Raw genomic sequence first — 144,179 nt, forward strand, 5'->3', positions numbered from 1 at the left:
CATCCCAGTGTTCTGTAATTAACATGGAAATGGGAGAATGGTATTTTGGTCCCTTCTGGCCCTCCTGGGTGTGTCTCCACTGACACAGAGCTAATGAATGAGCATGTGATTTATGGGTGGTGGGTCCCCACTTAAAGAAAAGTGCGTGTGAGTCTTGACTACTTGGTCTGAATTTTAAGGAGGTCTTTAGAGGTGAAAGCCCTGATGATCTAAGGACCTCCTACATCACTGATTAAATGGTATCACTTTAAAAAGGAGAAAGAAAAGATATGTGGTGCGACCTTCACTGGAGCCACCTCTGAAATGTAGATGTATTGAGAAAATAAAATACAATAAAATGTTGGCTAAGAAGCTAGGAGGTCACTCCTCTGTTTCCCTGTCCACCGAGGGGTCCTTGGCATGACAGACGTTGAAGACCCTTGCCTTAACATTTAATTAGATTGTGCAAATGAGGTAACTGTTTACAAACAAACGAGCTGCGGCGGCACTTCCGTGTTCTTTTGGCAAACCAGAAAAGAACAGCTTTCAATGGCCACTTCGTTAAAATTGTGCTAAAAATGCTTACCGTATCAAAATGAAACACCCCATTTCTGAGAGATTATTGGAGATTTGGACATCTATACATTTCCTTCAAGATCGGTGGATAAGGACAAACTCAGGAATTGACATAAATTATGATATTTTACTGATTACTATTATTATTCTTGTGGCTGCTCTAATAAGAGCCATTTGCGTGGTTGCCTGTGGTCTGATGTCACAGTGACCTTGAAGAGCTTGTTCCTGGATGGTTCTGGATGAACATTCTTGTTGGTCCTGAAACAACATTCTTATGCTCAAGTCAGAGTTTAGGGTTAGGGTTTGGATTAGGTTTAGCGGTTAGGTTCCACACTTTTTCTTTCATTCTCTCTTCTTTCACACACCCCTTTCTTGCTCCGCTAACAGTTTTGCCATGGAAGATGTAATTTCATGTCCCTCAGTGGTGGCTCAGCCAGGTGGAAGTGGCTGCATACCTGCCGTAACCTTAGAGACAAAAGATAGCTTTTAACAGTTTCTCTAAGAATCGACCCACCTTGAAATTGCACTGCAGCTTGCCTTTTGTTGCTGAAAATTTGCATCCCAATTTCTGAATAAAACACATTGCCTTTAAAATGCTTTCACACACTGTATGGGGGAATCTCACCCAAAATCAAATGAAACTTTCTATTATAATTCTTTCAGATGGCATGATAATCTTTGAAAATCATCTACACCAAGACAAGGTGTCTCAGCAAATGTATTTTTATTTTATTTATACAAAACAACAAGGACTACCAAAAAGTTAGTCAAAGGAACATACAGTCATTTTGGTTTTTTCAATGGAATACATTTTCTCACTGTCTCCAAAACACTCCTTAAAAAAAGACAAATACAATCTTTCACAACAGTTGTCAAAAGACAAACTCTCTTGGCTTTGAAAAGAAAGAAGGAACCACATTCTCTTGTGACCATAACGACAGGGATCCACAGATGGGGACAGACAGACAGACGCATCCTCGGCTCGGTGAGGTCACGTGATAGGCTGTCTAGCTGGCTGGTCAAACAACACATTTTGTGCTTTGTATTTTTTTGTTGTTTTCCAACACAACAAGAGTGCAACATTGTTATGCTTTGAAACGGTACTGTATAAATTTCTACAAAAGAGTTTGGCACATTCAGACATTAACTTATCTATAATATCAAACTTTTTTTTTAACATGATTTCATTTCTTTCATGTATAAATACAATATACTCTTCTTTCCTTGCATCTGGATCCCATGTACAAAGCTTCAACGGATGATTATTTACAGTGACAGCATGACGAAAATACCCCCATGAAGGTCATAAATAACAATAATAACAATAATTAATAACATAATCAAAAGTCTGAGATGCACGATCAGTGAGGCAGGCTCTGAATCTTTACACTCGTTCTCTTCGCTTTGTTTCCTCACTTTCCTCAAGGAAGGAGGTGGAACGAAAATGGAGGGATGTTCAAGTCAAACTTCACTTGTTCCACAGCCTTCCCTTATCTCATATCCTGGAAGAGCAGAAAAGAATAAGACAATTATTAATTAAAATTGCAAAACTAATGCACTCAGATGGTTTGAACTAGTCATTTACAGGGTTAGTTCACCCAAAAATGAAAATTATTTCATCATTTACTCACTCTTATGATATCCCAGGTGTGCATGACTTTCTTTCTTCAGCAGAACACATATGAAGAAAAATATCTCAGCTCAGTGGGTCCTTAAAATTCAAGTGGATGGTGATCTGACCTTTGAAGCTCCAAAAAGAACAGACAGTCGGCATAATCGTCATCCATATGACTCCAGCGGTTAAATGAATGTCTTCTAAAGTGACATGATCGCTTTTGATGCGAAAAAGTTATTTTGAACTATAATCCATCGCTTCCGATCACCGGTGGTATGCACGTGTGGCACACTGAAAGAGCAGTGCTGTTTACAAGTGAGTTAGAGGAACGTTGTACTTCTGTACAACGTAACTCATCAGGCTTTGTTGGTTTTGGTTTAGACAGTATTTGTATCTGATCACCATCCACTTTAATTTTAAGGACCTACTGAGCTGAGATATTTTTCTATTTTTCTTCAAATGTGATCTGCTGAGGAAAGAAAGTCATACACACCTGGGATTTTATGAGTAAATGATGAGAGAATTTTCATTTTAGGGTGAACTATCCCTTTAAGCTATTCACCAGTTGAATCAGCATTGCTGGTCTAGTATGATGTACTCAAGAGGATAATTGCGGCATTCATCTCTCTCAGGACAAAAGGGAGGCTTTTGGTTTGGTATGTCTATAGATTACTTAATGTGGTTGAATCATCAGGGATTGTCCGTCATGTGATGTGACAAGATCTGAGAACACAGTATAAAGCCTATCTCTGGGGCAGAGGCTTTCTCCCCTCTCCGTCAGACACCTATTCATGCTCTCTGTCCGACTGGAAAGATAACGCTAAACACCGTGACAGGATAGGGTAACCCGAAACTCCCTCCATGGGGAACATATAGCCCTCTTTTATGTTGTCTGTCTTTTTATGTTCCGGGGGTGGGGGGGGTTACCCGAGAGGGGGGCACACATCTGAGGAGACTCTTCAGATTACAGGGGGTGACCTCAGATGCACATAACCTAGTTCCCATGACAGAATTATTCACATCTGTTGGCAAAAATGTAAAAAGTGCCACTAGTTCCCCCATTATTCCTTTGACCGAATGACTTCAATAAATGTAGTTTAAACCATGTTATGATATGTGACATGAAGAAAAAGTAACATGGTTTTTGAAGCGTAATCCATGATCCTACAATGTTTGGACATAATCTATGGAAATGCAATGCTTTTTTTTATGTTTTCCATAAAAATACGTATTCTATGTTACTATTACATGGCACTATCATGTTTATTTTACGTATTCCATGAAAGCACCATGTTTTTATTTTTTTTATTTTTTATGTATTCAATGGAAATAGCATGTTTTTGGAAACACTATGGGGTGAATTAAATAAACATTTGTGGCACTTTTACATGTGGTATTTCAGCGCAAAAACCTGCATCTTAGTCACTGACCCTCGCAATCTAGTTAATTGGTAATACCTTGTTTTTTGAACATATTCCATTGAAACGCTTTTTTTTTTGTATTCCATGAAAATACCATGTTTTTTGTTTGTTTGTTTCAAAGCAACTTTTGTCACAAGTCAACAATAATGTTCAATAAATAATACAATTACATTATAATCACAAGCAATGTCACCAGCATGACATCTAGTTCATTAGTCATTAAATGTAGGTTGTTTTTGTGGTTACTAAGCAATGCAAATTATAAAAAGATCACTCAATGTACAAACAATAATATAAATAAAATAAAAAATGCAGTCACAGATATAATTATTGCTGGCTTAAAAGTACCATGTGTCCCTCACTCTAGAAAAATGTACTGTACATTATGTGCTGCACAGCCAGATGGAAGCAGTCTAGACTCCTCCACACTTAGTCAATTCTCTCTCACCGACTAATGAGTGTTAAGAAAAGACAAACTGATGCACATGTTTGGGAGGCAATGTTTGAATAAGATGGGCTAATGTTTAAGATTTAGGATTAGGTTTAGGACTTGGTGGGAGGGGATTAAGTCTTTAAGTGAGCCTGAGAAATATTATACACTGTAGATAATATGTCATAATGTGACCTTTATGACATTACATTTAAAAAAATGTATGTATTATATATATATATATATATATATATATATATATATATATATATATATATATATATATGCAGTGTGGACACACCTATTCTGATTTGCTTGTATTAGCTGGTTTAAGAAGTCTCCCAGCCTGACCAGCTGAACATTATCCAAAACCCCACTAAAACCAGTCAAAAGACAAACCTGACCAGACTGGGAGTTCAGCTAACCAGATAACACTGGTTTTAGCTCTTATCTTTGGCAAGCAAGCCAAAAGCCATATTTTTACAGACATCATGCTTGTTGTATGCTCTTACATCATTCCTCTTCCTGCCCGTTCCGTGACCTCGGGATCCTGTGGACCCCCGTGATGATGAACTTCCTGTTGTGGAGCAGTTGCTGGGCATCTGACCCCGTGACAGGAAATTGGGCTTGTTGTAAGGAATTAAGTCTTCATCTTCTGATGATCACATAAACACATCCGTAAAGTTAAGGGGCAATAGTTTAAGTGTATTGATACAATATAAGCAACATTTCTAAACTTACAATACAATGAAATATACAGTGGCCCAAAAAAGCATTTGGATACTTAAACATGTATAAATTGGATTGCATTAGATAACAAAATGTAAATCCAAGTGGCATTTATTTGAAACACAATTTTACAAAACGTAGTTTGATGTGTCAAGCTTAATGAAACATGTCCATAGTTCCATGTCCATAGCAGATGCTACTTCAGTATCCAAGTAATTATTTGGGCCACTTTATATTATTCATAAAAGATGTTATTGAGTGACAAAAATAACAAATAACATTTAAATTCAGACAGTTTTTTTCAGGAGTCATCCAACATTATAATACCAGTGAGTATTGGATATAATCGAGTATATGTGATAAAATGCGTTCTTAATATGACAGAGATAAAGCGTATTGTTCTCTAACCATCTATCCGTCTATGAGCAGAGTTTTTCCGGTTAGGTGTGCCCTGTTCTCTCCTCTCCATGGAGGAATGTGAGCTTCCCACTCTCTCCAAGGATGTCTGTCCACATTCACATCCCTCTACTTGGGCACAGTCAGCCTCATCCTCAGGGGGTGGCTCTGGAGGAGGGGGCAGATCTGCAAAGATTTGACCACCATGTTAACAATACAGAAGAAGACAGTGCATCCTAAACTACACTACAGACAGTATAGACCAAAAGTACGTGGGCCCTCAAACACCACAAACAAATGTGCTTGTTAAACCTTAAATTCCCAATCCATTGGCATTATTAAGGAGTTGGTTCACCCTAACAGCCACCACTCTTCTGGGAAGGCTTTCTATTGGATGTTGGGACATGGCTGCAGTCATTTTCCACCTTTCAGACAAGTTGGTCTCGGTCAGCGTACCAATTCATTCCAAAGGTGCTAAGTTGGGTTCAGGTCTGGGTTTGTGCAAGCCAGTCATGCTCTTCCACACCAGACACAGTAAACCTTTATGGACATCGCTTTGTGCACAGGGGAATTGTCATGCTGGAACAGAAATGGGTACTTCCCAAACTGTTGCCTCAAATTTGGTATCACACAGCTTTCTAGAAAGTTATAGATTTGTCTTCATTGCATTTAAGTGGCTTAGCCAAACCTATACATTAGAAGGGGATGTCCTCATACTATTGGCTATGTAGTGTATCTCAAAAGAAGAATAAATGACCAATTTCATTTTGTTCAATAACTCACCGCCTTGCAGTATATCTCGTCGGTATTGACCGCTCTTGGAGGTTTTCTTCTTTACTCTGGATTTCTGGCTAGGAGGTGTGTGTGTTTGGTCTGCAGAAGGTCTCACTCGGCCTAGCAGGGGTAAAACAACATTGATGCAAAGTGAATGAAAACCATGAAATGTTGCTTGATTTGCAGCCCTGGAAATATGGAACTGGTGTTGTACTTCCACTTAAGTAGCTAAAACATTCACAACGTCTTAACATCATTATAACTCATGCCATGCTGACTGAATAAATACCCATTACACTCACAAAAGTTTGTTTTTCTATCATTTTGCTCACTTTTTATTGTCTTCTATTGTTTTTATACTGAGCTACAAACACATACCTGGCGTGGTATTGCTGATGTTCTCTACGTTTTGGGCAACTCCTTGGCTCAGGTCCCGTTTTTGTGCTGAACGGAGTGGCACAGTGTTGTCAGAACACTCCTGATTGGCCGACAGGTTTGGGTTGGACTGGGTGAGAGGGGGGCTTGGTGCGTGTGGCACGGGTACTGGTCCACACGGCAACCGGCTGTTGATAGCAAATTTGCTTCGTCAGTTAGATAGAATTGTCTAATTTTCCATATTTTAACCTAACTCACACCAACATTTTCATGCCCCATTTATGTCAACACCAACAGAGCATTTATGAGGCAATACATCACTTATGAGGCATTATTGTGCTTTAAAAAGGCTAATCATGTTAAATGAAAACCCTAAGGCCAAGATAAGCACAATGTAAAAGGAAATCTTTCCAAACTTTCTAGCAGGAAGCATAATGACATTTTCAGAGCCCCAATATTTGCTTTGTGTCAATCCTTTGCTATCTACAAATACAGACTTGCACAGGAATAAATTACTCATAAAAACATATTTTCTCAAGCAAGAACAAACAATAAGACGTAAAAAGTCTCCAGAGAGAGGGATAACAAATAAACTATTCAATTAAACTAAAATGCAATTCTCAAAAAGATGAAGTGCAACTGATAAAACTGTCTAACATCAGCTCTAGAATATGCAAAATCATTCCAAGAAGAATTTATGCTGCATGTGTGCATGCAAAGTTTAGAACAAGCAACTAGTCAAAAACATTATTATTACAAAAACAAGATTAAAAATTATTATTTACAATAAAAAAAAGCTACAGTCAGACAGAACCTTGGCTTAGCCGTTCCACCATGTTGAGCTGTGGTGCTCATGTGGGAGATGAGGGTTCAAATCTGGCTTGAGTCATTTCCTGGACCTGATTTCCTGTCCCATTAATACTATCTCTATCAATAACGTTGATTTAGTGTCTCACCGTGCTATCTGTGGCTGTTCGAGCTGGTGTAAGCGTGGTATATCATGGCAGTGGCCATCGTCTCTGGGAGATGGTGTTAGGGTGGCAGTGGATTGGTGGCTGTAGGACATGGTGGGGGAAGAGGTCTCTCCTCTCGGAGGTGGGGCGGGACCGTCCTCTATCATGCCATCCATGAGGTATGTCCTCTCCGGGAGGGGTGGACACCATTCTTCCTCATCTGACCTGTATGGGGAGAAACTTTGAATATTTTTACACATATTTAAGACCATCAACAAACATATATGAACTAAAATGACCTGTTATCCTGTGTTCACTGTTCAATGACAAGCTAGTTCTCAATGTAATCGAGTGAAAAACGCAATTGCTTAGGTTTCAATGTGTTAGCACCACCAGAGTCTATATTACATCACTTTTCGTATCATTCACCTGGCATTCTCACAAAACTTTGATTTGAGCATTTGACAAATAGCAATGTGTATGATTTGTTTTAAGGATGTGGAAAAAGCTGGGTCAATTTGAAATCAAATGGGAACATCAGGGAATTTGATTTTCAAAAGCACAACTAGACCTGAAATTCTTATTGTTCAACAAATTACTACATCAGAGTGTGTTGCAGAAAAAGTTGGATTTTCTCAACTTTTAGTCGCAATGATTGAGTGTAACCTTCACAAACTCTTGCATTTTTTCTCTACATTCTGTAAAATAAACAATTTCACAGCATTCACTGATGTAACATAAACTCTATTGACCCTAAGAGTAGTAGAATGAATGACTTTATTTCTGTTCTGTAAGTAAATTCCCTTATTTCTACCAGAAGGTTAAGTAACTCTGATATGTCTGTGGTTGCTAAATAAATCATTGCACACTCATTATGATTGCCCTGCTGCAGTAATCACTGGGTCAATGCAACCGGTGGCCGGCATATTGATTCCTGCTGTCATTCAGTTAGAGACAGCCTGACCTCCAGATAACAATATACATGATATTTTAGCTTTAGCTATATCCATGCGAGCGCAATGGAAAACAATGGCAATAGTGGCACGACTTGTGCAATTTGAGGGCACACCACTGAGCTAAATGACACTTACAGTTAGTGCTCTGTTCAGGGCTTGGTTTAATATATACTGTACTTTGATTAATTATTTAAAGCTGAAGAATGTAATTGTGTGGAAGTGCAAAAGTAATGAGGAGGTTTGGAATTGGGAGGTTTCCCAAACACTCCACTGTCTTCCACTGGTTGAACCAACAAATAGCCCAGCCCCAAACTCACACCACTGGTTGAGCCAATATTGTTGTTTCTGATTGGTCGGTATGATAAATTAACAGAATAATGTTTCGAACCACGAAGCCAGAATGTTTACACTTTCTGGGGAAAATCAACCTACAAATGGCTTACTGTATTTATAGTTGTCTCTGAATATTACAGTATGTTGGGACAGGAGAAAGTATTTTAACATTAAAATAATTACACACTTCAGCTTTAAGCTCAAAATGCAATAACAGAGCCCATGTTCTTTTAAACCACCTTAGGGCTGACACAAATGTTAACCTTGTTATCTATGCGGTCATTGCAAGTCTTGGAACTTAACTGAGGGCGAGTCATGAAAATCCAGTTTGACTGTGTGTTGTATTGTGTGCTAGTGCCTCGAATAATAGTCTAATTCTGCTCAGAGGAAGAAACCTGAGAAGGGCTGTACATGTCATTGGCAAATGCAGTTACTGTGGTACCGCTGTGCGAGAGAGGCTACGTCGAGGTTATCAGATTGATCTCCACAATGTAATCTGTGACACAGGGCTGGTTAACCACTGTAGCTAATGTGACTCACCCTCATTAGTGCCCCTCACAGGCAGCCATTGGGCTAGAGTGGCTGCGGAAAGCAATAACAGTGTGCCCGCGGCTGGAGCACTTTGTGGCGAAAACTGATCTTGCTCTTTGCTAACAAGAAACAAATGTGATACAGAAAAGGAGAACAGGCCAGACTTAACAGTAGCATCTTGCTAACTTTGTTAGCCTCCATTTAGAGACCTGTCAACAACAATCAAATAGCGCTGGCCCTGCAGTGAGGCTAATGGTGAGACCAGAAGAAAAAGCAAGTGTGTCTTAGACTGCTCTTAGTTAGCTAGCATGCTGCAAATTGGTAAAATATGTCGACATGCACAACTAAGTGACATTTTAGAGCAGACATGGAAATTAAATTAAAAACTTAGAGCAAAAAAGGAATTAAAAAAGGGTGCATAAGAACTTGTGGTGATTTTGAGATTTTTTTTTTGGCAGTTTGTTTTTGTAAAAATAACTCTTCTTTTCACATGGTGGCCATCTTGGCAATGCCATAAATTAGGCAGCTATAAGGTATGCAAGAATTTGTATTTTTCAGGCTGGTGCAGCTAATGTGCATGTGCTCATGAGTAAAATGACCAGAATGCCTTTACCAATAAAGCAATTGGCTCTTTTAACTGAAAGGCGGGTCTTATTTCCCTACAACCGCCATATTAAGCTTTGCATCAATTTTTCTATGAATAGTCCACCAACTCCTCCTATACATCATCTGGCACAGCACTGCAATGAAATGGATTTGAAGGCTTCCAGTGAACTTTACCCCATGTCTTGGATTAGCTCATTATCATCCTCCTCTTCACATTGGTCCAGCTCTCCAGAGGGGGGTGGAGGGGGCAACGCATCCATCCAATTGAGAGCTGGAGTTTTCACTGGCTTCCCCATCAACTTCTGCTTTGATGGTTTTGCTGTAGAAGTAGAAGCTACAGTTTAGGTTTCATGAAGAACTACAGGGTAATTTTAAAAATGTATTTTCGTCTTAAACTTACTTAAAACAAAATATATTTAATTAAGGATGACATAATATATAAAATCTTGTTTTCAGAAAAATCTAAAAATTATTAGTGCGGTTTAGTCTTAAAACACCAAAAAATCCCCAAAACTATAATAAATGTATTTTCCATTTGAATTAAGTAGAATTTTCCAAAAAAAAAAAAAGTACATTTTTTCTTGCTTTGAGCATAAACCACACCAAATTATTTTAGATTTCTCTGAAAAAAAAGACCATATCTTATGCAATTTTTTCTGCTCAAGTAATGGCATCTTGTTTAGATGTTTAGATACTTTTACTGGAAAACAAGAAAAAATATAGACTAAAGAAAAAGATTTTTAGAAATGTTGACCAAACAAGTTTTCATATTATTACTAGATTTAACTATGAAACTATAATATATCAATAGTCCATTAACTATCCATACCATTATCAGTCTTAGAGCGGTCAGGCTGGGCGTACTGAGCGCTGGAGGTTCCAGGCTGTGTCATCCAGTGACTGCCAACTTGCTCGGGGCTGCAAGGTGCCTGGTTGGTGAAAGGCATGATGGGTGTGCTGGCGTAGGGCGTAGTATGTTGAGAGTATTGAGCGGAGAAGCTACGCAAATCCTCACTGGTTGGGTCAATGGTGCTGTAGATGGGACCTTCATTGGAGTCAGTGCTGTACTTCTCTGTTTGATTCAGGTAATTAGAGATTCCAGTCTCTGAGCAAGTGAAGGTAAATTAATTAGGCTTATTTAATAACACTCAAGACAGCCAATTAGTGTTCTATAAAAGCTTTCATACCTGAAAGTGTACAATGCTGTACAAAGAGTCTTACCATTATAGTATCTCTCTGCTGTGTCATGTTTAGATGTACAGCAGTTGACCGAGTCTTTTCCGTTGTGTACAAGGTTGGTAGTTGGCCAAGAGTCAGCCAGCCAAGGGTAATTTCCCATGTTAGCACCAAGCATACCAGGTCTATATATCCCACACACACACACACACAAAATAATAATATCAATGATATTTATAAATAGTATAGGTTGATAGACTATCTAATCTCAACTTTTTACACTTTGAAACTGTCTATAAGTGGCAGTTACCTTCCACTGAGACCAGAACTTTCTCCATGTGGAAAGCCAACTACAAGAGACATAAAAGAAGAAATTAAGAGAACAAAAACTAGAGGCTATAGATGAAGTTGGTTAGGAATACAGTGGAATATCATCACAAGTAGAAATTAAAAGCTGAATAATAAATCCATTCTAAACTAATATACCCTATTGAACTGAATGCAACAATTTAGTGAGAACTGTTTTAAGTACAATAAATTATTTCTGGTCGTGTTTCAAAAATATGCGTACACCTGTGCATGTCTGCATACCTGCGGGTGTGTAAGCAAATGATGCTGTGTAGTGACTGAGTTCTTTCCTCTTCTTGCGTCTGCAGTAGATCCACACACTGAATCCCATAAGAATTACCCAGCATGCCCCACCAATGCCCGCAATGAAGGCAGGCTGCTTCACTACATCTGTGATCTGCTCAGCCAGACTTACATTCTCATCAGATTCACTGCCTCCACCTGTGACTGCCGGCTGCTCTGCAGGCAATTCTGAAGAAAAAAAAGAGAGCAAGAGAGTGTGTTATTCTCAATCTTAATGTCTTAATAGGTCCAGAATTAAACAATTTTGTCTTCTAGAAGGGATTTAAAAAGAAATCAAATAGAATTTATATTACTGTTCAATGAAGCGGATGTGGCCTGACTTAAAAAGCCCTTTTGCTCCACTCGCCAATTCTTGTTGTTGTATTTCTACTAGTCTGGGCTGATTTTTCAGCAAACACTCACTGATAAGCACAGATACTGGCTGGCTGTGGGTGCCCACTCCTGCGCTGGTTACTGCCGCCACCTCCACCTGGTACAACACGCCTGGCAGAAGCCCCTTTAATAGGGTGGTCAGCACATTTCCATCCACGGTCTGATTGACATGGTAATGCGTTTGAGAGTCATTACCCAGACACCAAACCTGAAGTGAGATAAGAAAGATAAAACTTCTGAACCCTTAACCCTAACACCATGTTCTAACCAGGCACAATGCGATAAAGCAACAAGCAATAAAAGCGATTTTGCTAAACACTTAGCCCCACCCCCAGTGAAATCTGATTGGCCAAAAATCCAGCTTCTCTTAATATTTGTATAAAATACTGTAAGTTCTGATTGGCTGTGATTGTGTCATAATACACAACATTTTTGCTTTCAGTGTGGAAAGACAAATTACATCACAATCCGTTAGAGGAATTTGTACAATAAATATTTAATGTTTGTTATACTCCTTGGTGTAAAAATGTAATACAAATTCTAAAGCTATTAACATGAATTAAGTAAAAAATTAAGTTGTTTTACTCTTGTTTTCCACAGTCAAGTCTGAAATCACACCTTGTACTCTTGAATCACTCCATTTTGCATCTCAGTGGGAGGCGGTTGCCATGAAACACTGATGCTAGAACTGTTGCTGAGCTTGACGGTTGCCACGGTTACAGCACGAGGGGGTGCGCTCGGAACTGTAATAGAATTACATTAAAATTACAATTTGAACACTTGGTGTCCTTAATAGCAAATCTTCATCATTATCCCCCTCCATAATTTGATTGTCCTGAATAAAACAATTCATCTTGGTTACATGCTACAGAATAGAATTGAGTTGGATTGGGCTGAATGAACACCAATTGAATTGATTAGAGCAAAATTAAATTGAAGTGCATCAATTGGAAACTGAAAGTTCTGCAGACATCTCACCCTCCTCTGGTGTGCGGAATGTCAGCGGACGGCTGTCCAGGCCCTGGAACTCATTAAAGTAGGGTCGTATTTTAATCTCGTACTCCGTGCCTTTGAGCAAGTTAGTGATGATGGTGCTACGCTCCGTTGCTGCTTTCACTTCCTGCTGAGACCAAGAGCTGCCGACAGGACGATAAAGCAAACGATAACCCTGGATGTACTGAGACTGACGATCAACCTGAAAGATGGCGAGAGGGAGACAGAGAGAGAGAGAAATGAGATAAGGTGAGCAGGCAGGTAAATCATGAGGTTGGTGAGAAGTTGATTTGGAGGGTAGATATGGGCAGTACTCACATTCCAGCTGATCTTAAAGCTGGATGCGGTCAGAAGCACAGGTTCGTGAAGCTGTACGGCCATCTCTCCCAGCTCCCTCTGCACCTGACGGTGGTCCACACCTTGACCTGTAGGACTCACATCTGCATAAGACACCTCAAATATTAACATCTTCAAATGCTAAAATATGGTATGCATAACCATGTTAGATAATCAAAGTGATATTTAAATACCATATACAGTATATAATATAATGATAATCAAAAACCATATAAATACACTATACATCTGGTTGTTAATTCATCTCATGAAACCTGTTAACCCTCATGCACTGTTCAGTCATTTATGACTGAAATCAATATTGTTTCTTCAATAAAACTGGTTTCCTTTATCTGATTGGTACGAGACTTGGTGACTTTTCGTCCATTTGATATCTGAACACACAGAAAGAAATTGGTTGATTTGATCAGTATAAGTGGTAGAAAAGAAGTTAAACTTGTACTGTTCCCAGTCAAAAGTTACCGCCATAGGAAATGACTGGAAAACACAAAAAATCCCAGATTAGTTTTTATTATTTATTATATAAAATCTAAAAATATTGCCACAATGCAAAACACAGACATGAAGGGGAGAGACTACCAAAAATCAAGAGTGCAAAACACAGTTGCAAGTTCTCTAGAGTACACAGTCTATAAAACAGAACAATTCGTTTTTATAATTTGTCAAAAAATAAATAAATAAAGCCACAATGCAGAACACACACACACCCCAAAAAGAATTGGTGAGACCATAACACATCTACAATTCTGAACACACACACACACACACACACACACACACACACACACACACACACACACACACACACACACATTGGTGTTCCAAGTTTTATGGGGACTTTCCATAGACATAATGGTTTTTATACTGTATAAACTATATATTCTATCCCCTAAACCTAACCCTACCCCTAAACCTCACAGAAAACTTTCTGCATTTTTACATTTTCAAAACATAATAATTTTGTATGATTTATAAGCTGTTTTCCTCATGGGGACCGACAAAATGTCCCCACAACGTAAAAAATTTCGGGTTTTACTATCCTTATGGGGACTTTTGTTCTCCACAAAGTGATAAATACACACACACACACACACACACACACGTATCTTGTTACACACATTTATCTTGTTACAACCAGGGATAAATTAGGTTATTACTTGTTATGCTACTCATTTAAGGTATGAAAAAACGGACAAAAATAACCTCAAACAAATCAAACAAAATGCTAAACTTTGGCAAAAGTAGCTTTTCATAATGTTTAAATATATATCTAAATGCAGAACTTGTGACAAAATCTAGAAATTATCTTCTCTTCAACCAGGGATGTATAAGTAGCTCTCTGCAGCCATCTACTGTTTATACTTGTAATTTCATCAGTTGGTTATTTTTTTTAAATGGGCAGCGCAGTTTGATTCTTGAGACTTTAAGCTTTCAAATGGAATATAATTTATGAGGATTCATTCAGTATTTGCGAAAACATTCATAAGAATTAAAAAAAAAAAACACCCAAAATGTACAACTTTAGTGCTTTTACATGATTTAATTCAGAGTTGTTATATTTCTTTTATAACAATTTTAAGAATTACACATTTATTGTTTCTGGTCACTTTTGACCAAGAACTGGAAAGTGATTTAATGATGAACAGTGCATAAGGGTTAAGAATATGCCCAGGTCATACTGTATTTCCCCAAAAACCAAAAGAAAACTATAAGAAATGTGTATATATATATATATATATATATATATATATATATATATATATATATATATATATAGCAAATGGCTGCAATATAACAAAGAGTGAAAAATGTAAGGGGGTCTGAATACTTTCCGTACCCACTGTATATAAACAAAACAAAATAAGATAAAAATCATCATAAAGAACGACAATTATGAGATTCACAAAATAAATCCAATTCACTTTGAAAAGTAATTCGTTTTTAAATAATAAGTCAATACGGGCATAATTTTTTTCTAATCATGAATGTCCAATTGTTATGAGTATAACAATGTATGAATAATTATACATAAATACACTTTTTACATTCAAAAGTTTTAAGATCTCTGTATAAAGAGGCAATTCAACTGACTTGTACAGACCTTGTGTGCGTACAGGCTCGGATATGGGGCTGGGGTCACTCAGGCCATAAGCATTGACTGCCCGCACAATGAACAGGTAAATAGTATTCGGAGACAACCCGGTGACTGTGTGCTTCTCCAGTTTCACAAAATCTGCAACTGTCTGCCATGTACTGCCTGCGGATTGGCTGTAGAAATAGGTTGATTAGTAAATTAAAATATTGATCAGTTTGCATTGCATCACATTTACATCACCATTTATTTCCCTAAGCATTTTCTGTAGGCAAAACATTAAGCAGATCCATTCACCCCTATATGAAAACAAAACCAATATTTTGTTCTACATTTGTTCAGAAGATGTTCTTTCATGACATCAGAGGGAGAAGGGTTTATCAGCAAAGTCAGTGACATGGATGGTTATCTGCACTCCTTTGATTTTCTTTACACGTGTCTGTTTAATGATAATGTCTCTGTGTAACCAAAATCTTAAATTGCTTAGACCTTGTAGGTGTACATTTCAGCTTTGATTTAAAGGGTAACTAAACACCTGCTCAGAGTCTGACTCCACCCACTAGAAATAGGGCACCTGAGACTCGTAGTGACGGATTAATTGACAGCTGCTGTCAGACTCTATGTTATTATTATTCCTCACACGGTCGCAAGACGACATGTACATGAATCTGGCGTGGTGAGCTGGAACCTGCTTACGTCAGCTGTCACCGCTTACGTCACGAAGTACCGCAACAGCCAATAGGAAAATTCAACTGCAGTAGCCACCGTTCAACCTGAAGAGGGCAGCACTCAGATGTTTTTACATCATATATTGTAGAATTAAAACACTTTATACACAAATGTCAAAAAAATTACTTGAATCAATGACCAGTACTAATAAAGCCCCATGCTTACAGATCATTATCTAAAAAAAGTTGGTTTAGGGTTTAGTTACCCTTTAAGGATACATGGCCAATTACATTAAAATCTAGCAGGTTTGTACGGCAAAAGGAACTTTGCTTAATAAGCACCCAAAGAACTATTTAGAGGACACATTGCTGTATTGGCCTGGTGCCTTTCAGGTGGGGAATATTCTTAATAAAATAATTCACCCTCTAATAAACAATGAATTTTAAGTGCAGACATCTGTTTGAGCCAGAGGGCTTTAGAATATGTCTCTTCACTTTTCTGTGGTTAACCATCACCCTTGTTTAGAGTGGTAGTCACGTGCACTGTGTTCAAGGTTTATTTTTCCCTAGTGGCAACTCCTGCCGCACACACAAGCCGAAAAAGTCGACCTGCACAATTAGGCCAAGCCGTAAATGCTGGGAACCTCATAAATATTCCTTCAGTGGCCCACCGATAGCAGCGATAAATCCAAGGTTGCTTTGCTATCAGCTGCAATGGAAAGAAACAGAGAAAGCTTGGGCATGAACAAATCCCCTTCCTCCATATGGAACGTGATTGGGTGAAAGATAGTGGCAGTATCCCTAGTTTTGTATACATGCACTTATCTATAATCTCAATAGTGGGCTGTGATATAAAGCACTGTTTTTCTATATCAAGGTGTCAAGAGTCTAAACCACACTGTGGATTATGTGGATTTTGGAGCTTCAAAATTTTGGGACCAATTCACTTGCATTGTGTGGACTTACAGGACTGAGAAGTTCTTCTAAAAATCTTTATTTGAGTTCAGCAGATGAAAGAAAGTCATACACATCTGGGATGGCATGAGGATGAGTAAATGCTAAGATAATTTTCATTTTGGGTGAACTAACCCTTTAAGGCCAGTTTAATATATTATTTCATAAAAATTATATTGTGAAATAATTTATGGATCACTTTCCTACAAATTTGAGCTTGTCTAACAATTTTTCTTTATGACTTTAATATATTCTGACATCTGGACTTAACAAGCTCACAAGTGTCTTCTGTCAAAAGAGACCACAATTATGACAATAATAAAAACAGGTGATGAACTACAGCTAATAATACAACATTTTGATATTTTTTATTGTTTTATTAATTTTTTCATTGAATTTCCAGTAATAAAGAAACTAACTGCATTGTGATATATACCATATCCATTATAAATAAAATTACTTATACTGCCCATCTCAACCCCCCCTGCTCTCTGTGTTCCTCAACACCTCAGGGAAGGAACTTTTATAACAAGCAGCCTTTTCAGCCCCACTGCACACTATAAAGAATCAATTTTAAGGACGTGGGGCCATGCTATCTTTTACCCGGGAGGGTGGGAGGGGGGCAGGGAGGAGAGAAACTCATGCTACAAAATATAAAATACAGAAAGAATGAAAATGTCTCCACTGCTGAATAGCCTTGTTTGCCGTATGCCCTCCCTCTAAGGACCGCAGGACCTTGGTTCTGTAATTAAAGGTAGCCCCATTTCAGCCAGCTAACAATAGCTTAAAGAAGCACCTATGTGAAGCACTGGATTTGAATTCATTACCATGTCATATTAATACAGATTTCACAAGCTCACTTTCCACATTCACCTAGAATAAATAAACCTCTGGCGGAATGAACAAACCACAAACCCCTTCAGCTAGAGTACTCGCAATTTAAGATTTAAAAGGGACATATCATGAAAAACAGGATTTTGCTTGCTCTTTTCAAATAAAATATATAATTCTACTATACAGACATATCCTAATGCTCCCTGATCAGTCCACCAAGGTCATTTGTAAAAACTAAGTTGCAAAAATGGGTCATTCTGCAATTGTCTTGGTATTATCTCAACCATAACCAAATTAGCATTTGACCTCCTACATTTACATTTTAACCCATATTTAGTATTCAGAAACTCGGTCCGACCTGAACAACAAAGCGGGTACATGGTATTTAGACAATGATATCAGAGATTGTTTACATATGGAGGTCTTAAAGCTACAGCAGTAAAAACAGCCCATCAGAGAATGTGGAAAATGATCATGTAAAACTAAATCATGAATGTGTTTGGTGTAAGAAACCTTGACAAACATTATAGGTGGATTTTAGAGGCAAAAACAGGGAAATAAAATGTAACTCAAGAGTAGAATATGTATAAATCCAATAATGAATTCAAATATATCCCTGTAAAACAAACCAGAGTTCTGGAGTCTTTGACTGAAATTATATTCTAGAACTCCAGGATAGTTGCTATTAATTTGGTTCTCTCTGGCAGTAGGTTGCAGCCTGGGGGGACTGAATTTTGTGGCAGGCAGGATGTAAGATGTAAGCGCAGGATAAAGCTGCCCTTGCACGACTCTGAGGAGCAGCAGACCGACAGGATGGGGTCAGGGACAGGGCAGCCACAGGGTGGAATACCCTGTCGGTCACGGCTGACCAGCAACGCTAAGACAGTGACAGTGAATTAATAGAAAATGAAGAATAGATCAGTGGAGTAGCCACTGGCAAGAGACAACATCATCCCGGGTTGGAGGAAAATAAACAGTGAAGGACCAAGATGTAATGCACTGCTTACATTGTACAGTAATCCATCATTTATGAGCTCACCTGAAGGCTTCGATGATGTAAGAAGTGACAGCGGCCCCACCCTCGTGTGCATTTGGTTGCCAGGTCAGTGTCACGCTGTTACGGGTCACGTCAGTTACGACAGGCTTCTGGGGTGGACCAGGCAGCTGGTAGGGCTCTGAAACTGGGGGTAAGGAGAGACCTCCACTCTCTGTAGAGTAAACACAGGTTAGGTAGATTAGATTAGCATCTATATCTGCATATGTTTCTTCCAATTGGTCTAAAGAATAATCCTGTTTAAATGTAAAAATGTGCTTGTGGTAACAACTACATTGTCTATTGCTAATCAGGTCAAAATGTAATGTATCATGACTCAATCAACCTGACTATATTAATTTACAACAATGAAAGGCATTTTTAAGGGTCAGATCAGGTAGAAATTAGGTCACAAATATAGTTACACTTCTTAGAGTTTAGGTCAATGCAATCATGTGCTTGTCCGTGTTTGGTTTGTGTAATAGACCTGCACAGTCTATCTGAAAAAATCTAATAAAAAATAGACTGCTGTTTCAATGTAGTTTTATATATATAGAAAATTCAAACTGAAATCAATATCGAAGAGGAAAAATCTGTTCCCAGCTTGGCGCTGTGCTATACGATGACATCTGCTAAATGCACTTATATATGAGCTGAGCAAACTAACAACAAAAACAGCTTCCTCAGCCAATTTTAGTGTTGAGATATGATATGATGGAGTTTATCAAAGATAAGGACAAATATGATGATGAAGTACTTGTAAGCGTGTGTGTGTGTGTGTGTGTGGTTATACCTTTCACTGTGAGCACACCACTCCAGATTGTCTCTCCACTCAAACTGGAGGCAACACAGGTGTAGGCCCCGGAGTCCGTTTCCTAGCAACAGCAGGCTCAGGGTCAGCATTTGTATGGATTAAATCAAGCACAAAGCACTACCTCACCCTTCCCGGAGCAGCGAGAAAATCTTGACAAATTAGTACAAATTCTTCGAAAATTGCCTATTGTTTCACTATAATACAGCATAGGCCATCGCTTTTCCTTTATTCTTACTCAACTCTCTGGAACACTTGATTCTGATTGGCCAATCGTGGTAAAACATTTTTTGTGAAATTACTGTGAAACACTATAATTCACCATTGTCCCAAGCAACCGATTTCCTATATAGCTAGTGTAATTTCTCTCGTATTACTTCGCAGCCTGTTTCTTCTTACATAATACAATTATTATTATTTTTACTCAAATAAATATTTAATGTCAATAAGTGAGATATTGCCAAGTGGTCATTAAAAATCACCCCTTTTAGCGTTTTGCATCAGGGTTATTTTGCAATAATGACTGACTGACTGTATCATTTCCTTTACTAAACTGCTGAAATGAAAAAAAAAAATTATTCTCTCTTTACTCACCCTCATGTTATCAAAGATGTGTAAGGCTTTCTTTCTTTTAGAAGAATATCTCAGCTCTGTAGGTCCATACAATGCAAGTGAATGGGTGCCCAAATTTTGAAGCTCCAAAATCCACATAAAGGCAACATAAAAGTAATCCAGACAACTCTGGTGGTTAAATACATATCTTCTGAAGCGATATAATAGGTGTGGGTGAGAAACAGATCAATATTTAAGTAATTTTCCCTTCACTTTATCTTTCTCCTTCTTTTGTTTTTGATGATTCAGATTCTTCCTGCATATCACCCCTACTGGGCAGGGAGGAGAATTTATGATAAAAAAATGACTACTAATCTGTTTCTCACCCACACTTATCAACACTTGTTTGAAGACATGGATTTAACCACTGGAGTTGTATGGACTACTTTTATGCTCCCTTTATATGGATTTTGGAGTTTGCATTGTATGGACCTAAATAGCTGAAATAATCTTCTAAAATCTTCTAATCTTCTTAATTTGTGTTCTGCAGAAGAAAGAAAGTCATACACATCAGGGATGCCAGGAGGGTGAGTAAATCATGTGAAAATTTAAATCTGTATGTGAACTATCCCTGTAATGCTAATTTTAAAATCAAAACATCACACAAAATTTCCAGCAACATTTTAATTTTGAGGTGCAACCAATTCTTTGTTTTCACCCTTTTATTCGATACACAAATATGGACAGATCAACTAGTCTATAAAACACTTCATTAAAATTAGTGTAAGGAGTAGTCCAGCTAATCTACTAATCAGATTTTAATGTTTTTCTTACTTGTGTCTCTTTGTGTTTGATTCATTCCATTGTTATTTTTTGGTCATTATATTCTGTTTTTAATTCAATTTACAGTTTTTGTGTCAATTTATTTAGGACAGCCATACTGGATGTGAATAAGTGAAGGGAAGTACAAAGCTGATGTGTTCAGTGCTGGAGAGGGTGAAGGGGCATTCAATTTTTACCACAAGGCTGAGGGGAGAAGTCAGGCTAAAATTGCTTACGACACTGAGAGATGTAGTAGAGGAATTCTCTTTCTTTCTCTCAGACAGCGATCTAATAGTGCTAACAGCTCAGGGGCACCAATGACATGTCAGAGGATTTGACTCATCAGCACTACACACACACACCCTGACCTCGAATTAATGTCTGTTCTGTTTCGTCTTTAATCAAATTTATAAGCGCACACTGGCATATTGCATGTTTAAACATGAATCAAAACCTTCTGTAGTTGATATAAAACGTCTCAGGTTACATGTGTAACCCTTGTTCCCTGAAAAAGGCGGAACGAGATGTTGCGCTGCTAAGCGCTACGGGGAACAGCCTCCGCTGTGAGCCGAGCTGAAATACTGTGTGAAACACATCAATGAACATTGACCGGAATTTATAGCCTCGGCTGATGTAATCATTAGATGCACCTGAGGCCAGGCTATAAATGGATACGTCACCAGGTGTCGTCAGATACTTCTTTTTGAAGAGCAGTCCTGGGACGTCCCAGTGCGGCAAAGCAGCGCAACATCTTGTTCTGCCTTTTTCAGGGAACAAGGGTTACACATGTAAACCGAGGCGTTCCTTTACAAAAGGCTTCACTACAATGTTGCGCTGCTAAGCGCTACTGAGGAACGCAATACCCACGCCGCCGCGCTTGGGGCTGTCCGGACCCCTACGGTTGTGCAGTGTACTCACAAATACGCGAGAGGTCTCAGACATGAGCTTGAGATGTCGACTCAAGGGCATAAGAGTCCGGAGTAGCATAAACATCTAACCCATTAAGTTTCGATGAATGTGTGCGAAGAGAACCCTATCGCAACACAAACTTGTCATAAAAACTGATGAATGTGAGCCGGAGAGGACCAGCCTGCCGCATCACAAACTTGTTTAGGCATGGGCTGAGATGTCGACTCAAGGACATAAGAGTCCGGAGTAGCAAAGCATCTAAACCATAAAATGTGATTAGTGTGTTCGGAGAGTGCCAACCTGCCGCACCACAAACTTGTTCGGTGTCAACTCAAGAGCGTAAGAGCCAAGAGTGGCAAGAACATCCAAACTATAAAAGTTTAATGAATGTGCGTGGAGAGGACCAACCTGCCGCACCACAAACTAGCTGCAGAGGGAGACCTCTAGCCAAGGCTTTAGAGGAGGAGAGCCCTCTGGAAGAGTGCGCCCTAAAACCTACTGGCCGAAGCTTGAACGCGTGCCTCGTGAGGCCCGGGCAGTAAGGTCCCTTACCCAAAGTGACAACCCGTCCACGGCTTCAAAGTGAAGAACTGCTGCCCTGACTTTATGCCACTAGCAAATCGCGGTGGACATAATTCTGAAGGGCACAGACTGGACAAAGTCTGAGTAGTCTTTAGCTGCTCCAGCATTACAAACGGCAGGGAGCAGAAGGCTTAGAGAATGACTGGCCAAGGGTCGAGAAAGGCACCTTGGGCAGGTAGTCAGGGTGAGGGTGCAAAGAATGCTCTTGGTCCTACCTGGGGCAACTCAAAACAGGCCGGCAAAAGAGACAGAGCCTGTAGGTACCCAAGTCTCCTTAGAGACGTAATTGCCATATGAAAAACCATCTTGAGAGTCAGAAGTCTACCAAGCGCTGACTCTAGAGGTTTTAAAAGGGGGTCTTACCCTATGAAGAGGTCCTAGCAAGGATGCCTCTTAGAGGGCACCCGCCCACCAAGGCGTGGCAAACCGAAGTGGAAGCCACATAGAACCCGGCAGTGGTGAGGCAAGTGCCCGCTGACAGTTCTTTACACAGAAAATCCAGAACTGAAGCAAACTGGCAGTTAGCTGGTTCTGTAATTTGAACTTATTAGAAGGAAACGCATGCAGGCATTTGTGCCATGTATGCGCCACCACGATCAGCACCCCGAGGGGGGACTGGGTGACTCGGGGAGAAGTAGAGGAGACATTGCGCTATCAACAGAGGCGAAGAGGTCCTCTTCTGCCCTGTAAAATCTACCCAGATCAGTTCCAAGGGAGGGAGCCCTAGCGCTTGCAATGGTCTCGATAACTTCAGGAGAAAGCCCTGTGAACCTCAGTTGGTACCCTACAGGGGCCAAGCATGAAAGGTTTCACAATTCGGGCCGGGGATGAATATACCCCCTGAGCCTGAGAAAGAAGGTCCTACCTGTTCGGAATCGCCCAAGGTGCTAGCCTTGTCCTCGTCGAGAACCATATCCTGTTTAGCCAGCGCAGCCCATTAATAGGACGCAAGACCCTTGCCGGTGAACATTGCCAAGACTCCCGGGAGCAGAGAAACCGGGGAAAGAAACGCATACAGACGCATTCTGGGTCATGTATGTGTTTTAACGTCCAGACCCAAGGGGGCTGGGTGATTTCAGGGAGAAGTAGAGGAGACATTAAGCTATTCATAGAGGCGAAGAGGTCCTCTTCTGCCCTAAGATCTCACCCAAACTTATTCCAAGTGGAAAAAGCCCGGCATTTAAAAGGTCTCGATAACCTCAGGAGAGAGCCCTGTGTCCCTCAGTTGGTACCCTTAGGGGCCAAACATGAAAGATTCCACAATTTGGGGCAGGGATGAAATATTGCCCTGTGCCTGAGACAGAAGATCCTTCCTGTTCGGCACCGCCAAAGGCTGAGCCGTCGAGGGAAGAGATTAACTCCGAGAACCAAGCCCTGTTCGGCCAGCGGTGCTATCAGTAAGAGGCAAAAACCCTTGCTGGCGAACTCTGGGCAACTACTACCTTAGGGTGGAGTTCTTAACTCCCCGTTGGTATTTTCTGTCTGGACCGTAAATCTGCTCCCATATCACGGGCATCCAGGGATATAACTGACCTGAGTGACAGGAGCTTGCCCTGGGCCCTAAGGAGAACCCAACGTGTCAGAAATACAGCTGACAAGAACGTGGGTCTCCTTGATTATTTATGTAAGAGGCTACCGCTGCATTGTCCACCCGCACCAAGACATGGCAGCCTCAGGAGGAGGTATTTCAGGGCCAGAAATACAGCCATCAACCCGAGACAGTGACTGTGACAACCGAGCTGACAACCCTCCTATCCCCTTAAGCTGGACGACCACTTAAGGCTGCTACCCCGCCCATCAGGGAGGCGTCTGTCGTTAGCAGCCTGCGACAACAAGACGCACCTAGAGTGGGACCCAAGGCAGAGAACCGGGGTCTGAACCACACAGAAAGGGAACAAAGCCTGAGGCGCGTAACCCTATTTAGCCTAGGGGTTTTGGCCCTTGGAAGAAATCCCCTGGCTTTTGGCCACAACAAGAACGGTCTCATGAGCAGAAGATCCAGAGGGATCACTGTGGATGCCTTCGCCCTGAGACCTGGAAATCATTGATACTGATAACAGTGCAACCTTGACCTAGCCTGACTTTGCTCAGGGTGATCTAAATGGACTCAATACTAGCGGGAGACAGTTGTGCCCGCATTGAGATTGAACTCCATATGATGCCCGATAGACAGTGTTCTGAGTGGGAGAGAGGGCGCTTTTCTTGGCGTTGAGCCTCAACCCCAGAGAAACAGATGAGCTGAGGCGATGTCCCTGTGCTGAACTGCCAGTTCCTGGAACTGCGCTAGGATCAGCCAGTCATCTACATAATTCAGAATGCAGATGCCCCGAGTCGCAAGGAGCCAGCTACCTCATGCATTGTGAATGTGCTGGGTAAAAAGGGCTAGGCTGAGAGAAAGAACCTGACCCTGGAAGACTTTGCCCCGGAAGTGAACCTCAGGAACTTTCCATGTTGTGGCAGAACTTCTAAATGAAGTATAGAAGTGCGTCATAAGATCGATGGTGACCAGCCAAGCGAGTTGTAGGGCTTGAGACACGACTGTCTTGACAGGCATCATCTTGGACTTGAACACCCAAGGGTAGTTCAAGCTTTAAGATCTAAGCCAGACGCCACCCCTCACCCTCCATGGGAAGCGGGAAGTATTTAGTGTAATAACCTAACTCTCTCTCTGGAAGGGGAACACATACCATGGCCCCTTTAACCAGGAGATTGAGTTATATATCTTTTTACATAAAAGAAATCCGGTTCACGGTAGTGAGAACATGCCGTTGAAACACGGAAAGCGGCGAGTGAATTAAATCCTGACGCCCTTATAAGACCCACAGAAAATAATATATCTGGCAGAAGTTCCCACGCTGCCAGGATCTCTGAGATGGGTATTATATTTTAACACTTCCTGTTGAGGGGTTGTCGAGTGTTTCGAGTCCTGAATAAAATGCAGGAACAGCGAAAACACCCAACTGGGAGGAACAGCATAGTGTGCAGAGCAGCATAGTGTGCAGAGCAGCACCAGCCTGACCTGCTGCTTGATAAGCCCTTCCCACTAAAGTGGAGGTTGTCCTACAAGGCTTTGAGGGAGAGAGGGCTTCTTAAGTGATGATGCCGAGCCTGGCGAGAGATAGCCTGTAAGCGTCTCTTTGACCGGCGGCATCACTGAATACCGCCGTGCCTCAGCACCCACGACAGTCCGAATATAATGGCGTCGAGGGTATGTGAACACGGGAAGAAAATATATATATATATATATATATATATATATATTTTTTTAGGGGTTCTCCATGAGCGAAAAAGCTCTTAATGGAGGTTTATCAAAGAAGGGAAGGAACCCATGAGGCGTTACCTTTCTTAGACTGGAAGATAAAATCTATCCCCTAATTTGGAGCATTTGGGGTCTCTTTTTGCGTGGCCAGACCAATCTGGCAACCACACGAGTAACAACATCGAGCAATTCCTCCGTAGATTTGTTATCGCGGACGGAAAGCTTCGGAGGCGGGAAGAGAATAGCGATCCACCTCATGATCCGAGAAGCGTCGAGATCATGTGAAGAAACAGCTGGGTTTGGGAGAGAGTGAGAGAAGGGATCAACCCGTCTCTTGCTCCTCAGCCAAAACCATGCACGAGCCCCATGAACGATCTTCTTTTCGAGAGTGCTGACTCGGAAGCAAGCGAGGCGAGCACGACGCACTCTGCCTGTTAAAGCAAATCGCAGTGCTCGCACCTGCCCTGCTGCAACGTGAGAGCAGCGTGCTCCCAAACAAACAGCAAAAACTGATGTGTGTCGTCTTCAGCTATAGAGCGAGAAGAGGGAACACGCACCGCTTATGACTTTCAGTCATTCTCTCTTTTTTAGAAATATATATATATATATAATATTTTCTAAACAGAAGAGAAAAGAGAACAAAGAACAAAGTTCACTGCACACTGTCTAACTGATTCTAACTCCTAACAGAGGAAAGAAAGTTTTGACAGGGTGTGTGAAACACACAGAAACAGAATCGCTCTGAAAAAAGAGTTTCTGACGACACCTGGTGACGTATCCATTTATAGCCTGGCCTCAGGTGCATCTAATGATTACATCAGCCGAGGCTATAAATTCCGGTCAATGTTCATTGACGTGTTTCACACAGTATTTCAGCTCGGCTCACAGCGGAGGCTGTTCCCCGTAGCGCTTAGCAGCGCAACATCGTAGTGAAGCCTTTTGTAAAGGGAACAGCAGATGGGCATTTCATATATAACTTGTGTTTAACTTGTTTTTAAATCAATATAAATACTTTAGTTAGAAATTTGCATATACTGTATGTTTAAGTAAAAGTGTATATGTTAGGTCCTGTAACTGGTCACCATTACTTTTACTTAGTTAGTCACTTTGCTAGGTCATTTTATATTGCCAAATGTATTGTCAACTACTCAGATATTGACAGAAAAATATGTTTGTATATCCCTATGCGGCAAAACAGCTTTTTATCCTCAGGTAATAAAGGAGTGTGTTGTAGCATGTGATATTTTGGTCACTTATGAATCTTTCCTGGGAGATGGAGAAGAGCAAACAGAAGGTGTAGTAACACATTACTCGGTGACCTATCAGCCTTTAAAGTAAATAACCTGATTGGTTAGACATCTGCTGTGCTGGCTGGTCACTGGTGGAGAACTGAGCTCTCTCAGAAAGGTAAGCAGTCGGGCATCGGCTGATTAATAACGGATGGCAGCTCCGAACTCGCCACTAAACATGCACTTAAAAATGTATGAGCAGAAAAGGAAATAGGGAGCTAAATATTTCCACTCATTCTATAATAGTCTCTCTCTCATCTTCTCATTTTCAACGCCTCCATCTCTTCCCCTTTCTAGTTCACTTCAAGGCTATTCCCTTTAGTTTTTTATGGACTAACTCTTTCACTCTTCCTCACTCCCTTGGAACAGTCAAGAGCAGACAGTTTCTGGCACTCTCCCTGTATAATGGCACCTCTTCACAGTGTTCTCCTTTTTGCTCTCACACTCACACGCTACCATCTGTGCAAACCCCAGACTCCCTGCCTCTTGTACTCTCCTATCATGCCAGGGTAATTGTGGACTAAAGGGGGCCAACAGAAGCACCAGAAAAGAGGGGATGTGGCCAAAACCACAGCTACAGAAACATCCAAATGTCCATCTGAACAAACCATCGATTAAATAGCACATCAAATAACAAAAAACTAAACACAAAAACCTAAATCCACACTAACAAACATGGCTGTCACATAAATATATGAGGCCTGGGATGAACACATTTTTATGTGTGTGTGCCCCCATTCTCTGGGGCCCATTTACAATTAGGCTTTACCATAGAGGACCTCAAGGAAGGTTCACACAGGTTCTTCTTTTCTGCTGTGCTATTTTTAAATAGCTGATCTATGTAAACAGGCTATACAAAATTTTTGACTGCTCCGCCGCATCACGCTGTTTTTCTGTGTCTGGTGCCGTAAGTGCAGCGTTTTTGAGCTATATTACCTCCCACTAGCTGTATTTAAAAAAGTACTAATATGTTCTGTGTGAATGGCCCCTCAGTGAGCACAGGGCCCAGGACATTGTTCCCAGTTGTCAACTGCCCTGTTGATAAACAAAATCTGTGCAAATAAAGGAAAGGGGATTCCAATTTGTCACAATAATGTAGCATCTGCTTTGGCCAGAGTTGCCCGCAAAGCCACTGTACATGGCTACCAAGGGCACATATAATGTGTTACAAACAATGAGGAGAGTATGGATTATATACAGGGTTGCTGAGAGTAGCACATTAAGATCACTTGCCTCCCTTCTTCTCTCTATACCAGAATGAGCATTTAATTAAGGCATGTGTGCCTTTTAATCATTGCTGGGCACAATCAATTAACACATCAGCGCATGTTCACCACAATGCTACGACCTCAGGTGAAACCTGCAATCACACACACACACACACCCCTGAGGCCTTGAGCAATGGATTTCATTAGGCTAGCAAGCCCTAACATTAACGGCAGCACACGTTCCCATTACGATCATAATTACCGGTTTTATTGCTGGGCACAACTCTCGCATCAGTGGCTGGGTCACCCCGAATATGTCCACCGAGCAAAGATTACGATCGATCTGCTAATTAAGCCTGTCTGTTAGCTGTAAATTCGATTGCGCATTTTATGCCTCCGTCATTGATTGGATCGTGGTAATGACATTTTACAGCGATCATCTGTGTCTAAACGTCATATTTGCATGTCTCATGAGTGATATGGGAGCTACTTTGTAACCATAGCTTTCCAGTCTACATTCTACTCATAATGTAAAGTTGTTATATTACAGTCAAGCTACCCTTTTTAAAAGTGGTAAGCTACACTAAAAACTAAACAAAAAGCAGCTAACACTATATTGAAAGTATAGAACTTAAATGTATAACCAATAGATTAAATAATTTACAATTTAAAGGGAAACAATGTGCAAACCATTTTTTTAATCAGTTCTTTTCAAAGAACCAACTTAATGAACTGATTCACTTGAAATTGAAAATATTTCATGTCTATTTATTTATTTATTTGGTAAGAACAGTAGCTATGTAATAAGTGGGATAATATACACTCAGGTGGACATAATCGCAAAATAAACCCATTTGAAAAAAATGGTTGACCTAAATTGATTTACTAGAACAAATCAGACTTCCCAACACTACATATGAAGAAGTATCTCTATGTTTAGCTAGTTATGACATGGCACAGTATGTGCTGTGTGTCTGGGAACAGTACTGTAAATCAAATCATAAAGAAAGATTGTTCCAGATGAACACAGCTGGAGAGTTGTTCATACAGCATTCCGAACAATAGCATATGGTGTCTGTCAGTCAAGAGAGTTTGCTGTGACGGGACATGCCTAGAAGAGTGCTTGATTTGAAATAACCATATGTTAATAACTCATGGGTATTAGCATTTTAGAGAATAAAAGCTGTCCATGCTGAAAAACAGACCCTCATGTGCACTCTTAAACAACCTTCATTAAAGTACCTGCAAGGCTGTGATTTGTAAAGTGCCATTTTCCATTAGGCTAATGCGCTCATCGTTCCCCAAGATTCTCTGCCCGTCTCGCTCCCATTGTATGCTGGGAAGAGGGTTGCCCATCACATGGCACTGCAATTGGGCGGATGTCCCTGGGGCCAGCGTCTGATTGGCCGGGCCTTGGCGGATGATGGGGGGGATCCTGTCAGAAGGGGCTGGGGTGAAGAGAATGAGAGAGGCGTGGGCCAAAAGAGCCAAATTTGCATGTAACCACCATATCTACCTCTCATTCAAATGACACTCGAGAGATCATAGAAAAAGGCACATTGTGAATTATGCTAACTAAGATACAGAAATCACATTATGAACTGATGGTAACATGGTGGTAAAATACGATATCCCACAAAAGTTAAACCTAATAACTCTGTAATCATTGTAATAATATGATGGCTTAAAGGAACAGTTCACCCAAAAATGACTAAATATGACCCGTATGACTTTTTCTTCCGAGGAACACAAAAGAAGATATTAGGCAGAATGTTAGCCACAGTCACCATTCACTTTCTTTGTATGGGAAAAAAAAAGATGCAGTGAAAGTGAATGGTGACTGAGGCTAACATTCTGGCTAACAAGACAAAGATGTGAAACAAAGAAAGTGATATGGGTTTGGAAAAACATGAGTGAGTAAATGACAGAATTTTCATTTTTAGGTGAACTATTCCTTTAAAATAATTTCAAATTCTTGCTAATTTGAATGCAGAGCTAAACAGACTAGACCAGTAATTCATCCGATTTTAATTAAATCAATGACACAGGCATTGTTATATTGTTAAAATATAACAATTTAATGGAGCCTTATGGTAGTGCAGACATAAACCTTTTAAATCTCCTTTAAATAGATGTATAATGTAATTGCACAGTTACAATGGGCTACTTGCATTTTAACACCTTTACCAAGCTGCATTATGTTATAATATCAAACTTTTTTTATTTGCACTTACATGCATTCAAGCTTATTTAAAGGTCAATTACTGGTATTGCTAAGATGGTGCTGTTCTAGAATGACATGTTATTAAAATTCAGAGACAACTTTTTTATTATTTCCAGAACTCCCTTTTCTATGGTTATACAGTTGATGACATCATCCATGGTAGTTGTGTTTGGATTTATGGTATGTAAAATGCATGAAAAATGCATTTATACATGGCACTTTAGAATAATTCAACAGGGATATGTAGATACAGGGATAATCTTTTCTTCTCTTTCAGCTTTGTCTCCTTCTATACACAAATGTGATGGCTGAACATGCCCAAGTTTGCATGAATTATGTATTATTTGTTTGCGTGGAGCTGAAAAACTCTATAGATAAATAATTGACAATTTGCTTACTTTAGCATCCTCATTTGAAATAACAAGGACCAGAAAAATATAGCCTGCATCTCTGACATTTTCTCACTGTCCAAAAGGAAAGACCAATAGGTCAGAAAGCAAGAAAAGGGGCATATCATTCAAAAATACAGTGTTGTCTGCCTACATAATGTGATATTCAGAGGCATGAGTTTCATATGAGAAGCATGTCCTTGGGTTTTGGTGCAGTGACCCTGTGCAGTAGTATATATATATGCCCCTCCATAGATCATTTCATTATGTATTAGGTCAGTACAGTATAGCAAACATTAGTTAGATGATGCCAGCATGCTTCAGTACATTCCAGGGTCATCCTCCTGCAGACAGAGGGGTTTTTGTGAAATGGGATTACATTTCATAAGCCTGCTGCTATTTAAAATACAAAACTAAAGCAGGTTAGAATGAGAAAGCCCAGGGTGAGAATTACACAATGACTTGGTGGTAAGTTGGTACCACAAGCTACAAAATCTAGATTTTTCCAGGGTTATCCCTTGTGGCGCACCTCAAGCATACAGGAAAACACAGATGAGAGCAAAAATATTTTATGGAGAAAGGTATTTACATTTATTTTAAATGGGTAAAGTCATATGGGTTTAGAACAACGTGAGGGTGAGTAAAATAACAGCATTTTAGTTTTCAGTGAACTCTCCCTTTAACAAATAAAAAATAAGGGGAACAATTTCAGGGGCCAACTAGTGAGTCTGCGCTAATATTAAACTCTAGGCAAAGGTTTTCTAAATGATGAGTTGAAACACATTTTGTAGTGTGCACATACACATGGATTATGCATAAACAGTTTATGCTGTTACTGAAGAGCATGACTGAGACGGCATATGTTCCTGCGGTTATTTACATAGCGCGATTGCACCCTATCCTTTCTTACGTCTCCACCGCTTCCTGCTGTTCCCTCATTTGTGGGACGCAGAAATTTAATTTGGAGCGGCTTTGAAGACTTTTTAATTTATTTGGTTTAGAGGGAAAAAGCTACAACAGGGCAAAGCAACAATTTGCTCAAACGCAAACAAAAATATTACTCAGATCTTTGGGATAAGCCCTCAGAGAAATAATTCAATTACATGTACAGTTATGGAGCTTTAATGTAGTTAGATGCATTTTAAAATATCAATACAAGCCAACTGCAGGCATTTGATGAAGATGGTGGGGGTGTATGCAACTGTATGAGTGTAAGTGTGTGTGTGTGTGTGTGTGTGTGTGTGTGTGTGTGTGTGTGTGTGTGTGTGTGTGTGTGTCCGGAGCTAGTTTAAAGCATTCACTCACTGCTTTCCACCTCAAGAAGGGCTTTTGTCAGGATGCTGCCTGCAACACTAATGGCCTGGCAGATATAGTACCCCGAATCCTCACTGTGAACATCTGTAATGGTCAACTCTCCACTAAGTGACACAGAGAATCGGCCTGACTGCGAAGGAGGCTGACTAGGGAACAGCAGGACCTGTTAAGAAAGACAAATGTTGTAAACAATATATATATATATTTATACATATTTAAAATTGATGTTGCTCAACAAAATCCTTTTTTTTTTTTTTTTTTTAGCTCTGTAGCATATATAGCTTGGAAATAGAAAACAAAAACAAAGCAATATATACAACCTATTCACTTTAGTCATAAAATGCTTACAGTATAATAAAACACATAAACAGTCAAGGCTAATGAACTACATTAATCTTTAATTGCGTGGTAATTTCACCAAACACATCTCACATATTCAAGGCTTTATAGATCCGGCACGTACATGTACATCTATCACAAATGGATCTACAACATGCCCAGATACAGTAAAATATTCAAAATATTTTCAAGACAATTAAAAAATAATATAATTAAATATATTCTGATGTTTATTTGTCATATATAAATGAGATTCTGCAACATATCTGTACAAATCTAGAACAGGATTGATGACTTATTAATTAGAGATGCAACTGGCTGTTTAACACATTTTGAGCGACACATACCACATACCAATGTATTTTCTCAGGCTAAATAGTCTAAATACACGAACTTATCTCATTTCATTAGTACACCCAACTGATAATAGTCATATCATACTGTTCATGTGTTACACTTGCTATAGTTTACTTCAATGTTGTTTCTTCATCAAATAGTAATGTCAAATGTAAATTAAGTCAATCACTGAAACATCAGCACCACCTTGAGTAACAAATAGCATGTTTAATTTGTATGTATTCATGCAAATGGGAAACAGATAAGTAACAAGTGACACAGAAAATAAACGTGATATAGTATATACTTCTATAAATATAGTACTCCTTTGTCTTAAACAAGGAAAATATATGTCAAGTTATAGTGAACTTATATACATATTAAATAATCATTAAAAAAATATTGGAAGTGCAAAAAAAGAGATGTTAAGCAGATTGTTAGCCTCAGTCACCATTCACTTTCCTTATATGGAAAAAGAAAAGAAGAAGAAACAATGAAAGTGAATGGTGACTGAGGTTGTCATTCTGTCTAACATCTCAAAATTTTCCTTTTTTGGGTGAATTTTCCTTTGTGGCTTGTTGCTTTATCATATAATTGTATGTTGAATTACTGTTGATGATGTATTTATTTATTTTACAACTGATAAACATAGTAAAAAAGGATAAAGTATAATCAAGAGGTTTGCTCATATACTGTACAGTAAATACTGCATTCTATTTTTATAATTTAGATTTAAGAGTTCAGACAGGCCAGTTAATGGTTGATTTGCATTTATATTATCGAAAACACCACTGTGCATTCAATGTGAATATTATACTGGGCATAAATTCTGGTTGACTGCAGTGATTCACATCCACACATGAGCTGAACAATAGCTGAGTTATCTCAGCTGCTGTTTAAGGGAGGGGTATCAGGAAGAACTGATATACAAAAGACAAGGCAGAATCATAAGGAGTCTTCCTCTTGTATGAGTCGACAACACTGACAGCTGCCCTATTGTTCCCAATGGGCAGTGTGTGTGTGTGTGTGTGTGTGTCACTGTTTCATTTTTGGGGATAATCCACTGACCCCCTCACCCTAGCCCTCTGGCATTGGATGGACTCACACTCATCTTTAGTACTGTTCTTATATCTGCTGACCCCCATGTAAGGCCACACATACACATCAAAAACAAAGAATAGACCCAAGATTAACCACAGAACAGTTCATGACCCAAAGTACAGCGGATATTAGATCACCTCTGGCCTATGACACATTTAACTTGATGAAGAAAAGAGGGATGAAGGGATGGAAGAAAGGAAGAAGGGTGGGATATGGGAACCAGCTTCCTCAGAGTGCTTTAGAACAACCAGAGGCTTATATCTTCATTTCTTCTGCTTTGCTTTATTAATAGAGACGTGAGGGTGTTATCTAACAGGGCCCAGGGACAAATTCTAACTCTCTCTGACCTGTTGAGGAGACATATACTGTACACTCACACATACACATGCAGATACACAAGTCCTGGAGAAATCCCACAGTTCCTTCTCAGTACTTTAATAGCCTGTATCTCAACATCCAGGATGACTGCAAGGCATTCTTTCCATCTTCTACCTCTCTCTCTTTGTCTCTCTAACTCTGGGATCCCTGGACAAAAGCCTTGCAACTCTCCCTGCTCCATATATTGTTGTGAAATCTACACTAATATACTATACTTGAAACAAACACATAAATGGTTCAGTCTCATGAAAACTGCATGTTAAATGGATAAAGTATTAATTATATTTATATACTGTATATTATCTAAACTTTAAAATAAATATATCACAAGAAATTTATTTAATGTTTTTCAGACCATTAAGATTTTTTATGTCAATGAATCACATACATTATTACATCCATTACATTCTCATAACAATTAAATATTTTGACTGTATTAAAAGTAAATTACTGTAATGTTTTTATTTATTTTTTATAAAATCAGCATAAATTAACCATGATGTCTAAGTACTTGACTATTTAAATATATAATTGTTTTTCACATTACAGTAAAATAATGATTTTTTTTTTTTTCACATTGCAGTATTTGAAATTGGGGGTGGGAAATGTGCTAAACTGTCCATAAAAATAGGCTTGCATTTCTTGACTGGCATATTCTTGACAGGTTCCATGAGATTCATTCAAATACACCTTTCATCTTTTTCACATGCACAACACAGAATCACAATGAGATCCAGTTATGCATGATCAGTGATCACGCACCATCTCCTATTAAAAAACAGACTACATCATTTTGTCATAAAACATATGATTCCATATAACAATCTGTATGATTCCCCAACATACACACATTGTTTTTAGAGCAAAAGTGCTTCCCAAGGTTCCCTCCACTCCTCCATGTGAGATCAGCTGGGTAGTGACTTCCAGCCTATATAGGCACTAGATCTGCCTTCCCACTCACAATCTTAGTGGTGTCACTCACCTCTTATTTAATCTCACTTCTACAGTGCAGTAACATCGAAACATGTATGATGCGCACTACACATATACAGTTCTTAATGCATTTCACTGAAATGTTGGACACCCTAATTGGTTGAAAGACATTCCCAGATCCCATTTAATTTATTTTTTACAACAGCTATGAAGTACAATTGTTCCAGGTTCATTGACTGCATTACAGTTCTATATTCTATTTAAACTAGCAATGGTGATTTGGCCCATTTTAGCCAAGTTAATTACTTGTTGTTTTAAAGAAGTCATTCTATACTCAAGAGCATTTTAGGGGACAAAAACCTCAGAGGATACTGTATATCTTGAATCAAAGGTTATTTGTCTTACTGCATTTTGACAGTGTTTTGTCTCCTTTCAAGCATTAAAGGGAAAGTTCACCCAAAAATTACAATTCTCTCATCATTTACTCACCCGCATGCCATCCTAGATGTGTATGACTTTCTTTCATCTGCTGAAAAATGTTAGATTTTTAGAAGAATATCTAAGCTCTGTAGGTCCATACAACGCAAGAGAATGTTGACCAGAATTAAATTTAACCACTGGAGTCGGATGGATAACTTTTATGTTGCCTTTATGCCCTTTTTGGAGCTTCTGAGTTCTGGCCACCATTCGCTTGCATTGAATGGACCTACAGGGCTGAGATATCCTTCTAAAAATCTTAATTTGTGTTTTGCAGAAGAGAGAAAGGCATACACATCTGGGATGGCATGAGGGTTAGTATATGGTGAGAGAATTTTCACTTGTGGGTGATGACCATAAAAGTATTCTGCAGATACGATGATGTGTTTTGACACTGTCTGTAATGTTCCCCTGAATTTGTGTGTGTGTACATTTGTCTCTTACCTGACTGCCTTCTTTCTGCCAGAACACAGCAGGAGGGGGATTTCCCTTTGTGCCACAAAGGAAGGTGACAGTACGGCCCTGGGCAGAGATCTGATCTCGTGGACGAACAACAATCTGAGGGGGGACTGTAGAGAGGAGAATGAAACTTATGAAGAACAGCTGCCAAATACAACAAACTAAGATGACATGAAGTTCTAGAATTGTTCTACTATCTGTATATACAGTATGTAGTTAGATGTGACATTCTGAACCCCAAGTTGAGTGTATCCTAGATACAGTGGGTACGGAAATTATTCAGACCCCCTTAAATTTTTCACTCTTTGTTATATTGCAGCCATTTGCTAAAATCATTTAAGTTCATTTTTTTTCCTCATTATTGTACACACAGCACCCCATATTGACAGAAAAACACAGAATTGTTGACATTTTTGCACACTGTATGTACTTTCCGTACCCACTGTATATACAGTCAAACTGTGTTGTTTAGTCTAAACTTTAGTCTCCTAAGGAGATGAACTATGTGTGTGCAAATTAGCATGCCGGTGGCATGCAGTAAAGCTGTCATTGCTGATACTTTACATAGAACCACGTTCTGGGCCCACCACTGCAGTAAAAGAAGATAACATTTGTGGAGAGTGTATTTACCATGTATATGCTGCCATTTGAGCTATGAAGCCTGTTTAAATTAAGTCATAGGTCATATACAATCCTTAACTGCATGCAGTTGAATGTATATAACACAAATCCAACACTGACACCTAACCTGTAAACAGTTTGGGTTTCCTGCGAAAATCATGACCAAAACTATAACATACTAAACATAGCCATATTTTTGCCATATTTGACACAAAACAGGAGCGTTAAACTAACTCAAGTATATCCAAATGCATATCTTTTTGAAGGCAGTAGTTTCAGTAGGATCTAGCGCTGGTAGAGCATGATATATTCTGAACAAAAAGAGATGGATTTAAAGAGTCTAATTATTATGGAAGTCCTTTCTCCTCTGTTCCCGCAGAGGTACTTAAAAGCACATGATAGCACATCTGATGCAGCTCTGAAGAGCACTTATCTTGTGGGTGCTGTGGGGGCGTAAAAAAGAGCAAATATACATTTATATAAGTAATCTGGACTCTTTGGCCTAATGGGTCTGGATAAAAACAAGGACCTCTTGAAATCAAAAGAGTGTCATTGGGTGACCAATAGTTTTGTGTCTTAATATATCTATCTCGCTCATGGATCCATTCTTCCATTCCACTTACTTTCTTTCCCTCAATCTCTTTGATGAGACCTTGTTGGCTTTCTTCTGCTGTGGCTTCTTGGCTCTTGCCCTTGGTGTGAGTGTGATCAATGGTACTTTCTGATTGATGTTAATCTTCTAGTCGTATCTGCCCTGCAGCCATCTTTCTAGCCAGCATCATTATGGGGCCAAGCACAGCTTCTGACCTGCTAAATGCCTTGCAGACCTATTCACACCAAGTGCTAATTTCCACAGTGAATTTTCCCCAAATCAAAACAGAAGACCTCCATTATTAGTATTATGCCATGATGTTTTCTTCTTACACTATCAAGTGTAACTTTTATTGTTCCATCCCAAAATAATGACAATATCCATGTTGCATTTAGCACACTTTATTTCATTTGGTTTGTATGTTGCATTAAAGTGAGTGAAAAGAGCATTGTCAGGGATATGTGTAATGTTATGGGCAAATTTTTTAAATACTTTCTCCAATCCCAGCTTAATATCCAAAGGCAACTATAAGTAAGCTATATTTATAGGCTGAATTCCCCTTAAAGTTTAAACACTGTTGCATTATCAAAACATTCCTCTGTTTGTTTGAGCACCCCAACATGTCTGACGTAGCAACTGGCTTAACCAATGGCTTGAGCTTGGGGGCAGGACTATCTGTATGTTTAACCAATGGCAGTCAGGGAGAGATTTCATGAAACCTGTTTGAAAACGTCCTTATTTTCGCAATTCCATTTGGTGATGCTAATGGTGTATAAATTGCACATTTCATCTTAAAGTATGTGAATGCACAAAGTTGCTATTGTTTGACCAAAGTGTATTTATTTTTATTTGAACCGTTCTCCGATTACGTAAAAAAAATTGTTGAGCTTGGTGTGAATAGTTATGATACAATTCATGATTCACGCTGCTTTGTTTCGTCGCTCTTGATATAAATAGGTCTTTAGCAGGAACAAAACCCACATTAGTGGAGGTTGTTGTGTGATTTACGTAGGGAGGAAGATGTAGCATCAAGGGTGGAATATAAACTAAACTGATGATCAGCCTTCAGATGTTCAAGCTGGGCTGGGCCTGATGGGTATCGATTATTTCCGAGCTATTGCCCTTTATCAGACGCCTGTGAATGAGCAAAGCTGTCACCTTTAACCTTCACCGGCTAATTGATTTCTCATCCTCCTGCCCACTCCCTCGCAATTTTTTTCTGTTTCACACACAATTAGAGTGATGCGCTGGCTCTGACAACTGGCATTTATACTCAGGAAGGGCTTTCTCCTTTAGCTCACCTTAAATTTACCACTAATTCATCAAGTCCGGAGCCTGAGAGCATTTGCGCAACTGCACTCTATTTCTCTCACATTCTAACTCTGAGTCGATTTCAACCTCTGTCAGTCTCACCTCGCTTTTTTTATTTTTGACTGCTTCATTACAAAAGTAAAATGTAATCGGGGGGAAAAAAATGCAATCTTCATCAATACAGCTGTTTCGAATCAATTCCTCAATTCGCTTCCCGTCTGCCTGCTGGCTTTTCTCCTAGACTTTGTCGTTCAGCGTAGGCTGCATCTCAGCTTGGAGACGACTAGCACTCTGAAACAAAACAAGGCCCAATAGGGAGCCTGACCACAGAGGTCATGAGGTTGCTGTCCATAGGTTAAACAGAAGCTCTAACCCTGACCCTAGAGGTCAAATCTGAAAAACATCCCTTATCGCTATAATTTGGGATCACTAGAAATACCTCAAAGCAAACCGGAGAGATAATGATACTCATTCCCTATTCTTCTGTCCATCTCTTCCTACAAGTCTGTACTGACTGTATCACATCTCCCACATGGGCTGATGCAAGGCCTGAAATATTGACTTAATAGTATGTAATACCCTGCATCTTATGACATACCTCCAAAAACCTCTTATAAAGATAACGGTCCTCCGATGGCTCTTTTCAGCACCTTAGGTGCACAAAATAAGCATTACAGCAATTTTATGTACAGCACATCACATTTGCTGTAAAGAATATTGTATTATGTATATAATAGCATTATTTTGCCCATCGCCAGTCTGGTCTCTAGATTATACTGACATCTGCCAACTAATAGTATCAGGCTGTAAAATGTTTTTTGTTTAAATTGGAACCTTCATTGTTTTAGAGTGGAAAGCACTATTCTTCTATTCTATCCATGTTAAACAACATTTGGTGAGAAACCTTTGCAATTGCCAGACATACATTTTTTTTTTATAAAAAATAAAATTACATGCATTGTCACTGAAAAGAACACAGACTGTCTTAAGGGATTTCACTCTAAAAATATGACTTAACAATGTAGCAGCATGAACTAAAAGCCACCAAGAAAATATGCCCTGGGCTGTGATTAATAATTACCAGTAAAAACAATATTCCAGAAACAGTATGCGGTTTTGCAGAACCAGAGAAGTGTAGGTGTCATTTACATGCTAACATGTTATGACAAGGAGGAGATTTTAAGACAGGATTTAAAATATACATATTACATCTCCCACCAACAAATAGATACATGTTTTAAAAGGCAAAAAGAAAAATCACAGATAAGGATGAAAATGAGCCAAATAAATGAATACATAAAATTAATAATTTAAAAATAAATTAATTAGGTTTGCAATGAAAAACTGATCACCCATTAAATCTTCATAAACATTCACAATTCCAAGTTATAGATAAAACACCATCTGTTAAGTTCACTATATGTCTTTTCTGGATATCTCCTCCTTGCAAAGGACAGATGGTGAAATTGATGGAATACCAAAAGAAAGAACTGTGATGGTGCCAGGCTGGCTGGCTGAATAGTGACAGGTCAAAAGTGTCACCCACTCACATTCGTAGACTAACAAAAGTGTTAAAGCTAAAAAAATTATTCATAGATCTTTGTATACTTTTCAAAGCCATCTGCAATATGTGCAAGGTTTCTACATCTTCATAGCAAACACAGCATTTATACCCAGAGGGGCCGAAATGACAGGCAGTTGTCACCGTCAAACAGTGATGCAGAGAGAAAGAAGGGCCATGCTTCACTGCTCAACGCCACAATTAAAACCCCCTACATGCAATTAATTTGATCTTTAGAGTGTAACCGATTAAACGCTTTACAGGATTGCAGGTTATCTACACCAATACAGGGCATATGTTTACAATGCCTAGCTGAGCAGCAGTTTCTGTCCAGCTATATCTGTCAAATTCATACAAAATATATTTACTGCATAATCAAAATCAGTGTATTCTGCGGTTATATGCCGTTTCTCAGGGACCTTGTACTCTTTTAAATACACTTCCCTCGAGGAAACAGTAACATGCATATGCTAATATTAGTCATGTCAGTGTTTGGAATAGGACCCACATTTTCCCATCTTTTTTGGAAAGCTTATAATGAGTATGTTTGGATCCCAGGGCTGCAGGATTAAACTGGTGTAAATTGTTGTTACATGGGTTTATATCATATTTATTGTTTCCAAAACGTGCTAATGAAGAGGGCAGTTGAGGAATCACATGTTGTGGATTATTTCGTGATATGACACTGTGTAAATGATGAAACTAATTTGTCAGCTTGTAGGAAGGAAACATTATATCTTCCTATTTTTAAACAAAAAATGTCTTATTTAAAATTATAATGTTCCTAAGCTGCCTAAAATGCTCCAAAAGTGTATTTCCCACACTTTCAATTAGATGTTACTCACCCAAGACACAAAAGAGAAAATACAAGTACAGAGACCTACACTGGGGTTATTAGAATACTACCACCATACAGGGAACTGTTTCTTTTTACCCCTTTAAAAGGAGCAGAACGCCCTTGTTCCTCTCAGAAAACATGCTTTTTATTTCACTCTGTTTGTCTGTCAGTCTGACTGGCTATCGGCGAAGTGCTTCGTCAGTGTCATATATAGCCATTTCCACTTTTGTGTTTTTCCTTGACAGAAATAACTCATATAGAAATTACTCCTCGGTCAGAACTCTGCACATGCACTCCTCATTATGCCTTAAGTTAAATTATTTCTAAGGAAAACAAAGCAAGTGGTGTAAAGGTTAATCTCTAAAAAAGGCAAAAGCCTGTGAGTGTTTATTTTATACTAATTATTTAAAGGGTAAAACGATTGTAGGTTTGGTGACTTTGCAAGTCTTCAAAGCCAAAACAAAACCTGACAATATGGAGCTGTTCTAGCTGACTGAAAAGCCCTCACCACACAAAACCTTGCACAGCCATTGTGGAAAAATTCAGTTCCAGATCCCTCAAATCTTGCTTATTCTAGAACTCAACCGCATTGATACATTAGGGGAGTGTAATGAGACTTTCAATCGGTTTATAGTGATAGAAGTTTGGCTTCTGAGCAGAAGACCAAGCTCGCTGCTTCTCTCACTTTCAGTAAACCTAAAATTATCAAGTATTTCTCTGGAGTGAAAGGAGAGAGGAAAATTCTGTTCTGTAGTAGACAATGACCTTTTGTAAGTTCCCTCGCTAAAGGAAATCCAGTTTGCCAACCAGCCCATTCTAGCTCTGAAGTCAGAGTCATCGCTTGTTTAATTTGAGGTTGGGAAAGGTAACATTTAAGACTTCTGAGGATATCTTGGTACATTTACATTCATTTGGCAAATGCTTTTATGCAAAGCAAAAGTTTACATTTTATCAGTCAATGCATTCCCTGGAAATCGAACCCATGTCTTTGACGTTGCTCCACAATATCTGAACCACACCCACACGCATGCAGAGAAATGAAATGGAAGGGTACTTACGAGATGGGCCCACTATAATGGAGATGATGATGGAGAAAAAGAGACAAAAAATTTATAAAAATGAGATGAGTGGACTGAAATAGTTAAATGCTGTTTTGCATTTAGAACATTGAGGATGAAAGAATTGCACGAGTGGTAAATGAAACGTAGGTGTGGGATGGAGCGACAATGGGCACCAGTGAAGAGAAGAAGAGGAGATGAGGATGAAGAGATGAGAGAATGCAGTGTTAATTTTAAATTAATGCTGCATGGTGTCGGAATTATCGTAATTACAAGATGATAACTCAAACTTCTGTTAAAGGTATAGTTCACATGAAAATTCTCTCATTATGTACTCACCCTCATGATATCCCAGGTGTAAATGACTTTCTTTCTTCACCAAAAACACATTTGAAGAAAAATAGAAAAATATCTATAAATCAGCAGGTCCTTAAAATGCAAGTGATTGAGATTTATCTTTTGAAGCCCCAAAAATCACAGACAGTCAGCATAAACGTCATCCATACGACACCAGCTGTTAAATGAATGTCTTCTAAAGTGACACGATCACTTTAAAACAAAAATGATAGATATTGAAATACTTTCTTTAACTCTAAATCATGCTTCCAGTCAGGATCGGAACAGACATGTGATGTAATCGCATTGGCATTTGAAACACACGAGAACTGACGCATGAGCATCACAGCCGAAAGAGCAACGCTGTTTTCAAGTGAGAAGGAGGAAAGCTGTACAGCTTGGTTGGTTTTGGTTTTGATCTGTATTTATCTGTTTCTTTACTCACAATGGTGTGTTTGTGTGCATAGAGAATGTGAGATTATGTCTGTATTATGGCAATGCGAATACATCACACAAGAGACTGCTTTGACTCCACCCTCTCGTGAAGCTTACCCTCATGTTGGATTATAGTTAAAAATTACTTAAATATTGATCTTTTCTCATGCCAAAAGTGTTCGTATCACTTTAGAATACATTAATTTAACCGATGGGGTCATATTGATTACATTTATGTTGACTGTTGGAAATTTCCATTCACTTGCATTTTAAGGACCTACTGAGCTAAGATAATTTTCTATTTTTCTTCAATGTGTTCTGGTGAAGAAAGAAAGCCATACATACCTGTGATATCATGATGGTGAGTGAATAATGTGAGAATTTTCATTTTTTAACAATCCCTTTAACATTCTTGAACTAACAAATAATTCAATTCTATGGCAAGCCTCATAGCGTCAAAATTGATTCATGGGCACCTTTGTTTTTGATGTTAAAATACTTAATCACTACATTTATTCACCTCTTTATCCTGCAGCAAAATCCTGAAGACCAAAGAAAGCACACAAGGAAACATTTTCTAAAATAAAATTACAAAAAAAAATTATATATGACTAACTTGAACTTTTGAGGCTGGTGAAATTTTGGTTGTTTTTACATAACGTCACAACAATTAAGTAAGAGAAGGTGGAGCTTTTATGCATTTTCTTAAATTTTTTTTGTTGCTTTTTAGCCTTTATTTTAGAGGAAATAAAACTCAGACAATCTTTGTTATTACAAGTTCAACAAAAACGTTACTTGCAATTACAGTAATACGAAATGACGTGAACCGAGAATAAACTCTTTTCCAAACATACATTTTCGATTCCTTCAGTCTGGCAGAAGTGCCGCTACGATGTTTCTGCAAAGCTGTATTAATAATAATATTTCAGTTTTCCTCATGCGTTGAATCATCTTCCAACAGCTGTCAGAGGAAATCATTCACAGCAAGTGTGCTAATGTAAGCATCTATTAAGTGTGTTGAATATTCTTAATACATGGCTACAGTCATGTTTTATGGAGCAATATGTGCCTCTTACCAGATGGAATTATGTTAAATGTATCAGTCGGCTTTAAATAAATGGCTGTTGCCATGGCACTTTGTTCCTGTAATCAGGGAAATGCAAGGCCAGCACAATTGCATCTGGGCTCTGGCTAATAAAATTGAGACTTTGTTGAGTATGTGAGAAAGATGCTTAAGTCAGAGGGAAGAATATAATAGAATTATTATCAAAGCTGTCAGATGTTTCAGTGAATGTATGTGTTTAAGAAGGAGTTACTGAGCTAAGCAGCATTTGTGTGTCTGCACAGTTGTTGTAACTCACCGTGGACCTGAAGTGTTCCGGATGCTTCAGCTTTGCCCACGCTGTTCTCAGATAAACAGGTGTACGAGCCTTCATCTTCAGCTTTCACCTGAGTCAGGCGCAGACTGTTGTCGGCACGGATGTCAAACCTGTGAGGAAACACACATAATAAGATACTCTACAGTTCTTTATTTATAAACTGTTGGTGAGTTACAACAAGGAGAAAATATTAGCCTCAGTCACCATTCACTTTCATTGCATCTTTGTTCCATACAATGAACTAACTGTTTCAGCAAAGTTTTGCTACAGTGGTTTTGCATGTAATGTTTCAGTGTGTTTTAAAAAAGCAATAATCCAGTCAAGGCTGTGCATCAACATCCCTTATCCTTGGTAAAATCACTGGAAGAGATAGACTCTAATGGCTTATTGTTTAAGTAAACAGTCACATTTGTGACCTCATGTCTTACCTTCCCCGAGGCAGCTCTCCCTCCTCTTTCTTCCAGCGTATGGTCGGAGTGGGGTCTCCCTGAACTTCACACTGGAAATCCACTGTGTCATCAGCGAGGACCACCTGATTCACAGGTCTTCGTACAAACATGGGCCGCTCTGTGGGCAATAGAGCATTACAGACAGATGAGTGAGAGAGAGAGACACAATAAAAGAGAACAAGAGAAAAAAGAGTAGTACAAAAACAGATAGAGAAAACCTACCAAACACTACAAGTTCAGCAGGGTCACTGTCCTTCTCTCCAACCATATTAGTGCCGACACACACGTACATTCCGGCATCACTCTTCCGTGTGTTAGAAATCATCAGCTTCCCTCCCCGGATCTGTAAAGAAAAGCACAGTTAAAGGGATAGTTAGGCAGAAGGAGAAGTTAGGCAAAATATTAGCCTCAGTTACCATTCACTTTCATTGCATCTTTGTTCCATACAATGAAAGTGAATGGTGACTGAGGATAATTTATTGCCTAACTTCTCCTACTGCCTAACAATCCCTTTAACAGTTTTTAACTAACAAATCCTTGTTGTATTCCTCAGAAAAAAAGGATGTCATATGGGTTTGGAATGACACAAGGGTGCGTAAATTATGACATAATTGAATTCTGGGGTAAACTATTCCTTTAACTCCTCAGTCTGAAGCACACATTTCTAAAACATCCAAGGGAAAGAGACAGTAAAAAAAAAAAGTTAAAGAACTGAATTTAATCCCTGTAGGAAGCCAAAATTCCTGTGATGTTTTATGATCATGGTTTCTGGGCTCTACTTCTAGATGTGCTAAAAAATAGTAAATATAAAAGCAACGTGAGCTTGGTTGTTTATGAAACACTTGACACAGAGAGAGCGGCCAAACTGATACATTTAGAATATGCTGTAATAGCCCATCTAGTTGAGTGGCTGGTAAGAGAGTCATAGGGTAACTCATAAATGGCAAGAGAGAGGAAAACACAGTTTTGTAGTGTTGTGGGTGAAATAATAGAGAGAGAAAGAGATAGAAAGATATTCAGTTGTTAGATTTTTGTTCTTGTCTGTGTGAGTTATTAACAATGATGCCATCTCAGAACTTTTTCCTGTTTTTCAATATATATATATATACATATGAAAATATCATATTGGCAGCAGTCATGCTAATAAAGAACACTGAATTGTAAATATATCCTGTATATATTATTTTTATTGATTTAAATCTAGATTGAATCTGGATTTAATGAAAATAAAAATTAGAAAGAAAGATGAAGAAAAATTGAAAAAGAGGGAAAGGACAGAAAGTGAACAAAAAAGAAAAAAAGGAAGAGAAAGACACAAAAAGAGATAGAGGAAGTGAAAAATATAAGGAGGAAATGTAAGAGAAAGAAAAAAGGAAATAGCAATAGAAAAAGGAAGAGGAAGATAAAGAAAGAAAATGAAAGAGAAAGGAAGAAAAAGAGGCACAGAAATAGAAAGAGGAATAGAAAAAGAAAAAGAAAGGAAGAGAAAGTGAAAGAGAAAGAGGAAAAAAAAGAGAAAGAAGAAGAAGATGAGGAAAAGAAAAAGCAAGAGGATGAAAAAGAAAAGAGCAATAAAAAGAGGAAGAGAAAGAGGAAGAGAAAAAGAGGAAGAGGAAGATAAAGAAAGAGGAAGTAAAAAAGGAGTAAAGAGAAAGAGGAATAGGAAGAGAAAATGATAGAGGAACAGAAAAGGAAATGGGAAAATAAAAGTGGGAAAGGAGGAGGAAAAGAAGGGGAAGAAAATCTGCTGGGTGAATGTTGTGTGAATAGGAAGAGGAAGTTAGAGAGAAGGGCTTAGACTCACCGTTATCCTCTCATCCTTGTCATTCACTTTCACGTTGTTCCTCTTCCAGGAGATGGTGGGTTCTGGGTGGCCTCTTGGAGGGATGCACTCCATCACTGCCGGCTCCCCTGCTGCAACCACCACATCACTGGGCGTCTGTCGAAAATCATCCCGAAGAACTGCAGAAACAGAGAGAGTGTTTCAAAAGATAAAAAAGATCAGGCACTGGGTTAGGGGACAACTTTGAAAAATCTAGAGTATAATTACTTTACAAACAGCTGTACTCTATTGTGCTGTACAACAGCATTTTAAGATATTAATATATTGCTATGTAATCATTATCCTGGTTTAATTTGTTTGCAATGTTCTCTTGTTCTACCTCTCCCTCAAGTCTTCATTTGCTCACTGTCCATGTCAGCCTCATAAATAATGCAATGTTTCCTCTAACACATGACTATGAATAATTAAATCAGTTAGACACTGGCAAAATCGCAGTTCAAAAAAAATAATAAAACAGGGTGCTGTTACTGATATAGACACAAAATATCACGAACATAAAATTATTACCAACATATACTTAAGCTTTGCAGGTCATGTGTAATGTGCCACTCAGCACTACAGTGCAAAAACACACAGGGAACATGCAGAAGGCCCAAAACTCGCAGCAACACAAAATAACCACCTGCACAAATATCCTTCAATCGACCTTCCTTCACCTCTGGGGCTGATGTTATCAGTTCACCTCTCAATCCAGATTTCCATTTTATTGCCATTTATCAGATACCTCTGTGCCCGCCAATACTTTAATCTGAACAGCGCACTATCAACTCCACAAAATCATTCTTCAGCTGCACGTTTCCAATTGGTGTTTGTGCCCCGAAGCGAAATGTTTTTTTTATTTTTTTATTTTTTTTAATGGACCTAATGAAGTGGATGGTTTTTGATATTGCGCTGGATCGGCTCCAAAAGTGAACCAGCTCTCTCACTCAGAACACAATATACACAGAGCTAAGACAAAAAAATTATCCACTGAAATAGGACCCCTGTTTTAGTCTGACTAGGGCAAGAGAGATAATTTAAAAGTTTCCTGCATGGCCAGAGGGAATAGACTGAACTTAAACATTGACAAAGGCTGTAGACATTAAATATTGCCTGCAGAAAATCTGTTTGCTAAATTTTTTTGTTCCCTTGATAAATCAGGAATTCCAGCCTTTTCTTTATCCTTATCTGTCTTTTTAAGCCCCTATTTGAGAATATATTTTTTTCTACACTTTAAGGGGCTGTGCACACCAAATACGTTTTTGCATCCTACCACGTAGTTTTTCAATAGTTTTCCTATGTAAACTTACTAAAAAGACATCTTTGACTGTTGCGTCTCGCTGTTTTTTTTTTGAGAGACTTGTGCAAGAGTGTTGCATTTTTTAGACACCATGGGTCCTATTTTAAGAGTGCACTCATAAGTCATAAGTGCAAAGAGGGCAAGGCCTTAAAATTTTGGTATTTTTGTACAAGCATGCACTAAGTCAAGGCGCAAGTAGGTTTGGCGAAATCGTATGCACAACATGCAAATGAGCTGGATTACGTGCAATTAATTTCGGATGTTTTCTCCAGTTACGATTCCACCGTCTGCATCCTATTACATAGTTCATTCCCTCAAGCACCAGCGACATTAACCATGACAGCACATTCATAAGAAGTTGGTAGTGTAAAACAATTTGGATGTAGGCTTCATTAAATTACAGGGAAACTAAATATTATTAATAATTTTCATCTATTGACACACAAATCAAGGCTAGTATTAACAGTGATTATCAGCATGTACTTCACTTCTAATAGTCGATTTTGCTTTAGAATTTGTATTTTATTTATTGAAACACAAACATTTAAAACAAATATTCTTCTAAAATGAAATTACACTTCAAAAAAACACAAATTTAATCAAATTAACGAAGTGGTCAAAAAATGATAGCCTACCAATTCCAACCATTTTACTCTTTTTCTCTTGACTGACCTGAACCTCTCTAAATTCTGTAACCCAACATAACTGACAAGGTCTGATAACATACCGCAGGCAGACATCTGTCTCTCTCTCAGCCTGACAACTTCACAAATCATCTCAAAATCGGGCAATCTGGAAAGTTGAACTTTTTTGAGAGTTAAGCGAATAATCCAAAGTTGAGAAAACTTTTTTAGTTTCCCCTTCAACCCAAATGGATACATCAGAAAAGTTACATAAACTTTTGAAACTGTTCCTAAATATAAAGGCAGATTTTTGAAGTTGCAGAGTATACGTTTTACAGCTGCAATTTTCACATCAAGGCCTAACTATGATTAATTAGAAAGAGACCATGATGTAAAAAAATGCTGCATATTAAAATAGTCCAATTTGTAGAACTTAATTGGTCTCTCCACTTTGGACAATGATGGTGTGCTTACTAAAGCTCTATTATTTATGTTAATTTAACAGCAACAAGCTACTTACTTGTAAACTCTTTGTATTTCCCAAAACAATTCTCTGTAATCACTTGATAACAATACAATCCAAAGTGCTTGAAGTTATACAGGATACATTTCGTAGTTACCTGGTTTACAACAACAAATTAAATGAGAAGTACTTTTTTAGACCCAATTGTTGTCCTTCAGGTTACCACCTAAACAAATTTGCATTTAATAATAAAATGTGAATGAGTTTTATTAATACTGTATTACCCTAAACACATTAGTGTTAGAGCATTAGTCACATCTGCAATCACAGATCGAGTACAAGGAAGTCAAGGTTTGCGGCTTGCACTGCCTGTCCTTCAGCACAACGAGCGAGCATCTCGGTGAGAGTTTGATGCTATCTCAAGGTCCCTAAAACCTCTTGATGAGCAGAGGAACCGCCAGGGAGCAGAAAGAGAGTTTCTGCAGTGGGTCCTCGAGATTAGAGTCACAAATCTTGAGAGGTGCTATGGATCGATATAATCCACAATTTATTACAGCTGAAATAGGCAGAAAAGATGCATCTGGGCAAAAAAACAGCATGACACCAGAGGGAATGAAATTTGTGTCCGACTATTAATTATGGGTTAGAATTAATTTGTGCACAGAATGTGTTTACGTGGGCGTAAGAGAATCAGCGTGTGTGCTTTTCCTTTAGGATGGATAATGTACTACCATTACGTCTAAATTACTGAGTTAATGTCAGTACAATGACATCAAGGTTGGGCGTGAGAGTTCAGTTTGATGGATGAAGCTCTGAGCGTGCGAGTGAGTGAAAATAGGCTATGTGTTGTTGATGAATCCAAACCAGGACAAGAGAGCAGGCAGATATTAGTGTTAGCTCTCAGGGCGCCCCTCTTTTCACCTCTAATGGATGTCTGTCAGCTGCTGCTGTTTTAATTTCCATCTCTTCAGATGTATGCAATGGTGTGGCGTCAGGCTTGAATATACATTACACTTCATGACGATGTCAGGGTGAATATCCCTGGCAGTATCCCTGCTTGACAAACATGAATATAATTGGAATGTCTACCGATGTCTCGCAACAAATGAAATCTAGTCATTTCATTTTTATTTTATGATTAAGCTAGTTGTTTTTTTGCTCACATTTCATGGTCTTTGTTTTGTTGTATAAAATGGATAGTTCTGGACTGATTGGATAAGCCAAGTTGATGTGAAATAGCCAATGAGTTAACTCCTGTGACCCATATTAGCTATAATTTATTAAGTTGTATTTATTTTTTTATTGAAACTAATTTATAGAATTCTAGATTGGTTCTATATTAACAAAAGTTTCAGAGTTAATAAATGTTTCCTCTTATTAATTCTATATTAATGCTCTAATTTGCTACACTGATCGGCAATCATAAACAGCCTTCAGGCAAATGAACTATGATATTTGGCAGAATTATTGTTTATTATTGTTATTTTAATTAGTTCTCACACTAAAATCTGATTGGATAGGCAATGTCCAAAGTTGTTAGGAAATGTCACTGTATCCTGGTTGTAATTCTAGTTTAATTCTATATTAACAATTTTAATCCTTCATTAATGGATAGTTATTGTTAATTCTATATCAATGAATTGACTATGTTGGTTGCAATTGTAAATAACCTACAGGTAGACTAACAAACAACAATAATTGGCAAAATTTTTTATTTTTATTGCTATCTGAAATATTATTAATAATTGTAACTTTGTATTGAAATTTCATGGTTTTTAATATCCTGCTTCGCTATGTACCTAAAAACACTGCTTAATCATATTTAAATGACTAAAACGCACAGTCTCTCATTGGTTATCGCTTTATTAAATGGCACAACAACAACACTAATGTTTAAAAACAACACTTACAAGTAGCTTGACAAGATTTTAGCCAGCAGGGGTCTTGACGTCAGTCAAATCCATTTGGGCCAGCTTGAATCCCTCGCCCTACATGCAGCTTTAATTAACCCCATAAACCAGGCCTGAACACTGTATGTAAGCTTTCAACTAATTCATTTCCACACTCACACGCATACAAATAGTAAATGGAGAGAGAAAGTCCCATGGGCTAATGAAAATCTAATGTTGCCCTGTCAAGCTAACGCCAGATCCAGTTCCCCTGGGAGCGGGGCCTGCGGCTCTGCTCCAGTCTTAGGAAAATGAAATCTTCCTGAACTTTTCCATTCTCACGGCAACTAAGTTAATTCACTGTTACTTAAAAATATATACTTATAATAAACGAAAAGCTCTAAAATTAGTGCTTACTAAGGCGAACATCACTATTTTTATTGCTTAAACTTAGGGTTAGGGGTTTGAATAAACTTCTGAGTTTAACTCATGTTCCAGACCAGAAAGACAAGGTTGAAATGACTCGAACAGGTGGGAAAGGGTATAATTGCTGACTAGTTCTAGACTGGGTCTTTCCTTCAATAAGAGAGCCTCCACTGATACTGATTAGACTCTGCCAATTACCCTTAAACCCTGGGGATGAGGGATTAAGACTACGACCTTCGACCCCCTTGGGTTGGCCCCCGGGGGGAAACCCCCTCTCCGACTCCTTCTCTCCATCTTTCTATCTCTCTCTGAAAACAAAGTCGGTGTAATCCTGCCCATGAGCTCTGCAGTCCACTTAAATTACCTACTTCTCCTGCCACTAGAGCTGCATTCTGTAGGGCATGGCTAATGAATCCCCCGACTCACAACCTTTCCCCTCTCCAAAATCAATTCCTCATCCCCAGTTCTTCATTCATTATAAAGTCGGATCTTTGACATTGTAAGGAATCCCTTAAAAACACCCGTATGGCTCTGCTGGGGGCTTTCAATTGGACCTAATGCAGCTGTCTATATATACTGAAATCATTCTGTTTGAGTCATCAAGCAGCCAGATAAAAGCTTCATAAAATCAATTCAGAGATATGTACCAGTGGAAACAGGTCTGTCCGAGGTCTGTTTGAGGTAGTTTTTAGCAATACAGGCATGTTTTTTTTTTTGGAGAATATTTGGACTTTATAGCTCGATAACTCTAAACATGACAACAGGTGGTTTTCTAGGTTTTCTGGCTAGAAAAAGCCTTTGTTTAAGGAATAGTTTGTGCAAAAATCCCCCTCATGTCACTCAAAATCCATATAAATCTTTTCTGTTGTGGAACACCAAAGAAGTTGCGTACAAAATAATTGAAGTACACAGGCTTGAGAAATCCAACATATTGTTTTCCTACTTCAGTTTAGTACAGAATAATTGGCCAGGGACCATCAAATTATTGATAATTATTGCACACACTGTACTTGTAAGCATTTTGCGGCCATTACGCCTCAGGTTTGCATTCATTTTCAATAATTCGACATTCCAGACAATCATCCCACTTATACCAAAGCTACTACACCTCAAGACATTTTTTGTCATGTTTTCTTCATTTAAACACTTTAGTGTGTTGAACTGCTTTCTCGCACCACGTATTGACCATGTAACTGTACATTTGGAAAGATGCCAGTGTTAATTCCGAATGCCAAAGTATTAAAAAACATTGTTGATTTATTACACTTTTGCTTCCCCAGCCACAGTTTTGTCAGAATAAACCCAAGAATTGTGACATTTATTACATTTATTTATTAATAAGTTATTTACTATCAAATTAAAGCAATAAAGCACTAAAAACATCACTGGTTCTCATTGCATCATGTGAACAAACTTGGTATGTTTAAATAGCATTGATTACTTTTACTGTGGTTTTATAGTACAGTATTTGTCCTTCTTTTTGAGCTTTTTTTAAGTCACCATCCACTTACATTATGGCCAATAATCACTAAGAAGTTTTCAAACCTTCACCTTTTGTGTTCCACAGACAACAAATATATAGAGGTTTGGAGCAACATAAGGGTGAGTTAGGACATAATTTTAATTTTTGGGTGAAGTATTTCTATAAGACTGGTGTGACCACTTTAATAAGTTACTGTGAATGATTAACTTTCCATTACTATACATTTTTCACTAGTATTGTGCATGAGCCTGCACCAAGAAAAATCCTTTTGGCCAAAATATACATTGAAGCAAGAGAGAAGATGGCTTGCAGAAGAACGTCCAGGTATTTACTGTGGCATTACTGCAGATTATATGAGTTGTAAATATTGAGTTGTTTCATTAGAATGATATAATACTGTACGTTTTGTCATTGCAAATTAAGTAAAGCTTGGAAAGTTGTTTTTGCAGATGTTGCATGGTTTTAAAACTGTTCTAACATTAGGTTTTCCTCTTACAGTTTGATGTTGATACACCATATGAAAAAAGCTTCCTGATAAAATAGATGGTGTACAGGGGAATAAGGATCAAAGAGGGGTAATTGCACCCTTCAGTGAATACTTTCCTTTTTAACTTGAATTATTTTGCCTTATATGAAAAATATGCTTACTTCCTGCAATGTGCTATTGCAAAGATATGAGTCAAGAATCATTCAAAGATGTCCTGTGTTCAAGAAGAGACTATTAACACAGAAAAATAAAAATTATCATATTAAACACACCCTCATGATTTTTCAAACCTGTATACATTTATTTTATGTGGGACAGAAATTTACATAATTTTTAATGAATATCACAGTCCACCCTTTCAATGCATTGGCACTTGGCAGTGGACAGAGCCTTAATTTAAAGCTTAGAGGACACAATGGATGTCATAAAAGTAGTCCATGTGACTTGTGTGTCTAATTTCAAGTCATCTGAAGGCATACAATAATAATTTTTTTGTTAGAAACAACCTGAGATGAGAGAAGCTCCCTCGAAGTGGTTTGTGTGTTCACGTGTTCGTTTGTTCTCTTTTTTTAAGCTTTAATGTGAGGTACCGTCAACTGCCATTGTGTTGAAAAGATGTGATATTCATTAAAACCTCAGTATATACCATAATACCATAATTGCATCATTGGATGCAGAAAAGGTTTGATAAAGTCAACTAGACATTTATTTTTATTACCCTCAAGAAATTTGGAAAAGTTGTCCATTCAGTGGATTAAAACTCTCTCTATCAATCTGCATCAGTTATAACTAATAATTACACCTCTAAAATATTCACACTACAGAGAGGCACAAAACAAAGATGTCTGCTATATCCTTTCCTGTTTGCCATTTTTATCGAACCACTCACAGCTTTTTTGTCATTCGACAAAACATTTACATCACAGGCATACAAACAAAGCACTTTCGCCATAAAATTATCTTATATGCAGATTAGTGTTGTCAAAAATACCGGTACTCCAGTACCAAGTCGGTACTCAAAAACAAATATTTACGATACCAGAATTTCTGGAGGTACCTGGGTACAGAGTCGGGAACTTTCGAACTCTCACAACAAGAAACAAGATGACGACAAGCAAAGGTGCTGCTGCGGAGTCTCAACTGAATCTGGTCGAAAGGTTTGGAAATTCTTTGGATTTGAGGCTAATGAAAAGGGAAACATCACAGATCAGCAAAAACCTATTTGTAAACGCCGCTTTCACAATTTTCTGACGAAAGGAGGAAACACATCAAACTTAATAAGGCACATGAAAGACAGACACCCGGATTTATTCAAGCAACTAAAGCAGGTGAGTTTAAAAGCATATTATAATTAGCATTAGGGCTGAAACGTTTCGTCGACATTATCGACATCATCAAATACAAAACTGACGAGAAAAATGTTTGTTGTTGAATAGTCATTTGATCTCATTTAACGTAACTTGAAATCACAATAAACTGTAACAATGATGCGTGAGAGCAGCAGTTCATGCCTGATGGAGGAAGAATTACACACATCAGTCCAGATGCACTCTAAACTTTCAGAGTTTATTTTATGTAGATCCCAAAGTATTAGGGAATTATAAAAAAAGTACATTCTGAAGCATGTACCGTTGTGGAATAAGTGGAGGCGGAGATCTTTAAAGGATACATCCCGGCGTTACATCTTAAATGCAGTCAAATTTATTGCGTTGTAGCTTTATTACAGTTCAAATAATACAGAAGCAGATCATGTTAATAACTATAAATTCAGAAACTGGCATTTCTCTGTGTGGTCGGTGCCTCTTCTATAAATTGCACGAATGTCCCAATCTAAGGGGGAGAGATTGAAACTGCACCCGGCTGAGAGAGACTCTGCCTTGGGGACGCTCATCCCTCGAGTGTGCATGCTTAATGCAACTCGATTAGAACTTATTTAATCATAATATATGTCACTGGCAATGCAGCTTTATTAATTTGAGAGCACTTTGCACATTAGTTTGGAAATTGTTTTTTATTCATTCTATTGTATGCTTGTTTATTTAGGTTTTGTTTTTTATTACTTGGTAAAACAGTGTATTAAAAGTTGCAAAACTTGAAGCAAATCTTATATAAGTGTTCAAAAATACTTTAAGCATACATTGTTCAGTTTTGTTATTAAAAAATAATATATTTAAATTACAGTGTTGCTCAATGGCATATTTTTGTTCTTAGTTCTGCTGCTAATGTTTTGTAGACTTTTTTATTAAAAGAGTGTTGTTTAGTAACCTGTTTTTGTGTTTTGCTTTGGTACCGAAAATGGTATCGAGTACCGTGAAATTTCACTGGTATTGGTACCGACTACTGAAATTTTGGTACCGTGACAACACTAATGCAGATGTTATCTTGTTATACATAACAAACCCCTCAACAGCCCTTCCAGAAATCCTCAATCTTGCATATATATTCTCAAAAATCTCAGATTACTCTATAAATTTGTCTAAGTCTATAATTCTACCACTAAGCAAGGAAGGCTGGATTGCACTGTAAAAAAAAACTCCCTCTGACAATAACCACTGGTAACATTAAATACCTGGGTATTAATGTATCCTCCAAGCTGTCAGAGCTATTCCCTTTGAATTATTCCCCATTACTGAAAAGTATTGAAGAAGACCTCAACCGTTGGTACAATTTACCCATATCACTAATCAGAAGAATAGCAGCTATAAAAATGACCATACTCCTCAAATAAACCTCTTTTCCATGACCCCAGTCGAACCAACAGCTCATTGGTTTAACACTTAAGACTCTATCACAAAAAAATTCTACTGGGAACATAAGAAACCACAAATCAAATGATCCACTCTGCAAAAACCAGAAGATCATGGAGGCTTAGACACCCCAAATTTCAGATTCTACCACCTGGCAAATCAACATATAATACAATATATATAATATAATAATATTAATATATACCTATATGCAGGGCTGGACTGGGAAAAGAAATCGGCCCGGGATTTTACATGGCAACTGGCCCAAAAGTTGTTGAGTGGGGGTTGATCGCTGTTCTTTTCTGCATATCACGACATTGTTTTGTGGTCCCTTCTACATAACGGGTGGCTCATTTTAGCTTATTGTGGCACATTTGGCACGTTTCGCGGCCATCCCACCGGCCCGCTCGGTTCTCCCGGTGCCCAGTCCGCCCCTGATCGGCCCCAAAGTGCATCGGCCCACCGGGAAAATGTCCAGCCCTGTCTATATGGCTGCAAGAGACCCACCAATCACACAACCCCTGGCTGGATATAGAACTATATGACTGCCAAGAAATATCAATATCAGACCACCCATTCCTTACCCAATCAATTAAAAAGCATAACTGTTTCAAAAACCCATTTATAGCAACGAATCTGACAGCTTGGTGGAAATCCAATCAAATTACTGGACACACCATATCATTAAATATATTCACCCATTTTGGCATAACCTGGACTTTCATATCAATAATAAACTTTTAGCATTCAATTCATGGGAAAAAATATGTATTACACATTTGAAACGCTTATTTCATCACGGCTCAATCATCCCTTACGAATCACTAAAACAGACATTTGACACGGTCCCAATTGCTTCTTGCAATATTCACAACTTAAACATTAATTAAAAGGAAAAATCAGCTTACAAAACAACATTTTGCAACCCCCTGCACTGATCAATCAACTTAAACTCATAGCCACACACAAAAAAAGCATTTTCCAAAATATACAAATTTCTATTAAAAAAAAGACAACAACATTGCTCAATCATTTCAAGATTGGGATTAAGAACTATCTATCTCAATCGATAAAACCTCCTGGATGCACATATGCAACAATATCTCCTCAATGACCCACAACCCCAAATTGCACCTCATTCAATCTAAAATTCTACATAGAGCTTAACTTACGTACACAATATAAACTACATAAAATGAAACTTATAGATAATGACACTTGCACACTGCTAATCAAACACTACAGATGATTATCTACATGCCACCTGGCTTTGACCACCTATTCAAACATTCAGGACAAACGTCACACATACTTTATCCACAGCCATAGGATGCAGCATTCCAACCTCTCCTTCTGTTTGTCTGCTAGGAGATCTTTCATCATTTGAACTGCCACTGAAATATGAACAACTCATACTGGTAACCTTAACAATCGCTAAAAGAATGATCCTCCATAACTGAAAAACTGGAACTAACCTCTTAATATCCCAGTGGCACCATGTATTAACCGAATACATTTCAATAGAAATGTATTCAAAAGACAAATAGCACTAAAATAAATAATCACATAGACTCTTTTAATAGATGCTGGACCCCATTTATTCAGACCACTTACCCACATGTGTAATAAATCAACAGAATACCCCCATCTATATAACAACCTCCCCCTAACGCCGGTGGCATCAGTCCCCCCATTTGGACATAATCAAAATGTATAGACAGCTCTCAAACAATGCCAGGACCCCCCATATTACAATACCTGACAACTCTAAATATCATATATGAACCATTTATTTAATTATTTATTTATTTATTTATTTATTATTATTATTATTATAAATAATAATATTGTATTAGTATATAATGTTACTCTATAATAATTCTAATATGTTGTTTTGATATTATCATAATATGATATTTAATATGTATTATTTAATTTCTTATACCTCCACTACTGCTACTTACTTATGTATTCTATATAATAACTATTATTATTACTACTGTTAATATATTTATTATCATTTTTTTAATTTTGTTTTTAATTTAGTCTTATTCAATATATTTAGCTTTTTTATTGTATTGTTTGTTTATCCTTTTGTACTTTTCCTCAGTTTCTACCACTTCAACCTGTCATCACTGTTTTCATTTGTTACATGCTTGTAAATAAAATATAATAAAACCCTCTCCTTTTATATGTCCTAAAATGTATTTTTGGGTGAGTATTAAATGGTACTTAAATTCAGTTGAAATGTGTAGTAATATTTTTAAAGCAAAATGGCATACAAAATATGTATCCTACTGTATTTGATGACAAATTGTGATTCTGAGATATTTTAAGTGTTAATCCTGTGAAATTGTGAACAATAATTTGAAAAATGTGAAATTATTGAATTGTTTCATTTTTGTAAAGAAATGTGATTAAACATCAAGTTGGCAGATTTTAATATGCTTTATTGAATACAAAGTTGCCATTCATACGGTACAAATTGCTTGTCACTGGATAAGTACCCTTAAAAGGCCAAATTTGCACCTTTTCCAAGGGTACATTATAGTACCATATCACTGAGGGCCAAGTTAGTCACCAAGGGTACATATTTGCCTCTTAAATGGTACAAGCTGTAAGGGTATGAAAATGTACCCATGTTTAAAGGTACACAAATGTACCTTTGAGGGTACTGCCCCAGTGAAAAGCCATTGTAAAAGTAAAAATGTTGCACTTTTATTTCCTGAATGTATAATGTATAAGCAGCTCTCTTCCATACAATAAAAATAGATGGGGACCAGGAGCTGTCAAGCTGTAAAAGGACAAAACAACCCATGCAGGGGTGAAAATTTCATCAAGATGTTGGTGGGGACAATAAACGTAACAATTCTCAAGAGCAATTTTTGAGGGGTTTTTTTGTTGTTGCCCCATTTGCGTTTGTATTATTTTACTTCTTAAACAATTATTTTAAGAATATAACATTATATTATTTACAATACACATATTTTAATGATATTTTAGGGGGGGACAACCCTCAGATGGGGGGGGGTCCGCCTATGAACCCATGCATTATATTTTAATTCTTCTGAAGCCATAGATAGCTTTGTGTGAGGAACATACTAAAATTTACGTTGTTATTCACTGAAAATATGGCCTGCATGACAGTCACCACTTAATTGAATTGCATGGAAATGAACAGCTTAGATATTCAACTAAAAATAACGTAACTTTTGCATTCTACGGAGAGAAAAAAAATTCATAAAGGTTTTATTAAAATATTCAAATGTATGAGCAGGCATGACAAATGGCAAGCTCTCTGTGATGAAAGGTTTACATTCCCAGAGCCGCTTTCGGCATTTGAATTGGTCATCTGTGAATCTGTCCTCTCGACATGAAACGATCTGTCACACATACATGTGCGAAGATAGCTTCATCAGAGCAGACATCGGTTGTCATTTCAGTGCATGATTTCAGATCATCGTGAGGCATTAATCTTATTAAATTCGGGTCAGGAAATTGTGAACCGTCAATATCAGTTTAACAAGCTCTAATCCTTGTGCGTCAACACAATATTAAAAATCTGCACCACTTCCTCCATTGTGAATTATATTTAAATAAAAATGATGTCATCATTTATTCACCCTCATGTGGTTCCAAACCTGTATGAGTTTTCTTTTTCAGATTAATACAATAAAAGAAATTGGTGACTTCTGCCAAAAACACCTCCTTTTGTGTTCCATTGAAGGAAGAAAACCATTCGAGTTTGGAACAACATGAGGTGAGTAAATGATGAAGGATTTAGTAATTTATTTTAGGTGAACTATCCCTTTAAGAATGCAGAGACATCCACTTGATGATATGCACAGTTGATGCAAATACATTAATATCTCTTGGTTTGATTCAGATTTGAGTTATGTGGCTTAAGCAAACATAATCAGGTGAACAGGTGGTAGAGGACCAGAAGGCTATTGATTTTTCTGATTGATAATGTATAATGCTAATCATTATCTGTGTGTGTGAACATACGGAGAGCTTTAGGCCTGTCCGCTGGCCTCTCAACCATCTCATCTGCTTTAAATGACCGCATTTGTCCTCCAACCACCCAGACATCCACTTATTCACAACAGACCACCCTACCCTGATCACCAAGGCAGACCTGAGGCAGGGAAAGGGAACAACAATCCACTCAGACAAGACACCCACCAGCACAAAAAAAGCCCTCAGGGAAACTCTGACAAACCATATGGTGTGGGTGTCAGATATGGGGAAACGGACACACAAAAAAAAAAAAACTAGTTCAAAAAGAGAAACCATAGTTGGGTCCAGGTGCAGGACAAAATGCAGCAAACTTCACTTACATTTTTTTTTTCTTCATCTTTTGCAAGTGGCATTTCAATCTAACAGTGGTGCAGAATTTATACAAATCAAATTTAACATCAGCATACAGACATTTACAATTTTTTACAAAATGTTCTGTAAACACATTTTAGTCATACGCAAAGTATTTGTAAAGCAGATTCTCTGAGTGAAGGATGCTCTAATGGGCAGCCAGGTATAGGCTAAAAATGTTACAGCAAGTTATTGAAGAGGTCTCTTTTGAGCTGTCAGAGAGTGTGAGTGATTTCCTTCTGTTCTCTGTTAGTGATCTGTTGCCACCACTAAAAGTTCCCTTGTGGAGTCAACACAATTACAGCAGATTTGAAAGAGTGCTTATTTTCAATACACCTGTCCATGGCCCACATGAAAGGGACATCTCAGTATCTTCTAACAGATCACTGGATAGATGTGGCCACACCACTGCCCTGCAGTCAGTTACGGTCAGAAACAATATACCTGGATGGCCCACAACTGCAAGGAATTTATAAAACAGAAGCAAAAGAAAAGACCCAGAAGAACTTGTGACATTTTGTGGAATTTAAAGTCTAATCTTCTGAGCCATCAATGACACTCCTGAGGAAAAGAAGGATCTGGTCAGATTTCATATCTTCTGGCTATAAGATTCCACAGCAGCTTGGAAAAGGTTGAATTTCAGAAGTCTTCATAACACCAAAACTGGCTTCTGCAGTCACGTTTAGGAATGGGTGAGTACGAATAACCAGTTGACTAGTTGTCCACCAACAAACTAGTTGATTAGTGAAGGGAATTAGTTTGTCTAGATTCTTCAAAACTAAACTAAACTTAAAAAAAAAAAAAAAACTAAACTTAACTAAAAAACAAGAAGCAAAACAAAACCTCCATCCAGTTCCTTTGTGTCCTCTGTCTAACTGTATTATGTGAATGGCATATACAAAATGCATCTGATGATTAAATTGTCGTGGACACTAATCTGGCTAATTCTTCAGGGGCTTCCTTATGACCAACTAGTGAAGACAACTCATAGACTATTTGATTAAAAAGATATGTAGTTTTGCACATCCCTAGTCACATTAGCATCAGTATGGCCTGGTGATGAACACATCTGTTGCAGTCGATGGGCCCAAACGGCTGGACCAGTTCCTAGCAGGAGTTGGGGGAGGTGAGACAGGAGCGAAGAGGGGTGGAGAGATAACAGGGGAGTTGGGGGGTTTATCTGATGCTTAAGGCACGTGCAGTTTGGACATCTGTCCCTTTCCCCTGCCCCCACCAACTAACATCCCCTCTGCCACATAAAAATACACAAATGCGTGCACACAATAGTTTGCACACACACACACACACACACACACACACACACACACACACACACACACACCAATCTTCTGCCTGATGTTTCATCATCCCAAACCCGATAGGATCAAAGAGGCCTCTCTAGACGTAATGAGCCCAGTGCGAGCTCAGGGCAGAGGCCCAGACTGATATTGCCTTGGGGACAGTGGGAAATCAAGGATACAGCTACTTTTGACTCACTTTTTTCACTCTTTCTCTGCTTTTGTTTGTGGTGGCATTAGCATGTGCATGTTTGTCTTCATCTCAACATTCATTTAGATGCTGTCACTGCTGCTAAGCCATCACCTGAGTCCTGTTAGAACACAACAGCTGGGATCTCTCTCTCGCTCTCTTTCTCTCCTTTCACAGCTGATTGATGAAATGCATCTGTATACAGTGATGTGGTGACTATGCATGAAAAATAATTTCCTTCATGAACAAAGAGGGGAGGGGGTCAAAATCAAAAGTAAAAGTCAGTATCTGATGTGGCCACCAGCTGCATTAAGTACTGCAGTGCATCTGCTCATGGACAGCACCAGATTTGCCAGTTCTTACTGTGAGATGTGAGCAATGATGGAGGGAGGAAAAACAAAAAAGCAGAACAAAACAAAGTAAAATGAAACAATAACAAAATAAAATTTGGTAAAACATTTTTTACAACCTGCTGTAGCAGGCCAAGCATCGAGAAATAACAACCCCAACGCAGTCCCCATCACCCCTATCCAGATGAAATGATATGCATCCATATATGGGACACAAAAAAATGAGAGACAGAAAGATGTACGAGATGTGCATCATTTCAAGGCTCTTAACTGCTCATAAACAGGCCCATCTGGTCTTCCCCGAAACATTTTAGCCCTCGCCATGTCAGGGTGACAAATTGAAATTATAAATTAGTATTTTTTATGTGCCAGGCCGCATGTGCAGCACTAGAGGTGGGTGTCATTATCCAGAAGAGAAAAGGAGGGGAGGTCGACCAACAGTGGGATCCAGAGGCACAGAGCCAATGCATCGACTCTAACCTCCGCCCCATTCACTGTTAATCACTGACCCACCAGTGGCTGCCTGGGGTGGCCAATAATACATCAGGGTATGCCAGCCTAATTTAAATGATAGAGAGCTGGTGTTTTCTAAAGAGTAGAGGACTAATTAAGAGATGGCAAACAGGGAGTGAAACAGTAATTTTAAAAACAAATGAGCGCTTGCATATCATATGAATATTTAGTAAATATTTGGTGAGAATATTTTAATGGTTGATATGTATTTACAATTCTTCTTTCTTCCTAAAACAGTCTTTTAGACTGTTAAAACCAATTTTCAATAAATGTGAAATGTAAGACAAAATTAATTGTTGACAAAAGGTCAATTCACACAAAAATCTAAACATATAAATGCTGGGCTAAATAAAAATCTTCATGAAATGTAACTCTTTATTGCACCAAAGACTTCATAAACATGAACAACAGCTCATATCTAATTGGTTCCACAAAACAAATTGGTCTCCATAATTTATATAAAAATTTTTTTTAAATATGCTCTGTCAGCTGACAAATGTTCATGCCTGGTGTGAACAGATCCATATAAATCTATTGTTTCTATTCAATATCATGTTTACAACTTACATATGCACCGAATATACAGTCTCTGCATAGGCCAGTTTTTGCGTGTAAATCCTACAGAACCACTACAGGAAGTTGATACACAAGGTTTTCTACTCTGTCCTCCACTTCAGGATAAAGCTTATTTTATGAACACTTCAACAAATCCATGTTTAGTACCTTTCTACCACCGCTTGCTTCAGTTTTAAGAATTAATTTTGCCTGTCTTACTTACTTAAATCATTATACTGTTGTGAAGGAATCTAAACTTCAAGACATTAAAATATTTCACTGGCATATAAAAATTATGTTTTGTTAGGCTGTTTGAACTCATCCTTAAGAATTAAAGCTCTATGACAATACATTAATTACTTCTGCTTAACTGGCAAGTCGAATCATCTATTTTCTCTGAATAAATTATCTAAACCAAGCAATGAACCAAACTACATTAGACAAGCATCATATTTTCTCATCTTTGATGCCTAATAAGAGGTCAACTTCCAACAATTTGCATAACCTTACCTTATATGCCCCCATTTCATTCTATTATAAAGCATTTCAGGGAAAACAATAGCTCCTAAACAACTTAAATTAAGTGTTTTGGAGGGGAAAAGGGTAGCTCTGTGGGTGGCAGACTGTCTAACACATTCACCCCACTGTACACTCATCATTATTCAGTGCTTGGGTGCATTGCATGTATAAACCGTTACCAGCCCTGCGCTGCTGGACAGAACGCTGGCCCACAAAATGCCTGAGTGGAGAACAAAAGTAGAGGAGCTAAGGGGATGAGGGAGGGGAGGCCTCTGTATTGATGGCACATCTAGCAGGAGAGCCCCAAGGCCCTCCCAGAGCTGGTCTTTTTGTATGCAGATACCGACAACAATTAGTCCATTAGTGATGTGGTCTAACACGGCGCGTGTGGCCGACCACGGTGGAGCCTAATAGAGACACGGTCTTTGGAAGTAAAAGGATTACTTTAATCTAGCGATGGTCTACACTTCTCTCACTTAATGAGAGGACAGAATTTAACTCTAAATCTTTCTTTACAGTTGTGTCTGTTTCCCCTAATGAAACTTCCCTCCATACTGATCCAGAGCCATCTGAGGACACTGAAATAACTAACTCTCTAGAACCAACTATTGGTTGAATTAGGGTAATCTGTATTTTCTTTGCACTTTCGAACAATGTCACAAATTACCCTCTTCTAAAACTCCAAAGCTTCTTCAAAAAAAATTGTCATCATGTCATTCCAAACACGAATTACTTTCTTTCTTCTGTGGAACACAAAAGGAGTTGTTAAGCTGAACAACAGTCTCAGTCACCATTCACTTTAAATGTATTTAAAAAAAGATGCAATGAAAATGAATGTTGACTGAGCTGAACATACTAAGTGATTCTCACGAAACTTGTCAATAAAATGTGCAGAACTGTCTTGAAAATGTCACAATGTAAAATAAACATTAATGGCCCTAAAAATAGGCTTCATTATCTATTTGGAAGAGATAGGCCTACTTTCTTAATTGATTCTTGATTTCAGAATAGAATAGAACCAGCATATTTGAGAATCACCCTACTGCCAAACATCTCCTTTTAGTTCCATGAAAGAAAGAAAATAATAATATGGGGTATAACTTTCGATAATGTCCGAATTAACTCTTGTTCACCCTTACCCTTAAGACTTCTAATTCTGGTAGAATAATAAAACATGATGTAAAAAACTGTATGATTGCAGGCATATCTGGGAGCTATGGAAAAAATCATTATATTCTGTGAGCACAACCAATTTATTTTAGTTGCTTGCCTGCAGATGTGCTCTAGGTAGGAAAACTGCTGCACAATAAAATTATTGATTTTAGGACAGGTACTGCTTGGAAAAGAGATGTGAATAAAACAGAAGCCTAATTAATGTACTAAAACTAGAAAAAACATTTTTGTACTTGTTGGTGCATTTGAAAGCATTCAGCTGCATAAAACTGCTGCTGCAAAGGCAAAATATTTCACGTACGAGCTGGTAAATGGAGCACGGCAATTGTGAACAATGTCTAAAATAATCAATGTGCCACCAGCATAGTTGTCACTTATTTAATGGATTCTCAATAGGCTACAGAAATCGAACAGAGCCTGAGCTTTAAGAGGAGGCAACTGTGCTCTTCTACAATAGCACACGTGGTACTGATTTCATAGGAGGAGACAGGGCTTAAACTCAACGGAGCAGTCAGAATCTGAAACAACTCTGCATAAGTCAGAGCAAATCAGCGGGACAGGTCTCGGGATAAGGTTTGACGTTGAAGCCTTTCCTCGCAGGGGTTTGGGGAGGGATTCTTGTTCATCCCAAATCCTTTGATACTTCAAGGTGAGCCTGTCGGCAAGCATAACTCTGTCTGGAAAGAGCATTGTACCCTTTTAAAACAGACGTCACAAACATGTTTAGGCTGAAACTGAGACGAGTGCTGTCTCCGAGATGGAGTTTGATTAGATTGTCTGAGAAAATTGATTGGTTGACATTGTTTGATGGAATTGAACTGTCAGCTTTTGTTCCAGAATGTTTGCATGATTTGCATCAGTTCTTGGTCAACTAACCTTGATTTTTATTTTCATGGATTTTTAGAAATGTATTAGACAGTACAGCTAAGAGGAAGCCCACATCTACCACCACTCTGCCACAGCCTTTACAATTAACCTTGAATTTTAAAAAAGTATAAGAAACCAAATCTGGGAATCCAACAAATCGGGCCAAATTAGTGGCAGTATGAGAATCTGGGATTGAATAGCTTTTGTCCAAATAAGAAAACACTAAGGAAAGGAGACTAAATGAGGATGTAAATTATCAGCCAAAGGAAATGTTAAGCAGTATTGCTTTTGCTGGTGGTGTGTGCATGGGTCAAATGTGGCCTATATTTTGGGAAATCACTTAGGAAAACAACTTGATAAACATATTATCTAAAATTGCAGAAAGGATTGTGTGAGGGTTAGGTTTAGGGGCAGAGTTGGGAGATCATTATCTCTGCATGTAAAACAACAGAAATCAATGGAAAGTCCCCACCATGATAGAAAAACAAATATATGTGAGTGTGTTTATGTCTTTGCTCTTCTACCTTCTAAACACAAACCAATATCCTGGCCCATTGCCCCCTCCAGTGCCTTCGATGCCAGCTGGCAATGCCAATGAGAGAGAAGCAATCAATCATCTGATCGCAGAGCTGTTGCCTTTCCCAAAAAAGATCTGAAGTATATATGAATTGCAGAGCCACATATGCAGTGGAAAGAAAACTATTTAATAACAACCGATTTACCATCAATCATGACACTTAAATAGGCTTACTGACTTTAGTTTGAGGCTAAATGTTGTCTTTGTACTCTACAAACATAAGGCATTCTCTAATTCACATTTGTGAGTACTTTAAAAATAGGGCTGAAGTTCACTTCTGATAATTGCTACTTTCAAAAATAAGTCTTACTCCAGAACTCACCTCCTAATTTAGAAAGCCAGTACAACTGATAATTACAATTTATTATCTCCGTTAATGAAAAAGGAGGACATAATTAAATCTTCCCCATGGCAGTCAGACTCTCTCAAAGTCAACAACAATGATTACAAATTAATTCAAGGACAAATGGTAAAACTAGATTTTGGTGCTTGCCCATGCAAAAGTTGCAAGGACGTTGCTATGTTGTTGCTAAGGTGTATTGGGTGTTTGTATACTGGCCCAAATCAAAAGACGAACACAACCCCCCTCCCCCTTCCCACAACTTTATGATATTCTGGTCAATGTATGTCTTGGATCACTCTAACAATTTAAATGGTTAGTTCACCCAAAAATAAAAATTAATGTTATTCCAAAGCAATGATGTTGAGCATTCATGAGTGAATTAGAGAAGCTCGTTCATCTGTTCACACTGTGAAACTTGCACTGTTTTTGACTGCTTTTCACTTATGTACATGCTATTGAGAATGTCAAGAGATACAGAGTAAAAAAAAATAACATTTAGTCTTTTTTCTCAATAAAACTTATAGTATGTCTTCAGAAAACTTGGAATATGACACACTACTTTTATGACACTTCTGGGTCCTTTCTTAAGCTTTAAAGTGAGTCGCACTCAACTGCCATTTTATTGAAATTTGTATTGTTTTGAAACTTTCATTTTTGGGTGAACTTTTCCTTTGTCAATGGAGATTTTCCACCCATTCTATTGTCTGCCAGGCAAAAAACATTAGTATGATCACTTAGAAATAGTAATAGTAATATAAATAGTTGCTAATAGTCAAGGAAAGAATAATTAGACAAAACAATTTAAGTTATTGTCTCTGAGTTGGCGGCAACTATTGAAAGTGAATGGAGATGTCAGAGGTGGGCTGTATTGTTCTCAAATTCCTGCCTGCTCTGGTCACAACCCTGACTATTCATAAGCACAGATTCACCCCTGCTCATTAGGGTTAGTGTGGACAGGATTGTCTAAAATCCTCCTATCTGTTGCTAATTCAGCAAAACTCTCTCCCATCCACCCTCTTTCCTTCTGCGTTCCTTGCTGTTCCATAACACAGTTTATTATGACTATATTTGCTGCATATCTCATGCGCTTATTCTCTCTCTTTCTCAAAGGTGGTCATGTGTTTGCATGTCTAATCCTGATCCTTATTACTCCAGGTTGGCTTTAATTAATTCATAATGCTGTGCAGGAGTTAAATAGTCAAAGGACAGAAGGGCTGTGTCACCCCAGGTCTAAATGAACCCACCCTGTCAGCAGTCTCCCTGACCCCTAGAGTTTGGCTGGCTAAGTGATCTCATTATTGCTGCATGGATACACAGACAGCCAAATGCACGTCTGGACAGACAGGGTCAGCTTAGGTGGTTAATTCTGCATTTGCTAAAATTAGTGAGGACAGACGAAAATACTGTATATTTGAAACTTGTCACCTCTTTATTCAATACCTTGTAATATTTAGGTAGACTAAAGTGAAAGTTCACCCAAAAATGAATGGTGTTCCAAACCAGTATGACTTTCTGTGTCCCATGGAACACAAAAGGAGATGTTAGGCAGAATGTTAGTTTCAGTCATCATTGACTTTCATTGCATTCTCCATACAATGAAAGTGAATGGTGAATGAAGCTAACATTCTGCCTTACATTTTCTTTTGTGTCCCATGAAAGAAAGAAAGTCATCTGTGTTTGAACTGACATGAAAGTGAGTAAATGATGACAAAACTTTTATTTTTTAGTGAAGTATTCCTTTAAAAGCTCATATTCACAACAGAGGACGAGTCATACATTTTCTTTGTAGATGTATCTTATCAAAGTCTTGAAGTTTTAGCGCTTTGTGGGACTAAAATGTCCTTCTGAGTCACGATGAAACAGAAAGATGGATCACAGAAAACTGATTCATTCAGTTTTTATAGCAGTATCAGGGTGTGCCATTTGTTCTAAAACAATTTGTGCAAATTTAATTAAAAAGCTTTACAATGCCCTTTTACAATGCTCTTTTCTGCTGGTTTCATAATCAATTTATATTGAGGAGTTTCAAAGTGTGGTCTGTTCCAAACTGCCCTTTAGCACCCACACTAAGTCTAGATCCAAGCCAATAAGGTAATATAACTGAGGGCAGGCAGCCCAGAGAGGGGACAGAATGCCCTGCTGAACATTAGCCACTATTACTTTATGTTAGTCCTGGACTGGGGGGTTTACATAAATAGGCTTATCTGTGAGGATGTCTCAAGCTTAAACCCTGGAGGTATATCATACAGAGTTACCCACAAAAAAGAACTTAGTCTTTCTACTGCTTTCTACTGCCCTCAAATCCTCTAGGAACATTTTATTTAAAATTAGTTACATTTAATCAATTCAGTCTGAATGCAGCACAACAGTCAATTTTCAGTCAACTTGGTTTATGGAAGTATTATATATATATATATATATATATATATATATATATATATATATATATATATATATATATTCCATAGGGATTGCAGGAAATAGTTTATAGAAATGTTTGAAGCCATGAACCAAATCAACTAGCTCCAAGGTGAATTAACATTACCAACTTTGTTTGAAGCAAAAAAGTATTTAAAAATCAGACAAAAAGACAAAGGCACAAATTAATAAGGGAATGAACTACAATACCATGGAGCAATGCAAATGATGTAATCAAATTATAAACAAGGGAAACATTCCTCCCTCGTTCTCTCAGGCTGGGGAGACCCCGGCCTGACGTGTACTTCCTGTAACAGTGTAGTACCCCCCAAAAAAACACTGTAAAATTTAAATGAGAGGGAAAAGGCCAACGCAGAGCGGCGGTGAGAGAGAGAGAGGAGAGAGAAATGAAAAAAAATAAATAAAACCTACTCGCCGGTTCTCCGATATACCGTTGCATGGTCCTCCATCACTTCTCCACCCTCTCAGGCAGATGACAGCCACTTCTCCCCGGGCGGACCGGAGTCAGACTCACGACCCCCGACGGTCAAAACACCCCTCCGCGTTCTCGGCGACTCGTGGGGACACTCCTCCGCCCCTGGCGGCGGCTCCATCGCGGACGGTGGCCGTTCACCGCGTCCGGGCGGTCGGTCTACTCCCTCCCCTGGGTGGACAGCAGTGTCGAGGACTCCACAACGGGCATCCCTCCTCCTACCCGGGTTTCGGCACCAGTGTAATCAGTTCAATGGAAAGGAGGAGGCGAGAACCGGCTTGACGATGTAAATAATATTTTAATGAGAAACTTAAAAGACAAACACACACATGATGGACATGTCCGTAAACTATCTCTCTCTCGTCGCACCACCGTCTGCCATCAGCCTTTATCCCTCTCGGAGGCTTAATTAGCCTGATAAGGGACCGGTGTGTATAATCACAACCTGGCTCCGCCCTCCGCCCTGCCACAAATATATTTAAATTTTATTGCAAAATATTCATTTATATAAAAATGTATAAGTAGTTTGAGAGTGTGAGCAGACAAACTCAACCGCATTATGTAGAGTGAGTCATGGAAGTAAATATGCAATTTATTAAGAACCTCAGAGCTCTCGGTAGGTCTTTAAAGGTTTGTAAGTTATCATTAAAAATCAATTTACCAAAAGAGAACATTTATGTGGTTTTTACTTCCGGTACCAAACTGTTCCGCTCTTTTGGATTTTGACCCGTGATTTGCTGTAAAACAGTTTTTTGGGCCCATTCTGGTGGGAATCCACAGAGTTAGAAAGTTTCCCGCCCCTCACAGCCAATTGCAGCAGAGAACGAGTCAACAAGAGTATCATATCTTCCTTTCACCTGTTCATTCTCAACATTCCATAGGACAGCTGCTCTCTTTTTCACCTCTTGTCATGGAAACCAGTGCTGAAGCCCCCCCAAACAACTTTCATTAGCTACAAATGGCTGAAGTTTACTCAAAAGCCCCTTCCAGCCTTGCACACTTCCCTTCTATCCTATTCTCCATATTGCAAGCCTATAAAGAGAGACGACACCAAACACAGTCTCAACTAAGTATTATTTAAAAAGTAATAAACCACAAACCACAGATGAGCCGCCACAGATCGCTTCCCTTTTATCATTTAAAGTATGAGAGTTCTGTCACTGTAAATCATCCCAGCTCTGCCTTCATCATTCGAGTAATGTAACTGCACCTTCATAACTCATCACCCTGGCCATAAATACAGTCTTTAAAAGCAGTGTACATAAACAGCCTGCAAAAACTCGCTCTGGGAATGCAGACCCTCCCACGCACTCCGGGCCAAGAGAACGTTTCTGCTCACCAGAACATCTTGCGGGCCCAAATCTCATCTTCAAACCGAAATCTCAAAGGAGAAAAAAACCTAATATAATCAAATTACAACTAACCTCAGATGTATTGTGATTACCTTGTAATAAGAAATTAAACTTAAGTGCTGGTTCATTGGTTCACTGAAGGGACCATATTCTGTAGGATTTGATTGTCTACTCATAATGTTAGTCAAGATTTTGTAATTTTCTCTGTACATAATTTATGTAGATTGATTTCCACCCTTTCTCCGACCCTTAAAATTAGGCTACTGAACCTTTAAGACTTCTATAAGAAAGAGACCTCTGTTATGATTAACTAACCTCTACATACCATCTTAGTTTACACAGACATTCTTCAGTTGCTGAATACTAGTTAATATGGGCAGTTACATGTTCATGTGTTTGTAGTTGTGATTTGTGCAGCTCTTTTTCTCTTCAAATTTGTTCAGATTCCTGGAGCTTCGTTTTCATAAATGGTCTTGGTGGACTAATTTATGACTAACTAACTGCAATTTTAGACTTACATACTAACATACTGACTAAACTATTAAATCAAAATTTTGTGCTTCTTTCTAGTGTTAGGCCATTGGTGATTTTTCAACTTGAGTCGGGCCGGAGGGGCGGCGCAGACATTCCATATCGAGCAGCAATCTCTAGAGGAAATATGGCATTATTATCTGACAGGAGGGACAAACAATTAACTAATGCTATAGGCTACAAGGATGACAGGGGTATGGATAAAGGACAGTATAGACAGCTGGCAAGGATGTGTGGTTTCTGAATCTAGACCAGGAAAACCTAGTTTTCCCATGTTGATCTGGAATGTCCAAACTATTTTGATCAGAATTCTTTTTGCTCACTGTCCACATTTAGTCTATGGTTAATGGCAGTTTAAATTGAAGGAATATATGAACATTTCTGCTTAATATGAGAAGAACTCAAGCAAACTTGGGAATTTCATTCATTTGATTAAGCGTTTTAGCCTGCTTTCAGTTCACTGAGATAAAATTATTGTTTAGAAATTGCTGCAAAAAAACTTTGAGAGATTACATTTTCAAGCATAAAACTGTTCCTCTGAGTCACTATCATATTCAAAACGACTATTGCCATCTGTAATGCATTTTTGGCAAACCAATTTTCTCAGCAACAATAAAAAATGTTTTATTCAACAGACCATCTGTTCCATAACGCTCGTGGATCATGAACTTATACTGAACTCAGACTTTAGCAATCACAGAGTGTCTGAAATGGCGCTGAATATCACTTAAATATGAACATTCCCTTAATTTAGATTTTGGAAAAGTAGGTTAATGATTTCGGTAATATCATCAAGCAAACATAAAATTTAGGGGTGTTATTGTTGAATCTGAAATACTGTTAAATCTGAAAAAGCTTGTTGATAATGACAAGAACTATTAGCTTGCTGCTTGGCGGTAAATAACTGCTGTTTACAGCATTGGAAAAGAGCAACGTTTCCTGAAGTTTAGTGAGAAAGACTGTCTAAAAATGGCGACAGATAAACAACTTCAATTAATCAAAACGCAGCTGTTTCTTTGGTTTCCCTTTTAAATAAACATATTGCAGCTGGCAAGAAAAATCCTGTTGCTGCTCGGCAGAGTGGTATAGATCCTCATTAGATAGCCAAGTCAGGTGACTAGATTTTAAATGGGTTGAGTTGTAGAAGTGTTTTGTGTAATAAGAATGCATGTTAGAGAAATTTAATAGAGAGGATTTATGAGTAGCTGGACTTAGAATCTGCATTTAGAAGATTGCCTGGCTCTGAATTGTGCGAGAATACTGCTATCTTTCCAGGCAGTGGCAGAACATGGGGTCTATTATGTCTTTTAGAATATATTTCAGGGCAGATGGTGAAATACTTGAACAGGTGAAAAATCTGTCCATTGAGGAGTTTAAAGGTGCCCCAATAGTGTTACCAAAAAGAATGACTACTTTCGGACAGATTTCTCCAAACACTGTGCCCGCATGCCACTGATAAAACAAACAGGTAGCTGCCATATTAAGCAGGGACAGAAATATATTTTATATAAATACAAACAACAAACTTCACCTTTAATGTTACCAGGTCTGCAGCCCACCAAGGAACATTCTGATACCACGTGTGTAACAAATATAATCTTTACACACTGTCGCTTTGGGGGTTACATGACAAAAACATCATGTTGTGGAAGCATAATGAAATTGGCGATAATCTAAATAATGACCGAAATCAAATACTGTCATCAGTATTTAATAAGAGCCTACTGGATATGGGAAACCCTGCTGTTAAAACCTGGAGCCATTCCTTGAGAAACACTGAGACGGTGGTGTATTTTCTGAATGCAACATCTGTCACCTGGAAGCAGCCAGCATTTACACTATTCTCTTGCCTATTTCTGGGGCTGAATTTATCTCTGATACGAGCTGCCATCCATCTGCATTAATACCACAAATCAGATTACCTCCTCTAAAACTAACAATGACCTCAGTGCTTTCCTCCATCCAGGGACGGCGGTTATGGGCTGCCGCAGCGATTGGAAGACTAAACAATATAGAGCGGAGATGGAAGAGAGGGGAAAGAGATGAGAAGAGGTGGAATGGGAACAAAATGGGAATGCTTTATAGAGTGAGGGGAAAAAAGAGATGAGAGCTGCAGAAATTTGTAGCACGCGAGATTGAGGTAGAGAGGCAGAGGGAACGAGGCAGCAATCAGAGTACAATTGAGCTGACTTACTTGCGACTTCCAAAGAGGCATTACGGCTGACAGCCTCACCCAAGTAATTCCTCGCAACACAAACGTACACGCCTTCATCAGGCTTGCTGCGCCTTCCATGAACGATTCGGAGGAAGAAGAGGGAGCCGCTGGGGAGAAGCATGCGGTGGGAGCGTGGATCCTCTCGGTCAGTTTCGACTCGCTCGCCATCTTTGTACCACTCCACCATGGGGATCGGCCGACCCTCGGCTTTACAGTTCAAAGTGGCGGGCTCGCCCTTAGAAACAATCAGGTCTGATGGGTGTTCGATAATCCGTGGAGCAGCATCCTCAAGTCTGGGGCGAGATCCTAAAAGAGAAAACGAATCAGTGGTCACTATTAGCATTACATAGAAACACGAGGCTTAGGAATCAAAGTAAACTTCAATATTATTAACACCAACCAGTTATGATGTGATAACGCCACAAGGTATAAAAGCTTCTTCCATTTTAACCTGAATTTTTGTCCTAACCAACCTGCTACTACTTTAACAACAAGTCATTTTGTTGATCGCTTGGTTTCTATTTCAGTAGTGTTTTGTTTTCAGTGTGGTCCAACAAACTACTTGTAGCTGGAAACTTGTCGCATTGTGCATGGTTAGGACATGGTGTAAGTATCTAAAAGGTATGAATTGGAGGATTATTTTTGCTAACAACAACAATTTATTGCAAGTAACAAGTACAAATTGTCACTTCAAACTGAAAACAACACTTGTTATAGCAACCATCTTTGCAAGTTGGTTAGTAATTTCACTGTTGACAAGGATGGAAAATACAATTTCCACCAATACCTGGCTGAGTAAAATGAAGGTGTTATACATATGCATTGCTCATATCAATTGGCTGAGAGAAAATGACATGCTCTAAATTCAACAGCTATCAAAGAAAACAGAATCGCATTTCACTCCCACAGTAGGTGGATGGTTGAATATGTATATATAATTTGTCTACTGTTTTAATGCACATTTGAATTAATACTGACTGCCAAGGATTTTTGTTTAGCACGGAGGGGTTGTTGGTTAGAGAGAGTGTAGGGGGGGGTTGAGAAACCAGTGGTATGGTAATTCAGGTAGGCTTTGAAATTGCTTTTCTCTCTCTCGATTTGAATGACAGTGAGGTGGTGGGACAATTACGGATGAATAACAACAACACATACAGATTCTCAACAGGACTGGGGAATTTCAGCCATCAGAAATATCTGGGGATGAAAGTGAGTCATTGTTCATGGTGATTTTAAAAATAATTACAGATCCCGGCATCAACAATTATACTGGGGTTTAAAATCATTTTACAACGTGACAGAAGAGCAGTGAGTTCTTGTAGACAGAGAGAAGGATGTAGAAAAGAATCATTTGCTACAAATGTTTTCCAATAGATGTAACAGAGCTTGATATTGCTGATGGGGAGAGAATTTGGTTCCAATTCCCATCAATAGATCAGGCTGATATATATTGAATATTTATATTATATTTGCTGTGCTTTTGATTGCAATATAAAGTTAAGACACATTGTGAATATCTCGATCATTTTATCCACAAAGAGCTTTTTATTTTGGCCATTAAGACATAAAAACAGTGATGTTTAAATTGCGTAAATTTAAACTTCAATACCAAAAACAGCATTAAATTTGGTAAATTCAATCCATTTCTGTCAATCAGTTCAAACTGTCCATTTAAAAAAATCATTCATAACTCTCATTTAAAGACTAACTTGAAAACTGTCCAAATTAGCCTCTGCATGGGATTTTTCATATATTATATGATACATGTATACATTTTTTTGTAAAAAAATATATAGGTAGGCCAAATATTGTTATTGTTAATTACTATGTATGTACTGTTATCTTGGTGAATGTAAACAAAAATAATTCAATATCATTATTCCTGGTGTTTATTTAGTGAAAAAAAACATAGCTGGATTATTACTTTACTACGTTTTTACTGTATTTAAATCCTTATGACCTTTCTAAACCATTTCAATGTAGCTACACAATCTTTGATATTGAATATCATAAAAAAGCCAAAAATATAGAGATGTAATTTTTTAGCTACATCACCCTGCCCTTCTCGTCACTCCAACACCAGCCAAAAGTTATATGGAAGTATGAAAAATAACGAATGCTTTTCAGGAGAAAGACGAGAGATAAATGTTAATCTAAAAGTCCTCCATTCATAGCAGTAACCTGGCATTAAACTAGTGATTTAATCTAACTGTGTAGATCTTTAAAGGCCCAGGTATACTTTGTTTTTGCATGTTTCAGATCGCCTTGCGCTTTGTCAACTGTGTTGCCTAGGAATGCGTTCGGCGCATGTGCACAACAACTGCTTTTAGTACAGTCAATGGCCAGCGCATGCACAATTGACACGCACAGCCAAGGACCGCATGCGCGAGTCACGAAAATCTAGGTGGCGTGTGGTCAAGCTGATGACGCAATTTGTGTCACACATACTGTGCGTGGAGCATTCCGCAACGCACACACCCGAAGTATGCTTTGGCCTTAAGGCCTTACGCGTCTTTATTTCTTCACATTCAGTGAAGTGGATAAACACCCCTGGGCTCAGAGGCTAATGCAACTTAAAACAAACCCATTTCCCAACCACTTTACCCAGGCCATGAATAACATGGTACAGTGACCTTACAGTGGTAGTACATTGGACCCCCATTGATGAGAGAGACGCAAGTATTGCGTTCACCTCTGAATCCCCAGGACTTTTGCCATTCCACTCTCTGAAAACAAAAAGCCCCATGGCCCAGCTGGGTTAAGGGAGCAGAGACCGCCAGGGTTTGGCTAATAGCTTTTAGCAGACACTTATGGATTGTAGAACAGACTGCGTTTAGCAGGGGGTGGACGAGAAACACAGTGGGGTTAGAATCCAAGAACAGTCTTATAAATAAAACAGGCCAAACACTCTAACCTGCCACAATGGATATGTTAGACAGTGTAAGAGGTGAAGTGCAGAGTGAGCTAATTTAACTAACCAAGTAGTAGCTAACGCACCTGATCATGACCTCGAGACGACCATGGGAAAGGCTAATAGAGTGCTAGCTTGAGAGACCGAATGTGCATTAATATGCTGAAAAAAGCATCTGGAAAAGCTGACTAATTACTGTTTTCTTGTTTTCTGACCCTGCAATAGCTTTCCAAGCATTAAAGATACCACATGATTAACACCAAACTGTGCTGTCCATTGTGAGGTGCTAGAACTTTCAAGCACTACATTGATAAAACAAGCCCCACAATGGTTGTTTGGGGGATTTTGACAACCCTAAGGATTCAAAGTGGAACTTGTAGTCTCACACCTTGTCAGAGAAATCAACCCTCAGGGAAACAGGGCGTTTTGGAGGGCTTCTCAAGCAGATAACATCTCCTAGAGCATTTTGACAACTCTAGAAAATGAACACTAAAAGTCTTCCATCCTAACAAGGTGTTAAACTAAGCTTAGGAGAGACTTGTACAGGTGAAACTCGAAAAATTTGAATATCGTGCAAAAGTTCATTAATTTCAATAATTCAACTTAAAAGGTTAAACTAATATATTATATAGACTCATTACAAGCAAAGTAAGATATTTCAAGCCTTTATTTGATATAATTTTGATGATTATGGCTTACAGCTTATGAAAACCCCAAATTCATATTCTCAGAAAATTAGAATATTACATGAAATCAATAAAAAAAAAGGATTTTAAATACAGAAATGTCGGCCCTCTGAAAAGTATAATCATGCATATGTACTCAGTACTTGGTTTGGGCCCCTTTTGCATTAATTACTGCCTCAATGTGGCGTGGCATGGATGCTATCAGCCTGTGGCACTGCTGAGGTGTTATGGAAGACCAAGATGCTTCAATAGCGGCCTTCAGCTCTTCTGCATTGTTTGGTCTCATGTCTCTCATCTTTCTCTTGGCAATGCCCCATAGATTCTCTATGGGGTTCAGGTCAGGCGAGTTTGCTGGCCAATCAAGCACAATAATACCGTGGTCATTGAACCAGGTTTTGGTACTTTTGGCAGTGTGGGCAGGTGTCAAGTCCTGCTGGAAAATGAAGTCAGCATCTCCATAAAGCTTGTCTGCTGAAGGAAGCATGAAGTGCTCTAAAATGTCCCGGTAGATGGCTGCGTTGACTCTGGACTTAATAAAGCAGAGTGGACCAACACCAGCCGATGACATGGCTCCCCAAACCAACACAGACTGTGGAAACTTCACACTGGACTTCAAGCATCTTGGATTGTGTGCCTCTCCATTCTTCCTCCAGACTCTGGGACCTTGGTTTCCAAATGAGATGCAAAATTTGCTCTCATCAGAAAAGAGGACTTTGGACCACTGAGCAACAGACCAGTTCTTTTTTCTTTAGCCCAGGTAAGACGTCTGACATTTGAAGCCCATGTCCAGGACCCGTCTGTGTGTGGTGGCTCTTGATGCAGTAACTCCAGCCTCAGTCCACTCCTTGTGAAGCTCCCCCACACATTTGAATGGCCTTTTCTTGACAATCCTCTCCAGGCTACGGTCATCCCTGCTGCTTGTGCACCTTTTTCTTCCACACTTTTCCCTTCCACTTAACTTTATATTAATGTTCTTTGATACAGCACTTTGAGAACGTCCAACTTCTTTTGCAATTACCTTTTGAGGCTTTCCCTCCTTGTGGAGGGTGTCAATGATGGTTTTCTGCACAACTGTTAGGTCAGCAGTCTTCCCCATGATTGTGAATTCAACTGAACCAGACTGAGAGACCATTTAAAGGCTCAGGAACCCTTTGAAGGTGTTTACCTGATTAGAGTGTGACACTTTGAGCCTACAATACTGAACCTTTTCACAATATTCTAATTTTCTGAGATTCTGAATTTGGGGTTTTTGTAAGCTGTAAGCCATAATCATCAAAATTATATCAAATAAAGGCTTGAAATATCTTACTTTGCTTGTAATGAGTCTATATAATATATTAGTTTCACCTTTTAAGTTGAATTACTGAAATTAATGAACTTTTGCACGATATTCTAATTTTTCGAGTTTCACCTGTAGGTAAGAAAATAAATGAGACCTCTTAAATATCTTAATTGTTTCACATAGATAGCAATGAGATTAAATTGCGAGCAAATAGAGACTTGTGACTAAGATTTTTCACTTGAGAAATAGATCCTAGTAATCACATGTGTCACCTCTGGAGTTTCATATAAGATCTCAACAATGAGTGCATTTACATGTTCAACAATACGATGATAACTACCAAACATTTGCTTGTTCTAACAATCCAACAGGGTAAACCACATTTAAATGGGATTTGAAATCATCAGATTATTCTCTGCTTTTTATGTCAAAACATAAACAAACGTGTGAACATTATAGCGCACAAACACTTTTTTTTTATATATATATATATTTTGCTTAAAAAATGTATGACCTTATTCTAGGGGTGGGAAATATGACCAAAATCTTATATCACGATGAGTAATTTTATATCACTGTAACAATATATATCTTCCCAATTATTGGGGAAAATCTATAAACATCGTCTTATGTATTACATAAAAAAACATACTTTAATGTCAATTTTTGGGTATTTTTTTTCAGTACTTTATATACTTTCAAATATTTCTTCTTATACAGTATAATTTTATTTTATTTGGTACTTGATAATAGTCAAAGTACCAAATAAATGTTGGTACTTGTGAAATTTCACAAGGTGCCACTTGTTGATGACCAATATTATTATAAATTATAGAATAAATCTTCCCAAAGCAATGCAACATATAGAATGATACATAAGTAAAAAGAAAAACAATTAAAAAAAAAATCAAAAATTATGTAATCACTTCTTGCAGAAAATAATTACCAAATAAATATAAACACTTCTTGCAAAAAAAATTATAGCCGAATTAATGCAGAGCTAGTCTTTTGGCATTCATAATATTCTTTTGTATGCTTCATTTTGAGAAGGTAAAACATATTTCTTGTATTACCAGTGATTATCATTGTGTGACAGTTTGCACATTATATTTTTATGCTCTGTGTTAGGCTTTGTGAACTTACACCACATATGTCACACCTGTTTTAATAACGAACTCCTCTTCATTTTCTTGACTTGTTTAGCAGTCGTCCCATTCTGTGAAGATTTTTTTCTCTGGGGTTATCCTGTGTCAAAAATGATTGAGTAGCACAAGTGATCCTGCTCTGCGCTCTCTAAACATCAGTAAACCTGCCAGACTTGCGTGCTCAAGAGATGGTGCATGTGACGCTCGCATGAAACACAGATGTGCAAGTCAGATGAGATGCTTATTAAGGGCTTATTAAGTGCTGAACATCAGATGAATGCAATTGAACTTGCTTAGGCAGCTGTCAAATTTTTTAAAACCCTGTCGATATTTCTTAAATGCTCACAGTCTCATGTGAAGCCCTGCCCTACTGATAGATTAGCCAATGCTGCACATGGATATTTAAATATCACAATATACACAATATAGCAAAATCTCTATCGATTGCCACTTTATATCATCACCATGACGATATGCCATCGATATATATCATTCTCCTAAGAAATTATAAGAGAAAAATCTTCAACAAAGTTGAAACTTAAATGAAGCAAACCTGATAACTTGTTGAAGTCTCCTCAACTATAAAAAAAAAAAAGAAAAAAACTTTGAGCAATAAAAATGTCCTCTGAGGAAGTGCACAAGTAAGGACAGGCTGCTTGGAACAGCTTTGATTTCTGGGTGGTGAGTGAAGTGAAATTTAGACATCTTTCCCCATAAATGAATGTATAAGACACTAAGCTAAATCACTACCAGCCAGCTTTTCTGCATTACAGTCATTTGTGAGTGCTGCTGAAATTATAGCATGTCCCTATTTGTACACTGACAGCACACCCTTCTGTTGTAATATCAGTAGTGTGTGTTTCAAAATCCGTAAAGCCCAGTGGCAATCTCACAGCTTGACATGCAAGCAATGATTCCAGCAGTTAGATTGATTCAGGCATAAAGAGAGGTGTCACAACTACAACTCATCTGCTCTAAAAGGTACCAAGTCTCTCTACTGTAATAAGGGTTTGACCTTGTTATGTGAAGGAAGAGGGGGTAGATGAGCCAGCTCGAGGAGAAAATACAAGCATCTGGCAATCCTGATCAATCCCATGGGGCTTTTAGAACTAAGAATATTTATCTCCACTGTCGGGGGTGGAAAGAAGAATACATCAAGAAGACTTGATGAAATACATTTTGTGTTGCAGTAACTAGGACTGAAATGATTAGTCAATATTATCGTAACTATTCGACAACGAAACTTTTCGTCTACAATTTTTGATTGTCTATGAACATTTTCGTTGTCGAATAGTCATTTGATCTCATTTAACGTAACATGAGATCAGATGAAACTCTAATGATGATGCTAGAGAGGAGCACAGCAGCTCGCACCTGACTAAGGAGAGGAAGAAAACACACGTCCAGATGCACTCTAAACTTTCCAAACAGCTTCAGGTAATGTAGATCACAAAATATAATGGAATTATAATGGAAAATGGAAAATAAGGAAATACAGAAGCACTGTCATCGTGAAATAAGGCAGAGCTTGATTTGGCATTCCACTTAAGCAAAACCTGTGTGTCAGAGCATCTAAAAAGCAAACAACCTGGCATTATATCTTTAATGCAACCTTTATTAAAGTTCAAATAATAAGGAAGTGCATTATAAACAAGCTACAAAAATGGCGTGGAGGGGAGAGATTGAAACTGCACCCAAATGAGGCACCCTCTGGTGCGGGGATGCCCATCCCTCATGCACGTTTGCTGTAGCTTGATTAATAACGTGATGGATTGGGACGTATTGAATCAGAATATACTGCAGCCTATGTGTCACGTGCGTATCTTATTGTGAAGTAAATCGGCGATACGCAGATTGTTTTTGTGAGTCAAAGATGGATCGAAGTGAAAATAAAGGTGAGAGAGTGTAGTATTAACCCATTAACCACTGCATCAAATTATTTGATCAGTCTTTGACTGTCATTGTTATTTTGGCTTGTTTTCCAAAAATAATATCTAAAATGCCTTTAAAACAAAGTACATTTACATTAGTAGCTATACTGCAGAAGAAAAAATTGTTACTGGAGAATGTTGAAAACAATATTTAATATTTAAATATTTTAAAATATCTAAAAACAGTCTACTGCCTACAAGTTACATTTACCTGAGAAGCAACATAAAAGATATTTAGACTTGCTTTAGAGAATATGTGGAAAACAATGGAAAACAAGACAAAAACTCTTGATTACAATAGTGAATTTTGACTGAATTAAACTTAATTTAAAAAAAAGTTTTTTTTTCCTTGGAATTCAGTGAATGTCATTTAGAGATATTTTTAAAAGATGATTTTGTACTCTTTATTGTTAGTAAGCACGTTTAATACAACCTTTAGTCTAGGAACAAGCTGAATAGTCAGTTAAGAGCTAATGATTAATTGTTGCAATAATAAACCAAATAGTCGATTATCAAAATAATCATTAGTTGCAGCCCTAGCGGTAACAAGACATTTGATTTGGGGAAGTTTCAAATGCTGCCTAAGACCAGCAAGTGTGTGTGGCAACATATGCAAATATTCTCAGCATTCTAAGAGAAGGTGTCAATGCCAAAGAATCTCCATGACAACCGTACATGGAAAGGTCAGGTGTCAATCCAATAATTGTCTTCTTTCCTTGAAGTATGTGTGGAAATCTGGAGGTCACAAAAAGAAAGATGAATACAGAAACTCTTAAGATTCATATTTTTAAGATGCAAAGTATTGAACAAAAACGTATTAGTCCTGGAAGAAAGAGTACAAAATCATGAACAAAAGTGTTCTCTTCTCCTTAGACAAGATCGAGCAGAACTATGACATTCAAAACAATTTTACAGCATGTCAAACTGTGACAGTGCATAAAAGCACAAAGTTTTAAACTTAAAGGGAGACTTTAAACAAAAATTAAAATTAATTTACTCTCTTTCTTCCATGAAAAAATAAAAGGCGTTGTATCTCCTTTTATGCTCCACATAAGAATGAAAGGCAAAAATGACTTTTAATAGCAGGTTTGGCTCGCAAAATAGCCCTGTTTTTACACAACAGACAGAAAAAAGAGACAAAATGACCAACTTCTCCCAAACCTCATATGCAATTCTTTTGAGTGGCTTACCACCCCCTTAAATAGTTGATTATTTTACAACCTCGCCCCTCCTCTTTTTCACTGGAATCCGGGAATTGATTTGCAAATGTGCATTCATTACCCTCAGTTCAATTAAGAAGTGGGGGGTGTTTCTTTCAACATTCCTTCTTCACCAATCTTTTTAGTTTTTTGCATTTACGAACAACAAAGGGGGCCTTAAAAAGAACACAAACTCGAGATCATAAAAGCTATGCTCTTTACTCTTTAGGTTCTTGACAGTGGGAGGACAAAGTGCAAAAAGGAAATTACACAGGAGGACTGCTGCTTTCCTCCGGGACGAGCAAACTTCTGCCTCAATCATTCCTGCTAGGTGGGCACAGGGGTGGATTAAGCAAAGTGGCAAAAACAAAAATTCCATGACAGAAACTTGACACCTTAAGGGGTTACAGCAAGAGCTGCTTATGTGCTTCCTGCTTAAGAAAGAGAAATATGTGGTGTGTTTACTGCAGGGCTGAGGAGGATTTCTCATTACAACAGGGAGAGACAGCACAGAGTTGCAGAGCCTTACCAAAATAAAGTCAACATGCCATTGTGAATTCAGAGTGTCCATTAGATGAGCTTTGATGTTCTTCAAAAAGGAGAAATTCATATATATATATATAAACAAGGGACTTTTTTTTTTAAGTATTTCAGCAAAACAAGTACATACCTACCTTTTGTCTGTTTAAATTAAATACAAGATCAAACGGGATCACATTAGTATTTGACGAAAGTGATGTTTCAAACTCAAGCGTTGCATTGCAGCTAGCTTTAGCATGCTATCCACCTCAGTTCAACACTTATATCTAAATAAAATACATATTCTCACAGCATGGAGCATATGTCATGTTCTCCATTATTTACAATTGTTTTGCCAGATCACCATCACTGCCGGTAACTCTGCCCCTTCTGCAATATACGGCCAGCCGCATCCGCTGAGTGCATGAAGTACCCAAAACTCCACACTCCACATGCATCTTTTTGTTGCATTTTAAGCATAAACATACTACTCTCACTACTTACACTTCAAAATGACGTAAAATAGTGCAGGTTTGGACACACCTAAGGGCTTCAAGCTGGCCCTGAGTGGAGCAATCACGCATTACATATATATATATATATATATATATATATATATATATATATATATATATATATATATATATATATAAATAAAACGTAAAATTTAAAACCATAAAATTTGAACCAGTCTGGCCATTCTCTGACCTCTCTCATTAACAAGGAATTTCCATCCACAGAACTGCTGCTCACTGGATGTTTTTTTGTTTTTGGAACTATTTGGAGTAAATTCTAGAGACTGTTGTGTGTGAAAATCCCAGGAGATCAGCAGTTACAGAAATACCCAAACCAGCCCATCTGGCACCAACAATAATCCATGCGATTATCTAATCAGCTAATCGTGTGGCAGCAGTGTAGTGCATAAAATCATGCATATATGGGTCAGGAGCTTCGGTTAATGTTCACATTATCCATCAGAATAGGGAAAAAATGTGATGTCAGTGATTTGGATCATGGCATGATGGGCTGGTTTGATGCCAAAAACAAAAAACATCAGGTTAGCGGCAGTTCTGTGGACGAAAACACTTGTTGATAAGAGAGGTCAACAGAGAATGTCAGACTGGTTCAAACTGACAAAGTCTATGGTAACTCTGATAACCACTCTGTATTCTGAGATGTGGGTTGGCGCTGTTTTGGCAGCACGAGGGGGACCTACAAAATATTAGTCAGGTGTTTTAATGTTGTAGCAGATCAGTGTATAGGCCTAAACCAATCCTAAATCCTCAATAATCTGCAAAGTGGTACAAAGAGACTTTCCAACAGTTTTGATCTTATCGTCATGCAACGGATCATCTAGCTACTCCATTTCTCTAAGATCCATCTCACTTCACAAAATAAACTGTGCTTCAAATGAACATTTGGCTGGGCAGTGACAACATCCTGCAGAAGGTATTGATCCCTCTATAAATTCTCGGGAGAGGATTTGCAGAAAAGAATAAACACTTTTCTTTTGGAAGTTCGACCTGTTAGTGAGAATCTCTTTAAGTGCTGACCCTATATCGTGCTAAAGTATCTCAAACAACTCAGAGCTCAGAGTTGCCTCGGGAGATCAGGCTATGAAGCATAAACAACCACCTAGTCACCCTGGTTTGGCCGAAGTAGATAATTTCTTTAGTACGAGGACATTTCCAGTACAACCAATGTAGGTTGCAAAAAATCTTTGCTGTATAGTCAGCTCAACATCATGGCCAATTGTGGTTCAGCATGCAATGACGACGCACAAAGATGTGGACTGTCCGGGTATCTATAACAACAAGGCTGCAAAGTCCACACCCACTGTCCTGATGACTGTATTTGTGCCATGCGCACTGAGCATGAGACGAAGCAACACATGCAAACTGAAGTATACTTTAGCCTTAAAAGTGTACAAATGCTGGATTAAGCCAAGCTACAATCGCATTATCTAGGTCTGTTAGTCTGGCTTCACAAAAAGCATTAACCCTAACCCTAACCATAAGCATTCCGTTAAATAAAAGAAAATGTTTATTGTTTTATTCCAACTGAAACCTAACTTTCAAAGTGCAAAGTGCAATGTACTGACAGATCAGTACTCTTACAGTTTCTCCTGGGTTTACGGGGTTCGTTCAGATTCTACAGGCCAAGTCTGAAGGCAGAACAATAATACCACAGTCTGTTTATCCCTGACCTCCTGTAATTCAAACTCTCTGCACCCAAGGAAAACACATCTGGAATACATGTCAATGGCATATCACATATCTCAAGGGGGTGTCAACTTCTCCCATGGAGGAAGAAGTTGGGAATAAATGATAAATTGTGCATGGTGGTGACAGTGGAGCCCCAGCGCAGCTGCTCTGTGTTGTCTGAACCTCTTCAGTGTCCCACTAATGGAAGTGGCCCGTTGGGGTGGCCAGCATACCACAACTGGTTGAGATAGCATCAGTTTCCTGGTCCTCCTTAGTAGTGCAAACCACCACGTTCCACTGGATTAATCTCCACAGAAACCCCCATTTTTGCACTTTCCGCTTGACCCCAACACCACATAGGTCAGGCCCACACAGAATCACATATTTAGTAGGAAGTAAAGTTTCATGGTGAGGAATCTAAGAGTACACCAGATCTAGATGTTTTGCCAAAGACAGCTTCAAAATTCTTCACAATTTTTTCCACTATTCACAGTAGTCGTTTAAAAAACCACAAGCAAACTTAAAAAGAATTCTCTCAGAGGGCTTCCTTCATCCTTCCCAATCCCTTAAGACTGCCATTTTTCAGCTTCAGGTCAAATATCAGTAAAAAGGTAAAACAAAGTGGACTGACTTTGAAGTCATGGGCTTCTCATCAAAACGTATACAGCCGATTTAAAATTCTTTCAATTCTCAATGGCTAGGGCCTTCAATGGAGAGCCAACCTGACTATTCATGAACTGAATCTTTGAAAGTCAAACAGATGGAGATGAAAAGGACTACTAAAGCATAGTCAGCACTGTATAGCCAGAATTCTTGTTAAATACATGCTCAGTGTGGGCATGCATTGAATTAGATGCCAATGATTAGGCTTATATTCAACATTTGTCTACTCCCAGCACAGCAAGAACTCTGCATATCTCCCCTGAGGTCCAAGAGATAACATATCACATTCAGGATGTGTTCTTGTTGCACTGATGGCTTGCGATTGCAAGAGGAAATTACCAAAATAAGGGGTAGGAAAACCCCTAGGCTTTGCTTAGCACTAGACGCAACCTAAGTATGTGTGTTTCTATAGATCTGCATTCGTAAATCTTGAACATATGGCATTTTACTGGTGGAATACACCCTCGCAATTTGTGATTCACATATTTAACAGGTTTAACATTTAAGTCAAGTGCTGCTTGTAGAGATGGTGGGTGTTTTGCAGAAGAATGACTCACTGGGGTTGGTAATGGACATTTTTGCTCTTGGTTGCAGGGCTAACTAACATGAAAATGATGTTCAGAACCATTCAGAAAACTAACATGTCAGGAGTAAATTTCTTACTTAGAATGTCACGTGAGATAAAGGACTAATTAGTTGACTGGGTAGTAAGTAAACTGAGTAGCTTTAGCAGTTAAATGAATGAGACTCCTCTCGTTTAAAGTTTGTAACAGAATATAATAGTAGTATGACAAATATCAAACATGTAGAGTACCACTGAGTGCTATAATTTCCTTGCAATTGAGTGCAACAACGTCCCAATTATCAAAATGTAAACCTAATAAGATTTGAATTTTCACAATATAAACAGAAACTGAAAACACAAAATATGTAATTGATTTAGCTTTTCATTTCTCTGGCACATAGGCTATAAAATAATGAAACATTTTCTACACTGAATTGCACAGAGCCCCTCACAATAAGTATAGCATTCACTCGCAATAGTTTGCATTTCCTTTCAAAAACTTTTGCATTCCTCACAATAGTTTGCGTTCCCTCACAATAAGTTTTGCATTCCCTCACAACAGTTTGCATTCCTTAACTCTTTCCCCGCCAGCGTTTTTAAAAAAAGTTGCCAGCCACCGCCAGGGTTTTTGACGATTTTCGCTAAACTTTAATGGCCCGCAGAATATTTTCTTCCATGAATATATGAAGATGCTATATATCAAAATAAAGATCTGAGCCTCTGCTTTTAGGCAAAAAAAATTATTTGATTTTATCTTCATATGTTCTTTTTTTATTGCCACTTGAACAGAGGTAGGTTTTGTCAAAAACAACATTTCGGACAAAAAGCTGAGAAAAAGGCATTTTTATCAAACAAGTGCTTTAGCATTAGTATGGTGTTCCACTTCACGTTTGAGACGATCGCAGTCTGTTTCTTTGATCAAAGAGTTGCGTACTCTTTCAAAACATGCGTGCGGGTCTTCCTTACCGTATACCACCTAAAACACGTATACCCGGAAAATTCCGTGTTTGGCGGGGAAGCGTTTTTTCATAAAACCCGGAAAATTCCATGTTTGGCGGGGAAAGAGTTAACAATAAGCTTTGCATTCCCTCACATTCGCAATAGGTTATTTTCGCTTGCAATAGTTTGCATTCACTCACAATAGTTTGCTTTCCCACACAATATTTTGTGTTACCTTGCAAACAGTTTGCGTTCCCTCGCAAAAGTTTGGATGCCTTACAATAGTTTGCTTTCCACACAATGTTTTATGTTTCCTCACAATAATTTGCGTCCCTTCACAATAGTTTGCGTCTCTTCATAATAGTTTGCGTCTCTTCATAATAGTTTGCATTCCCCCGTAATCCGTTTTGCATTCCCTCACAACCGTTTGTGTTCCCTAGCAATACTTTGGGTTCCGTCACAATAGTTTGCGTTATTCTCAAAAGTTTGCATTCCCTAGTAAGTTTTGCATTCCCTCACAAAAGTTTGCATTTCCTCACAATTGTTTGGGTTCAGTCACAAAGGTTTGTGTGCCCTCACAATAGTTAGCGTTCCCTCGCAATCAGTTTTGCTATCCCTCGCAATAATTTGTGTTCCCTCACAATAATTTGCGTTCCCTCGCAATCAGTTTTGCGTTCCCTCAAAATAGTTTGAATTCCTTGCAATCAGGTTTGTAATCCCACGCAATAGTTTGCGTTCCCTCGCAATAATTTTGGTTCCCTCACAATAATTTGCTTTCCCTTGCAATAGTTTGTGTTTCCTTGCATTAGTTTGCATTCCCCCGCAATTAGCTTTGCAATCCCTTGCAACAGTTTGTGATCCCTCACAATAGTTTGTCTTCCCTTGCAATAATTTGAGTTCCATCACAATAATTTGCTTTCCTACACAATAGATTGCATTCCCTCGAAATCAGTATTGTGTTCCTTCGCAATAGTTTTTTTGTCTTCTCACAATCAGTCTTATGCTTTCTTTCAGTAGTTTTTGTTCACTCACAATTACCAAAAAACATGGTTAATAAACTTTTTTTAAAAACTGTTTTTTAAAAACCAAGAGGGAACACAAATATGTTGTACACAAAACTATTGAGAGGGAACACAACATTATTTCAGAAAATAAATCCCCTCCCTTTTAGGGAATCCTTGGCATTGTAGACAACTCTTGGAACAATTTTGTCATTCATGGTAAGACCAGCACCAAACCATCACTAACCAGCAACTTAGCTTGATCTAAGCTGGTCTTTTCAATAGGAAAGACAGCCAATTCATGCTGTAATAGAAACTATTTAGCATAGAATAGAGTTGATAATATCAAAGCCTTGCCATGCATCTGTAAAGACAAGAACAACAGCCTGTTAACACATCAATCAAAGAAACAAAGACAAAGAATTCTCACAATGGAAAACATTCAAAGCATTCTTCGCATTGCACTCAAGCACCACTTTCAGCAAGGCCAAGCTACGAATTAGACCTACACGGCCGTTAAACAACAACTGTGCAAGTAATGTCCATGTCTAATAATGCCTCTGAACTCAGCACCCAAACAATGACAGCAATTGTTATTTACTGAAACAACACAAAGATCACGACTGATGAGGATAACTGGGAGCCAATGCCAAATAAGTGTGCAAGAACGAAGTTGAACAGCATGCAAACTGTGTAAAACAGGCGCCGGGAGGGAGAGAACGAGAAAGAGTTTGTTAATAAGGTAATCTAATAGCGGTGCCCCATGCAGATAGAGACTGAGTCATTAAGTTGTGGCTCCTGATGAGAATGTACACACAGCCCCAAGCCCTTTTGTTTACAGAGTGCACTGCACACACGCCAGGCCTGTTCGCATCAACTAGCAGACACTACAAATAAAACAAAGACCAGAGGTCTCTGTTTTTCAAAGGACAACACGGTTGCCCCATGTAAACACTCAAAGCCCAAACCGGATGTTTAGGAGTTTGAAAGAGATGTTACTCAGAGTGAGAGTCTTGTAATCTAGGCTCAGCAGGCACTGATAATGAGCAGTCATACTGTGATGTTCACCTGAGTTCCGGCAAAATAAACAGACAACTCGGATCAAGAAGAATGTCTTAATTCTTGGAACAAAAGATATGTTCAGTACATCTGATTCAAACAAGTGGCTGAGAATTTATGCAGTGAAGTTGAACAGGCAAGGAATGCTACTGTACCAGGCCTGTAGATAATAGGATTCTTTCATCTGGCTATGTTAAGTGGCATTCTGTCTTGGCACGCAGGTTGCCCATGCAGTGCTGCACAGCTGCCCCAATGTTTCTTTCCACTCAGGGAATTCCTGTCCTCATATTGGCACACAGATAAACTGCAGGCCACTTAAACACTGTCCGAAGACTCAAAATTAAGTTAAGACTACTTTTCTGCAAGCACTCCCAAGATGTATGATGTAGGCGTAGTGTAAGCTCCGGTGAGAAGAGACGAACGTATAAGCGGAGAGGATAGAGGAAGCCAGTGAACGTGCGGACGGCTGTTACCGGAAGCCAATGATTATAGTTTATAAAGTTATAAATATGTATATGTATATTTTTCTTACAAAAATGCATTGCTTCACATCAGAAGGCCTTTATTAACCCCCTGGAGCCATATGGATTACTATTTTGATGGATGGATGGATGGATGGATGGATGGATGGATGGATGGATGGATGGATGGATGGGCTTTTTGGGGCTTCAAAATCTAAGGTACCATTAATTCCGATTATAAAGCTTTGAAGAGCCAGGTATGTTTTAATATAACTCTGATTGTGTTTGGCTGAAAGAAGAAAGTCATATACATCCTATATACATATATATAGGATTGCTTGAGGGTGATTAAATTATGGAATAATTTTCATTTTTTTGGGTGAACTAACCCTTTAATATTATTATTATTAAATATTATTTTTATTTTATAAATAAAAATGGTTGGCATAACCACTTTCAAATGAGAGATTAATCTTTTATTTTATCCATGTTTTGTCTATATAAATTAAGGAACTATAAATACAAATGTCTGGAAATAGAAATGGCTTAATAGGTACATTTACCCTATTTTATATTTAATATATTAGATTTTTGACACATGTATGCAATATTCCTCAGCTCAAAACCACCCAAAGCCAAAAATATATTTATTATTTGCAATTTTCTTAGACCTTTTCTTAAACAGCAGGGAATGTTACTCTAAACTAAAATGTTTACTTATGCTGCAGAGACTTCCCTCCTCCTGGGGCCAGGGAGAAAAAAGGCAAAACCTGAGTTGTTTTGAGATTTGCATAAATAGCAGTCTCTAAGTCTTCGCTCCAAAAAAAAGAGGATTACTGTCATACCTTGCTGGTAGATCAGGAAAGTAATAAACAAATGCAGCTAATGAATGTGTGTTTCAAAAGCTTAGCCAACAAAATAAATACCAACAAATCATGTAGAAAAATTACATATTAAGTCTATGTTTCCTTATCTCAAATACTGGTTTATACTTTACAGTAGTACAGTGTTTCCCAACCACTGTGTCACGGCACACTAGTAAAATCGCTCCTCCGTGACAATTTCTGCAATGCTTGTCATGTGGAGGGCAATGTTGGCGCGCCGACTCAACTCATGTAAAATGCGCTTTACAATGACGACCGAACATTATTGAAACTCAAAATGATTATTATTTTGCTATTACTGTGTTCTTTTCTGATAAAAGTCATGCTCAGATGTTTAAATACTGTAGGAAAATGATACCATAGATCTGCTTTGTGTTTATAATTCTTAAACATTCTACTGAAGTCAGTAGATCTGTAGTCATGCATCTTTTAATGAAGGAGAGGGACGTTATTGAAACACACTATTATTAGACTATTATTGTTGTCTTTTTGAATGAAAAATAATGCCCAAACCAAAGTAAAACTATAGATCTGCTTTGATCTTTTAATGCTTAAACACTATCAAGTCTCTTGGTAGATTTCGGTTGTGAATGATTCAATGACTTACTCGTTGCACATAAGACACTCATTTGTCACCACCTAGTGACATATCCAGAAGGGGTCACTGAACTAATCAGTTAATAAAATTTTACAAATTTGTGAAACAGAAGCAAGTTACACCAAAATACTCTATATTTTTGCAGCTAATTCTGCACAGTTGTGCAATTAATTTCATAAACGTGAATCACTAAAATCGCTGGAATTGGTGCTTTTAGCTTATTCTTTAAAAAAATGTCCCCTGAAAATTTTTTGGTGGACCAGTGATTATCTCACCTTTTTCACCCCTCATGAGTTTGCACCTCTGTAATATGCTGTGACATTGCAAGAACTCATTTGCTAGAACAAATCTACAAATTGGAAAAGAAACAAATTAGTTGTTTTTTCATTACCCAATTAGCGATCTTGCCATCTGTGAACTCATACAGCGTTCCTATGTAACTTGTGTTTTTTTCATAGACACATTTCAAACTGCAACAGTATAAGGGCAGGCAAGGAGGAGGTGGGAACCGGCTGAACAGTAAACGTAAGTTTAATGTCAAAACTCAAACTATAAACAAAATAAAACAAACACAGACACATATGCAACGTGGCCGCGTGCGTCTCTCTCTCTCTCGAAGTGGCGTGTCTGGCCCTCCACCTAATCTGCTGATTCAGCGATGGCCGTGCACCGTGCACCGGGCCCGGCCACGCCCTCCTCTTTGTCACACTCCTCTCCCACCCGATTTAGGCCGGGGCACCACCGGTCCGACTAACTCCCCCCCATCTCTGGAGGGGAGACGCTGCCCTTCAGGCCGTTCTGTCAGCTGGTGGTCCACCCCGCCTCCTGTGAACCTGGGAGAGAGACGAGGGGAGGTGTGACGCACTGCACCCACCCTCTGGCAGACACCAGATCGCTCCTTCCATGGTGGACGGCAGCGAGTCCTCCCACCCCTAGCAGACGGAACATCTCCTCGCCTTTCTTCGGTGGATGGCAGTATTTCCTCCGGCTCTCGGCAGCCGGCAGCGACCCCTCCGTCCCCAGACAGACGGCCGCGGCTGCTCCCTTGGCAGATGGCAGCGGTGAGGACACTGTGACAGCACATCCCTCCTCCCTCCCAAGTTTCAGCACCACTGTAATAGTATAAGGATGGGCAAGGAGGAGGGAACCGGTTGAATATTATAAATAAGTTTAATGTCAAAACTCAAATTTAGAACAGCATAAAACAAACACAGACACACATGCAACGCAGCCGCATGCATCTCACTCTCGCGAACTGCCGTCTCCGGCTGCCTTTTATTTCTCCCACTAATCAGCTGATTCAGTGCTGGCTGTGCACCATCACGGCCCAGCCACGCCCTCCTCCTCGTCACGCAAACATTACAAGTAAACATGCTACTAAGATTGACAGAAAACATGTAAGTTCTTGAAAAGGAAAACTATTTATGATGGTTATGTGGGATAGTGGTGTACAGCGGTATTTTTCATTTGTAAATAGTGTGCCGTGGAAGAACATTTTTGGGGAAATACTGCAGTAGTTCACACATAATGCATACAGATAGACAGTCCCAAGCTGAACCTGTTAACCAAAACAGATCTCTCTTCAGCTGAAAGAATGCCCTCCTGCCTCCATCCACTCATGCATGGATTTACCATTGGGCCAACCAGGTATGTGGTTGAATATTGGCCACTGCACAAGAGGTGGAAATGGGTTCATAAAATGTTGAGTCAGAATCAAACTCATATTACCGACATAAGCGCCACAGCTCAATGTATCAGAGCATGTGCACAAAAGCGCAAGGCCATGGGCCCCAACATAATGCACAGTTTTACAGTGCACACAGTGTCATTCACCAAGAGACTAATTTCTAACATTGATGGAAAGATGTATTAGTGCTGAAAAAACAAAACTACTCCTAAAACTATTGATTTATTGGAGGGGGAAAAATATCACTGAACCACTACCGCAGGGCATGTCAATACTGAAGTGGTGAGAAATGTTCTTATTAAAAAAGGAGCAGATACATTTCTTAACAGTGATGCTAAATCGAGTCACTACAGAAAGAGTAACTAATTATTGAGAGATATAGTCTATAGTTATTTCAAGGATGGAAAGATAGTGTCAAGAGTGGATTACGTACTATTTCCATCAAAAATTAATATAGCTTACAATATAGCTTTTTTTTTAACCTATTAATCACTAATTCCTGCCCAGAGGATTTTTTAAAGCAATGTTTCAGGTTCAATATGGTATAACAAGTTAAGCTCTATCGACAGCGTTTGTGGCATATGTTGATTACCGCAATATAATTTTGAGTTGTCCATTGTTTATTTAAAATGGAAGTGACTTACTTACAATAGTAATGTATGGGGACAGTCCATAAATGTTAAAAGCATATAGTTTCAAATGTATAGCCACAAGACGTAAACATAAGCTTAATTTTTTATATGATTTAGTGTGATAAAAATCCTGTAATACAGTTAAGCAATTTTATCACACTAAAATTAAGTCTAAAAAAGATTTTATCACACTAAAATGATGCTAACATAGTGATATTTATGTCTTGTGTCTATACTTTTTAAAAAAAATTAAGTTTATGGACTGGCCCCATTCACTTCCATTTCAAGTGCCTTACTGTAACCGTGTTTTTTGCTATTTTATTATTATTATTATTAATAATGATGGATAAGTCTAAATCATTTTTGTGGTAATCAATTTTATGCCACAAATACTGTTGATTGAGCCAAACTTTACAGAACCTGAGACATTCCTTTAAACTGTTAATGTTAAATAAGTTCATTTTAAGAGCAAGTTTTAAAGCCAAAACATTACATTTTTTTAACAGTTTGTGACGTTTAAGCCTTCAAAAACATAACTATCAAGCTACCACTATTAACTTTAAAAAGATATTACTTCAGACAAGTGTTGAAACTGAAAATATGTCCTGAATACTTAAAAGCCCTACTACTTGTGGTATTGCAATAAAGACACTCAAGACGCTCCCTCATATTGTTTTGGTCCTTTCCGTCTGATTCTTTGTCTGGTGTTTCCCATTTTGAACACAGTTTTGGAGGTCACCACCACAGCCACTGGAACTAATGTGTAGGGCTATTAAACTGTCTTCATCTGAGGCAAGAGACCCAGGGCTCGGCAGATTGATGCCAAAGCATTGTGTTGTTTCCTATTCAGTGCCGCACAGCCACGCCAGCCAGAGCTGAAGTCTTTATGGTTCAATTCAAACTTCCTGTCAGTGCTAGACTCATAAACCAGAGCCTTATGTGCTTCTGGCTTCCTTACTTGACCAATTAAAACAACCCTGTTCTCCCTTCACGAGAGAAGGTGATATAATTCTGCTATTTTAGGACATGACTTATGCTCTTGCGTTGTGAAATATGGAAATGGCCTTGATTTTGGTGCTTCTAATTAAAGGCGTTATTAAAGGGTATGTTCATTCAAAAATGAAAATGACACATTTCTGTCATCACCTTTATGTTGTTCCATTAAACACAAAAGGAGAATCTTAGCCTCAGTCACCATTCACTTTCACTGTATGGAAAAAGATGGGATTTCTGAAAATGTTGTGGAGTCATTATTCATTCTTACACAAGATCTCTGCGGCATTAACAAGCTGTTTTTGTCTCCCGGCAAGGATCCAGTAAAGCGCGTGAATGTACTGGGACAGGAATCAGACAGAGACATCAGAGCGTGCTCAGTAGGAGATGTGGTGTTTATCTCCCCCTTGTTGACAGCCTCTCGGCAGCACAGTGTTTACACAGAGGAGACAGGGAGTAACTCAGTAAGAGTGTGTGTTTGTACGGGAGAGGCAGACTTCTCTGAGTCACACCTCTCATACACACGCACACAAACATTCCTCGCTTCTGATCTGAGAAGCACATATAGTCCAAGAGACGCAAGACATATCAAAATAAGTTGATGTACATGGAGGAAATCCCTAAATGATACTCTTTATGCGAAAAGTCACAAAGCTTTTAAAACGCTGCCAATCAAAAGCGTATACAGGATAGGGCATTTTTATGGCTTTAGATCTCTTTTGTACATGCATTATAGAACTGTATTAATTAAAACACCCACAAAAGAGTTTGGATGTCTATTTTAGATTTCATTCTCTTATTTCCAGTGAGGTTCATCTGGTTTAAAGGACGTCATTACTGAACAAGTCAAAGTGCTGATCTAAGGCCTGCTGTTGTTAAATGCATGTTTGGGGACAATCCGGAAAAAGCCAACAGCTGTTTGTGGCTGTTTAAAGTGACTTCAAAAGGAGCTGAGCAAACAAATGTCCTCCTCGGGGTACAAACACACAAACGTAATGCAGACAAACAAGCTTCATCCCAGGCAACATCAGGCAACCTACAAATGACAAAGCTGAGGGCTTGGAGTGTAACTCAATATCTTTTCTTTCAAAATCCCTTATCAGGTGTGAAAAGGTGACAGGAGCTAGCCAACGAGCCCTCGGCACATACCTGCGCTAAATTAAGAGCGCTCTCAGAGAAGCATGGGAAAAGAATGAAAGAATCCTCACCACTGATTGGCTGAAGCTAAGTTCAGCTTCTATATTGTGTACCAGGGCTAGACTGAACAAATCTTGACTCAACCCCAATCTTGCTTTGAGGATTTTGAGGCTGATATATAGAACCGAGAGGGTTGTTTCAATGCCGGTATGACTCAGGTATTGATCTGACCAGATCTGCTCATGAAACAGTAGCAGAGTGCAGAATTGACAACGCATCTGAGACTGGTGGCAACCATAGCTCTAGTCAAATAAAAGCTTGGCTTGTCATTTTATCCCATATCTGGTGGCTGTGTTGCCCTTGATTCAGTGACAGATTTTGTTGCTGGTTATATTGGGGGACAGATTTCAGAGCCAATGTTTACAACTCCATAAAAATGGGTAGCTTCTGCAGGGCAGCACAGCCAGCCTCTAATCTAAGCAGGATGAATGTATGCTAAATATGCTAAATTTGAAGCTATACTGAGGAAAGACTGTTTGTTTAATGTGTTATTAATGAATACTTTCTGCAAACAGATATTCTTGTATACAAGAGTGTTATAGGCAAATTTAGTTTTTAGATGTTATGCACTCTCTAGTCTTAGAGAATTCATTGTAAAGTGGGTCAATTGCTCAGTTTCATCCATATGTTCAAGTATAGCCTATAAACTATGGTTTTAGGAAAAAATACAAATGTAAAAGTTGAAATATATAGCCTATACAGTATGTGATATATAGACAAAGGGAAGCCTGTGTATGTAATTCACTCAAGGTTTTAGAGTTGTGGCTTTATTATCAATCTTCTTTCAATATTGATTCACTGTTTCTCCTTTTGCAAAGGTAGAAGACAGTTACGTCTCGCTAACGGATGCGAGCATCCTCTTACAGCCTAAATAACAACTCACAGAATACCACAATCCATTAGGCAGTGCATACACATTATTTATGTTAGCCACCTTTCGAAAACTTTTTCACAATGTTTTTCGTTTCTAATCTTCATACTGACATCGTATCGTTGTATTTTTCTCCAGCTTACCTTGAGACAAGCAAACGAGCGCAAACACAATGAACAGAGCATCTAAAGTCCTGCGAAACTCCATCACCTTCTGATATAAAGTCACTTCAGTCGCCTTTATCCGGACAAACCTCTTGTGTGTCCCCGAAATCAGTCCAAAATGCGCTACAATCCGGTTAAAGTGAGAGCAGACGGGGTTGAGCAAGCAGTCACATTGAATAACTTTAAAAAACTAAAGCCCAGACACACGCACAAAAAAACAAACGTTTCCTTAATGAGTAAATAAACCTGAGCATCAAAAATAGGCTACTCCATATCGTCTCGCGCTCCCCGCGTGCGCCCGCTGTGTGTTGCGCTCGAGCGCTGATCCGATAAAGAGACAAAATAACGGACAGATAGATGTGATGCTCACGGTCCGTCCTGGATGCTCTTCTTATATCTTCCAAGGTTCTTTTCAGGGGGAAAATATTTCTTCAGTCGCTCTCGCTCTGAGTGGAAAAAGTATCCGCTTTTTAATGCCACGTTCAGTTAACGCTGACTATTTCCATCTCTCGCGCTGCCCCGCACCTCTTCCCTTCGATGTGTGAATGAACGGATTTACAACTCGCGTCTACGGGCGACAGTCTCGTGGCTCAAGCCCACCCAGCCCAATTGCAGTAGTTACCCATACTGGGGTAACTGCACTCTTAAAGGGCCAGTGGCTTGATTTCACACAACACTGCCTGCACAGATCGCTGTTAATAGTGAACTAATTCAATTTTTAGGCAGTTGCATGTGACCAGCGTCTTTAAAAACATCATGTGTGGGACCCTTCTAACTGACTACTAATTTCCTGGGAATGGCAAGACAGAAAAACGCTTTTTGTGTTCTTTTATGCGATAGCACTGCAAAATAAGTAAAATAAATTGTGGTGTGTATATATATATATATATATATATATACATATTGTATATATATATATATTGTATACAATATATACATATTGTGGTTTAAAGGGATAGTTCACTCAAAAGTGAAAATACTCTCATTATTTACTCACCCTCATGCCATCTCACATGTGTATGATTTTCTTTTTTCTGCAGAACACAATCAAAGATTTACCACAGCTTTGTATGTCCATACAATGCAGCTGGATGGTGGCCAGAACTTTAAGGGTTCCAAATGCACATAAAGGCAGCATAAAAGCAATCCATACAACTCCCGTGGTTTAATCCATGTCTTCAGAAGCTATATGATAGGTGTGGGTGAGAAACAGATAATTTTTCAAACAGATCACAGAATATTTAAGTCATGTTTACTATAAATCTCCACTTTTACTTTTACATGCTTCTTATTTTGTTTTAGGCAATTCACATTATTTGATCATATTGCCACCTACTGGTCAGGACTGAACAAAAGGACAAAATATTGATATGTTTCTCAACCACACCCATAAAATCACTTCTGAAGGCATGGATAAAACCACTGGAGTCTTATGGATTACATTTATGCTGTCTTTGCGTTCTTTTTGGAGCTTCAAATTTATTGTCACCATTTACTTGTAGTGTATGGAGATATTCTTCTAAAAAATCTCTGTTTGTGTTCAGCAGAAAAGAGAAAGACATCCACATCTGGGAATGGATGAGAGTGAGTAAATTATAAGAGAATTTATATTTTTGTGAGAACTATTCCTTTATGTACAATAACGCTAATTGAATGAGCTCTATAGATTATTTAAATTAATAGTTCACCCAATAGTTCACACAGGAAATGTCGAGCTAAAAATTATAATTTTTTTAAATAATTGTCTCTTAAAAGCAGTATCAATCAGCTCCCAAAGACTTCAGCCTCTAACCAAATCATCAATCACAGAAATGCCATAGTTTCAGGGGAATGACTAGATCAGAAGTGAAAACAATATCAGAGATATAGCAGTGTGGTATGAGCCTTAAACACATGAGGCACGACACAAGACCCTCTGTCTGCAGCAGGTAATGATGGTGGATGATACCGGTAGATTCAGCCCTGGAAAATAACACCTTGGAATTATTAAACAGGGAGAGAAGGGCTGTTTTGTATTCACAGCATTTCAGTCTTCCCATCCATGGCATTTTCTCAACTACAGTGGGACTTTATTTGCTGAAATATCAACCAACAATTGTATTTCATGTTAATTTATAGACAAAAAGAACAACATGGAAGTTACCATTATTTAGGGGTTGTATTTATCAAAATTTTCCTAATGTAATATATTCTCTTCCATTATGTTCACAGCGGAGGACAGTCAGTGTCTGGTGTATGCGGGGAGCTTCTCCAGGAACTACTCTTGACTTGATATTGTCCTCATGTATGATGCATGAGCAAGTGTAACTTAATTGCAGAAACTGATTAATTGAGCTTCAGCGTGTAATTGAATAAAACATGATTCCGTTTTCCCCTAAATACATTTCATCTCTCTTATGACTGATGCAGCATGAGCCGAATACCATAAAAATCAGCTGGACCTGTCAGGATGAGTGCGCAGTCTGTGAATCTAGCTGAATAATCACATTAGTGCGAGAGTTATGGCGACATCATATCATCATGTCTTAATGATGCCATTAAGCAACAGTCGCAGGAGTACAGAAAGAGTGGGAGCTCGGAGAACGTTGGTAAAGAAGACAATTTATCATTGAATTCATAAAAGCTAACAATGAGTCGCTCACTGTTCTCACAGTGAGGGCACAAACGTTCTCAGATTATGTTATTTAACATCTGCTCACTTTATCCACTGGAGAAGTAACAATATTGGGGCAATTTTTATTAATAAAAGTGTTTTTATTAATTGCTTTGTTTGTTTTGTTGATTGAGCCTTTCTTTTCCTCAAAGACAATAAATGACAATAAAAAGTATGTTACACTGTGCCGCGAGCACTCCCTGCACAAGAGACATCCACTAATTTCCACAGGCAATTGAAAGACACCATCATATACAGCCAATTCACAGGCTTTATCAATAGAAATTCACTTAACCCCTGAAATAAGGTGTCCGCAAAAACGGCTTGTAAATTTCTCAAATAAGCCAGCCTGGGATAAAAATTGCACCTTGGTGGCAACATATCAGACATCATATCAGTGTTCAGCTATCAACGGTGACAGCAGAAAACATTCTGAAAATGCTATAGCACTATAAGTAATTAGCCCATTTGCCATAGAGCCGCTTGAGTCTGTGCTAGTGAAACGTGATTTATTACACTGATCAGCTGCACCATGAACACATGACAACTCACACTGAACAGGGGCTAAGCAATCTGACACTGTTAATTTAAAGCTCAGCACAACCCAAAGAAGTAAAAAAAAAACACACACAGGTGTGATGCATATTTTTAAATGTTCAAAGATAATCAAGACACAAAACAGAGATCAAAATAGTGATTAGAAAATGGAAAGACCAAAAATATAAATTACTTTAGTCTGGACCAATTCCACTAAATTAATACTTTAATTGAATGCTTGAATTAATACTTTCTTACTTATATAAAATTAAAGCAATATGTTGGTGGTATGGTTATGTTCTGGGCAAACTCTCCACCCATCCATGCAGCCATGCATGTACAGAACAGTGAGTGCAGCAAATAATTGACAAATCTTATTTGTTTTAATGGTTTGTTTTAGGAATGTTGATGCTGCTCTTTTTTTCCATACCTAGGGATAATTCACCCCAAAATGAAAGTTCTCTCATTATTTACTCACCCTAATGCCATCCCAGATCTGTATGGCTTTCTTTCTTCTGCAGAAGACAATTTTACATTTACATTTATGCATTTGGCAGACGCTTTTATCCAAAGCGACTTACAGTGCACTTATTACAGGGACAATCCCCCCAGAACAACCTGGAGTTAAGTGCCTAGCTCAAGGACACAATGGTGGTGGCTGTGGGGATAGAACCAGCAACCTTCTGATTACCAGTTATGTGCTCTAGACCACTACGGCATCAACAATTGAAGGTTTTTAGAAGAATTTCTCAGCTCTGAAGATCCACGCAATGCAAGTGAATGATGAACAAATCTTTGAAGCTCCAAAAAGCATATAAAGGCACCTTAAAAGTAATCCATATGACTCCAGTGGTTTAATCCATGTCTTCTAAAGTGATCTAACCGAGATCAAAATATAACTCTTAATCATCACTCCTTTACAGTACATCAGCCATCTCCTTGGCAATCATTATTTTAAGCACAATTACACTTCCTAGCATCACCTAGCACTCTGCTAGGAAGTGCAACTGACCTTAAAATCATGATCATGCCTAGAGACTGAAGTGGCAAGATGTACACTGAAAAAGGAGTCACTCTTTCATCTGTTCTCATCTAAAACTTAGATCACTTCAGAAGACATGGATTAAACCACTGGAGTTGTATGGATTACATTTATTCTGCCTTTATGTGCTTTGCGATGCTTCAAAGTTTTGGTCACCATTCACTTGTGTTGTGTGGACCTAGACAGCTGAAATGTTCTTCTAAACAACTTTGTGTTCTGCAGAAGAAAGAAAGTCATACACATCTGGCATGGCATGAGGTTAAGTCATTAAGTGTCAGCATTACTAAGTAATTTATTACTGTAATTAAATTAATTTTTCATTGAAAAAAGTAAAGTAAGGGATTACTCAAAAATGTTCAGTAATTTAATTACAATTTGCGTTAAATACTGTATAGATTATAGAACAAATCTATATAAAACAATAGTGAATTTAAAATAGAAATTTAACATCTAATGTTAAAATATATATTTTCTAATTTAAATTCTTAAATTATTTGTCATGTTCATTAATAAGAAGATATAATTAGTAGTTAGTAATCAATTACTTTTTTAGAGTAAAGATTTTTGGGTGATCTTTTTCTTTAAGCTTAGTCTAAGGAATCCTAATGTATTTTTGACAGTGGAACAGTTAAAAATATGTTGATCAGCAGATGAATTGTATGATTAGATACATCACAGACTGGCGACAATCACAAAGAAATGTGATCCAGGCACGTTGGCAGAGACACACAATCTCCCACTCCCACTCACCTACACAACATGGCAGCACGCAACATACATGTGTCCAGAATCTGGTCCTACTAAAATCCCCATAGATAGATATCGACTGCCCATCATGCTGTGATCGCCATGGAGACTGACAGAATGAGCAGGCAAAATTATATTTAATTTAAAAAGCAATACAGCGAGTCCTTATGTAATGGAAAAGGATCCAAATCCCCCACACACCCAAAGCGGAGAGTGTTGCATATGATGGCAGAACATGAGGAAAGAAAGCCAAAAGACAGATGGAACAAGAAGGAAGTGCAAATGCTCCACATGCACAAAGGCTTGAAAAACAAAAGACCTGTCAGGAATCAGATTATCTGCCGCCCTTTGATGGGGACCAATTTATTTAATTCTACACAAAAACAATCACAGTGGCTTGACCACAGCAACAGCACACAGTCAACACAGGTAGTGATTTCTATGTTCTGTTTTGACAACTAAAGCCAGAGAAGAAAATATCAAATTCATACTCTTTCTTGAATATATAAACAAATTAAAACAACTACTTAAACCAGCTTAAACTTGTTTGCTGGTCCTAGCTGGTTTAAGCTGGTCTCAAGCCAAGCCAGACTGGTTTCTAGGCTGAAAGTGGCCAAAAACCCTCTAAAGCAGATCAACTGTTTTTCAACAACTCCCTTATCTTTAAAAAAAAGCAAAAATATGGGTTACAGTGATGCACTTACAATGGAAGTGAATGGGGCCAATCAATTAACGTTAAGATGATCGCTGTTTCAAAAGTATAACCACAAGATGTAAACAATTATAACCTTGATATTTGCTTTTTCTTAAAAGGAGGGGCAAGTCAAAATAATTTTTTGTGGTAATCAACATTATTTCACAGAGACTGTAGATTGAGCTCAATTTATTTTGAACTGGAATATTTCTTTAAGGTGCTCAGAAACAACACATCAAGCTCCCAAACAAACCCTGTTTATTTCTAGCGCTGTCCCTTCAGGGTGCATGGATCTTATTATGGATTAATTGATTAAGAGGGAGGCGCTGAAAAATTACAATATATCTCACCATTGATCTGCTTCTGAATGAGAATGGCTGCTACTAATCATCCCGTGGGACACCAGCACACATTTAGCTGCCCAATTTCCTGTTGCTCTCCAATGCATTAATATTCCACTTTCCCTACCTCTGCCTGTCTGTCTGTCACTCTCTCTCTCTTTCTCTCTGTCTAACTCGCTCTCTCTCTCTTTGTCTTTGTCCCCCTCTGTTTGAGGGCCCCTTAGTTGTAGCACTGTGAAGCGAGAAGGACCCTCTGTTCTTCTTTGCCATCCTGAAAGGGGCTGAAATTGATGTGTATCAGGCAACTGAGTCCCCTCTGTTGCAGTCATATGCACAGCACAACACTGTAGACTCGGGAGTAAGTCTGATATTAACCCCTTGTGTGTTAGCGGGACCAGCTTTCAAAGCGGCAACTGGTTTCAAAAGCTAATTATGTAATGTGGCCACATTCGCTCTTGGCACAGAAACTGTGTAAGGTCGTCTCGCATACACATGTCTTTCAAAGGTGGCTGCTAATTGGCTGGCTTTGAGAAACTGCTTCACGTTTGCACTCGAAGGTGATGCTGAATGCTTAGTTAAACTTATCCCCATTAGTAATTGTTCTTCCTGAGAAATCTTTGTTGACTTCCTCTTTGTGCACTTTCTAAACTTTGTCTTGAGGAAGACCTGTGCAGGTTGGCTAGTAATTTAGTCCAGAGATTGTACTAGGGGCCTGCTAATGATATGTTCTGCGTGCTTCTTTTCCCTTCAAGATGCGCTGTAAAATTGGAGCTCCCATCATTTTGTTTCCCTGGAGATGAAATGACTCTTCCAGTTCCCACAGTCAGTTGCCGGATCCAGGTGGGAGGTGACAGCAATTATGGTCCTCATCGGCCGGCAGCGCTGGGGAAATATGCTCTGACACACAGTCTTTGGCTATCTGTTCCTGGTTTGACACTGGCTGTCTCATCAAAATAGCCATCTCTCTCTCTCTTGGTCATCTGTGCATAACACATTTCTCTTTGAGTTTAAATGAGCTATTTGCATCTCTTCATGCATGTGTTTAAGTGGACTAACAATAAGCCTGTTTATATTTGAATTCTCTTTATAGGCAATTCCATGCTGCTTGTGATGGATAACGACATACAATAGGTGTTCTCGGACTAGCATCTCAATCATGGACGCGCAACAGAAGCGTTGTTAAATATGCAAAGGGCAACACATTTGGCTGCATTGCATATTGACTAAAATGCAAATTAATGAAACATAACATGGCTTCTGCTCCAATTTTGGTGTGGGAGGCGACAAAGAGACAGAAGGGAATCAGTGTTATCAACTCATAGCTTACTGCACTTATGCAGGTGGGGATTATTTGCCGATCTGGAATGGATATTCAAATTCAATTCCATGCTGAGTCTTAATTAAATGTCAACAAGATTCAAACTTAGCGTAATATGTAATTGATGCATTTTCCACATTCATTTAAAAGTAAATGCTCTGTATTATTTGGGAAACTACTGATTGTTTATGCAATCTTTTTTTTCTGTGAAGACTTGCAATATTAAAATCGCAATAGTTAAGTAAATGTTTTTCCACAACTTTTGCATTGTGTCCCAAACTTGGGTTGGACACTTTTCTGTTATTTCAGAACACTAACATAATGGTAGAGAAATATTCCGGATTCAATACTAGTTAATCTCAATTGACAGCATTAGTGGCATTATGTTGATTACCATAAGAATATCTTTGCCCCTTTTACTCATTTATTAATAGAGTGGATTAATGGCGGTTACATTATGACATTTACAATGGCAGTGAATGGGGCCAGTCTATAAATATTAAAATACTCATTCTTTAAAAACTATGGACATGAGACATAATGATTATATGTTTCAACATAACTTCTGTGGTATAAAATCACTTACTAACCTTTTCAGTGTAAAGTCATGTCCAATATTACAACTTGTATTGCCATGGCGATATAACATCGGGAAACAATGTAAGTGATTGTATCACACTAAAATCATGTAGAACAGAGATTTTATCACACTAAAATCATGTTAACATGAATAATATTTACGTCTTGAGGCTATAATTTTAAAACAATGTATAAATAATGATTTGTATTTTAATGTTTATAGACTGGCCCCATTGACTTCCATTGTAAGTGCCTTATTATAACTATATTTTCTATTTTTTTTTTATATAAACAAGGGATTCCTTTAATTTAATTTCTATTAGTAATGCGAATGCAAATACTTTGGGGATTTATCAGTATTGGTCAACTGAAGAAATTTTGCCATCAGCCTGATATGACCTACGTATATTGTGAAGTATGAGAAGTTTGATGCCTGATTTAACTTACACGCAAAAAGTATTTAGATTACAGTGTAATATCATATCGGTATTGGCATAACATAAAACAATGATCAGTTATCTGCATCAGCCCTCATTTCTATCTAATGTGCTCATTTATCCAACCCCTCGAACAAAGAAGCTTCATGAATCCTAATTGTACATATAAATGAAGGAAATTTTCCTAATTTTGCCCTTACAGTATTTCAGTGTAAACTCTCTGCAGCTCTTTCCCAGTGGTGTGTCAGTGCTGGAACGCTCTGTTTGCTATGAGAGTGACACTACTGTTTTATCTCTTAGCTCTCTCAGGTTGTCCATGCTGGACTAAAACTGCTCAGGGGTAAAACGAAAGATGAAGGCAGGGTGGGCAAAGACTAATCCAGGATCGGGGAGGTTTGGAACATTCCTATACCTGGTAACAACATGGAGAGTTTGGCCAGGGGGACTTACAACATTGTCGCACAAAACTGGGACCTAAAGAATAAAACCCAGTCTGACAGAATGGATGAACTCTAGTGGGCAAAGAGAGAGGAGGAATGAAAATGGAGGCAGAGAATGAGAGTGATGGAAAGAGAGATGGGAGGCTCTGGAAACATGGCAAAGAATCAGAAAGACGGGGTCTGACAGGGCTCAAGAATAAGGATGGCCCAACCATGGACCACAGTTAGAGAATTTTGGAACCATGCCATTTCGTATTGATCCAGGCTTGTTGGCACGATTGTGTTTCTTTTTCCTATTGTGGTACTGCGAAACCAGGATTAGCATGGACTGAATGTGCACATGCCAATTGTGAGTCGCCACACACTAAAGGTGTTCTGGTACTTTCAAAAATATGTTGCTAAATATTTTATAAGTACATTTATTGGAATGGGGCTTGTTAAAATGTTGGTAGGGCCAGTACAAATCTGAACTACTGGCCCAATTAGTCCAACAGAAGAAATTCTTATTGTTGCGCCTGGTCTAAATATAGGCAACACAAGCTTGTTGAGCACTGAGCACAGAGGGACTGTGTACCACTGTTGTGCCAATTAAGCCAGTGCCAGCTTCCACCATTAGGCCCACATGTTGTGTACCGCTCAATGAGCTTTATGTAAAAAGCAACGACGCATGGAGACCAGACCCAATCCACTGAGAGTGACAAGCCCTCACGGTCTGCTGTGCAGAGTCTCTGATGAGAAATACCCCCAGCAGTCTCTCTGTTGTCCCAATACACATTTCATCCCATGTGCAGATTTCTGTTTCCTCCTGTTCTAGAGCAGACAGGGACTCCTCCTTTAAACAACGGCCCTGCAGATGCACAGTGTGATAACGGCAAACCATCTGCATATCATTTTGCGTAATGTTCCAGCAGAGACGGGAGATGAGAGAAGTAGCAGATGCTTGAATCTGGAGCTTGATTCTGTCACAACACTCCTGTTATGAAAAGTGCTTTCAAAGGCAAGGGTCACTGATACTATTTGTCATAAATACTTATGGTTAAATGTGGTTATGCTCATGGTTTGGACAAGTATTGTATTTGGAACATAATTTGCATTGTTTGTGCTACCGATATGAATGGTATTGTACCTCAAATCATGCTAGTTGTTAAAGATATTAAATGTTAAAGATTATATCCTTGCAAAACGTTCAGACTTGGTATTTTGGCCAGGCGAACAATTATATGGACACATTACTGTAATGATTTATGGAGAGACAAGCCATCTAGAGACCAGAATATCACAGAGTACTTGGGATTTTCATTTTCAAACTTGGGTAAGTTACTCAAAAAAAAAAAAAAAAAAGTAAAATTCACTACAAATTACTATTACTGAACTAAAATTTAAATTTTATTGCTGACCTTACTGATAACTTCATTAAAAACGTTTTCATATTACTAATTACTCACATTTCTTTCTAAAACATACTCCCTTACAATGACATGATTAAACTTTTACAATTATTCTACAAAGATAATTTTCTTTTATTATAATAAAATACAAATATTTTAGAAATACGTGTAACCTAATGTACTTAAAAGTAATTTACTTAGCAGTAAAGTTTATGGTTTGGGATTTGTTATTTAGTTTAGTTATTTATATAAGTTGTCATTTCAATTTAGTTCAGTTTTCATTAGTGTTTTCACTTTGTCTGTTAGAGTTCATTTTCATTTTCTCAGTGTATTCTAGTTTCAGTTTAGTTATTTAGTATTTATTTTAGTTTTAGTATTTTATGGCTGCCAAAGCTAAAGCATTTACTGGTTTAACGTCATCAAATTTCTCAGGACAGTCTTGTGTTATCTCTATCTAGTGGGATTTTTATAAAATGTGGATTGTAAATGTTAAAATTTTTCTAAAATAGGGTAAAGATGGGTAAAGTGGAAGAGTTAAGTTTGACCCCTGTTGTTTAATAAACTAATCTTTAGAAAGTGAACATTTAACTTTTAGAGGTTTTAAATTGATTTTACATCAGGATGTGTGGCAGAGCTCATTTCATAACCAGCGGTGGGAAAAGCAATGGTAAAGAAAATCTTTGTGAGGTAATAAAAAAGTAAAAGTTGGCTTCATCTATGTAAATGTTACATATGATGATTTATGATGTGAAAATTTGAAATAAAATATACAAATTAATTTTAAATAAATTGTAAAAAATGGCAGTGAATGGGGCCAGTCTATAAATATTTAAATGCCAATTCTTTAAAAACTATGGACATGAGACGTAAAGATTATATGTTTTAACATAAATTCTGTGTTATAAAATCACTTACTAACCTTAACTGTTTAAAGTCATGACCAATATTACAACTTTGTTGCCATTGCGATGTAACATCGGGAAACACTGTAAGCGATTGTATAACACTAAAATCATGGTGTTTACCAACACCTGAAATAAACCTGGGATTTGGTCAAAAAGAGGGTCTTCAATGGTTCTTCTTCCCAGTATTGCGTATGTCTTAATTTTTGAAATACTCAAAAAAGTGTTTTACTTAAAAAGTCCTAAGCTTCCTATGAATATATAATATCAGGTTGTGTGGCATTTGGATCATAATTAAAAGTGACAAAAAATAAAAAGTGTCCCACTTTTCCCATATTCACCCTACTGTGTATCAAAAACTAAAGGTCATGTTTATTTTATTTGAGTAAGTTTTTATTTTTATTTCAGTTAACATAAATGTTTTCATTTAGTTTTAATTTTCATTAAATATAATAACGCTGTTGCAAATTGGTAACCATAATCTGAATTTAAAAAGTAATATATTACACTTACACAAAAAACAGTTACATTAAATCTATTTATTATTTTGTAATTCGATTTTTACTTTGTAACAACCCCTATATATACAGCATATACTCCTATACACCTATATACAATAAACCCATTCATTTTAAATTATGGTAAGGACATTCCATTGACTTTTATTGTATTCATACTGAGATTATATTTACTATTCCCTATCTCTACCTCTAAACCTATTCCTCAAATGAACCTTACTGCATTTAAAATGCGTTATTTAAACCAATATATACTATTAATATAGTGTTCATTACGCCATTGCCTAGTCCCCACAATCTAGGCAAGACCTGATCCACACATGCACAGCTTTCTCTTGATTTACAGTGCCTCAGTAAGCTAGGCTATCTTTGTGTGTGTGTGTATTGCAAAGATTTCTCTCTTATTTATGGAACATCGAGCCCAAGCTAGATGGTGTGATACCTTGGGGAGCGTCCCAAGCCTGAGATTGGCAGGGACCATCCCATGGGCCGCCAGAGGCCAACTTCAAGGCTGTTGTTGTTCGGGAGACAATAGCACATGCCTATGACTCACTGAGAGTCAGATGTGTTAAACATGGCAGATTGGGCCTCAGGTCCAACTCAGAGCTGACTGCCATTGTGAATCCTTCTTTCTATGAAATATATGGTAATGTCTGGACACATAGGCTGTCTCTCAATCCCTGTATAGACAGCAGAACTGCCCATAACCCTCCCTCTGGGAGTTATAACAAGTTTAAGGTATGTTGTACGCTTTCACATAAGAACAATATTAGTGTAAATGACACAGAAGGAACAAACATATCTAATTTCACAGGGGAAATTAAAAAGACTCAGATAGAATTAAAGGTAATTGGATTTACTTGTCATTTTGTGGAATTATATTAAATTACTGCATTACTATTTTCTATTTTCTGGCTCTTTTGCCACATGGGTCAATGCCCAAGGAACAACAGACATAACATTTTTTAAAGGATATATCATGAGATGTTAGACAGAATGTCAGCATCTTTTCTTCTTACAATGAAAGTGATTGGTGACTGAGGCTAACATTCTCCATTAACATCTCCATTTGTGTTCCACTGAGGAAAGAAAGTCATGTGGGGGTGAGTAAACAATTACAGAATTTTGATTTTGGGGTAAATTTTCCCATTAAGGATAATTTGCATTAAGGTCACAAACATGAACAGGCTTTTAAAGTTGTAAAAGGCTGTGTTTAAAATAGGCTGATTGGTCAACACCTGTTTTGGGCTTTGTGGGAGCAGGTGTATCCTACAGTTCAGGGTTCAAAGTTTAATTTCCCTGAGGTCAAGCCACAGACAGTGAAAGCGCAAAGGCGTGGCCAAACTGTAGCCTGGGTCAAAACATGCAAAGCTGGGAAGCAACCAGAGCCCAGCAGGGCTAAAACACTGCTGACAGGGTGCATGTATTTTACAGCTGTCTGTTTTGTCAGTAAAGATATATTTAACTGGAGTTTTCATCACCAGACAAACCTTAAAAGCCTGCGTATTACCTTATTAATTGGAACATGTAGCATGTCAAACCAAACTCCTGTTGTAAGGGCTTAGATTTGAAGCACAGGGTTGATAGGATGGAATGTAAACAATCGCTGGGAGGATGCTTTGTTTCTGGCTAATAGAAGATCTTTCAACATGAGGTCAATGCATTTAAAACAAGAGAGGAAGAGAGTTCAACGAAAAATGTAATTCTGTGATAATTTTCTTACACTCATATTGTTCTAAACCAAATTCTTTTCTTTTCTTTTTTCTTTTCTTTGTGGAACAATAAAGGAGATGTTAGGTAGCAGACTGATATAACATTGAACTCAGAAAAAAAATCACGCTTGTCACTGAATATGCAATTGAGATCACTTCAACACTTGATCCGGATCTCCCACAATGCTGTTGCAATGCGTTTCTAGTTGCACCACAGTGGATATAAACACACTTGGGCTGATGCAAAAATGTCTATGATGCTTGAGGGTGAGTCAGCATGATGTGGCCGATCCTAGGGAAACAGCATGTCGCCTTCCCGTTTGATCATGTTCTACGCAGTCTCATGCGTGATCAGCGTTTCCATTGGAACACTGATTGTTCCCATAAGAACGCTGATAATGCCACTAATTAGCATGCTAGCAACACCTGTTACTCTGCTGATTCACTGCCTACTTAAACCCTTCATTGTGTCATGATCTTTGTTAGATTGTTTTTGAGTGTTCAAGGAACTCCCCTCACTCTCTCTGCCTTAGTTGGTCTTGTCTTATGTATCTATATTGGTTGTCCATCTCTGCCCATGTGTCTGAAGTGTGGTTACCTTCCAGTTTGCTGTTGCACTTGTTCTCTCTGCCCACACGTTCCTACAGGTTTCTGTAGGTTTAAACATAATTGCGGCCTACTCGTTGCACCTCAGATCTCACCCGCACTGACTTTTGTTGGTCCCCGTGGGCCGAGGCTGCATTTTTTAAATTAAAGAAACGGTTTTCTACTGCACCCCTTCTTAGTACTCTCTACCCTGCATGTCAGTTTGTGGTGGAGGTGAATGCGTTGGAGGTTGGTGTCGGAGTGATCCTGTCGCAGCACTCTTTCTCGGATAGAAAGATGCATTAGTGTTCTTTTCACACAGGTAAACACCAGATGAATGGAATTACAACATTGGCAACAGAGAATTGCTTGCTGTCCAGCTGGTTTTGGGAGAGTGGAATCACTGGTTAAAGGGTTCGGGGTTACCTTTCATGGTCTGGACTCATAATAAGAACCTAGAGTACATTTGTTGCGCTAAAAGCATTAACTCTAGACTGGCTCGCTGGGCATGTTTTTCACAAGGTTCGATTTAATTGTTTGTATCAAGCCCAATTAATTGTCTCGATGTTTCAAAGTCGAGACCTCTACCATCCCACCGGATAGCATTCTACCCGCCACTCAGGTGGTGGGCATGGTATCCTGGGATGTAGAGGCCAAAGTCCATGCTGCACTACTAAACAACGTGTCTCCCACTACGTGTACAGTGAGTTGGTTATTTGTTCCGCGATCAGTTCGGATGCAAGTCCAACAGTGGGACCACTCATCCAACATCGCTTGTTATCTTGCACCCAGACACTAATTAGACTAAGACACTATTTGGGGGCCATCACTAATGCAGGATGTATGCCAGTTAGTAGACGCTTGCTCCATTTGCGTGGCTAATAAAACCTCCAGTTTACCCACAGTGAGGGAAACAGTGGAGGCAGTCATTAACCACGTCTTCTGCATTCATGGCCTCCCGGTCGATGTGGTTTCTGACAGAGGCCTCCAATTTGTGTCATGTTTTTGGGCAGAATTCTGCAACAGCTGGGGGCTTCTGTGACTTTGTCCTCTGGATTTCACCCTCAGACAAATGGTTAGGCAGAGCGTGCTAATCAGGAACTTGAGAAGATCCTGGCTCTGTGACCTTCCATAATCCGTCTTCTTGGAGCACGCATTTAGTCTGGGTAGAGTGTGCCTACAACTCTTTGCAGTCATCGTCTATGGGGTTATCACCCTTCCAGTCTACCCTCGGTTATCAGCCCATTCAGTTCCTCGCCCAGGGTCCCGCATTCAGGTCCACTGTCCACTCACGCTTTTATTCAAAGGCCACCAGAGAAGCCCTCATATGGACTGGTTCTCGTGTTAAGCCCCCAGTTTATATGTGTGGTCAGAAGCTCTGGTTGTCCTACAAGAACATTCTGCTCCAACTTCCCTCACGTAAGCTGAGTTCCAAGTTTAACAGGCCATTTCCTATTGTAAAGGTCATTAGCCCTGTGGCAGTCTGTCTCAAATTACCTCCTTACCTCAAACGCATCCACCTAGTTTTCCATGTTTCTAAGATCAAACCGGTTTTACGTTCAAATTTGCATCCCCCCACACCTCCTCCACATATAGTTGAGGACTCTCTGGCGTATATGACCAAGAAGTTGATCGACGTCATGTGGAGAAGCAGAGCATTCCAGAACTTGGTTCCTGACCGGGAGGGTTATGGACCTGAGAGATGTTCGGTCCTGGCACGGAACATCCTGGAAAACGGCATCATTGATCAGTTCCACCTCCAGCAAGATAATTCTGCTGAGAACACCAGGAAGTGTGATCAGCATTTCCATGGGAACACTGATTGATACCACTAATTAGCGTGCTGCAAACACCTGGTTCTCCGCTGATTCACTGCCTACATGACAGAGTACAATGACCCTTCATTGAATCATGATCTTTGCTAGATTGTTGTTTTGTGTTCAAGTAACTCACCTCACTCTCTCTGCCTCAAATGGTCTTGTCTTGTATATCTATATTGGTTGCCTGTCTCTGTCCATATTTCTGGAGTGTGGTTACCTTCCAGTTTGCTCCTGCACTTGTTCTCTCTGCCCACACATTCTTCAATGGAGGATTCCTCACGGATCTGCTCCTTACTACCACAACGCATACACGCACCTATGAACACATTCTTCATAGATGATTCTTTATGGATCTGCTCTCTACATGACCACGACGCACACACACCAACGAACACACTCACCACATTCATACAACAGTCAGTGCTGGGTTCTCCATGCTTCATCAGCCCTGCTGAAGTGATAATATTGTCAATAAATTCTGTGAACTGTTCCTCTGTTCTTGGGTCACATTGCCTCCTTACAGATCCCTTTAAGCATACATAAAAAACATGTAGTTAAAGTCATGTTTGTTGTGTTTTGCTTTAATAGGAAATACATTTCATTATTGAAGTTTATTAATAGTAAATCAACACCTCTTGACACCTCAATCTGTATGATGCATCTGCTGGGGTTAACACAGAAAAACTGATTTTTACACTTTCAGAAGTGCTTAATTACTCATTCAGATGAGCTTACACACTTGTAAACATTTACCAGCAATATAATCAAAATGTTACTTCTTCAAAAAACACAGATAAAATTACCTCTGTACAGTATGTTTGTATGAAACTGTGCAATAGCACACAGTATTTCTCATACTATTATTAATAGATCAAAAAGACTGATATCACTTTAGTTGTACTTGCTAAGGGAAGCATCACTATTACTATTGCTCATACTTAGTATTAAACTTTGGCATATAATCCATCCCACACCATTACTAACATGACTGATACATCAAATCAATCGGATTGTTGAGGAGAAGTGTACTGTAATTCTTGCAAGGGATTTAACTTGTGATTTGTAATAGGAACAGGTTCAGTGTCAGAAAGGTTCACTTTTATTTGTCCGCAAACTTATGTAACTCTGCAAACACATATAGTATACAGTATAGGCTACACCAAACAAATGCTATCAGTCTACTTATAGGCCTTGTTTTGGTCATGTTCACAGTTAATTATGTTTTTTTAAATGATTACAATTTCTGTATTGTACCACGCTGTATGTAGTATTTTAGTGTGCTTCAAGACCTTTGTGGATGCTAGGCCGTACATAACAAAAAGTCTAGACACAAAAAAGGCCTCTAATTTATCTGATGCACTTTAGTCTGTGCATTTATATTGTTCCTACCTTCTATACCACCACCAGTGGTTTTAAGTGTTCTAATGAGTCATGTTAGAGTAAGAATGAAACCAAGTGTCAGAGACAGCTTAAGGGGGAGACTAATAAAAAGATAATAAACTGTATCTGGCAGCTTATAGTTCTGCTGTCACAGCCCAAGCACTGGCAAGGAGTTTATAATTAGACTGACACTCGCCTAATCAGGAAGAATAAAACAGTTTCATTAAAATTCAAATGCAAAAATATAATCTCACAAAGATCGACAACTTGCAACAGCACTGCATGTAATGGCAGGGATTTTGACATTGTGCGAGCCATCCAAATTGTTTTCAGGAAGTCGATCATCCATCAGTTGTTTTGAACGAATGATATGTGCTCTCCATAATCTCACTGCTGTCAAAGAGAAACAAGTGAGATATTAAAAGACATCTCACATGTGATTTTTCTTTCCAATATGCTAATAAGCATAGCCAACCTTTAAGTATACCATATACAACCCCCTCTAATGCGTGGGTGAGCAATTTACTCTCACATACTAGGGATGTGCATTTTGGTAATTTTGTCTACTCGAGTACTCAAGTAATTATTTGAGTACTTGTCGAGTACTGAGGGCCAATAATATGTACATAACTGTGTGTATAGTAACATGTCTGACAAACGTCTTTGGCTGCTGCATTGTGTCTTGTTGTTCCAGTGTATCATCTATTCATTTTTATAGGCTGCTATAAAATAATCTGTTACAAAATGCACAAAAGATTGCATAATCAAAATATAATGCATCATATTTTGTCATTATGTGAAGATTCACAGCCCATCTCAATGAAAGAATGTGCACAACACGCATCTGTCTGTTCATCCTTCAGGTTACCGTAGTAATCTTAGTAAGCGTGCACCAGATTTTTTAGAGAATGTTTGAACCGTCTACTTTCAAATCATGGTTGGCTTAACTGGACCTTCATGCTTTTAATATGTGTGCTAAGTTGAAGTTCATTTTTGAAGACGCTGCATTGTGTTCCATTTAGCTGAACTATGTCTAGCTGTTTGAAACACTCGTCTGCTGTATATTCATTGCTTCAACGTGTTGAGTTCACTACCACATGCCTGGTGTTTGTGTGTGTCCAAGTGTTCGCTCCTGTGGGGAAAGCCTCAATGCTCCATATTGATGTTGCTGTGATGATTCATGAAGCGTTCCATTCAAATAAGTGAGTTGGAATTTTCACCTTTAAACTGTGGAAAGGGCAATGAAACAACACTTTATGTCGGACTTCTCACTTGGAAACTCGTGTGGAAATCTTCAACTCCCATTTCATTGAGATGCAGGTGTGTTACGTCACGCAAACCTTTCTGCACCCAGGGCAGGGAGGTTTACAGTCAGTGACAAACATTAACTTTTATTAAACAATATCCATTAAGTTCTTACATTAAATTATAATAAAATGTGTTTAGCAAATGTTTTGCAGAGACAAGTGTTCAAAACCTAGTTAATTACACTCTCTTTTGATCATCGTAACGATAGCATTGCAGTATTGTATCAGTTTGGTTGCTATGAGACGTCTCTGACAATCAATTTACCCCTCAAAATCACAACGTAATCAATCTCAAAATGAATAGGCTCCCTCTTTGGCACGTTTGTGTGTAGTTGTCAGATATTTGTCACTGAATTTCGAATTAATTGAAAAGGTACATCATGTATGATCACCATTGATCTTTTTCATGATCGATCATTGCTTCCACATCAGAGTAGCCGAGTACTCAAGTACTCGTGCCCATCCCTATCACATACTGTACTACCAGGCAGACAGAAAGACTGAAAGCTGGTTATAGATACAAGAGTGCTTTAGTCATTATGTGTCTGAACAGGAGGAATGGATTGTTCTAAAGCTGCAGTGAGATGAAGCCATGGACTCTCAGGCTCAGAACAGAGGACAAATGGAGGACGAGATCAGACCATACCCAGAACTTAAGGACTTTTAAAGAGCAGAATAAACCCAGCACTTCAAAGAATGTTCTCCATCTGAAAGAAAGAGGCATGTGAAATTGGTCCTCAGAGACCTGGAGTGACTGGGCTTTTTAAACACACACACACACACACACACACACACACACACACACACACACACACACACACACACACACACACACACACACACACGTTGTATTTCCATGTTTTATGAGGACTTTCCATAGACATAATGGTTTTTATACTGTACAAACTTTATATTCTATCCCCTAAACCTAACCCTACCCCTAAACCTAACCCTCACAGAAAACATTCTGCATTTTTACATTTTCAAAAAACATAATTTAGTATGATTTATAAGCTGTTTTCCTCATGGGGACCGACAAAATGTCCCCACAAGGTCAAAAATTTCGGGTTTTACTATCCTTATGGGGACATTTGGTCCCCACAAAGTGATAAATACACGCTCACACACACACACACACACACACACACACACACACACACACACACACACACACACACACACACACACACACACATAACAGGGTTTATCCATTGAATCAAAAAAGGGGTGTAACATATTAGAATAGATCCAGGTTGAAAAAGTAAGAGGGCTTCGTGATGTCAGCCGAAAAGGAAAGTGGGGTGGGTTCATTTGAATTGGGCCAATAAGAAAACTATTACCTAGCAACCATCCTGAACACCCTAGTTACCACCTAACAAGCTCCTAGCAACCATCCAGAACACCATACCAACCAACCAGAAGACTCAAGTAACCACCTAGCAACCACCCAGAACACCACCTACCAACCACCAAACAATGACCTTACAAAACACAATATTAGCAATCAAATAGCAATTTGAAAAAAAAAAAAAAGACGAAAGAATGTTTTTAGGAAAGTTTCATAACGATAACATTTAAATAATGTTCAACACACATTAAGACACTTTCCCACACCCAATTCAGAATGATTAGAAAAGGTTTTAAGAACATAATTTGTTTACTGGCAAAGAGACAGGCTGGGAAACGGACACATGGGAGAGAAAGAGAAAACTATGTAGTGCAATGTCAGGTTGCATGGGTCAGCACTTAAAGCGAGCATCCACAAATGGGAAGCGCTATGTTTGCACCGTCTGCAAACCACAGCTGTCTGTCCATCTTTTCACCCTCTTGACTTTCCTCTTAGATAAAGACCTGAAACCAGCTGTTGGTGCGGCTATACTTATGAGGACTCTCCATAGACATAATGATTATTTTATACTGTACGAACTATAGATTCTATCCCCTAACCCTAATCCTAACCCTACCCCTAAGACTAACCCTCACAAAAAACATTCAGCATTTTTACATTTTCCAAAAAACATTGTTTAGTATGTTTTTTAAGTGATTTTAATTATGGGGACATTACAAATGTCACACACACACACACACACAAGATCTGATGCCTTGTATTGGTCACTGATCCTATTAGACCATCTGGGTAGCTTTTAATGACGGGTTGCACATTACAAGTATCCGTCCCACCCACATGAACAAAACAACAAACAAACCCTCGCTTAACGAGCTCATTTGCATTTTTCCTAAACGACAGGAAAATTGAGCAGACTGCAGATTATTTTTCCCAAACTGCTGAATTCTCATGAATCCTTATCATATAAGGCACAACACGCATCCCGCATTAAAAAAGTATAAATATAGTATAAATATTTTTGCACTGATGCAAGACTTATAATTCATTTGTTATAAATTCATTTGTTGGTTTGAAGTTCCAAATAATAAAAAAATACAAAATACAAAAATGAGATGAAGATGCCTTCATTTGTAAAGTATTTAATTTATTCACTATCAAAAAAAATGTTTTTATTACAATGTAATGCATAAAAAAAGTATGATGAATTTCCAGCTAAAATAACAATGTGATGAGAAGTAATGTTAAAGTGTAATACAATTACAAATTACTGTGATATAAGATTTCGGTCATACTGATTACAACTCAAAGTCCACCACATAGAAATACTTTAAAATATGTAGTGTGGCCGTTAAGACTAAAGGGATCCTGCTTTAATGCCCCTGAGATTGTACTCTCTCTCTCTCTCACACACATACAGAGACGCCTTCTGTCATAAGACACGTGCCTTACACAGGCTGCTTTTGTCCCTGCTTCTGTCAATCATTGGAGCTTCCGTTCAATCATGGAGCACACCGGCAGCTGTCACGGTTTAAACCCCCAATTTTGCTCAGCTAGGCAGTTCTAACCTTTGACACTAGCTCCACGAACAGCAACATTACACAGACACCTCTTTATATGGCGATCATAAAAGAAAAGGTGAGCCAGTGCCGACCCCAACTTCGTAATTTTTCCACTTGAAACATATTAATTGCACTGCATTTTGCTTCATTAAATGCAGTGCAAGAATATTCTCAAAGGTAGCAGAAAAACAGTGGTTATAAACCTTTATATGCATGCATTTTGTTTCATTGATGTTAAGATGTGGAGGGAATAAATAGGTTTCCTTCATTGAATCAATGTCCTTATGCAGTTCTCTCTTTTATGTTGCCAATTCAAGTCCAGGATCGATCTGTAACACTCCTAAACCCTTTCAAAGAAATAGCCATTTTATTCTCTTTAAACAAGGATTTAAATAATGCAGCTACGGTTTGTATTCACGGCTCTGAAGGTTTCATAGCCTGGTTCATCGAGTCATGACATTATGTATGAAGGGCATCATTATTGTCTTTAAATACAATACACAAAAAATGCATAAAAACATAAATTTATGCACCAGAGAGCACATTTAACTGTGTTATTGGGGCAGAGCACATTTAACTGTGTTATTGGGGCAAACTATTTCAACTGTTGCTTTCCAGAAGAGCAAGAGTTGGGATTTTGCAGCAAACTGGGACCTAAATAAATAAAGCACTGCCAAAATATTGTTTCCCTGTGTGAATAGTTCAACAGTAACTGTGATAAATATTTTTAATTAAGTGATATTTAGTCACATCAGACTGAACAGGCTCATAGCATGTACAGGTCTTAAAAGTATAGTTCATCCAAAAATTACAATTCTCTCATCATTTACTTACCCTCATACCAACCCCAGACTATCTTTCTGCAGAACACAAATAAATAATTTTATTTATTCTTTTTGGATTTTCTCCCAATTTGGAATGCCCAATTCGCAATGTGCTTTTAAGTCCTCGTGGACGCATAGTGATTCTCCTCAATCCGGTTGGCGGAGAACGAATCCTAGCTGCTTCAGCATCTGAGACTGTCAACCCATGCATCTTATCACATGGCTTGTTCAGCGCTTTACCACAGAGACATAGCACATGTGGAGGCTTCACACCATCCACCACGGCACCTACACTCAACTCACCATGCGCCCCAGTGACCAAAAGGAGGTTACCCCATGTGACTCTACCCTCCCAAGCAACCGGGCCAATTTGGTTGCTTAGGAGACCTGGCTGGAGTCACACAACATGCCCTGGGATTCAAACTAGCAAACTCCATGGGTGACAGCCAGCGTCTTTACCACTGAGCCACCCATGTCCCCACAAATGAAAACGCCCAAAAGCACATAAAGGCAGCATAAAACTAATCCATTTAACTCCAGTGTTAGAAGTGATATGATAGGTATGGGAGAGAAACAGATCAATTTCATCACCAAAGGGAATTGCAAAAAATAAACATTCGCAACTAGCTTTCCCGAATACTCCCTCAGTCTTGCCGATGGACGAATAAACAGTTTGTCCAGCTCCAAACACACACCATTGTCATAGTTAGTGTTGTTATAAGTTCTAGAACTCTTCTGATGTTTATGTGTAATATAGAGCTCGAGTGCATTTATTCATTTATAAATAATTAATAATTTAGAATTCAGAACTCGCAGAGTTAGAATGCATCAAAAGCCACACTGGTGTTCCTCTGGAGTTGCTTAGCTGCAAACATCAATAGTCAAATCAGATTCAAATGCAGCTGCCAATCAGTGAGTGAGAGATTTTTCACTGGACACAAGGGATGGTTAGAGTAAACAATTAACCCATTTTTATTTGCAAACCATTTACCACTTACTTATATATATGCATATTTAGTACATGCAATGGACATTCATGACTCAAAGGACCTGACACAAGAATGTCTAACTGTTGCTTTGCGGCTTTGCACACTGCATTGCTACGGAACATGAATACAGATGTGACATTTAAAAATTATAACAGAGCTGCAAGTGTAATCATCTTCAAAGTTAAAAATTGAAGAGCGGATTAAAGCTGACATTACCTTAATTCCTCAATGTCAGTCATAAAACAATGGCACACTCCATTCGACAAGCCTGGGTCACATGGGTTAAAAGGAAAATGCTTTCAGCCTTTTCAAAAAGGTACTTTTTTTCCACATGGAGCTATGGAGGCTCAGTGCTTCTCATACTGTAGACAAATGGCAATTATTGATAGCCGGTCGTGATTGCCAAAAGGCCTTGCTGAAAACTTTCGAAATATAATGAGGCTGGTGAGATTTTATCTGTACAGATTTGATTGTTTCAGTGGTTGACAATAAGTTGACTATAGGTTTTACTTACAACAAAATGCCAAAAAGTATCAAAGTATTTAGATATGCAACTATGGTAAAACCATGTTTTTGGGCATGTACCATGGTAGTACAATGGTATTCTTTGGAGTAACATGTAAATATCATCTACATTTCTGCATTTGGCAGACATGTTTTGACAGTTTCAGAGGTGGAATTCAGATTTCACTTACAAAAAGTACCATGGTTTTTAGATATAGCATTATGGCATTTTGATAGAACCATGTTATTTTGGTACCATGGTATTACCATGGTATTCTCTGTTACAATGTAAATACCATTCACATTTATGCATTTGGCCCATGCCAAAGTGGCTCACAGTGCATTCAGGATAATGTGCTGTATATATTTTCTCAGTTAATTTGCTCCCTTGGAATCGAGCCTGTGACCATAGTGTTGCAAGCACCATGCAACATTTGAGCAAGAGAAACAACTTTTGTACATGGCTGAGTACAGCTAAAAGCCAAAGGCATATGGTAAGCATTCAATACCACAGTATGTCAAAGCACCATGTTATTACCCTCTAATACCATCATTGTACAGTGGTAAGGTCAGTATTTTTTCATATGGGTAGGGAAGAGTTACCTGAGAATGCAATAAAGGGGTTTAATAAACCTGTGAGTGTCAATTGGATTTATCCTAGATCCATTTAAAATGCAAGGTTAAGAAACAAATTGAGACAAAATCTTTTAATTATTCTGTCATTCTTGTTTCACCTCCGAACCCAAGAGGAAATAGCTACAGTCGCTAAGAGTGTGCAGCTATGGCAATGGCCAATAATCCTGGCACCATTATACGTAACTCATTAATACCACAAATGATATCCCAGCACACAAATATAAACACAAACGTTCACATACGCACACAACCTCTTGTTGTAGTACTGAAAGGCAATTTGGTAATCAGTCCTCTGAGGGTTTAGTACACATGGAGACAAAGGAACTCACTATGCACACACACGTACGTGGACATACACAGGGAGAGACACACACAGAAGACCACTTGGTAGAAAAAAAAGAAAACACCTTAGTCAACCTATAACCAGTAAAACCTATTTTCCTCATTGAGTCCTTAATTATCAGCCAGAGAGGGAGAGAGGGAGTGGAGGGGTTAAAAGGAGAGATAACAGCAAAAAATACCCTCCTTCCTGTTCAGTAGCACACCTCACAAACTGAGCTCCAGTTATATTTAGATGCTTAATAAGACAGCTGGGACTGATTGTATCTCTGGTGCTTTTTAAAGTGAGCAGAAGCTCGTGTCTGTTTGGCTTCCAACAAACAGTCTCAAAATGCCCAGTTAATATTTATTTGCATACCTGGCACTAATCAGACTGACTGCAAATTACAAAGTATGCCCCTCTTTCTCTCTCTTGCTCTCTCTCTCTCTCTCACTCCCTAATTTGCTGCTAGCTGTGGCAAATCAGTGTCCATTGGTTTTCATTGCAGTCTAAAGCAAACAGCAGGTCTGGCATGTCTGGAAAAAACAATTTCCTACGTGAGTGTACAAAAAAATATATTCATTTTCTGTGAGGGTTAGGTTTAGGAGCTAGGTTTAGGTTAGGGTAGGTGGGTCTATAGCCATTTCGTTTATGAGTTGTCCTCAGTAAAATAATGAAACCAGCATTTGTGTATGTTTTTGTGTTTTGAGAGACAGATCTGGTGGGGGGATGAACGGTTGGATTAGAAGGGCCAGGGCAGGAAGTGAACGTTGCCACGAGAGACAGAGTCGGTCCAAATGAGCTGAGCCTACAGCATCATCGCTCTGCATTTGTGCCAGCTCGGGCTGCAGACCCCTGCATTGTTACCAAACAGATTGGACTTTCTCAGTGATGTAAAAAATAATAATAATTACTGTAGTTTAATTTGTTCCCTTCTCATCTCAGTCCTTGACTCTGCGTGTAATTTTAATTTCCGACCAATTTTGCTTGGTACTAATGATACCAGCAAAAGCTTGCCTTTGCATGCTGTGCTCTGTATTAGGTCTCTTTAAAATCAATGAAACTTGCATGATATTATGATACTATGACATGTTTACAGAAGTATCTTTAAGTTAGATTTTTTTATGCTTGTCTTAAATTTCACCCAAAAATGTAAATTCTCTCATCATTTACTCTTCAGAAGCGATTTGATAAGTGTGGGTGAGAAAGAGATAAATATTTAAGTCCTTTTTAAATCTCCACTTTAATTTCCCATTCTTCTTCTTGTATTTTGTGGTTAATTCTTCATGCATATTGCCATCTAATGGGCAGGGAGCAGAATTTCTAGCAAAAAAGGACTTAAATATGAATCTGTTTCTCACCCACAACTATTATATTGCTTCTGAAGACATTAATTTAACCACTGGAGTCCTATAGATTACTTTTATGCTGCCTTTATTTGCTTTTTGGAGCATCACAATTTTGGCACCCATTCACTTGCATTGTGAGGACCCACAGAGTGTGATATTCGTCTAAAATGTTATCTATGGCATGAGGGTGAGTAAATGATGAAAATATTTTTATTTTGGGGTTAACTATCACTAAGCATAAGTTTAGTGAGGTTTATGCAGGTATATTTCATAAAGGTAAACTAGATTGTGAGTCATGCAAACTCACAAACTCCATGCCAGGATGTTCTGGGTACTTACCAAGCCATTGCTGCTTGGTTGCTAAGGTCTTCTGGGGTGTGTTGCTATGTGGTTGCTAGGAAGTAAAGGGCAGTTGCTATGCTATTGCTAAGATATTCTGACAGGTTGTTAGAGTGTTGTTTAGTGGTTGCTAGAGATTACTGGGTGATTTCTATACTATTGCTAGGAGGATGCTACAGAGTTCTGGGTGGTTACCAAGTTGTCGCTTTGCAGTAGTTAAGGTGTTCTCAGATATACTTTTTTACTGAGAAACCAACCACTGTGGCTCTACCTTAGGAGGCTCCATATTAGAATGGTCAACTAGCGTGTTCCGAAAGTAAGTCACCATTTGTGGATACCATTCAAATGAATGGGGAAAGCCATAAACTGACACCTACATGTCACAAAATTGTCTGTGACTTCTCTTATTAAACAGCAATTTTATTATTTTAAGCTCCACACATAATGGGAGTCTGTGCAAAGCCCGGTTCACTGGGTGGCTGCTATGCCATTGCTAGAGTGTTCTGGGTTTTTGCCAAGGCGTTACTATGTGGCTGCTAAAATGTTCTGATAGGGTGGTAATGTTTTATTATGTGGTTGCCAGGATGTTATGAGTGGCTGCGAAGGCATTGCTAGGTGGTTGCTAGGTGGTTGTTAGGGTGCTAGGGTGTTTACTACTGTGTGTGTTGACATGTGGTTTCTGAGGTGTTCTAACAGTGTCTTAGTGTGTTGTTATGTGGTTGCTAAGGGTTTATGGGTGGTTCAAAATGTACTGGATTGAGCATTGAATACATTTTCTCAATAGTTTTTAATGTAAGTAACTTCTACACAGTCATTGAAGCTTAACATCAATGTATGTGTTTTCATTCTCTTTCTTTATCTCTCTCTTCCTCTAACACATGCTTTCTAGCTCCTGTCCTGTCCAGTCTTTGTAGAGCTAGCTGTAGAGTGAGTTACCTGCAGAGTGCTGTAAAATGAAGCCAGTGAATTGTTCATCGCTGTCACTGGAAGCATCTCCAGGTTGCTTTGCATTCCGCACCTGGCCTCAGAGGAGAGCTCCAGATTAAGAGGACCTTTTGCAGGCGGGATACATGGAAAATAGCCCTGCAAATGTGTGTGTGTGTGTGTGTGTGTGTGTGTGTGTGTGTGTGTGTGTGTGTGTGTGTGTGTGTGTGTGTGTGTGTGTGTGTGTGTGCGTGTGTGTGCATGTGTTAGTTCTGAGTGTGCAGATTACAAAGAGAGACCTCTACACACTGACTTGCCGCCCCTACCACCCCCCACCCCACATTGATCAGGCAGGCATCTCCCTAATTAAGCATGAGACCAAAGGGAAGAGAGGCAGGAACACGGGGGAGGGGAGGCAAAAAGAGAAAGAGAATATGAAAAAACTATACGAACAGCAGGACTACTTGTTGTACAGAGAATAAAGGTGTGTGTGTTTGTGTGTGTGAGGGGAAGGGGAAGGGGGAGGCAATCATTCTGACAAAGAGAGACAAGAGGAAATGGAAGAAAAGAGAGATGAAGGTGGTGAAAACCATTTCAGTAGCATATGTGCTAAGCAAAAGCATAACACACAACATCCAAGGAGCATTACAGGACTGCCGACAAAATCAACAGGAATTTTACTATTTGATTCCAATCATCTTCAGAGTTTTAAAAGCTCCTGGGACTCAATTAGGAGATGCAGTTATCTCATTCACTGTTTCTCGTGCTTCCATTTCCCCTTCAGGTGCAGAATAGGGTGATTCAGGAAAAGGCAGAGTGAGAGGAGAGATTTTCCCCAACGTAATCTTTTTAACCTCTTAGATAAACTGCTCCCGCTTTCACCCAAAGGGATAGCAGTTGCTACAGTGCATCCAAAATGAGAGTTTAGAATGCAAAAGCAACCGTACCTTAGAGACAACTGAACCTTTTCTAGTTACACAGTTGAATTAAAGTTTAATAAATTTTATTGTCATTTATAGGCTGTGTAAGAAATAGAACTAAATAAAGTTTTAGAACCACAACATAATTAGAGAATGACAATGGGCCTTGAGTATGTAGACACCTGTGCTGAGGAAGCTAATTTCAAATTGTTGCTTCCCAAGCTACAAGCTACTCATAATTTATAACCACCTGCAAGTTTTCACCCTCGGCTACTCTCCTACTCATTGGAAAATGTAGTTTGTTACTGGAAAAGCTATACTATTTTGAAAACAGCTACTGTCCGACTACTTAAAAATGTTGTTTAGTTTGCATCATCACTAGTTTTAGTTACCACCTAGTAGATACCATGCTTAATTTTTCCAGAGAAAACAAGGCTGCAAGGGACAGACTCCATTGAATATGTCGTATTATTTGCACTCTGCCATGACAGTCGTTCACCTCGTAGACAAAAATTTGCATAGAAGAAAATCGTTTATGTTATAGCACCCCTTGTGGTAATGTTGAGAATGCAACACATACTTGTGTTGTATTAAGAATTGCATTCTGACCACTGATCTATATATATATAGATCAGTGATTCTGACACATTTTGGAATGCATTGCCTCCTCGAATCAACTTTCGGAAGCTAAAAACATTTGACCCCCCCCCCCATTTATAACATGATCAATGGAAATGTGGGTAATTGTCACATCACAAAACAAAAGACTTTATATAAGTGACGAATATAAGAAGTGAAATACATTTCGTCGTCTACTGCCAATTATATTTTCACTGTCACAATGGTTTCAAAATAAACAAGAAAACAAGTTACCAGAATCTTACATAACATATTTATATTAGTGCAAGTATGTGTGTGTGCATGTGTGTTTGGCCCTTGAGTTTGCGTTCCGCCCTAAGAAACACACCGATGCATCAGTGCTTTCCTGATTGCTGATTGCTTTAAGTGCAATGGCTCATCAAACCATGTTGCCCCACTTCCAACCATCGTGCGACACTAAACAATCCTAATGCAAGCAGCAAAAGCAAACTTCAGAGAGCCACTTCCTCCCCCAAGCAGCCCTCTCCAGGCACACTGCCACCCTGCCCGCTCTCAGCCGCCCAGGCACGCTGCCACCCTGCCCGCTCTCAGCTGCCCAGGCACACTGCCTGCTATTACAGCTACCGGTCTGAAACCAGCCTGAAATTTGCTAATTACTGCAGAGCCACTGAGAGAGAAAGAATAAACGAGTGAGAGAAGACTAAAGTTAGCTGTCAGTGTCATAATGACTGTGTTGATGAAGCTCAATAAACACAATGTCAGAAGAACAGTCATGATCAGCAAACAATAGATTAAAATAAAACAGACCGTTTCAACATCATTCCTGCAGGAAAATCCAGCTTAATCTGGTAGCTGTGCTTTGGAAAATGGTAGCTGGTCCAAGCTGGTCATAAGTAGGCTAAATAGGCTAAAATATTTGTATTGTGTGTATTGACGCAATTATTTGAATTATTTGCTATGTATGCAATTTCCATATCAAACAAGGAGTAAACAACCATATATAATATGTTTTATTTCTTATATGAAGGCCAGCCATATGTTTTTTGGTCATTGATCAGGTGTCCAAAAATATTCCAGGGCCAAGGTGTCAACCCTACTACCAGCTAAAGTTGGATTTTCCAGCAGGAACTGCAGCTAGGCTAACTGCCATGCTAGTGAGGAAAGCATTCCAAAAGTAATGTGTAGAATGAAAATAGAATTGCTTTGTATTGTTAGCTTGAAGATGCTAAGCTTTTTAAATCAACTCTCTTTTGTTTACATCACAGCCATAATCCACGATTTGTTACTTGCTAATGCTAGTTGATGGCAGGTGGTTTTAGCAAGAGGGACATCCATCCATTCTAGATTTGATTGGGGCGAAAAAATTTACATCCCCTGACTGCGAGTTTTTGGTGGGTCTTCCTAGGTGAGAAAGAGTGTACATTTTATATTATATATGTTTAATGTTTATTTTGTCAATTTATAGAAGTCCGCTAACATGTAGTTAACTAACAGACATGAACTAAATGCAACAAAAGTCCTATTTGATTTCATGAAATCTTTAAAAGCAAGACTCAAACAGTAAGTGCAGTTTTGCACACTGCTGTCAATGGAAAGTGTGGTCTGAGCAAATGTTTGCTCTGTAGCACAGCTTTGTCAACACCAGAAGATAAATGGATGGTGCTGATGTACTATGGAGAGTTCATCTTTCAGGACACAACCAGAGGTAAAATAGAAGAGAAAAGGAGGAGGAAGAGAAGAGTAGGAGGGCATACTACTATGGATGGATGGATGGATGGATGGGGGCGAATTTGGGAAGCTATTTTGAAAACAAAGTTTATTTTTGCAATTCCATTTGGTGCTGCCAATGGCCAGAAATTAAATACCTCAGCTTTAAAGGGACTTTGCCTATTTTTGTGAAGGGAAATATTTAGTTAACAGTTTCTGTTTATTACAGTATGACTCATTTAATAAAAAAAATAGAGTATTACATAAATGTATATGTTTAAATTAATGTTGTCACCCTAATAGTTTAATATCAGAATAGAATATTTATTTCCATAATTAGAACTTTTTATTTTAGAATTAAATAACAACTGATATATATATATATATATATATATATATATATATATATATATATATATATATATATATATATATATTCCCTCTTTAAGCTTCAGTGTACTTACAGAGTACTTACCTGTAGTGTTTCCTGTAGTGTAGCTACTTTTTAAGAGTAAAAGATGATGGATGAATATGCTTTGACAGTTGAACAAATGGCAATGACTCAGTGAACCTGTGGATCTATGACGCTTCGGAAACCTAGTACTATACACACAAGCGCACTCATACACATACATGTGGCAACACTCATGAAACATTAATGATCTCTATTGACCATGTCTGTCCTTCACAGGGTGATGTAACTCATGCATACACAAACACATGAAGACACATTCCTCAAAAGCCAAAGTCATAATATGTATATAAATAAAAGAAAGGAAGTGTTTTAATATTGGTTTTCTGCAGCCTTCTCTCTCTCTCTTTCTTCAGGCCTTCAGTATTGCGTCTCGAAGCCTCGGAACTGAGGTGCCAAAGAGTCATGCATTTCATTTATTGGAGGACAAGGGGAAAACTCTTCAACATCTATTGCTTTCACTATCTTCCCATTTCCCACAATAAAATATGTCGCTGGCGACCGAACAAGGTCACGGGCACCAAGAGAATTAATAATTCATTCTTATGGGTCTCCTCCTCACTCTGGTCCTCAGAACCAAATCTATATCCAGGGTGAGAAGGATAAGAGATAGGAGACAGCGGCAAGCATGGATTGTGCATGAAGAAAGACTTCTCTGTGTATATCATCAATTTATCTGAAATTCTAGAACGCTGTGAAAATAAACGCATGAACACGTTTAATGTGTTTTGTTGTTTTTCTCTTTTACTGTATATGTGGGTGTCGAGATGATCCCTCAGGATATATAGCACCAAAAACATTCCCTTTTTAGGACATAATTCTGAATATACCACTGTATACCGTACACAATAACTACCACTTCTTTTCTGATCTTTGTTAGACAATCTCTTTAAGATATTTGTATTCATTGCTTGCTGCGTATTATGTTATTTTTGCGATTATGTAAAATGTAGTCTGCTTTCTTTGCATATTACAATACTTTGAGTGTTCTCTTTGCTTTGATAAAACTATCTGCAGGAAGAGTTAGGATTGACACACTGGCAAATTACAACGGCATACAAGAGAAATGAATTACTATAAGTCCCCTAAGGAACAATAAACCCGCTCACTGCAAATATGCTACAGTTATGTCAAAAATGACCTTTAGGATGACAGCCCACCCAGATGCAACTGTCTGTATTTCCATATAGAGATGTAAGAACATTGGGTTAATTGGTATCAGACAGACATCATGTTCCTCTCAAATTGCAGCACTCTCGTCAACCAATTTTGCAAACTCACTCTGCAACAACGCAATAATCTGGAGCAATTGGCAAACATCTTGTTAGTCATCAGAAATGTTTGCCAATAATCTGGTTTCTATAGCAATCTATAAACCAATCCAAGGTTTCCTTGTTGGCTCGTATATTTACACATATTTGCTCTTTTTTTAACAGTTCAAATATTAGCAGTTTTTTTAGCACCGTACAAGCAAGAAAATACATTAATATTTTTGTTTAGTTCGTAATTTGCATATTTTAATACTTGTGTATTTAATCATTTGACTGTGTATACATTTATAACAGTTTTATAAAAGCAATAAGGCATTTAAGGCCAACGCTGTGTGTCCTGCCTAAATATTCCCTTTAACATATGCCCTGTCCCAAATGGCACACTCCGGACTTGTGGACTTCCTCAGAGTCCACACTTCGGTGACGTCATGTAGTGCAGACATATAGGGCCCCTCGCGCAAGTCCACAAGGGCGCATTGAGAAGTATTTTTGGGACAGACTCGATCGTGGTTATTGTTGGACAGGAGCTGCAGGTTCGGTTCGGGGAAATATGCTGCCTATTGTTGTTGTTTTTACTATTGTGTTTGCGAGATGGCTTGCCATGCAGAGAAATCACATTTATACGCCCGACGTCGTAGAAGACAAGATTATTTTTCATGCATACAAATGCTGATGTTATGCACGGAGGAAAGGGTAAGCAAGTAAATGTTATTGACTTTGTAGATAAACATATAACTTGTCAGAAGTCGTTAATGCATTAAGTCATTATTATTTGATTTACTGTTTAATTTTCTTTTTCTTTATATATATATATATATATATATATATATATATATATATATATATATATATATATATATATGTATGTATTTTATATTTTTTATGTGTACCTTGTTTTTTTTACGTCGTTTTTAATTTACAGGTTTAAATATCCATACTTCACTTACATATGACTCAGTAAAGCCCTGCCATTCGGTTCTATATAATGAATCGTTATGCGATCAGCCTATTATTCAGCCGCTATTACTATGTTTGAGACATCAACCACTGGTCGATGACCATAATGTTTGTATAAACTGTAGGTAACAACTGGTAAAATGTACACAGGCATAAAAACCATAATGATACTTACACTTAAATATTTTCTTCTCAGCCATGTTATCAATTGTCTGTGTCCGTGAGCGAAAGCGCTCTTCACACCAGTTGTCTGATTGGCCTTTCGCAAGGACTCCTGGGTACTTGAAGTGCGTGAAGCCTGGATCTATGCAGGCTTCGCGGAAGACCGCTTCAAGGGTACAAAGGGGGCGCTGCTGAGCACACTTCAGAGCGTTAAAATGCGAAATGGGACGGCCTACGGACTCGTAGACTCAGCGAGCACGCGCAATTTAAGTCCACGAGACCGAAAGTCCACATGAAGTGCGCCATTTGGGACAGGGCTAGTCTACACACAAAGCACAGCTTCTAGTATCTTAGTGCTGCTTAAAGGTGCACTACCAAATTCTGGGGTCTCTATTGACATCTGTGGTTGAAACACAAAATTGCAAGTTACTTGCAGAGGAACGTTAGGTGCATCCCAAACCATACACTTCTACACTATTCTATGCCATTTTGTAAATTAAGTAGTGCAATAATTAAATTAAAGGCAGCAACAAGTAGTGTACTTGAAGTACCAGGATGATGCACTTTTTCAACCGTCAAAATGGAGTGTTGAATGTTGGACACTTCATGCATTCAGCACAAGCGGCTTGCCGTACAAATGGGAAGGGGTGGAATTACCTGGCAGTTGTAAATAAGGAAGAATGTGGCAGCTAGCAAAACTTTAGTGGATACAGCACCTTACAAATGAGAGTTGAATGTTTTACCATTACCCCAAGCTGTGTGAATATGCAAGATGTCTAATGCTGCGTTCCAGACAACTCGGAACTCTGTATTTTCCCACCTCTGACTTGAAAATAATGACTGGAGTGCCGCTTGAAGTCGGACTTGTGAACTCGGGGTAGAACGATGAACCCCGACTTTAGTGAGTAGCGTTATTTGCTGTCATTTCCAAGATGGCTGACCTCCGAGCTTAAACTGGAGCTGGGTTTTGGGATGCATAAAAACAAACTTTTAAGTATTTTTCACTGCAGGAAATGTCTGTATATATGCAATATACAATAAATGTTAAGAAGAATTGTTTATGGATCAATCAATGCCTACGTTTTCACCTATTTTGTTTGTGAAAATCTACTTGATAGCCAGCTAGCTAGCATCTGGAAGATTGTGCATGTGTTTATGTATTTAGCATGTGACTGTGACTAATTATTAACTGGAACGCACAGTCAGAAGTGAGAAATTTCAACTCTGTCTTTGTCTTGAAAGCAGCTAATGTGCTAAAGCTGGGTGACAACACATCACGTGCACTTGAACATTACTTCCGTCAGCTGTTAAACGCAAATGCTTCTGTGTAGTAAAAAAAATGTTGTGTTACATTTGGAACAATACTACACTTTCAAAATTCATACACTACATGGCTGAGTGCATAGTATATTTTGTAAGTGCATAGTGTATAATGAGTAGTTTGGGACACAGATGCTGTTTTGTTTTTTATGTCAGTTATTTCGACACTGCTTTTCTGGGTGGATGGTTTGAGGTATTAAAAGCCATACACAACAAATATCGAAAAAAAAAAAAATTCTAAGAAGTAAGTATTACTGTATATCTGCCACCAGACTTTTTTTTTTCTTTGTTTACAGACATGACGAAAACATGCAAGGATGAATGATGGAGCCTGAAAATTTCCACCAAATCAAACTGTACAGCTCTGAAAGTAAAATTATTATTGTAGGTTTAGTCATTGAATCAGATTAGGCAAAAATGTGGTTTTGAACAGGCATTCTTTTATGTACTGGCTCAATAATAGTATTTATTTTTACTAATACAAAATTAAATGAGAAATCCTCCATTGTGAACCTTTAATCAAATCACAGAATTGTTGGATCCTTCAAAAATCTGGAACAACTGTTGAATACAATAGTTTGAGGTATAGACAAGACATACATAGAAAAATAATATGCCTGAGCAAGCAAGCAGCATATCTGCCATCCTATCCTTTCTTTATTTACGGACAGGACTTAAAAGCATGGACAAATGACAAAGCCTGAATTGTCCTGCTAAATCGAATCCAACTGTTCTGAATTATTGCCGGCTTAGCATATTGAATCTGGGTAAGGCAAGAATGTGGTTTGAATGCAGATTTTTAAGTAATGGCTCAGTAATGGTATTTGGGTATTTCTAGTGAAAATTTAAACGAGAAATCCTATATACCACAGCATTGTTGAATTCTGAATTCTAATCATTGCTGACTTCAAAATCTGGAACAATTGTCAAACATCTCATTAGCCATCTAAAGATTTACCAATTATCTGGCCTCCGTAGCAATCCCCAAACCAATCAGTAATCTGCTTATATATTTAGACACATTTATTCAATTCAAAAGTTTGCCATTTTCCAACACCGCAATTGCCAGGAAATTTTTTAGGAGTGCTATGAAATGTGCAAACAGGAAGTACACAAATGGATGGATACTGAAATGTAATTGTTTTGGGCCAAATGCGATGGACCCGGCCCAGCAAGTGACAGAATAGCAACACAGGAATTGAAAGCTCACACACACATACACACACACACCGTGGACACATAATGGACACACACTCTGAGAGCTCAACAGTGTATTTCATGCGGGCTCTCTCTGTATTCCAGATGTTGGCCCTCATATATACACACACATACACAAACATAGTCTCATGTGTCATTACTATGGTAATGTCAGCAAGTACTCTGTGTTATGATTTGTAATTGAGTGAATTGATTTGTACACACAAACGTGTGGCTGTTCTCTGTGCTCTACTTAGTGCTGTAAAAGATGACCAGGCAATGAGAGAAAATGATCAGGCTTTCCACTGAATTCACCTTTGACTGGACCACAAAAAGGGAGAAGAGGAGGGACAGTGATATGAGAAAAGTAAAGAAGAGAGGAGCTCTTTCTATCTGGGAAGGGTTTGGGAGACATTTCAGCACCTTACACATACAACAACATGCCGTAAGGGTACTTTTGTAATGTCTTCACATTATTGCTTCCTATAGACATTGCCTGTTACTGCAGCTACACACTTATGAAGCCTTCAAGTCATGATAGAATGAATATGTTATGAGATGAATGTACATGAAGCCACCACAATATCATAATTATCAGTGGGAAACAAGTGGGATATTCTTCATGCCTTAACTTTCTTGCTGAAATTGAAAAATAATGCCGGAAGCTAATTGGCATTGATCATTATACGATGTAATTGCAAATACAATATATTACAAATGTTGAGGAAGAATTTACCCTTTTCACATTTCCGTCTTTGGGTCACTATAGTAAACTATAGTGGGTGAATGGGAGACCAAAGAAAATATGTTTTCTGTGTTTCCATTTTCTCAAAAAGTGAAAATCCAGTATTGTGTTTCCATACTTTTCCAAAAGAGGTGAAAAGTAGAGAGATGGATTATGACAGCCAGAAAAGAAAAAGACCCATTGCAAAGAAATGTTTTTTTTAATTAATTTTATATTTTATTTATCTTTTTATTTTATAATAAATGCCAGGGTAATATAACATAAAGGATAATGTTATAAATTTAGACTAAATAATAAAAGATAATATGTATAAAAAATATTGAAAGTATGTAAGATATTTATGATACATTTTATATTTGTTTATACATTTTATTTTATTATTTAAATAATATTTAGAAATATTTTTTTTGTTGTTGATTATTCACAGTTTATAATAATATTCATCATTATTACAGTTATTAATATTTTAGCCATATTTGAAATTTATATTGAAAGTTTAAAATGTTTGCTAGATTTACACTGCTAAATAGATTCAAAACCCATCACCAAAAGGCAGTGAAAAGGGTTCATAGCTATACAGCTTGCCAGAGAATACATCTCGGGTTACTTTACTGTAACCCCTGTTCCCTGATAAAAGCGGAACGAGATGCTGCGCTGACTTAGCGCTTTGGGAACAACTTTTGGTGTGACCAGCTGTGAATATGTGTGCAACACGTCAATGAAATTGACCAGCATTTATTTGCGTCACTGGTGCATCGTCAGGTATTTTGTTTGAAGAGCAGTCCTGGGGCATTCCAGGATATTCACACCTAAAGTTGTTCCCAAAGTGCTAAGTCAGCGCAGCATCAAAGTGTAGCTTTTTGACAGGGAACTACTCATTCAGCCAGTTTATCAGGTGACAGGTTCAACAAAACTACATTTCCAATCATTTTCTGAAGCAATACAAGAATGATAAAATACATAGAAAAGCATCAATTATACACCAACTGCACATTATTTGCTCTTATTTTGTTGTACTAGTGCTAAAATGCTCCTTATGCTTGGATAAAACTGAAAAAGAGATGAAGAAATATAAAATTGCTGTGTTTTAGGCTTTTCTTTCTGTATAGCCTAATTTATGCAATGGAAGAAGCCAAAAGTTTCTCTCCTGAATTAACTAAAGCACCTAGGCAAACAAAGCCTGCATTTATACTATGCACATTGTTGTATTAAATTAGTTAATTGAGGAAAATAAATAAATAATGACACAACCAACCCAAACACATGATTAGTTTTAACCAATCATCAACCCACTTCGACTGTTCTCCTTGGTCAAGAATTTCAGGCACATGCGCAAACAGGAGAAATATCACCAGATGGACACCTTAGCAGAACAAAAAAGTCAGTGAATTTCATCATAATTTTTAGCAAACTAAACAAAGCCTGTTCACCCAGAAATTACACATTAGCCTTAGGTAGGAAATTAGGAAGCACAACAAGGCAGCATTATACATGGAGAACACAAAACAATGTAAACACATAGAAAAATACAATACATGTGCAAATACTTAGGAAACAATATAATGCATGTACACACAAATGTCACTTGTGCACTCATACTTAAATACACACTCCAGCACACAGACACTACAGACACAAGACAGAGAGAGGCAATTTTAGTAAATCTAGCCCTGCTTTCCTCCTATGCCTAATGGTGGTTCTTAACTGCAACATCTGTGTATCTTTCCCCTAGAGGTGCACACTTGTTGGGTGCATTTGCTTGTTTTCTGTGCACTGACCTTTTTACGGTTCTCTTTTTTTATGGCGAGACAACAAAGAGATGACGTTCTAGGAAGATAGATGTTCCTTGTTACATTGAGAAGCAAGCAATCATTTACATGGGCAATTTTAGCCATAATTTTGCCTTAGGACTGATCTTTTCAGCCATAGTGCATTAACAAAAATCTTTCATATGGATAATTTACCTCAAAATTAAAACTCATAATTTATAGTCATAATTTACTTATTACATGTTGTTTCCAAACACACATGACATTCTTTCTACCATTGAACAAAAAAGGAGATGTTCGGCATAATGTTAGTCTTAGTCACAGCTTACTTTCATTTTGTATCAATCAAAGTGAATGGTGACTCATTTTGTGTTAAACAGAAGAAAGAAACATGAAAGTGAGTAAACTATGACATAATTCAATCTTTTAGGTGAACTATCCCTTTGAGTAAATAAAAAAGGGTGTTATTGTCCATAAAACACATCAACATTATTTTATATGGCCATTTATTGGAAAAGGGTATTTGAGATGGGCAAATTGCATTATTTGAATTAAATTATCTTATTTCTATTTTGCCTGTTTTTAATAATTATAGATGCTTCTGACAACAAAGAGATGATGCATAAATATTACCATTATGTCCAAAGTAGTGACAGAATCACACTGTGAATGCAGCACCATGATAATGTTTGATGTTTTTTTCTTATCTGCAATGTCTTCCAGGAATCAAAAGCAGTACACTTCCCTTTCACCTAAATCAAGGATGCAGCTCAGGGCTAAGCTATGCTGCACTGCAGAGGTTGTTGTCTTTTGTCCAGCACACTTGCTAATAATTATATACAAAGTGAGCAGGAGAGAAGAGAATACATCCTAATTTGCGGATGCTGATTAGCTGTCAACCGAGGGGGCAAGAAATGACTGCTCCCTCTGTGCTACAGGTTTTGCAGGTACAATGGCTTTAACCCTCACACCTCTGCTCCCCCCTCCTCTCTCTCTCTCTCTCTCTCTCTCTCTCTCTCTCTCTCTCTCTCCCTCTGGAACATTCTCTTAAGGCCTCTGTAATTTATGATCCCAGCATGAAGTGCCTGGATGGCTCACCTGTAGGTCAGAGCCATTCAGTAGCATGCAGTGAGATAAGCAACAGATGATAAACATGCAGAGAGATTTCTCACAGCTTGACCACACAGTACCCTGCGGTCCTTGCACCCCACCCCCCCCACACACACACACATACATACTCTTTAGAAGGCATGATCTCCCCTCCATAAGGGACAAAAATGTCCACATGAACATTGCTTTGGCACACAAACACCATCTAATAAATATACAGTAGCTATTTAAACTTAACATACATTTTTCTGTAACATACTGTTTTTGAAATTTAAGTAAAATTCATGTTTTATGTAGAGGTATGCCATAATTTAGCCAGTGCAGAATGAAGGAAGGAGTACATATGAATGGAAGGAAGTAAGGAAAGAATGAAGGAGAGAGGGAAGGAATAAAAATAAAGGAAGATCAAATGTGGTTTCTATATGCTAAGTGTGTACAGTGGCTAGCCTAGTGGAGCAAGTGTCCTTCTAAAACCCATAGGTGACCTTGCAGTGTCTACTGTCATTACTAATGTCATTCTGTGTGTCTTAATTAATGCATTAGATGTGAGCTCAGCCAAACAGGCCCACTGGGTCTCAGCATGGGGGTGGTGTTGGACAGTGAAAGTGTGAGAGTGTGAGAGAGAGCTGATTGATTTGGTATATGAGAGGAAAAGAAAGCTGATTTCAGCTACTAAAAAGAAGAGGTGACATGGAAACGTCCAGAATCAATCTCTATTATCAAGCACTGCGTAAGCAATTAGCCCACATAAAATGAGCTGATGACTCGTTTGCTCTGCTGTAAAAGAGGCAGGGGTTAGTAAATGAGACAAACCACTATGTTTGGCTTTATTCATTACACCACCCACAAAGATATTATTCAGTAGTCATTCAGAGAATTAAGCAAAACAATTTTGGCATGAAATGGCATGAAATCATCTGCAATGGCCTCAGAGAGTAACAGGGCAGGGGTTTGAATTTCAGTAAGAACAGACAGATTTAAACTGTAGAACATTCGACCTACTATCGCCGAATTCACATTGAGATCAGTCTAAATTATAAAAGAACAAGCAAGATGCTTTTTAAAATAATTTCAGAAAAAGTATAGCATTTCACATGTGAACTACCTGTTAAGACGTAAAGCAAAATTGGGGTAATGGGTGGCGTACCGGTAGGGATTTACGTAAACCATTTAAAAACCTTTCCGTGGTTAAAAACACAATATAAAGCAGCCTGATCTCATGAAAAGGATGTGACCGTGGCAATTTTTTTAAACAAAATGACGTGCTTCATTACACATTTCACAGCAGTTTCCCTGTGAAATATCCAGTGTGGGCACCGAAAGCGAGTTTAAATCAGACAAGGTTTTAAAGGGGAGTATTAGATTGAGGTTTTATTTAGTAAAACGTACCTCCTTAACCTAAAACTTTAGCCTAAACCTAATTAATAGTGTCCTAAAAGCAAATAAGAGGTAAACAAAACAGACATGCTTACCCTTAACTGACTAAACCTAAACATAAGCGATAGTGTGAAAAAGCAAATGTGATATGAAAAGCACATTTTATGAAGCAACCATGTCATTTCGTGTCACTTCTTTTATATTTTAATGTCATGTGTCAGTTTGCATTTTTTGGCTGAGCCAAATCATAACATAGCGTTAACTACTTTTCCATCCCAGGGTATTTTTGCAACAAAAGGAGTAGCGCATCAAAAATTTTACCGATATAGCTGATGGAAATGCAAATTATAGCTAAAATTACACAAGTGTCGAAATAGTATTTTTCCATTTAACTCTAGCGCATAAACTCTATGTCAATATTTCAGATGTTGTAAAAAACTGGTATAGAAAAAAATATAGTGTCACATGACAGAATTTACCCCAATTGTCAGCCTGTGTTAATCATGACGACAAGGCATACATCTTTGAAAGCCAATTTATTGTACGCGAAGCATTATTCGCACTGTTATGGATTTGTCTTAAAGGCATACCTGCACAGATCCGATGCGTCAAACACATCTGCGTATTGACTCTTTCAGGAGTTCCAACACAAATATCTCACAGAGCACATGTGAATGGCAACAAATGAATGGCAGCTCTTTACGAATCATTTAATCATGGTAGCTATCCGTTTATTAAAGTTTCTTTTCCACACCATTCAAAATAATAGACGGCAGTCATGGAATAAGCCCACAATACAAAAAACATATCATTACTGTGCACAAAGATTATTTTTTAAAAAAAATAAATACACAATACTTTTTGGAACTCTAACATAGCCCAATTGTATCAAATTATGCTTAAAATGTTTTTAAAAATGCTGGAAAAATTCCCTGTATTAAATTAAATAAATTACCAAATGAATAAAGCATTAAATTAAAACAAAACTAATTACCAAATGAAAATATTATATTGTTAGGCCTATATACTTGCCTATTCTTTAAACAAACTTAAATTAGCCTTACCCTGTCCTGTAGATAATGACATTGAATGACATTCTCAGAATGTTCTACTCTTTTTTCAAGACAATAAATTCAAAATCAGAACTATTTGTCCAATGCTCACTTTCAGAAAACTAGCTTCTGAACATTTTAAAACATTAAAATATTTTAAATCAAACACTTTTTACCTTGGATCACATTTGCTGAGGGACATCTGGGAGGCGAAAGGTACACAATTAGCGATAAACACACATTTCTGTGCGGAAACGGCTTAAGGGCAGATTTCCTTTGCGATAAACCAAAACTTATGCGACAAAGTATGTCATCACGCACACCATTTTTTATCGATAAAAGGCCATTTGAACGGAAATGCACTTTTTTTTTTTACGTATTTTCACTTGCAGATGACAAAACAGCGCGAAAAGTGGATGGAAACTTGGTTAGTCTATGAGTTATAGTGCGTAAAAAATATGTGTTTGTTTATAAAGTCATAATTAGCTATTGTAGTCATGATTTGTGTGAAAGTAAATAAAATACACAGTTGTTATAGCACCTCTAGTGTTGATTTCAAACCAGAAAACTGTGAGCAAACCAAGTGTGCCGCACAAGCCCTCAAAAGTGAAGACAAAACGTCTCGATCACCACACCCGGTGACTGGTCCTAGTATAGGTCATAAACCCCGCCTCCCCATGTTATTCAACGGGACGTGAGACCAACTAAACAATTATATTACACTTCACATATCTTTTTTCCAAAGGTAGTTTCTGTCATTTACTGTAGTCTCTATCATGTTGATGTAATTTCAAGTGTTTGTTTTCATAATAAGTTTGTTTTTAGTTAGTTGTTTGATGCTATAAAAATGGTGCTGTGACATCATGATTGACAGCTGTGATTGACAGGTTCTCTGAGCGAAGTAGTCACTGAAGCACCAACAGACTTTTTTTCGGGATCTTTGGAGGACTGAGGAGATTGGAGCTTTAAATTTAATATCTACATTTCTATAATTAATTATTTCACACCATCATAAGTCAAAAGTGCAGGGGCGTGTGCTTGCGATTGATTCAGCGAGAGTGAGGGCGGGGCCTTGATTTCGCGGCTTTACTTCCTACTCACTACTGCGCAGGTCTGGTCCCGAAATTGCAACTGCGCAGACTCAAATCCCAAGATGTCAGTGCCATATAGGGACACTGGCGGCTTCAGTTCTCACCAATGGAAAAGAGCGAAGGGGCGTCGTCCATCTTTTTTTACAGTCTATGGAGCAAACATAGAACGGCGTAAGTGGAGTGGTGGTGGTGTAGTGATCTAAGCACATAACTGGTAATCTGCTAATCAGAACGACGCTGGTTCAAGCCCCACAGCCACCACCATTGTGTCCATGAGCAAGGCACTTAACTCCAGGTTGCTCCGGGGGGATTGTCCCTGTAATAAGGGCTCTGTAAGTCACTTTGGATAAAAGCGTCTGCCAAATGCATAAATGTAAATGTAATAGTTTGCAACACTGTAGTTATTGTAAGGTTAATTTATTGATACAAGGTTGGTTTAAAGTGATCTTATATCTTGTCAGCTTATTAAGCATAATCGATATGAGACTGTGCATGTAAATGTCCTCATTGACTTGTCTTAATACTTGAAGCCATTTTATGGACCATTTTTAAAAAGCTTTGTTAACAAACAGCCAGAGATGGGCACTGGCATACCCCACAGCAAGATACACAATGATTTCCAGAGGAGCTAAAGAAAGCTCAAAATTGATCCTAGACTGAGGCTACAGCTAGTACTAGCACGCACACTAAACCAGTGGGAAAAGAAAGAGGGAAAAATGATGAACAGACCAGTCTGAAACCCACAACAGGGGGCCAGAGCCAGAGGCATCACTGCAAACCAATGCATGGAGTTCTGGCAAACAAGGTAGTCTTCAACTTGCTTGTCAGATTAGTTCTGAGTTCCAGAAAAACAATCTACTTTCTCCATTCTTAGTAATCTCTCTCTTTTCTCTCCCTATCTGTCTTTCCCTTGTCTGCAGAATCCAAACCACAGGAACATTCCAGAGCAAAAGTTCAGCCTCAGAGGAGATCGATTTCTACCTGAGGCGTTAGCTGGAAGTGCTGTGGATCTGCTTGATATGGATGTCTGCTTCACTTTAGAAAATGCTGGCTCTCTGGTGGTGTGATCTGACTCTCTACCGCTCTCCCTCTTTTTATTTCTTGCTCTTTATAAAATGCTTGAACGGCATGTTTTTTCTCCACTTTTCTGTTTCTCCCTCATCTGTTTCAGAGATTCTGCTTCACCAGCACTCTACCTCATTTCCAATGGCTACAACTCTTATGAGAGGAAGATTCTGGAATGGAAGCTTAAAGGGATGGTTCACCCAAAAATGTAAAATTATGTCATCCTTTACTCACCACCATTTAATTCCAAACCTGTATGATTTATTTATTCTTTGGAACACACACACAAAAAATATGTTTTGAAGATTTTCATGCTGCCCTTGTCCATACAATGAAAGTGAATGGTGACCCGGGGCTGTCAAGCTCCAAAAAGGATGAAAAGGCACTGATAAAACCATCATAAAAGTAGCCCAAACGACTCTTCCACTATAGTCCAACTCTTTTGAAGCCATATGATAACTTTGTGTAAGAAACAGCCTGAAATTGAAATTATTCACTGAAAATCTTGCCTTAAAGGGGTCATGACATGCCTTTTTTTATTTTAATATGATCCTTGAGGTTCACTTATAATATATATGTTAAACACCCTCATTCTGACCTTCTGTCAGAAACACTCAGTTTTGGTGCTGCTTCTCCTTTAAGAATTGACAGTAAACACCCTATGGAGTGGTGGTAGTGTAGTGGTCTAATCACATAACTTGTAATCTGATAATCAGAAGGACAGTGGTTCAAGCCCCACAGCCACCACCATTGTGTCTTTGAGCAAGGCACTTAACTCCAGGTTGCTCCAGGGGGATTGTCCCTGTAATAAGTGCACTGTAAGTCGCTTTGGATAAAAGCGTCTGCCAAATGCATAAATGTAAATGTAAATGTAATGTTATGATTGGCTCTCTGCTCTTGACTGTTTTCTCCTTGCCATCTCACTGCTCACCACAACTAGGCGGGATACAGCAGTAAGACGGTAGGCATTGATGTTGTGGAGGTGGTCAGATGCAAATTTTTAACACAGGGTGCCATCATAATGTGGAGGAAGTAGAGAACGAGTCGTTTTGTCAGCTTGGTTTTAACAAATGTTTTTTGTTGCAGTGAGGAGGAAGTTTTAAGTTCTGAAACTTACAGTATGTTTTTATAGTACAATTAACTATTATATGTTAAAATGTACAATTAACTATAATATGTTATCTGTTATATGTTAAAAGATCAAGGAAATGTTTATTCCGCATGTCATGACCCCTTTAAATAAATCTTGTTTGATAACTTTTGTCATCATTCAATTTAAATGTATGGAAAAAAAATTGCTTGGAAATTCTGCCATAAATAATTATTTTGTGTTCCAACGAAGAAAGAAAGTCATACGTGTTTCGAAAGACATGGGGTTGAGTAAAAAAGATAATTTACATTTTTGAGTGAACTATTCCTTTAAACCTTCATTCAAATATGTAATGGAGCGAAGGTGGAAAAAAATATATATTCCAGTCATTATTAAAACGTACATTTTGTGAAACATAAATACGTGGCTTTTATATCTACTAAGGGTCAGATATTTAACCAGCAGCAGGACAGAAATCCTTTTCAGGCTTTCTTCTGAGACTTAATGGGACTATGAATAGAATTCAATCTGAAGCAAACTGATCCATGAATTTGGGTGGGATGAGTGTGTTTGTGTGTGTGTGTGTGTGTGTGTGTGTGTGTGTGTGTGTGTGTGTGTGTGTGTGTTAGAGAGGTATGGTATTGTATTATCAGGTAATGGTCCACTTTTAAAGCAGGGCTCTTGGGAAAAGGGCAAAGGAGAGTTGAGTTTAAGATTAGCATTGCTCTAGCCTTGGTGGAAAGCCCTTACTGTACAGCATCAGGAATGAAATTCCAAGGTGTTCTCTGGGAATTTATGGATGTGTGTGTGTGAGAGAGGGAGTTAGAGGTAGAAAACTGGGTGGTTAGCAATCAGCACCACACTTATCCTCAATCTCGCCCATGCAGTCTTAAAGCTGCCCCGTTTCTGTTTCGAATTCCAAATACTGTATGTCTTATTGATTAAACTGCCTCTCAATTTCATTGCAAATGAGCCCTCAAACCACTGGCTCCCCTCTCCTTAGCCGAATTCAATTTCATATACAACTGCAGAGAGTATCTGAACCGTAATGGATTCTTTTCCAAATTGGCTTTGGACTGAGTTTTAAAAGTGCTTATTTAATATTTCAGCTCCCCGTTCGACTCCGCACAGCAGTTTTCGGTATTGATTTATTTCTGAGTTCCCATACACCCCTCTATAGTGGGAGACAATATATTACAGAATTTAATACCTTTCAAGGTGCTCATTCCATTTTTTAAATGACCAAGAAACACTTTCATTTCCCCAGACTTGTGGATTCATCATGGCTGGCACTCCACATGGGAGATTCCTAAGATAGTATCTGAGGAAGGGGAGGTGGGTGAATAAAAAAGAGAAATAGAGAGATAGTGCATCAAGATCCAAAAGCACCAAACAAAGATAGAGCCAGACCTGTAAACAGGATATGATGTCATTTGTCTTCCACAGTATTCACACCAATAAACAAACAAACTGCTACAGGATGTCACATCCGTCCCTTCCATATCCTCCTCCAACTACTATTCCCACCAGATGGAAGCCCGGCCTTTAAAGGAGCTCGGTCAGAGCGTCCTGTCACGTTTGGCCTGTTTTGAAGTTGATTACAGAGTTGGCTTGGTCTTCCTGTAGGATGGGAGCTGTGTTGAAAGCAAATACCCTAGAGACTGACCTCAGATCTGCTCTGCAGGTGCTGAAAATGGAGCCTGAAGGCCGGCAAATCACCCAGA

General features: G+C 38.4%; 1 protein-coding gene across 1 annotated transcript; it reads right to left on the reverse strand.

The window, feature by feature from the left end:
- Positions 1-1,268: 1,268 nt before the first annotated feature.
- robo3 (roundabout, axon guidance receptor, homolog 3 (Drosophila)) lies at positions 1,269-97,904 on the reverse strand. The gene is made up of 27 exons (XM_052116196.1): positions 97,339-97,904; positions 73,751-74,077; positions 46,571-46,728; positions 44,989-45,109; positions 44,746-44,884; positions 44,300-44,427; positions 36,172-36,296; positions 32,155-32,326; positions 29,479-29,684; positions 19,598-19,679; positions 18,811-18,979; positions 15,325-15,491; positions 13,185-13,306; positions 12,852-13,068; positions 12,492-12,616; positions 11,904-12,081; positions 11,442-11,669; positions 11,161-11,200; positions 10,896-11,035; positions 10,504-10,779; positions 9,849-9,993; positions 7,252-7,473; positions 6,299-6,483; positions 5,930-6,040; positions 5,159-5,332; positions 4,534-4,676; positions 1,269-2,057 (listed from the first exon to the last, which is right to left on the reverse strand). The coding sequence occupies exons 1-27, from the start codon at positions 97,400-97,402 to the stop codon at positions 2,046-2,048; spliced, it is 4,176 nt and encodes a 1,391-aa protein (XP_051972156.1). The 5' UTR covers positions 97,403-97,904; the 3' UTR covers positions 1,269-2,045.
- Between the last annotated feature and the right edge of the window lie 46,275 nt (positions 97,905-144,179).

The sequence above is a fragment of the Xyrauchen texanus genome, chromosome 43, assembly GCF_025860055.1.
Source record: "Xyrauchen texanus isolate HMW12.3.18 chromosome 43, RBS_HiC_50CHRs, whole genome shotgun sequence".
Lineage (NCBI taxonomy): Eukaryota > Metazoa > Chordata > Actinopteri > Cypriniformes > Catostomidae > Xyrauchen > Xyrauchen texanus.

Coding starts and splice junctions, on each gene's coding strand:
- robo3 (XM_052116196.1), bottom strand. CDS start 97,402: ATGGAGTTTCGCAGGACTTTAGATGCTCTGTTCATTGTGTTTGCGCTC. Junction 18,980..19,597: donor TGGTGTGCTCACAGTGAAAG/GTATAACCACAC, acceptor TTTACTCTACAG/AGAGTGGAGGTCTCTCCTTA. Junction 12,617..12,851: donor ATTCCGCACACCAGAGGAGG/GTGAGATGTCTG, acceptor ATTCTATTACAG/TTCCGAGCGCACCCCCTCGT.